Raw genomic sequence first — 144,179 nt, 5'->3', positions numbered from 1 at the left:
TTAATGCTAGGCTGTGAAAAATGCTACCTTATCTGTAAAGGGGAGACTCGTGGGTACCCACTGAACCCGTTTTCATTCAGATAAATTTAGCTGAGAGGTCAAGGGACCCCTTTGAAATAGTTTTGCCTCACCAAAATTTAACCTATGTTTGGAGTGTTATTTAGCCCATGCTTGGTACCAATGGATGCCTTAGGTCTTCTAGTTTCTTCTGATAACAGGATCTCCACTGTAGCTTTACAAATGACCCTGCTACAGCCATTTGATTGCCTGCGAAAATCAGGAGTGTTGGCAGACCACTCACAGCCCACCTTCAGTACCTCGACGGCCCACTAGTGGGCCGCGGCCCACAGTTTGGGAATCACTGTTGTAGAGGTATCTACAAAATGGAAAGCAACACTCTGCCATGTTGGATGATAGACCAGTCCACTGACTTATTCACATGTACACATCGATTCAATTGTCGTCTTTTCTCTGATTATCATAATCATTTGACCAATCTGTCCGCCTGCTTGTTTGGTTAATATTCACATTTTCATGCAATCTCAATTATTGCCTGAAGACATCAATAATCCCTTCATCTATGTTACTCACTAACAATCATATAATTAATTTTGCTCCCAACTTTGCAAGTATCACAGCTTATGAAAGAAGCTTAACTGGCAGGTTTGATGTCCTTTCAATATTCCCAAATAATATCGCAGCACTCTACGTTTTATTCACAGAATGTAAATTGTAATTATGTTATTTTGATTAAGATGTAATTAGATTATGGTATTTACAATACAGTTGTTTTAATCAGAATATTTTCAGAATTGGATTTATATTGGAATAAGGATGTTCAGTGACCGTTTACACAAATAATTAATTGAGTAATTCTTTGTGTAAATAAATGACAAGGGGCTCACAGACCTGGATCTCCTACGGCGATCATATGAGCGACTTCTGGAATGGCTTCTGCTGTATGTCCGACTGATGGAAACAAAATCATTACAATTAGTCAGACAGACAGTTCTGGATCATTCTCTGGGAACAAAGAAAAAACTAAAATATATCATACGAATTGTGGCACAAAAGATTAATCTCTGCAAGGTAGTTTATATAGTAGGGGTGAACCCAAATAGTCGACAATTCGTTCTAAGGAGCCTGATTCGACTGCCAATCTCACAGTCGAACAGTCGCAAAATGTGGTTATGAAACAAAGGTCATTCAAATGGGGGTGCTGAATGTCTGATTTTACATAGAATTGCTTGGTTTCTCCCAATAGATCATGATATACAGCCTATTTTGGTATCAGTATCAGCCTATTAATACCGCAAAACCAAGTCTCAATTAAACAAACAAGCTCATGCCAATGGATTTTCTGACTGCCAGATACTCTTATTAAAAAAAAGGATGAGAAAAAAGAATAGTCGAATATTCATATTGAACAGCCCAATCTGATTCGACTGACAGAATTCTGAGTGGAAGACAGCCCTATTATATGGTTAACTAGAAATATGACTAGCAGTCTACATCCAGTCTCCATTATGTAGACTGTCCAGACTCATACAAGCACAAATACCTTGAAGCCCACAGCGCAGTGGTGTGGCCATTCAGCCTTATGGCACTTTAGGCAATGTTTAGGAGTACCTCAACAACATGGCTAATCATTTTTAACATGGCAAATGGTCCTACCCCTGCCCCAAAAGCACCCACATCCCCCCCAACCACTCCCCCTACCCACCCCTCAAACTTCGACACTCTATGACCGTCCTAGCTACAGCCACTTTACACCAGCCCTACCCCTTTCCCTCACCACGGTCCTTCTGACCACCCAGAGCCCCCTACCCACTCCCTCTACCCACCCCTCGAACCGTGACTCTCTACGACCTTCTTATCCCAAGCTACGACCCTCTTCCCCTAGCCCCGCCCCCTACTGATCACACCCCCTCCCACTACGCACACCTCCTAGCCACTCCCCCTAAACGCCCCTCGAATCCCGACTCTCTACGACCTTTCTATCCCTAGCTATCGCCCATTTTCCCTAGCTCCGCCCCGCTCCCTCACCACGCCCCCTCCCACCACCCACTCCCCCTACCCACCCTTCGAATCCCGACTCTGCGACCTTCCTATCCATATCCCCACCCCCTTCCTTGATGGAACAGATGGACATGCGGCCACAGTGACCTTGAACTTTGACCTTTGTCCATCAAAATCTACTCAGTTCACCCTTATGTCCAAGTGGATGTTTGAGCCAAATTTGAAGAAATTCCCTCAAGGCGTGCCTGAGATATCACGTTAACCAGCATGAAAATGGCGGTCGCGAGGGCACAGTGACCTTGGACTTTGACCTCTGACCACCAAAATCTACTCAGTTCATCTTTGATTCCAAGTGGATGTTGAAGCCAAATTTGAAGCAATTCCATCAAGGCATTCCTGAGACATCACGTTAGCAAGAGCCGGACAGACGGACAATCCGAAAACATAATGCCTCCGGCCATGGCGGAGGCAAAAAAGAAAAGAAAATATCTTTCTACATGACAGAGAGGGAGTACCCTCTGAGCTCCCCGTCCATCAACGCATTTATTTTAAATTGCTGCTGATTGTTTTTAAAGCACTAAACAGGCTTGACCTTTCCTATCTTGCCGAGCTCCTGGTCCACCACGGCCCATCCAGAGCCCGCTGACCAACTGCTGCTGGAGGTGCCCAGGACTAAGTTAAAAACCAGAGGAGATAGAGCCTTCACAGCTGCTGCCCCTAGGCTCTGGAATAGCCTCCCCCTCGCTATCAGATCAGCCCAGAGTTTCTTTTAAGTCTCTGCTAAAGACCCACCTCTTCTCCCTGGCTTTTGACTCAAGTTGAGCTGTTTTTTCTGCGCCTTTCGTTTATTTATTTTATTCCTTTTATTGTCTTTCAACTTTTATCAATTTTTATTACTTGTTTTACTGCACTTTGTACTGCACCTTGTTCTCTGATTAGTGCATTTGTACCTGCTTTATGTTTGTGTTTTTACTTGTAAAGCACTTTGATCGGCCTGTGTCATTGTAAATGTGCTCTATAAATAAAGTTGACTTGACTTGAGCCCGATGTTATCCCCCTTGATGTCAAGTGTCTACCCTGATGAAATGTTGAGCAAGACACCGAATCCCCAAGAGATCCCGGGGGTGCTGCCTATTGTGGCGCTCTGCAATCAGTTGAAAACACTTTCCCCACTGGGATCAATTAAGTATCACAATAGATGATCAAATCAGTGTTTCAGGGTGTACCTGTGACTCCTGTAGCTTGGATATGTGCTGCTGCGGGAGCGTGAGCGCCCTCTGCCTCGTTTCCTCTGACTTCTGCTGCGACTTCTAATGGTGAAAAGTTGTATTACAAATTGCATTTCAAAGCAAAGGTCGATTTCACAGACATATTTAGCTTCTAGACTAAAATCGTCCACATCTATCAACTTTATAACTTCACAACAGACTTGATCCATGTCAAAGCCATCAGTCTTCACACCTATCCAACATTCAGCAAGATTCAGTTATGTTGCCCTCACCCACTTTATTCAACCAAAATGCTGTTTCCCTGACCTGGATGAGGAGCTGGAGCTGCGGGATCGACTTCTGGACCTGCTGTAAGAGTGGGACCGTCCCCTGGAGTGGGACCGTTTACTGGATGCAGAGCGAGCCTTCCTGGGTGGCCGGGTGCGGGATGCACCCCCGGTCCCTACCACAGAGGGGGACTTTTCCTCACTGGAGCTCTCCTCGTTCCTCGGCCTCTGGTTGAGCCGTGCAGTCTTGCGAACTTCATCAAACAGAGATCCTGGTCGGACCCGGCTTTTACTTTTTATCTCCATTCTGACTCCCTGGGTCTTGAGGCTCTGGCTTTCTTCAAGTCTGGCCGTCTTCATGGTGACAGGTGGCAGATTCAGATTCTGCAGAGCTGACATTCCTTTCAGAGGCTTCCATTTTAGGTCACTTGCAGCGCTAGATTTGCCAGCGACTACTTCATCTTGCAGCGCACAAGTTGTTGTCGCAATGGCAACAGAGGCAGCAGATTGTTGCTCTTTGTTATCAAGCTGGGGGGAAATGTTGCTATCCTTGCTATCCTTACTTGCCATTTTTGAAGGGATAGAGGTCGTTTTTATGGGGAATTCAGGGGAGTTGTTGAAAGAATCTTGATTAACTGGAGGTTCAACAATAGTCTCAGCATCATGCTCTGGGGTACATATATCCATATCATCTAATGACTCTGCTTGATCTTGGACACTGGGCAATTTCATTTTGTTAACACCGTTTTTGCTAGATGACTGATCTTGAAGTTCGGCTTGTTTTGAGTCTTCGTTGAGAAATTCATTTGTTTTCTGTTGATTGCTCATTTGTCTGCGATGTTCCGGTCTGTGAGGCTCTGCCTGTGTACTCTTATGGGAAGAAGTGATATTGTGGTCCTTCTCATCCATACTGTCGCAACCTGGGGATCTACCAGGCCTTTCTTTGACAACTCTCCCTGGGCTATGTTTCTGTTCCATTCGTTTCTCTTTTTGGGAGTCATCTTCCTCTTCCTCCTCTCCAAACTCCAACGGTGGCTGCCAGTGAAAAGTCTCTTTCAGCTTCTGATGTTTTCTCTTAGATCTCTTTGCCTTGTCCTTAGTGCGATGGGAACCAGCTTTGGTCTCACCTCTCCTCTTGTGTTTATGCTTCCGTTTGGCTTTCTTTTTACTCTTGTGCCTCTCTGGCTCTCTCTTCTCAGGATTTTCCTCGGACTGTTCAGAAGCACCAGACTTCCTGCGTGCCACAGCAATCGCCGCCTCTGATGTCTTTCTGCTGGTCTCATGTTCTGATTCTGAACTGGCCTCCCCTTCCTCTTTCTCAGAGGCCAATATCCTGGCTGATGCCTTTTCAGAATCACTTTCAGAATCCCATCCAGCAAGGGCAGATGACCTCTTGTCAGGAATTTCACTTGTTTCGACTGCTGGCTTCTGTTTTTTAGACATGTTAGCACTGTTGCTTTGGCTCAGTTTATCACTATCGCTATCCCATTCAGACCTGCTATTGAGGTCCTCCACTGGTTTTGAACTGTGATGCTTAGTCACCTGATCCTGAGAGTTATCTTTCTCTTTCATGTTCCCCAAAGAGCTACTTCTCCTAGAGCCATTCAGATTAGGACTAGGCTCATTGCCCATCCTGTTCTCTGACTCTGAGTGTGAATCTTGACTTTTGGGATGTGAAATGTGCTCATCTAAATTCTTGATCTTTTTCAGAGAACTGTAATACTGTTCCCATTCCTTGTCTAATGAATTCTGTTTGACACTACTTTTCTTCTGGGAGTTTTCAGAATCTGATCTGCTATAGGAGGATGACCTGCTATTATACTGCTGAGGGGATCTCGACCTGGACCTAGAACAACTTCTACTCCTTGAGCGACTGTATGAACGGCTGTAGGACTTGCTTTTGGAAGATCCACTGCGTGAGCGTCGTGCAGTTCTGTGAGCCTTGTCAGTGCGAATATATCCTCTTTGGGAGTCCTCTGGAAGGCATTTGGGCAAGGACTGCACATTCTCTGTAACATTATAGACTATTTTTCCAGTGGAGGAAAGAGTAATAGGAGCTGTCTTTACTTTAATTTCCTGAATATGGCTGTAGGAGGACTTCCAGGGCTTTTGACCAGGCTTCCAGCGCGAGGGTGGAGGACTGTCACTCAGTGGTATCACAGGGACACTTTCAGGCGCTGGGACAGTAGGGACTCTGGGGACAGGTGCGACTTTGCTCTCTGGACCCTTCTCTGGCACTTTGACCAAAGCATCGGGCTTTGGCTTGCTCACTTTTCTCTTTCTCGATGATCTGGATAGATTCCTCTTTCTGGACCGTGATGAAGACCTGGACCTGTACCTGGACCTTGTCCTGGACCTGGATCTAGACCGAGACACGGAAAAGGATTGAGATCTGGATCTAGACAGGGACCGACTTCTAGACCTAGACAGGCTCCTGGATCTTGAGTAAGATCTGGACCTGGACCTCCCTCGAGACTTGGATTGACTGGATGTATAGGACCTAGAGTAGGACCGTGAGTCTCTGGACGACAGTGAGGGTCGAGGTCTCTTGCTGGTGGTTGAGCGTCGCTGACTAGAGGAGGATGGAGATGGAGAACGAGATCTTCTTAACTTAGATCTTCTTCCTGAAGACACTGACCTTTCACTCTCTGACAGGTGAGGCTCTTGCTGCTTGCTCTTGGAGCTCTTCTTGTTATGTTTACGTTTTTTGGCCTTCTTCTTGTGTTTGGATTTTTTTTTCTCTTTCTTGATTTGGCGGTGTGGGCTGGACCTCTCCGAGCTGTGGTCTGAAGAGCGCTCTGTTGACTGAGTCCATGCAGATTCACTTCTGGCGTCCCATCTGCTTGAAGAATGGTCATTCAATCTGTTAAGTCAAAAGACACATCAAGCAAAAAACACACTTCTGATAATGTGGTTCGCTATGTAACATATTAAGTTGCAGTCGTACTTATCGCCTTTGCTCCATCTCTCCACGCTGGGAGGTTGATAAACTTTGGTTCTCTTCATCTCTTCTTTCCAGTGTGGTGGGGTTTCACTGCTGCCGTGCTCTTCCACAGATGCAGAGCGGGATTTAGACCTTGTGGGAGTGTGGTATCTCTGCAGAAAACATCAAACAAATTAAGATGGCAGCAATTATCAGTATACTTCAACACTTTCCACATAGCTCACCGAGGCCATGATTAGTTCACCTTCTGTGCCTGAGGTGACTCAAGTTTGATTATGTGAGGATTAAAAATAAGTCCACAGTGCAGATACAGTAAGAGGCAGAAGGTTATACCGATGTAAACAGGCACAGATGAGGGAGGGGAACAGAGACAAATTTCATTTTGTGTGTCTGTGGTCCTTGAGAAATCTGAGATGCGGTAGGTCTCTGACTCTGACTCTAATCAAACATAAAAAGAATAGAGCTTTAGTCACAAATCTTTGATAACAGTTCAGGTAGGTGAGCGTACCATTGTCCCTCTGCCTTTGATTTTGCGTCCAGACTTGGTCACTGCTGGTTTCAGATCACTTGCAAGAGATGATTCTTCTTGCTCAGTTCTGAAAAGACCAAGTTTCTGGTTAACTTAAGGTGCTACAAAAAAACAACAACAACTAAAGTACAAAAAGAAAAAATGCAGTACACCCAATTTCTCACATAACTGCACATAATAATAGCAGAGCAGCAGAACTGACATCTGGGTTTTGTCTTCCTGAGATGGTACGTCCCGTCTCAGCAGGAAGCGGTTCTCTGGCACAGGTGGGATCTCCTCTGGCCGAACTACAGGCTTCTCTCTCTTCCCACCCTGCTCCTTCTCTCCCTCCATGTCACCCTCTCCCTGCGCCATCTCTCCAGCCACAGGACTGTGAAAGCAACAACAAAACACAGTGGAAATCATAATTTTGTTATGCACACCATCAACCGATTGGGGCAGACACCGGTTCATGTCTTGGATTATACTTTTATTTATACGTGGATATAGTGATGAGACTGGATGAAACCTGCTCTCTGAGAATCTAAGATTGCTACTGATTAAATGTTGCTGCTTGAGGCAACTGGGACGGTGTCATTAGGTGCATTTGAATAATTAGGGCCATATGATTTCCGCAAAATGGAAAAAAAGAATAATTTGGTAATAAAAATGGAATCAACTGTAAAACATGGTATATTGCAGAATTTTCAAAAGGCCTAATTATCAAAATCAAAAGTAGACCTAATTATTGTAGTAACCTAAATGATTTAATCTATCTATATCTATACATTTGGCAATGTGGGCAATGTTTGTCTGTTTCAATTTTTGTACCGGCCACAACTATGCCGTTTTATGTGCGATCGGGCTGAAACTTTCAGGGGTCTAAAGAGCACCCATGCGGATGACCTGACGGAGTCGTATTTTTTAATAAGGTGATTGCCCTAATTTCCTAATGATGTGATGTCATCAGTGATGTCATCCTTCCTGGTTGAGGCTATCTGGCTATATAAGTTCAGTGCTGATGTCATCGGTGATGTCATTCGTGATGAGGTCATCAGTGATGTCATAGAGCAGGCGAGGCTGTGTAGCGGCCGAGCTGCGTATGCGATACGCAGTGGGCGAGCTGCAGGGCGGGTGAGTCCGCGAGTATGCCGTTTTACTTGCGAAGAAGAACGAATCATGAAAATAAATTAAACGTTAAAATAAATCCGCTCAGGAGGCACTAATTGCAAGTCTTTCACTCCATTTCTTATTTTGTAATGTTATATTCTTCAAATGGTGAGTTATCTTTCATTCATTGCATTATGCTATAGTTTTCTCTTGCAGTATTCTAAGCAACATGTTGTAGTCGGGTAAAGGGGGTACCTGTATTTCAAAATCAGGGAAAGGGGGTACTGAACCCAAAAACCTTTGGGAACCACTGCCCTAAACTAAAGTTAAAATGGGGAAAAAATGAATTTGGAAAAAAATCTAATGGAATTTGGAAATTGTTTTTAACAGATTTCATATGGCCCTAAATAATTATGTAAGCTTGTACAGTAAATGTGTGACTATGAAAAACAATTAAATTACCTTTGGTTGGAAGGTAGAACATCAATGGGCTTCTCCCTCTTTGATTCTCTCCTTTTCTTTTTGGACCGTTTACTCTTAGCATGTCTCTTGTGCTTGCGATGTCTGCGCTTTTCAACAGATTCACTTTCCGATTCCATGGAAGAGGAGAACTGAGAGGACGACTCATGGGAACTGAGGGAAGAGTCTGCAGAATGGGAAGTTCTTTTCCTCTTGCCTTCAAGTACTGAAGTAAAGAATATGACAGGATCTATGTCATTTCACAAACAAATTAATGATACTTTGTTAGCCTATATGTCATGAGAGGAAGACATTTTTGGAATTTTGCCCATCTCCTGTCTACAACAAAAGTCACAAAAATGAAAAATGTCTATGTTTGAAATAAATATACACACAAGGCAAGTTAAAGTGCCAGGAGTCATATGCAGGGTGGCATTGTGCTGCCAGAACACAGGCTTCTTTCCTGGTATGTTGAAAGCAGGCCTGTCACAGTCAGATGGGCAGCTGCCAGCTCCACTCCACACAGATCAGATCACTGATCCTCATTAAATACAAGATCGGGTTACATGCCCCGACCCATTCTAATGCCAACCTCTTACAGCATGAACACTAAAAATGACCCACTTACATTGATAGGCAACACAGTAACCACACACACACACACACACACACACACACACACACACACACACACACACACACACACACACACACACACACACACACACACACACACACACACACACACACTGTGGACAAAAACAAAGGATAAAATAAAATAAAAAAGCGTACGCTTATTTATAGTCTCTGGAAGTGAAAACAATTGTTATACAACCATTCAGTCGTGGACAACAAGAGTCCTTTCTGCTAGGGATGCAAGGTTTAACAATCCATTGAGCAAGTAAAATGTTGGATAAATGTAAAGGAGAACACCCAGTTTTACACTTAAATCAAGAATTCACACGTTATAATTATATATAATATATATTCCATAATGGAATAATGGCAGAGTTTCTGCCTTCTCTCCAATACAATGGAACTGGATGGCACTCAGCTTGTGGTGTTCAAAGTGCCAAAGAAATCTGAAAAACTCAACAGCAATGTCTCTTTTCATAAATCATGACCCCGTTACTCAAGATAATCCACATACCTTGTTATGAGCAGTTTCATGGAGGAACAATTGTCTTTTGACCGAACTACACCTGCTAGCTGCTAGCTAGTTCCTACATGAGACAGCAAAAGAAAATAGTTCCTACATGAAACTGCTCACAACAAAGTCTGTGCATTATCTTGAGTAATCGGGTCATGATTTCTGGAAAGAGACAGTGCTGTTGAGTTTTTCAAATGTATTTTTTTGGTGCTTCGAGCACCACAAGCTGAGTGCCATCCAGTTCCATTGTATTCAAGAGAAGGCAGCCATCTCTACGGCCGATATCTCCAAAACTCAGGCAAATATCACAAAACAATATAGATGGATAAATAGCAATACAGGTGAGAGGAAAAATATGTATTTTGGATTTTAGGGTGAGCTGTCCCTTTAAGAGAAAGAAGATCAGTTAATGACAAGAGCACCTACTATCATTAGCAGACTTGGTGATGAGCTGGCCGCAGTCGACCACTCTCACGTCAGCGTAGGGTCTGCTCGCTGAATCAGTCTTCAGCCCTTCAATTCTCTTGATCACTTCAAAGCCCGAGATGACGAGCCCAAACACGACGTGGACTCTGCAGAGGTGGAGAGGATTGATAACTGGTTGGATCACAACTATACAGGGACTTAAATATTGCTGGATACTATCTTAAATTGCTCATTTGGGAAAGGTTGAATGGGGGGGGGGGGACAGGAAAATCAAGACTAAAATTAAGGGTCAGTGTTAACTGTGAACATCAACTGGCATGCCTTCTGTAACCTCAAATGTATTAAATTGAATTTACACCATTGGTCGAACTTACCCATCTAGATGAGGTGCCATCTTAGTTGTGCTGTTTGTGGAATAGCCAGAAATCAATCAAGCCAGGGTGGGTCAAACGATAGCAGTGGTGGAGTCATGAAACAGGAGAAAAACAGAGGAAGAGAATGAGTTTAAATAAGTAAGTAACTTAAACAAAGTATGGGTGCTACCATGGTATGTAGATGTGCATGTAGATGTGATAAATGTTTAAAAAAGGGAGAGAGAGTAATTGTAAATACTTTATAAGACCCATTGTTCAAATATACACGATTATATAACACTGGGGGAAAAAATGTTTTGAGTGTTGGTGGATATATAATTAAATATCACAGTATATCCTCCTTGTATGTAAATCATACATTGGATTATGCAAATAAGGTCTCTCTATCAACATTTTCACCTTCATGTTTGACCTGAGCTTTGAGTCAGGGGTGACACGGATAGGTGGTGGCAACCTGTTACCGCGATAACGGAAGTCTACAAAGTGTAATTACAGGTGTCAGTGCTAGCCACTGGTGGAAATCATTTACATATACCCCCAAAATGGTCAACCTACTCCGCAACACATTTGCCAATACAAACTACTGAATGATAAATACAGTCAGGAGAGAGAAACACAGCCTTGGAGACACATTACCTTGGAAGAGCAGGATGCTAGAGTTTCTGCAAATTTTACACAAAAACGGCAAGAGAAAAAATGTAACACATTTGTAGGTAAAAAAGAATGAATCCATGTTTCTCTGCACTTTGAATTCTAACTGCACACAGAGAAGGGGGTGTTGACGCTCACACTGAATGACAAATTCTACTCTAATGAATCAGAGAGAAAAGGGGACAAAAAGCAAGGTCTAAAATGAAATGTTACAAAGGGCTGACTCTCATGCACAAATGCAAATCAACAATGCACACGACCTGTGCAGTCACGTCGTACAGGTAGAAGCAGTGCTACATTTTCTCGTGCATACTCACATGAAGAACTGTGAACCGTTGGTGTCCTTCCCCCGGTTGGCCATCGACAACAGGAATGCTCTGTCGTGTTTGAGAATGAAGTTCTCATCTGTTGGGAGCAGAGAAAGAGGAGGGAGATGTCTCAGACTGTCTGATTAGTGATAAAGGACATGGTCTGGGGCGGATAGGGAAAAGAATAAGTGTTTTAATCCATCAAACCTTACATTTGCCTCACCCACCTGCCCAACTATCAAGCTAGCCATTTTCTAAAAACCTTTGGGATCAAACTGACTTCTGGTCAACTTTTAAAATCGCTCCAATGACAGAGAAAACAAACCATTTGCATCGGAGTAACCATTGATTACATTTCAATGTCGCACTCAACATAACAGACCAACCTATCTTTATGAAGCTATTTGCTAAAAGCATTCAAACATCGACAGACAATGAAGTTGTGTCCTAATGCAGAAATTACAGACCTGTATTGACCCAATTCAAAATTATAGGCATTGTGCAATAAACTTTTCCAAGGAGATCATATCACACATCATTTATCAAACTAGCCAGCTACATGTAGCAAGCGATCTTATTTTCTCTCCGTATTGGGCAGAGAAACCACCACTCTTGTATTTGGCTACATTGTCATAGCAGTCAATCTGAGAATAGCTACGCTATATACAGTATTATATACCATATGGGTACCTGTAACATTTGCAGTAATATGAGCAGCCCGAGGCTTTTGGGGGTGGCCTAACTAATAGGGGAGCTGTATGAATGGAAAATCCTACTAGATCCCCACAAAGGCCGATCTCCATCAGCACCCTTGCAAACATGAAGCCTTTGTACTGACTGAGGAAGGTGGGGAACAATGTTGACATGGTGTTACTGAGCCGTGTACATCTCTTACCTTCTCATTTTGCAAAAGACCACTCTATAAATAAAAGAATATGTTGAAAATTTTAGGCAGGAAGATTGGAGCTTTCAATAAAGAGAATGCCTACCCTCCATGCTGATTTGAAAAAGCCCACTACTTGGACTAAATTAAAGGCAGAACTAGACAAAGGAAAGTGAAGGTCAAGGGAGTCATTACATACTGTTGGTAAATTGGCAGGAAAACCATGCTTACCACAATAGGCACATGCATCTCTACGCTCATGCAAAAGTAGCTAAGTTGCAGCTTCACAGATATTTAGATGTCTACCTGTATATATAAATGAGACTTCAACAATCTATACTGCTTATCAGAGAACTTCAGCTTCCCGTTACCTTCAAAGTAGCCACCATATATAGATTCTCCTCCTCTTCCATTTCCTGCAGATTAAAAACAAAAAATTAAACGACAGAATACAAAGAAAACTCAACCTCATTATATTTAAAGACACACTAACTGGGCGTTCACACCAAGTCGACTTTTGCAAATTCGCGCATCGAGATTACATAAAGTTAGTCTTGCGTGGTCTGAATCACAAGTCAACATTTACGGGTTTTGCTGCAGGAAAAGCTGCGGCAAGCCTCTGATTGGCTGGGCTGTAACGGAAGTCCGGTTCTCTGCATGCATTGGTGCATTATTCAAAATGTACCGCCCCACGGTTGGTCAATTCATGTTTGTCACGCATTTTGTTTTGGTCTTAGCGGGCGGTCCTTAACCACTTGTCAAGAGTTGTGGCCCAGATGTAAATCTTTATCTACGGATGGCTACTGCGAGACTAATATAAAGTCAATGGAAACATGCGAGCAGGCGCCGTTTTGCCCCGGGCAGCGCAAATGAGGCGAATGAAGCGAAATTTCGAGATGCGAATGATGCAAAATGCGAAAATTTTCAACTTTGGAGAATAATTTGCACGGTCAAACTTTTTGTCGCCTTGGTGAGGTGCACACTGTTCAGTTTTTCTTGTTATTTTTTTTTTTTACAGAAAAGAGACTGCCTCACCCATTGCACTGAAAACGAAAAGGCGGTTTGCATACATTGTTTCCCTGATGACTAGATGAAGATGCTGCCATTATCAGGAAAAACTACAATATAGGTACATTTTCCTGGACGCTTGCCATAAGCTCCCCCAACATAGCGAATGTTCTGGCTCCTATAGACGTTTCAACTCGACAACATAAACTTTCTAAATTCCCCCCAGCTTACTTCCTGTTGCAGTGTTTGCTAGCACAATAACTGACAGGACATAAGCTGGGTTCCAAACGGTTGCCTACTACCAACTTTTCCATTTAAAATTCTGTCATTATTGGCATCATACAGTGCCACGTGCTGTGAAACCCCCGAAAAGAGGGGCCTTAACAGGTGCTTTTAATAACATCTAGGGACAGGCATTGCAAACTAGCCTAGGCTACAAATGCTGTGGTACATATCAGATGTTGACAAATGTTATATGTTATGTATCTGTCCCTACATAGATTAAATGAAAAACATCAGTTAGAACAGTTTCGCTGTAAGAAACAAAAGCAGCTACTCCTCATTGGCTTGTAAAAGAAAATGGCAGTGGCAGTTTGAAAAAGGCGGAATAGTGTGAACACGGCCTAAATCAACTGATTATGAGAAAAAGTAAATTGTGTCAAATGTATTACATGCTATGAATCACACACTTTAAAAGTAAATGACAGGTTATAAGTGGGACATTATTTTAATATGCAGGTTAACCTTCAGTGAAGTCGCCTCCCTGGACCATAAAGTTCTTTACAACTCGGTGAAACGTGGAGCCTTTGAAGCACAGCTTTTTCCCTGTGGTTTTCCCAGTTCTCTTTTCACCTGCAAACAGATGTGGGTTAACCAAGCACTAAACAAAACACATGAAACATACAACCGGCCTGCTACTGTAGAATGTGAATTTGTTACCCACAAGCCTGATAAAGAGGGACCGGAGGTGTTTCAAAATGGTGTTCTTGAATGCTGCCACGTTGACTTGCCACATGGGCTTTTTATTCTAAACAAGGCAATGAAGCCACAGGTGGGGTGGTGGGGGTGGGAGTGGGAGGGGTTTTGATGAACTGGATGACTTTGTTCAGGCATCTTATCGTTAATTATCCAGTGCAGGACTGACATTCATTAGAACAGAAGTCCTCCCCTCCAGTAACTGGCGACAGGATATTGGACCAAAAGCTTTTACCATGCCTAGTATTTCCCTTTCCCTCTGGTAAAAGGAGAGAAGGTGGAGTTTTATGAGTTGTGTGTTGGCTTGCTTTTCGAGGACAGGGGGCTGGCTGTGCAACTGGGCATCTTGGGTTGCTAATCTGCCAGCATTTTACTTCACTGGCTCCTGCAGCGTTACAAGGGTTTGGGTTTCCTATGGGCTACGTACGCTGAGCAGCTCCACAAAGCTTTCAGAGAGCCAGAGCAAACTGCACAGCCCAATGGTGCGTGTCACTGTGTTGTGTTGTGTGTGTGTGTGTATGTGTGTGTTCAAAAAGGAGGCAGGCTAACCAGCCTTCTCCCATGTCTGCTCTACCCTTGAAAAATGAGAGCGAGGATTGATCTGCCGTCTGCTCCCAGATTGATGGCCATCTCTAGGCAGACCATCAGCACCACAGTCCACTCTGTCCTGGTCAGTGGAATGAGCTATCTAGGGAGACGGTCCCAGTGAGTCCATCTGTCACCAGACGATTCACGCTGCAACCAGCCATACCTACAGACTTTAGGCTACTTTCCTCGTTAGGTTATGTGAACACTTACATTAGAAAATACATACAAGGGCTGCAACTAGTGAGTATTTTCATTATTCGATTATTTTCTCGATTCATCGATTAGTTGTTGTTTGGTCTATAAAATGAGAGAAAGATGACGTCCTCAAATTTCTTGTTTTGTCCACAACCCAAAGATATTCAGTTTACTGTCATAGAGGAATAAACAAACCAGAAAATATTCACATTTTAGAAGCTGGAATCAGAGAATTTTGACTTTATTCCCCCTTAAAAAAAAATACTCAAAATGATTAATCAACTATCAAAAATAATTTACTTCTCAAATAATTGTCTGTCGATCGACTAATCTTTGTAGCTCTAATACATGCCTATTACTGGTAGGGATATGGATGGTGATGCTCTGGCTATTAACATCACTTTTTTTGTATCATGTACATTATGCACCTTGGCCACCTCAGCCACTAGGACGGCCCCCCAACTTCTCTTTTTATCAATAACACATTTTCAGTACGACTTTTTTGAGATAGTGGAAATAGAATATTGACGTCCTCAGTTTTTAGTTGTCAGTTGTTTTAAGGTGTACACACAGACCTACTGTAGCACTAGCAGCATTCAAAATCGCTAAAAGCAGACTAACTAAATGATTGTATGTAACACTATGTAAGCACAGTAACATTTCCATTAAACATGTACAGGACTGAAGATTACTCACCAGTGCACAAACAAAGAAAGTTTTTGCTTGTCTTGGGACAAATATCTGAAAAAAGTTGAAAGACTATGCGCCCAACTGCGCACGCACGCAACACGCACATACACGCACGCACACACACACACACACACACACACACACACACACACACACACACACACACACACACACAACAAAACTAAATAAGTTACTCAAAGAAGAATCATTATTCCAGCCAGCAGAGAAATGGAAATGTTTGCAGACATTAAAAAGGTATGTTCAATATCTTATCTACTTGGTGATCATTGTAAGAAAAATAAATAAATAGGCCGAGGATATAATGAATGGTAAAACAGCAGTTTATACCAAGCAGAGGTGATGTTATTACACTACTGTTTGTTTTGTAACATCTAATTAGAAGAGTCCTGTGGTGAAAGTGAAACCTAGACATTATAGCAACTTTTCCATGGCCAGTGGCAAATCAAGACACAGGAGTGGTGAAGGTGTGGTGTGTGTTGGTGTTGACGGGTCGAGGTGTGTGGTGTCATTTTATCCCTCATACCCAAACATAAGCAAATTGTATTTTTCAGCCCTTGGCTGAAAAACTAGCTCGGTCGTTCTTACATTCAAGAGAGAAATCAGCTGTACATATATGGTAGTTTATGTTAACAAAACACATAATACCAGTGGCCTCTTTTGGTTACAGTTGCAATTATAAAAATACAAACAAGACACATTTCAACACAATCAAATCAGGCTATCTAGGCTATGTACAACTGGGTGTACCACTTTAACTCATGTACACCCCAACATGCCCTAAGGCTACAATAACTACTACATACCCAATGTCTAAAGTTACTGAATATGTTGGCTCTAATGAATCAACTCTGAAATGAGACTTTAAAGCAACACTGTATGCATGACTGAGTAATCCTCACAGCCCTCCTCTGATTTTAAATGATCTTACCTGGTTCCCGGTTGAGCTCCACATCAAAGTAACACTGAGGGCGATCTTTCACCCCCATCGTGATCAAAGTCTGGGTGACCTGAAATGTACAAAGAGTGCAAAAGTAACTGAGTGGTAACAATAATACGGTTGTCTTCTCTTAAAGTAGCAGTATGCACCCAGTCCGAGTTCCCTTTTTTCTTCTCAATGTAAGCCTAGTACAGCGGAAGAGTATACAGTATAAGGAAGTGCGTGTACCGTACTTGGAAGACACCGTAGCGAGACTAACAGAGGGGGAGGAGAGAGAAATATGGGGGAGGAGAGGGAACGAGGGAGGAGAGCGAGAGTGTGAAGTCTATGGGGAAATGGAATACTCTACTGGTAGTTATGCAAATCCAGGCACAGCACAGCACAGCCTGCTTGCTGCCTGTTTCCCCCCCCCCCCTTTCGTTCCACTCGTACCTCCTGGTTATCACTATGTCAGAGCTTAGGCACTGAAATGCCACATACCGCCACTACTGGGCTTGGTTAACGGCACAGCGAACCTAGGAATGGACAGACGATGCAGAGACTTAAACCACAGCGGTGTCAATGTTCCCATTAACCAAGAAACTGCAACATATGATATGTCTTGCACATTGTCACGTCGTCTTGTGCACATGTTACTTCCATTTGGAATTTTCGATATAATGCACATGCGCAAATCGGCACATTCTGTACATACATCACCTACCCGAAAAGTCATTTGAATAAAGCGGTAAGGTGTATAGTCTTTTATAATGCACATGTACACACTTTCTGTGTAGATGTAAATTCTGTATATTGGCACATCTTTGCATAACGATGCTGTAAATCCACTAGGGCTGGCCTCTAAAAGTTGATCAGTCGAATCATCAGTCGAGAGACCCGTGAGCCGATGAAGATTCCTCAAGTCGCGCAATCTTTTTTTTTGCCTCTCATTATTCAGACAAATCCATTATCCAATAGCCCGACGTCGGCAATTCAAATCTTGCATGATCATGTACATTCTCTTGCTTTTTAAATGCTCATGTCCCTATCACTCTTTTGCATCGCCTGTTAATCTGGTCAAAATAATCACTGAAGATATTCTATTAAAAGATATACAATTAGTCGAATATTCGTATTGGACAGTCGAATCAGATTCGACTGGCAGAATTCTGAGTCGAGGACAGCCCTAAAATTCACTATTTGCTCTCTTCAAATGTGTTTGTTCTTTTTCCACTTACAGTATTTGATACTGTAACTGCATATATTGACATTAATAGTAGGCTATATTTTCATGTCATATTCGTACATATTATGCATTATTTTGTCTTATTATTTGGACATTCATATGTAATGTGTCCATACTTGCTTCTAGTCATGCATTCTACTTAACATGTTGTGTTGAAATTTAATTTATATCACCCTCATTTGCTATATTCTCATATAGCGCTATTTGTTTGATGTATATTTACTGCTGCAATGCCCCAATTTCACCACGGGGATCATCAAGTTTCATCTTAAAACGGACCAGACTGTCACTTTATGCAGATAGTTGTCAAATACATAACTATAATACTAAGTAATTTTTCTGCAAACACTATGTTAAATGGGCCTACATGAAGCAACAAGTCTCAAAGTATGTACACCTGCTACAATACAGGCCTTGTTGTTGGAGTGATACAGATCCCTCCTTGACTATCTTTTAGTACCAAACAGGGCGATGGATAAGAACAATGCCACTAGTCATTGCTGAAGGAAAGTAGGCCTAGCTGGCAGGGCAGCTCAGCACAGCACAGGTCAAATGATTGTGATCTGGAATGTGATTAAAATTCGAAACAAGACACTTAATCTGTTGGAAAGTTAACAAGCTTAAAATTAAATTAACGTTTTTAAGTAGTCTAATCCTTTTGTGTATCGCATCTGCAAATTTGGCAATAAACTTTTAATTTTAAGCAAATGAATGGAGAGTGACAGGCACTGCGGTATTTAAACCTTATCAATGAAATGATGGGGTGTGATTATAGTGAATCTATTATTGACACCATCATGTCAGCTAGCACACCTTAACCCCAAAACAGCAGTGCACTGTATTAATAGCCTACTCATATCATATTACAAAGCTTGAATGTGCTATATATATATGATTTGGGGAAGGCATTGTCAGCTTGCAAAAGGTTACTTGCTAATTATAGACAACAACAATCACCTTCAACTTTATAACCGAGCTAACTAAAGCAAAGTAGTTTAGATCAAATAACGTTATAGGTGAAGTACCGTATATCACCAAGTAACGTTAATGCAGATCAAGAGAAAATATGTAAACCATTGATAGTACAATGTAAACGCAAGGCTAGTTTAGCTAGCATGCTAAATACATCATCACAAGTGTCCCGACAACAGGAACTAGCGTTACTGTCCGTGTCCATCACGACAGAAACACGACGTTGCATTACATTAGTATGCCGAGATGCACGTTAGATTAAGTGACTGTGAGCAAGAGTGTGACTTGCTGGCTCAGTTGTGTCTCATACCGAGTGCTGCAAACTGAAACAAGGCTCACAACAAATAACAAATAGCTAGCAGCATATCCGTATTGGCTAGATAGCTAACGAGTAACGTTAGATAATTGTGCTTCCGAATCGTAGAGCTAGTAGCTAGTAGCTACCTTAGCTAACGTTAGCTAGACTAGAGGTGTCTCCCAACCCCAATATTGACAATCCATAATTAGCTATGGAAAACATAGTTTTGCTCTTGCAAAAGTTATAGATGATGTAATTTATTATTACTAACCTATATACAGTAGCTAGCCCGGTAGCTAGCTAGACACTGACGGTCGATAAACAGCTAGGTTTGTGGTAAAGTTCACACACGGTTGTGAAAAATGTAGGTGCGCTGCTGCAAATACGAGTATTTTGTCCCTCTCGACTTTCCGTGCGATATTTGTTGTGGTTTGCGCTATCAGGAAGAAGACTGGGAAATAGCTTGTCGGCTAATGGGACTGATTCACTGTACTACGTACATGTTATATTAGGCGTCTCTACGTTCTGTATATCGCGAACATTAGAAAATATGTACAGTTATTGCACAGTTGAAGTTGGTGCTAGCTAGCTGTACCTGGTCTGTGTTTCATTCACATGATGTAACTAGCTAGTCAGCTAACCTAGCAGCTACTACTACTACTTGCAGCATGAAACAAAAGATAAGGTAAGGGGTAGCTAGTCATTACACTACAGTGCAAATATAATTAAACTTGTTGGACTACAAGCTTTACACCAGTGAGTATGCCTACTGTCCGATTTGCAAGTGCCACTAACTCCTCCTCCCCTGTACTTGGAGGAAAAACTTGCCCAACAGAATAACTGCTACAATAACGTTAGATATCTAAGTGGTTTATCATATTGGGTGGTATCTTAATTAATATATACTGATGGTCCCAATCTTTCATCTTACCCCATGCAGACAGTGTGTTCTCCATGGAGCCTGTGGAACATGTCTCTGATCCTGTTTGCCTTCGTGGTGCGGGTCAGGGATGGACTCCCCCTGTCAGCCTCCACAGACTTTGAACACAACCGAGAGCTCCAGGAGAGGAAACAGCAGCTCAGGACCATCAGCAAGGCACTGGCCCTGTTCCCTGACAGAGGCACGGTCAAGGGCCAGGACCTCAACATATAGTAAGGATTCAGGGGGAAAAAAATTCCCATGACATTACTGAGGCATTAAGATCAATGGCTTTATTTTAGTATGGTGACTTTTGTCATGCAGAGGCTGCACACAACACTGCCCATTTGATTAGGGGCATCCTGGTCAAGCTGTGCCAGGCTGTTTGTTTACTAAACACCTTCTTTCCTCTCACCTGTTCAGCTTTGTCTCTTCTGAGGGTGTATCCTACATGACCGTGTGCCACTGCAGCCTCCCTGTTGCTAAGGCCTTCTGCTTCCTGGAAGATCTGCGCTGGGAGTTCACAGCATGCTTCAATAGCACTGTGGTTGCCTTGGCAGCCAGGCCATATCCATTTTTGGAATTTGGTGAGTAAGGAGAGAAATGGTGTTAGTGTTAATACCTATGGTTAGATTAGATGGTTAGATTCCCTGCCTACCAACACGAGGGTCGCAGGTTCGCGCCCCCGTGTTACTTCGGCTTGGTCGAGCATCCATACAGGCACAATTGGCTGTGTCTGCGGCGGGAGGGAAGCCGGATTGAGGGTATGTGTCCTGGTCACTGCACTAGCGCCTCCTCTGGTCGGTCGGGGCACCTGTTCGGGGCGGAAGCGAACTGGTGGGAATAGCATGATCCTCCCACGTGCCATGTCCTGCCGGTAAAGCTCCCCACTGCCAGGTGAAAAGAAGCGGCTAGCAACTGCGCATGTGTCGGAGGAATCATGGTGCTAGGCTACGGCTCTGCCCAGATCGGCAGAGGGGGTGGAGCAGCGACCGGGGCAGCAGGGAGAAATTGGCCAAGTACAATTGGATAGAAAATGGGGGGAAATCAGGGGGGAGGGGAATACCTATGTTTTATAGCAACTATAGGTTTGCTGTTGACATTAGAGTTGTTCCGATAGCAGTATCAGAAATGCCTCCCATACTGCCTAAAATGCTCGATCGGATATCAGTGAGCATGCAATTCTATCCAATATACCACGGAATTTATTAGCCCCATAAAAAGTAGTCTGCCTGGATAATAACTGCAGTTTTCCCGGAAATCATACGCATGTTCAGGTATTGGAATCAATACAAAGCTTCTATCTTGTGCTGACCCTTCCCTAAATTGGAATTCAATGAGGGGATTTATCCAAATGAGTGTATCTGTATTTATTTTATCCTATGCCTGCTGCCAAATGACAGACACCACCATTCAGAAGCTGAAGCAGCAGTACAACCAGAGTGGTGGTCCGGCCCTGCAGGTCACATTGGCAGAGGTCCAGGAGGATCTGAAGATCCACCCCCCACAGGTTCTTACCTTGCAGGAGATGGAGCTAACCAACGGGATAGCTAATGGGCATATGGAGCAAGTTCCTGGATCTGGTAAGGTTTAGCATAGCCATAGACTAACAGCGTTTGATAGCACAATACATTTTATGGTGTAGGTTGATTGTTTCATGCTCAGGTGACCTAGAATTGGGAAATGGCTATCATCTAATTTGTCATTGTGTTTCATCATTTTAGACACTTTTATATTGTGACGTTTTTGTTTCGTAGGTCAAAATCTGAGAATGGAACCAGTGACAGCACCAGGCATCCTCTCCCTGGTCCTTAACATCATGTGTGCGTCTTTGAACCTCATCCGGGGCGTCCACCTCATAGAGTACACATTCCAGGTATGGGCCAGTACCAGGCAATTATCACAATTCAGTTAAATTGATTATTTTTTACCATTAGTTGGTAAATCTAAAAAGAAGTCCAACATGCTGATGGCTCATGACTCGAGCATAAATGTATACTGTGCTGTAATCATTGGAACAGGTTTGCTATAATCAGGAATGTTGATACACCTACCAAAGTACTTGTGTGGTTGGGAAAGAAGAAGTAGTAGTTTGGAAGTAGTCATGCATAAGATAACAACAATGATTGTAAAGCTGGTGGAACTGACTACAGTTAAGCATTTTGCAGTGCAAACAGTGCTTATGTACAAAAAGAAAATGATAGTGATGAGGGATCTGTTTATATAACTGCAAATATTGTCACTCCTGGAATGCTTTCAGCTAAACATTGCATTTATTTGTCTAAAAGGCTTTACCTGACTGCATTTTTCATGATCCAAAATTGTGTACATGAAAAAGAAATTGGGCTTTAACCTGAATGAAGAATCATTAATTTATTTTTTCTTCTTTTATTCCTACTTTTTACACAGGACGACTATGAAGGAATATGGAATGTTGCAGCATTTCTTCTGGCCTTTGTTTGCTGTGTATTTCAGGTACGGCACATGTAAATGTTCACGTCATAATTGTTTTTCTAATTCTTCTGTCCATTTTGGCCAATTTACAAGTTGAATTAACTAAACCAACCCGTGTCAAACTCTTTCTGATCACCATCCATTTGATTGACTTCTATGCCAACAGTGCCACCTGTACCTGTTCCATTCATCTTTGAAGAAAGTGAAGTCCTTCACTCTGTTGAGTGTGATTGTCCTATGCAACTTGTATCTGTTTGGCATGAGGAACATTTGGCAGCTGTTCTTCCACATGTCTGTCGCCTCCCTCTCCACCCTCCTCATCCTCTCCCGTAAGCTTCAAGACAGAACCAATGACTGTGGGGTCTGAGGAACAGAGGACAGTTTAGTGTGTTGCACAACTCCCAGCTCTTTGTCCACTTGTCTCACCAGTTTTCGGTGCAGGTAAGAACAGGGAAACAATCGACTTGGCTCACATGAGAACCTTGATGAAGATACGCACTGTTTGTTTGTTTTTAAGACAAAACATATTCGTGAAATTTTGTGTCATCGTGAATGACGTACACGATTCTGGAGTTAATAGTTTCTCGCACACGTTAAGTAGTTGCAGTTTGTGTACATTGTTTCCAAGACTGTAAAGAGTATGGGGCGAAATGCAGCTCTGGTTGACTGACGTTTCAAAAATGATCGGGTATTGATTGAGAGGCTTAGGATGTGATGAAGGGAATGGTTATTTTAGGAAAAACAATGCTAGCCAGTCAGGGTATTATTTAAGGTTATTTCACTAGGGTCTGGGGGGGGGAAGGGGGGGGGGGGGGCGGTAGGTGAAAAAGGCCAAAATGTTTTAAGCAGTTGAAGGATGCTTACCAAAGTTTCCATATAGGAAAACAATGTTGTCCTAATCTTCAAGTTCGCTACGCTTAAGATTTTATAATTAGGGTGCGTTTCTCTACTCATTTAGCCCAGTATTATTTTTGCTACCACATGCCGCTGTTGATTATTTTGCATAAAGTAATCGGGTTAAGACGAGAGTTTACATCGTTAGGTGAGGTATCACAATTGTAAACTGGCATATTTAATTATACCTTTTAAAGTAGGTATACATTCCTGATTATCAAATAATTAGGCAGCCTTGAAGTAGCGTGATGCATATCCTATTTATTCAGCTGGGTTTAAAGCATTTCGATTTATGATCAAACGAAGCAGTCAAGCAAATTTGACAATGGAGCGATGTTTCTGCTGTCAAATTACTTTCTAATTGGGCTAGAAGATAAAACCCTGATGCAAAGATGTAAGTGTAAATCTGAGGTGTTTCATGCCTTACTGTGTGACAATGCAAATATAGTCAATATCTTTAGTTTGTTTACTTGTTTTGACTTATATAGATATATTGGCAAGTGCTCAACTACTTAAAGCAAACGCTCAAATCTAAGGGCTCTGTTGTTTCATGACCTCGTAGATATTACATTCTATACAGAGAGGAAAATGATCGAACTTATGGTCGTGTAGGGCATAATATTTGATATCTTTTAAATGTAGACTACTATTTTCAATACTATGTTCAATGAGAAAATAATAGAACCAGCAACTCCAATTCTTTTTTTCTTTTTTTTTGTACATTTAAAACAAACCTAGGTGTTTTAATCTGTTCCAGCCATTTCTACTGATACTCAGCCTTCTACTATGGCTATGAGAAAGGAAGCACTGCATTTGATATGTTGGATGATACTGACATTTGTTGAAGAAATTATGACGACTCTGCTGCACTACTGTTAGGTCTAGATTTCTGCTTGTTTTTTCGATACAGCAATTGTTCTCAATGTGTTCAGGTTCGGCTGAAGTGATTTTTATATCCTTGTTAGAATTGATTGATACTGCAAAAGGTTTAAGTGGCAGATTTTTCATTCGCTCTTGTTTTTGGTTTATGATAGTGCTCCCTAGCTATTAGTTCTTGATTGTTATGATTAAATATAGAACATTGTACATCAACATAATAGTGCTGCTATTAAATAGGCTAGGTACAGTATATCTTTAATTTATTTTGTTGTTCAGTTTATACTATTTTGTATAGTTAGCTGCTTAAATATTCAGTTCTTAACATGTAATCCAGATGATGCACTTGATGTCCACCAAGAAATAAATTAAATCCTAGTTAATAGTGGCGTTTAATGTAAAAGAAATAACATTGTGGCTGCAGTGGAATTGTGTAAAATCCGTCCTTTCCATGTAACTATTCCCTAATTCTGTCAAGGAAGTTGAGGGCAATTTTTACGAGAAGAAAAGAGGCTACATTTCAGACAATCCAAAGGCAGCTCAGTATTCGACATGTTCTTCAGTCTACCATACCGATAGCTTAGAAAAGCAGTTTTAGCTTGTAGTTTACAGAGGGTGAGGGTTATTGTGCTTTCTATTGCAGTCAAATGTTTTCAGTAGAGAAGTACAGTGGCAATACAAGTTTCGTCACCTCCTCATCATGTTAGTGCTTATAGACAAACGATTATGTGATATAGCAACTTATTACAAAAGAATACTACATTTCTGTCATTTAGGCAACAAATTAATAATCAAAAATGTCCTGTGCCTGCAGTTGATGTAAGAGAACCCTTATTGTTCAAATCTCAATTTGGCCTCACATTTTGTTACCCAGTAGTTTGGCACAGTGTGGAACAATCCGCATATTCGTATGGAACCGTTTAGGTACGAGGCTTTAGGTTCAATAGGCATTACAAACTGAAACAAATCTATCACTGCTGGACAGTGCAAGTCTTCTTCAAGGATGTCATGGCAAAACTGAGATGAAAAATATAGTTATATTTATAGTTATAGTTATGCTGCATGATCTTTTGTCCATTAGGACATACTGTACGAAGTAGTTTGACAAACTCACCATTGCCACTGTAGTCTACATGAAGTGCTTAATTATTGTTGTTGACCAAATGAATTGTAATACATTGTTGCCATAGATTTTCTATAGATCAAGAACCAAATCATGTGGAGGGGCTATTAGTCTTAAATAATGTGCAGGGGATATTAGTCTGCAGTACTTAAATGGAAATGAAGGATGATGGAGTGTTGATTATGAAGACATTGTTTGTACTGTACGGTGGAACTGCACTGTATAATTGGAACGTGTTGTGGCTGCCATCTCATTATTATTCAATAAGTCTGATACAGTTAAAGCATTCTGCAAGTCATTCAGGTTCACAATGGGATTATGAAGCAGGTTTCCCTGTTGTGTCCGTTTCTTAGGCTAGTTTCATTCCCTTGTTGAATACAAAACCCGGGCACAGGAAGGATCTCATTTGTTTGTAATTGAATTCTGTCACATTAAGGTTGATACAGTGATTCTTGGCTGTAGCCCGTTCATAATAACAGCAAACAATGTAACTATCATTCATTCTAACTGCCAAATACACACTGATGATTACAGGGCTTTTTTCCCCCCTGCAGTGGTGACTGACATTTCATTAATAAATAGTGTCTCTTTTCATTTGCTGCTCTTTGATTTGTGGGTGCACTAAATCAGTGTCTCCTCTACATTCATTCAGCAGTGCTGGGATAGCCTACTACAGTAACAGAAAGAGAATATTAAATTAACTTGAAATCTCAATTTGGGCTAGTTCCCCTCAGAAAGCATCCACATATTTAGGTCCTGTGTTTATAAACTCATAAACTAAGTAATCAAACAATAGTTCTAATGCTGGAACCTGCACTAGAAACAATTAACCAATCGGCACGAAAGAAATAGCAAAAAAAAAAAAAGGACATCCAACCACCACTGCTAGTTAAACAAAACGCGTCGCTGTTACTTTTACATCACAATGTTAAGTCAATACTGTATTTTTTAATTCTGCAAGCAGAGGGAGCCCTTACACCACTTAATATCATCTGGCTGTTCATACAAGTTGATGTGGTTTCCACAGATTTTGTTATTGTGTTGGCTATCATTTATCATGATTGGTTTATAACATTTATCAATTTAAACTTTAATATAGCTCAAGAGGCCAAACAAATCTTACAGATGAAAGCCCATAAAAACAGCTCTGTAATGTGTTGAACAACATTCCTGAACTTTATTAATGTGTGGCTGTGATTCTCAACTTCTAAGACTGAATCAACCCTGACTGGATAGGATACTAAAGATGGGGAGGGGACAAAATACACAGAATAGAAAGTTATTTTTGCTATGTGACACATTTTATTAACTTGCAAATACCTTTTTCCGTAAGGACTGTTGACCCTGATTTGATTAGGCTGCTCATAAACCGCTTGAACAGTCAGTGAGTTTGCATAAAGCAGGGTAAAATTATATAACCTGATCTCATTATTCATAATGAATTGATTAAAAAAAAAGTCCTGAAGTATAGGTCATAGCCAAGTGGTCCAGAATAATGTCTGAGATCTGATTCGACCAAGTGACAGTCTTGTAATAAACTGTGTTGAGTGTGTGAGTGCATTTCAGGTCTAGCCTGTGTTCAACAGCAAGACAAGTAGCATTGTAGAGGAATAATGGTCTTACAGCAGGCTTCTTCATCTTTTCTTTTTGTTACAGATAGGAACTTAGGACTATAGGTTGTTCTGTGGGATCAGAAATGCTCTTTCTTTGCCAGATCAACTGTTTACAGTGTAGAGCAGACAGGCAAGTCAGTAAGATTGAATCCTTGGGAGACTTGAGTGCGAGTTTTGTTTACAACCTTCCAAGACTCCACCTAACTAAGCACGAAGGGGTTTTCAAATGACTCATATTTCAAAAGGGTAAGAGTGTTTTGATTTGGCTTTCTTTCAGGAAAAGCACTTATCTCAAATGATTGATTTTGGCTTTGATAAAAGTTAAGATGAGGAAAGTAGCTTATCACTCTTGCCTGTACAGTCGGCTGCTGTTGCTGTGGTAAGGTGTTGATGTGGTGCAGTGTGATGGGTAATATATTAAATCTTTATTCTGCAGGTTGTATAATCAACTCCCACCCTTCATAAGGCTATGTTCACACTGCAGGCAAGGGACCCAAATCTGAAATCCCACCCCCCCTAAGTGATTCAGGTCTGTCTTTTTCATGACTGTGTAAACAGTAGGCTACAAATCACACAGAATCTGATCTTTTCAAATCTGACCTGGGCCACTTTCATTATGTGATGTGTCACCTTTGCTTGAGTGTAACCAAAAACCACAATATCAGTGCCTATCGACATCACAGTGCCTATGACATCATCAGTGATGTCATAAGATGATTTTGCTCTTATGGCATCACTATGACATCATCAGCACCTATGACATCAGTGCTGCACTGTCTTGTCTTTTTTGTCTGAGAGTGAACCAAGACAAATTCCTATCAACTTTATTGACATGGCATTACATTGATTGAATCTTGAATCTTGAAGATAATTTTGCTCTTATGACATCACTATGACACATGACTAAACAGCTAGGGGTCTGTCTGTCTCGCTGTTTCTCTGTCTGTCCCTCTCATGACATCAATGATGTCATGAGTGGGACAGACAGAGAGACAGACAAACAGAGCCCTAGCTCCCATTTATTCACTCAACTATAGCCTTGTGTGTGTGTGTGTGTGTGTGTGTGTGTGTGTGTGTGTGTGTGTGTGTGTGTGTGTGTGTGTGTGTGTGTGTGTGCGTGTGTGTGTGTGTGTGTGTGAGAGAGTGAGAGAGAGAGAGAGAGAGAGAGAGTGAATTTATGACATCACTAATGATGTCATCAGTGGGACAGACAGAGAAACAGACAGACAGACAGAGCCCTAGCTCCCATTTATATACTGATGATGATGATGATGATGATGATAGGTTGCTAGGCATCTCGGGTGCTACGTGCGCTCGATTCCTAGGCTCGCCTAGTTCCATCAATCCTGGCACAATGAAAAAGAAGTAACCTAAATGATCAGCCTCAGATCTATTCCTCGTTTCCAGGGATTAACCTCTTTCATCCTAATTGGCAGCAGCTCCTGCTCTTGCGAGGCTGCTCTCCCTCCTGTAACAAATAGGCTTAACAGCATGGGTGGTCTTGCTGAAATGTTTACGGACCGAATGTCTCGCATTTATCTCCCGCACTTCCTCAGGGGAGCCTCCTCTGCTCCTGCATGTTTATAGAACAGCAGCACTGTTGTTATTGACACTCGCTCAACATTTCCATGTCTTTATATGAAACCCTGACGCAGCTCTATAAACTACAAGTATGTGTGAAATTCTGTCACAAGTTAGATGTATTCCAGACGAGATGCCTAAAGGAGGATACTGAAGATATTTTGGCCTTGGACAATCTCAATTGAAGATCTTTACAGGAGAACAGGCATGACCCCACTGTCAAATGTGATCAAGAACAGAAGGTGGATATGAATCGGACATGTTTGCAGAATGGACCCACATGCCATCCCAAAGGTAGACATGATATAGACACCGCCAGGAAAAAGAAAATGAGGCTGACCCAAGAAGATATGCGGAGAAGGCATGAAAGAACTTGGTTGGACCTCCTGGGGCCAAGTGCAGCAAGGGCAGCAGACAGGCAGCATTGGCATTTGTAAAGACCCATCCAACACAAAAACAATTAATCATGTATGTGTGAAATTATCATTTTGTGAAACTAAACTAAACTAAACTTCGTACCCATCAAATGTTTTTCAGTGTAAAATGGAGACTGCACATACATAGGGCTTTTTCAGTCTCGTTGCTGTGTTGCTGACTGACTCCTGAGTGACAGGCAGTTTATATCCTATGGCAGCCAGTCTGCATCAACAGCAGTCAAACTCAGCATAAACATTTGACAGTGATGCTGACCTATGGCTGTTTTACCAGGTGTCATCAGAGTGAAAAACTTTAGCTGTAGGCTTCAGTATAGGCAGCTGTGTGTTGATGACAGACAGCCTTTTACATAAGTGGTCACAGTCTTCGGTGGACCGGAAAATGACTGCAACTGCAGCACAGGCCCACCAGTCATTTCCCAACACATTCACAATGCCAAAGCTCTTCTCTGGGTGATATTTTAGTGTGATGGCAGGCAGTCTTCAGAGATTCTCTCGAAAGGACTCTATGAAATTATTCTGAGCTGTGGCTGATTTAATCGAGGTGAGTCACTCTGGCACTGTCAGCCCACTCTTATCTATTTCATCTCTGCCTTGGGTTCAGTGCCCATGCCACACTTTAGCATTTTCCATTCATTTCAAATGCATCATTCATCTCTCTCTACCAGTGCCATGACTTTGACAGTGTTTCTGAAGAGGGGTCCAGTATCAAAAAGTGGTAATTTTCCACAAAGCCAAGTTTGTTTATATATACAATATATATTTTGTGTCCCAGTTGTCCCGGAAGTGATGTCTCTCACACGCACACACAGACACACACGCGCGCGCACACACACACACACACACACACACACACCTACACACGCACACGCACACGCACACACACACACACACACACACACACACACACACACACACACACACACACACACACACACACACCCGTGCACGCACACGCACACACACACACACAAAAGGAGGCATTGTGACATTGTGATGTCATAAATCACTGATGATGTCATCAGTGATGTCATAAGACTGATAATGTCATCAGTGATGTCATAAGGGGGCACACACACACAAGGAGGCATTGTGACATCACTGATGATGTCATCAGTGATGTCATAATACTGATGATGTCATAAGGGGCACACACACACCCACGCACATTTAAACTTAAGGGCAATAACATTTTATGATCAACACACACACCCGCACGCACAGCAGGCGAGCCTAGGAATCGAGCGATGCCTATTATATATAAATATATATATATACATGTATATATATATATATATATATATATATATATATATATATATATGTGTATATGGAGCAAGTGGGCAATATCTGTTTACATTTTTTGTCCCACTGATGATGTCACAATGTCTATGTCTATGACATCATCAGTGATGTCATCAGTGACATCATTGACCAAAATCATCTTATGACATCACTGATGATGTCATAGCCACTGATGATTTCATAGATATGTGACATCATCAGTGATGTCATAGGCATTGTGACAACATCAGTGACAGTGATGTCATCAGTGATGCGAAGTTGGGCAATTGTGCGCAGCGCATGCCAATAGGCCTATGCCAATAGAGCAGGCAAGGCCACGCAGCAGAGCTTCGGGCGAGGCCGAAGGGCGATACCGCAACGCGTTGGTCCGTTTTTAACTTTTGCTCACATGCATTAGCCATTTAATAAAGGCTTTTTATCTTTTTCAACCACAAGAGTGCCTTGGCTGCTTCTTCTTTTTTGTCATCATGTACACCACCCCTTACCAAAGAGCACCTTGATGGTTTCTACTCAGCCAAAAAGACGCACTCCTTCATATATTGTAATAGCAGCACAGGTGGCTGGCATCAAACCCGGGATCTGTCATTTACAAGTGCAACATGTTCCTATTTTGATGTTTTGATTCACAGACGACCCCGGACTTTAAGGCTTTAAGCTCATTAGGATGATTAACAATTGATAATAGGGTCATTGATGTTCCCTGCTCACTGACTTGACTGAACCAATGCATGAAATCTTGAAGCCAAGAGAACAGATAAATTATGCTTCATTTTCATCAAGGTCTGCTGCTACTATGAAATTTAGAGAACATAGAGATAGAGTCACATTGAGTCTTCCTTTGAGAGCTATCTGTAAAGTTATTGAACTGGAGTATTATTGAGGCAATCAACGGAAAGCAAAGTCAAGGCTATTTTCTTAAGTGATGATGACCCCATCCTCTTTCTCAAATGGCTAGATTTGAATGAATGGCTATGGTCAATGAAAGTTCAATGGAAGGTTTTGAAAGGAAATAATCTACTCACTGCCTTTGGTTGCTAATCATATTAACTCTTCTCACATCTGCCTGGAAATCACGCACTGTGTTCTTTGCCAAAATGTATTTTTTCTTTCTTTCATTTTTCTAATCATATATTTGATCATTTAGATCATTTAGAAAGTAAAACAGATTTTCCACAAGCAAATTTAAAGACCCTGGAAACCAAAATCCACAAAAACCTTTGCCCCTAATATAAAGTAGGCTATTTATAGGAAATAGTTTTGTTTTATTGACCATGTCGGAAATAAGTGTTCACACTTTTACATGTATAGCCCTTGGATTTTGTTGTTCTTTATCCAGAATAAAATCAATCAATCAATCAATCAATCAATCAATCAATCAATCAATCAATCAATCAATTCAATTTGTGATTTAGTCCCAGTATGTTGGTCTCATGCAAAATAGATATATTATTGGTACAGTAAATATGTAGATTAGGTTTTAGACACACCAGCTGCCACACTAGATGTGAGAAAAGAAGCAACATAGTCTATAGTAGACAAGGCAGCTCCTTGTTAAGGCAAAACACACACAAAACAGAGTGACCTATTTGCTTCAGTACATACACATCAGCCCCAAACGCAGTGTGAACTCAGCCAGCAGCCAAACCAGACCAGACCTAAACACAATACAATCACTTATCCCAGACGGGGCGGCAAGATTTAAATACTGCATGAGTCATATTTTCCCTAACTGAAAAGAAGCGTTGGCTGTGAATTATGTATTTATGTCAAAAGTGAGATCAAGCATCCTGTCATTGTATAAATGTGTGGAACAATTTCCTAAGCCTGTTTACACCAAGGTTAAATATGCATCAACAACATAGCTTCATAACAGCCTCTCACGTAGCATGTTGCATTTGACAGATTACTGTACAGTACACATTACTGTATACATAGTAGCCTACTGCACAGTACAGCGTGTATGTAATTTGAGGACACTAATAATAAATACTGATATATATATATATATATATATATATATATTTCAATCAAGAGAGGCCAGTTGGTAGGATTAGACAAACTTTATTTAGCAATCGGCATGCATGGCAAATACTTTGGCGCTTGACTCCATTGGCCAGTGGCGCTGCTCTTGAGGCAAGAGGAGGGCACCTGCATAGGCTAGGAGATCCCCCCCCCATGGGGGATCAGGAGTCAAGACTCGTTGGTGGCGGACTGGGGAGGTGGGTGGGGCAAAACAACGCTTCGGAGGACGGCTCAAGGGAGATGGACTGCCGTGAAGCTACTGCTGCTATGATCGGCCAGAGAGAGAGAGGTGACGTAGAACCCTTGCTATATATATGAGGATTAACTGACGTCATATTTGACGTCATAGCAGACGTCATACTAGGACTTTTGACTGACCACGTTATGCTAGAACTTGACTGTCGTCAGGGGATGATCGGATTATGCGTGAGTGGCCTTCTGCTTGAAATATGGTCTGGAGACCTCACTTCAATCAAGAGAGGCCAGTTGGTAGGATTAGACAAACTTTATTTAGCAATCGGCATGCATGGCAAATACTTTGGCGCTTGACTCCATTGGCCAGTGGCGCTGCTCTTGAGGCAAGAGGAGGGCACCTGCATAGGCTAGGAGATCCCCCAAAAGGAAGATCTGATTACCGGAGGTTAATTGAGATCTGCAGGCGCCAGTAGTTGATTGCACTTTTCCGGCCTTCGACCTTTTTAGCGACTTACAGCTATTTGCGGCTGGCGCTCCCAACTCGGTCGGGCACCTCGCGATAGCGCTTCCCAGCTAGGCCTACCTGGCCGCCTTGGCGCTTCGCGATCGTACTTTTCCGGCCTTCGACCTTTTTAGCGACTTACAGCTATTTGCGGCTGGCGCTCCCAACTTGGTCGGGCCTTCGATCTTGCTTTTCCGGCCTTCAACCTTTTTAGCGACTTACAGCTATTTGCGGCTGGCGCTCCCAACTCGGTCGGGCACCTCGCGATAGCGCTTCCCAGCTTGGCCTACCTGGCCGCCTTGGCGCTTCGCGATTGTACTTTTCCGGCCTTCGACCTTTTTTAGCGACTTACAGCTATTTGCGGCTGGCGCTCCCAACTCGGTCGGGCACCTCGCGATAGCGCTTCCCAGCTAGGCCTACCTGGCCGCCTTGGCGCTTCGCGATCGTACTTTTCCGGCCTTCGACCTTTTTAGCGACTTACAGCTATTTGCGGCTGGCGCTCCCAACTTGGTCGGGCCTTCGATCTTGCTTTTCCGGCCTTCAACCTTTTTAGCGACTTACAGCTATTTGCGGCTGGCGCTCCCAACTCGGTCGGGCACCTCGCGATAGCGCTTCCCAGCTTGGCCTACCTGGCCGCCTTGGCGCTTCGCGATTGTACTTTTCCGGCCTTCGACCTTTTTTAGCGACTTACAGCTATTTGCGGCTGGCGCTCCCAACTCGGTCGGGCCTTCGATCTTGGTACGTTAAAATTTAGCTTGGCGCTTCCCGGCTTGGCCTACTTGGCTGCCTTGGCCTTTTGGGGGATCTCCTAGCCTACGCAGATGCCCTCCTCTTGCCTCAAGAGCAGCGCCACTGGCTAATGGAGTCATGCGCCAAAGTATTTGCCATGCATGCCGATTGCTAAATAAAGTTTGTTAAATCCTACCAACTGGCCTGCGCATGACTCCATTAGCCAGTGGCGCTGCTCTTGAGGCAAGAGGAGGGCATCTGCGTGGCGGCGCATGACTCCATTAGCCAGTGGCGCTGCTCTTGAGGCAAGAGGAGGGCATCTGCGTAGGCTAGGAGATCCCCCCCCGTGGGGGATCAGGAGTCACGACTCGTTGGTGGCGGACTGGGGAGGTGGGTGGGGCAAAACAACGCTTTGGAGGACGGCTTCAGGGGAGATGGACTGCCGTGAAGCTAGCTGCTGTTATGATCGGCCAGAGAGAGAGAGGTGACGTAGAACCCTTGCTATATATATGAGAATTAACTGACGTCATATCTGACGTCATTACGGACGTCATACTAAGACTTGACTGACCACGTCATACTAGAACTTGACTGACGTCGGATTAGATTATGCACGAATGGCCTTCTGCTTGAAATATGGTCTAGAGACCTCACTTCAATCATGAGAGGCCAGTTGGTAGGATTTAACAAACTTTATTTAGCAATCGGCATGCATGGCAAATACTTTGGCGCATGACTCCATTAGCCAGTGGCGCTGCTCTTGAGGCAAGAGGAGGGCATCTGCGTAGGCTAGGAGATCCCCCAAAAGGAAGATCTGATTACCGGAGGTTAATTGAGATCTGCGGGCACCGGTAGTTGATTGTACTTTTCTGGCCTTCGACCTTTTAGCGACTTACAGCTATTTGCGGCTGGCGCTCCCAACTCGGTCGGGCCTTCGATCTTGGTACATTAGTAATTGGTTGTACTTTTCTGGCCTTCGACCTTTTTAACGACTTATGGCTACTTGCGGCTGGCGCTTCCCAACTCGGTCGGGCCTTCGATCTTGACCCCCCTACTTGCGTTGCGGCTGGCGCTTCCCAGCTCGGTCGGGCCTTGCGCGCCGCACGACTTGGCCTTCTGACTGACCCTGACTCTCTCTCTCGACTCTCTCTCCCCCCAATAGACACACACACACACACACACACACACACACACACACACACACACACACACACACACACACACACACACACACACACAGTATATATACGGTACTGTATATACTATATACTGTATATATACACACTGTGTGTGTGTGTGTGTGTGTGTGTGTGTGTGTGTGTGTGCTAATGAACAATGAACAAGCAGGGGTGGGCAATTTTTTTTCCAGAGGGCTGTACTGACTTACAAAAAGTAAGAGGAGGGCCACACATTGGAGATCATACCTGCCAACACGGGGGATCAGCCGAGCAGCATTTTGGTAAACAAACCGCGTCACTGGGTGGCAACGCCAATGGAACCCTATGGAGCACAAGTGGCATGAGGCTTGATTGTCTAACTCTAGCCAGTTAACTCTGTTTACATTTTACAAACTGACAGTTCACACAACTTTAACACGACATGTATACATCAAACTCTTGAGGTACTTCTGCTCTCACTCAGAATGTCAAAATATAAGCGATGTCATGTATAGTTTTTGAGATATTAACGTTTGTTTGGCACAACTCATACTATTAACTGCCGCATTGTTCTGCATTTCTGGGTGTCAAGTGACGTCATGCTGATTCGTCCTACACTCCCAATTTTTGCAGGAGTCTCCCCATTTTTTACCCTCTCTCCCGCTGTTATTGGTAATTTCTCGTTAATTTCCCGATATCATAGTGATACAAATCCAATGGCTGTAGCAGATGAGATTTACTAACATAATTCTGCCTTTTATTGAGTTTTTGGGGGTTGTTTTGTTTTCCTTTGAGGATGTTGGGGGCAGGATTGAGATGGTCCAGGTGCCGGGGTCGGCCCTGGGATCGCATTTTGCCCATGTGAAACCATAGGCTACATAATGAGGGATTATCTCAAAGTATTATCAAAGCCTGTTTTGTGCACACCATAATGTTTATTATGCTAATGCCGAGACTGAATGTCAAGCTGTTAAAAGTGCAAAAATGCCAGGATGAAAGCAATTACAATTTCCCCTAACAGACTCTACCTTCTGTCATGCTTGTTGAACACATCCTTAGACTCTTTACTCTGTTTTCACGCCTCTCTAAATGTCTTCGTTCCTGCCTCACACACCCAAAAATTTACTTTTTTTCACTTTCATTCTCAAACTTAACACATAACACAACACATAACACATAACACATAACACATAACACATAACACATAACACATTACACATAACACATAACACATAAAACAACCCAAATGACTGTTATTTCCTCACCTGCCCTGTACTCCATCACTGCCCTGTGAGAAGCAGGGCAGTGGATGGAGTGACTGTGGGGGCCGGGGCATTTGTGTTTTATCCCAGTCCGCTCCTGGTGTCAGTAGTGGTTGGCATGCTAATGTGTCAAATGATCTATGAAGTTCAAGGCAAGAGGGTTGCTTTGACATTCTGTATTAAATGCAAATGAAGAGATCAGAGCCAGGTAAGCTGTCCTCCCCCTAAGCTTTTGTGTAGAATAGACAGTCAAGTAGTCATCATCATTTATTCATTCAATAGTCGCTGTTGTGAATTGCAACCAGGGAAAATCATGTAAAGTCTGTTTCGCAGCATGATCAAAGCGATTGTTGAAACAGTGACACATGATGACTTACTCCTACAGCTACTGCCTCTGAAAAGCAGGAAATCTTCTGATCTTGATCAGCATGGCCCCCGGCCAGAGCTCAGATCAAATCTCTACAGATCTGGATTGCAACAGCGTGAGGCACTGTGGGCAGTTCAGAACAGACTGTTAGCGGCATAGTGCTCCAGTTTCTTCAATTCAATTGCTGACTTTCCCAACTTTCTCTTATTTGTCACATGAATGTGTAACTGGTGGCATGAATATTGGAAGATGCTTTCAGGCATGTGACACATGTCTCGCATTTTAAGTTCCACCAGAATTCTGAAATAATTATATAAAAGTATTTGACAGACTTGCAGCATATAGCCAGACAGTAGGCTACCTATCTATGTCGGCAGAGGTGCATTCAACAGAACACAATATATTTGAATATGATTGTTATAATAAGGGGAAAGCTACACAGTATTATTAGTGGTGGTTATTAAGATAGTAGGGAGTTATTAAGTTAACCTAACCTCCAAGCCCACCCACAGTGTTAGCTCATACCGTTAGCCTTCCCAGCTTTATCAAACCATACCACTTATCTTTTCCCTGAAGTGTGGCAGTGGCTTACTCACTTAGCTTATCTTATCTAATGGCAGACAGTTGACAGGTGGGGGTTCTCAAGTGGGCACCCTCCATCTTCATGTTTCATTGATTGGCCCACTACATCTCTAGAGGGCTCAACTATGGATTCTGACATCCCAGAACCACCCCATGTCCTGTCTTCCTGATCTCTTGATGTATGTTGATGTTCTTGAAGCCCAGCAAGGGTCCTTCCACTTGAGCCATATCCACTGGGTGCTTCTTTCTTTCCTGCAATCACAGTAAGTGCATGCATTGGGACCATAGACTGTAAAATAGGATTGGGACATAATAACACCATGGGGATATTCACTGCGTAACTGCGCGGCAGCCCTTTGGTGTGTTTCAAATGGAATATCGTTCCATCAGCACAAATTTTTGTTAGATTCTAATGGTTTATCTATATTGAATCCGAACTGGTTCATCCTCCAATTCTCTCCCTCTCTCACCCCTCTCTCGTTCTCTCCTGCTCTCTCAATCTCTTTTCTCTCTCGCCCTATCTCTTTCTCTCTCTCACTCTGTGCCTCTGCTTGCCCACTCAGTGAGAAGGAAGCTGTCACAAACTATTTTTATAAGCATTTTATGAAATGTCTATGGGAAAATAAATTGCGGAAGAACATGTCTGGTACAGTGCTATTCATACATACTGGTACAGGAAGTGACGTTCACTTTGCCTTTCTATTGCATCTAATGGTGAAATCATGAGTTCTTCGTTCTTCCCCTTAAGAAAATTTATCAACATTTTATCAAGGACATCATTGCAAATTATGAAAGGGAGACTTGATCTCTCTGAAATCAACAGCATATTCTTCAGTCTTTTTAAATAATTTATTTTATGTTTTTAGTGGAATACCTCAAAACCTTTATGGCCAATCATAGTTAATGATCACTTATAGCACATTTGTAGTTTCACGATGGGTTTGCGCATCACACCAACAAATTGAACAAATCAACTCATACCTCAATTTATACACAATATCCAGTTTGAACATAAGTTGAATATTGCAAATAAACTCATCCAAATTACACATTCTTTAATACTGAAAAGTTACGTGTATAACATTTGTTGAATCCCTTTGGGCACTTTTAATATTATTTCACAGATACACATTAACCATGCCAGAAGACAGTCACTAAAATACTATAAATAATTTGCCGAAACACTTGTGACTGAAAACATTGTATATTTAGGTTGGTTATTTCTATGACCCAAATGAGACACATTCATCATATGACGCTGCATGAAAGCCTACTTTGGCAGATTCACAATTACATTATACTCTACTGACAACAAAAGATAGGCACCAAACAAACTGTGAGTGATAATGAGTTGTGGCTTTATGTTTTTTTTACCATCAAAACATCCAATATGAAAGTGTTTTAGTATAATTTTCTTTAGCATCTGTATAAGATCAGCATGAGTATGGATTGTTCTTGCCTTTGCCTGGTGCTCTTGGAGCTCCAACACTTCAAACCAGCACTGGATTGAGATGATGATTTCAAGTGAGGCTGGATTTATCTCTGGATTATCTTTCTCAGAAAAACATGCAAATTACTTCAAAGTCTAACCTTGTATGTTGAAAAGCACAAGACAGCATCATTGTGACACACACATGGATCCCACTGCCGCTCCAGGCATAACCTGAAAATCACGCATGATGTGACCAGAAACCACGCACTGGCTGCTCTGCTAACCTTTGCATGCTAGCAAAACCCGCACTCCAAAAGTTGTACATTTCTTCTAAAAGAAGGAAACATAATCTCTGTTTGACGTTACAATTGGCGTGAGGTCTTCTGAAGGTTTAATTTAGCAGTTAAGGCAATGATGCGGTTAATTGACAACTTTTTGGGTGCACGTTTTGCTATCATAGAAAGGTTAGCAGAGCAGGGGGAACAAAATCAAAAATTCGATTTCCCCCCTCCCCGCTTTTCTTTGGTTGTTTTTGCTCCAAGTGAAATGTTTTATGGTCACTCACGATTCAATAGGTCACTGGTTGGTTTGGTTCCAGCCTTAAAACTCATAAGGATTTTTGGAAATATCTATGAGAAAATGAATGGGGAATTTTCTTCCGGGGCGGGAGACGTCATGGAAAGTCATGTGACTGTTGAGCTCTATACCCACTGATGACCTGGATGACATGGCATGAGTTGACATGAGTTTGGTCACAACCCTCCCACCCCCCCACCCCCCAAAAAAAGTGCACCCATGACTCCACCCTAGAAATCGAGAGTGCACAGTGTATAAAACATGAATTACTCTTAATCCTGATGGCTGCTGTAAGGTCAAGTGTAATGCTGGCCTTCTTCTTAGCAATTCTGCTTAACAATGAGCCACAGACTTATTAAAAGAACGGTACAGTATGTTCTTGCCAATGCTGTTCATTCCACAAGTTGCACTTACTTGAACAAATACATTTTACAATTATACATTATTGATACTGTAACCCCAATGCAATCAGTATGGCACAAAGATTAATTGAATTAGACAACATTATAAGATCCTGTCTTTAATGTGGTAAATGCATGCTCCTGCCTCCCAAGTGAATGTAAACACTCAAGGAATTAATTGTTTAAAGGCATTTCCTCCTCATACTTGCTCTAAAGCCTGGCAGTGTAATGATTAACACCTTCTGCACTGAAAACAGACACTCTACAGTTATCGCCAGAGTGTCTGAGCATACGCTCAAAATCACACAATACAAGAGGGAGAGCTGCATTGATAAAAGAGAATGCAAGGGCCATGGTCTTCTATGGGATTGATAGTGCAGAGAAGGGCATTTGCACTTCAAAGTAACACATAATTTACGAGTCGCCATCACACTGGCTGCCCAGTCTGACGCCTCATCCTATATGGCATTTATATAGTTTCGATCCCCCCCGAAACTATATAAATAAAGTTGGGTATCATTCAGTCTTTCTTTTTCTGTCTTCCCACACACTGATTGTGCCAGGCAAACTTAAAGGAGAATTTTGGTATTTTTCAACCTGGACCCTTTTTTTTTTATGTATAACTTGGTAATGTGAACAGAAATCTTTGAAATTGATGCAGTATTGACCAAGATTGCTTCAGTTTGGCAGCCGCTTTTCCCATATGCCCCTACTGCACTAAACAAGCTTGTTTTTACTAAAAGGATTATATTATTCCAAAGGGATAGCTTCCATATACTGCTCACCTGGCATAATCCAAGTCTCCACAGTACCTGATGTATTCTTCCTCGAGCACCTTGCTACAGTGCAGATTTAAAATAAAAACAGGGTGTAAATGACATGTCTTTTCAAGTCAACTTGGCATCTCAGAGCTTGTGGAGACTTGGATTACGCCAGGTGAGCAGTATGGAAGCTATCCCTTTGGAATAATCTGATTCTGTCAGTGGTAAAAACAAGCTTGTTTAGTGCAGTATAGGGGCATGTGGGGAAAATGGCTGCCAACTGAAGCGATCTTGGTGAATAGTAAATACTGCATCAATTTCAAAGAGTTATGTACACATTACTTAAGTTATTCATTAAAAAATTAAAATAGGGTCCAGGGTTGAAAAATACAGAAATTCTCCTTTAATTGTACACAATTTTACTTTACTTTGGTTGTATAAAAATATGCTGTAACACACTTTCTATCTCCATTCACAATTACCACTCAAACAAATGCTCATGATCCACATCATAGATAAGTCTCTTGTGAGATTTCCTGTTACAAAATCACAGTTCCTTATCTTCCTACGGCTGTGTTTTGGCACCAGACTTTTATTTGAGTGTTCAAGCAGCAATCCACTAAGTGAGTGGGCCCACTAAGTGAGTCCACTAAGTTAAATCAATTCATAATCAAATCAAATGGCATGGATCCCCAAACAGAACCCATTAATATGTGGCATCTTGCTTTGCCCAGTGTCTGAGCATTTGAAGGAACTTAATACAGTAGCGATTGATCATATAAGATCCATTATAATATGACTAACACAGCTACCTGTACATAAGGAAAAAAGTGAATGGTCCATGTTTTGACCATCAACTTAAATGTGCAAGGGGTGTGCTTGTGAAAAAATATGCACTGATGTCTTTGTCAGTAACCCAATTTGAGTTTGAATAAGTGCTGCAGTTACTCATTAAAGCTAAGTCCACATCGCATTCCAGTAGCCCCTCCTTCAAGAGCACGTGTGCTCATGTGCGAGCGTCACGTGTACTTGTTTGAATTTGAGAGCTTACATGTACTGTGTATATTAATGCCAAATGTTTTGAATGATAGCATGTATTTTACTGTAGGATGTGAGTTTGTTTATGCAATGTGTGTTTGTGTGGGCGTATATCAAACTCATATGCTGGACAAGTCCTCGTGGCAGGAGGACGAGGCTCGGCGGGTCTTGGGGCTGCACTGTGTCAGCATGGAGATCTGGGTGGTGAAATTGTTGCCGTTGCTGCCCATAGACGGGTGCTGGTACTTGGTGTCGGAGGAGCCCATGTATCGCTGCAGGTGCCACCTCCGCCACTTCCGCTTGATCTCCCCCTGCACCTGCAATGGATGCATTAGATGTTAACTTTTCATATTATATATAAATAAATGCATTTCCTCAACCACTGACTGATATAACACAACGGTAATTTGACCTGTACCAAATTCATGAAAGCTTTGAGATTTGCTGTTCTACCTCTTTCCCGGGAACGAGTTTTATCTTTACAGAAGCAACAACAGTTTCTTTGGAATAACACGTACTTACACTGCAACAATGACACGCTGTCCACTGATTTCAGCTTGTTTCCGACCCATCAAACTTACTTTGTGATATTTCGGGCACTCTATTGCAATGTGAAAGCAAACCTAACCAGACCAAATGTATACAAAGTAACAAAAACATGAATCTTGGTTCGGACTTTCAGGTGTGAAAACGATCTTATTCAAATTATCTCACTGCACTGGCAGATAATCTTGCTGGTTTTGACTTAATTTCACTTGATACATGTCAATATGACAATAAGACAGTTACACTCTTACAAAGTAAAGAGTAAAGTTTGTTGAAACCGGTAAAATTATTATTAAGATGACGTCACGAAAATAAGCTTGATAAGTCTGGATACAAAATAAATAAGTCTGGATACAAGATTAAAAAAAAGTTTTTGCAGTCTAGCTTGACTATAGCCACCAAGTCTAAATAGACAAAGAAAAAGCGGCACCTGTAGTGTGTGCATGTGTGTGTGTGTGTGGGGGGGGGGGGGGTTGCCTCTCATCTGAGATTGCACGTCTTAACACTAAATAACCCATGCATGAATGGCAGCTACAAATCATTAAAATTCAGCTAGCATCAAGCCTCGCCTCGCCTCGCATTTCAGCCCACCTCTGTGATTTAATAATGTGGCACAGCACTGCAGGATTAACTAAGCTCTCCCACAGAGCCTCTGCAGAGCAGACATCACTGATTGGCTTCCCTGCCAGGAGGCTGTGTGCTTTTTACTGCCCTCTCCCCCTGCAGGCAGAGGAGCCTGAGACCAGCTCCAAGGGAGGAGACGGTAGCCGCGGCCAGCGCTGGTGACTCATCCTCACAGCTCCCACCGCCTTCCAACTTTCCTCTGTGTGTGTGTGTGTGTGTGTGTGTGTGTGTGTGTGTGTGTGTGTGAGTGTGAGTGTGTGTGTGCGTGCGCGTGTGCTGCCGGTGTTTATGCAGGTATGTAAATGTTGTGCGAGGGGAGCCACGGACAAGCTGCAAACAAGCCACATTTTCTGAGAATGGCCAGAGCGCCGTGCTTTCTTTGAACTGTGTTCATACCAACAGTGTTTACATGAGGGCGAGGTGGCACCTACCTCTAAACAGTGTTTACATGAGGGCGAGATGGCACCTACCTCTCCACAGTGTTTACATGAGGGCGAGATGGCACCTACCTCTCCACAGTGTTTACATGAGGGCGAGATGGCACCTACCTCTAAACAGTGTTTACATGAGGGTGAGGTGGCACCTACCTCTCCACAGTGTTTACATGAGGGTGAGGTGGCACCTACCTCTTAACAGTGTTTACATGAGGGAGAGGTGGCACCTACAGTACCTCTAAACAGTGTTTACAAGAGGGTGAGGTGGCACCTACCTCTTAACAGTGTTTACATGAGGGCGAGATGGCACCTACCTCTAAACAGTGTTTACATGAGGGGTGGCACCTACCTCTCCACAGTGTTTACATGAGGGTGAGGTGGCACCTACCTCTTAACAGTGTTTACATGAGGGAGAGGTGGCACCTACCTCTAAACAGTGTTTACAAGAGGGTGAGGTGGCACCTACCTCTTAACAGTGTTTACATGAGGGAGAGGTGGCACCTACCTCTAAACAGTGTTTACATGAGGGCGAGGTGGCCACCTCTCCGTTGTACAAACAGTGTTTACATGAGGGGGAGGTGGCACCTACCTCTAAACAGTGTTTACATGAGGGCGAGGTGGGACCTACCTCTAAACAGTGGTTACATGAGGGTGAGGTGGCACCTACCTCTCCACAGTGTTTACATGAGGGTGAGGTGGCACCTACCTCTAAACAGTGTTTACATGATCGGGAGAGGGGCACCTACCTCTAAACAGTGTTTACATGAGGGCGAGGTGGCACCCACCTCTCCGTTGTACAAACAGTGTTTACATGAGGGCGAGGTGGCACCTACCTCTAAACAGTGATTACATGAGGGTGAGGTGGCACCTACCTCTCCATTGAGGAAGCAGTACAGGACTGCAACCACAAAGCCCTATAGGGAAGAAAATAAGAGACAAGAGTGTAATAACAGTTTGTGTTGTTGTCAAATGTCCAACTTGTTCAGACTTAAACCTGTTTGTCTTGTCTATTCAAATGAATGCTATGTTGTATGTATGAGCATCAAATGTGTGTGACATTTAGAGATTATAAACTGATTACACAAAGGCCAAACAAGTAAAACAAAAAGATAAAAAATGGATGCATGTAAGATGGCTAACTCTTTTGGAATGTTGAGAAAGGAGGATGAGAAGAATGATAAGAATGAATGCGATGAGAAGGTTTTCTTGGCCTCCAAGCTATTTGTGATGCAGCAGCTGTGCAGCCTGGCTCCTTCCGCCATCATTCTTCATGATGTGATGGACTGAAATAACGCCAGGCTTTAAGACGGTAACTCTGCCAGCAAGAGTGCCTGGAGAGCTGCCAACGTTTCTTCCTAAATAGAAACACTCTCAGGTCACTGCTGACAGTGGGCACTAAATTATGACTTCAGACCTTGAGTAAACCCCAATATAAGAATTAATCAAGAGAATTGGTTTCAATGTTAATTCACCTTGGTGTTCTGGATTTTTTTTTTATAAGTGTTTTCTATGTATGTAAAATAGATTGTTTGATTTTGCTCCATATTAGTTGATTGCCGAGTGCAAACCAATTTTACCTGAAATGACCCCAGAATCAAGTCAAAAACTAGCCGTAGCTCTGTCTTCACTTGCTCTGGGATGAATGCAAATACGATGAAATTGATTCCAAACAGCGGAATCAAAAGCAGCGTCGATTTCGCCAATCTCCTGGAATGAGAAAGCAAAAACAGTTTCAATTTCCCTATATATGGCAAGAAGGAAATGCAACTCCACAATAGGTTACTTCGAATTTATAGTTGAGCTTTGAGGGTCAGAGATGAACTTCAAAGGTTTTTCAAAAAATAACACTAAAGCATTATGGTAGGCTCTCAATCTTCAGAAAATGCCACAGAGTGCTGAATGATGGTATAAAATAAAGTCTGCCAAGGAAAAACAGTGCATCATATGTTATGGTGATGATTTCCTTATCTGTGACCCAAAGGGACTGCTCATCCTACTTGTTTGGGGCATAAAGTATTTTGGCGCCAGAGGAGGAGCAGAATTCAAAGCCCCAATTTGACTTACAGGACAGATATGTTGCTTACTCAACGTAAATAACCTGGACCAAATTATGGACATAAACTACGAAAATAGTGCAGCATTTTCACACGTTCCTCATGGGGGTCATTAAAGTTTCATCTTATCTTATGATATGAATAATAAGAATTTACAACATGATAAAGACATTACATCATACAGTACTCACGAGTACTGGTTGGACTCATTTCTCCCAATGTCTGGGCAGTTGATCTTCTGACGAAGTATTCGAATGATGCAGATGAATAGAATGAAGTTCATCTGTAGGAGGTTTAAAGAGGCTTTTTAAGATTTTGTGCTAGTGGTTTAGTGCAAGATTTATTGAAAAATATCTTGCGTTTTGAGTATGTATGCAATATGAAGTTCCAAAATGGAGAAAACCATGTTCTACATGACAGAAAGGTTTTGCATTATTAGTTTATTACTTTACTCCCATACTGTTTTGTATGCTTGACTCATGGAGGGGCTTTTTAGAAATGAGTTGTTGTCACCATGGGGAAATTCATCCAGCATTTGACTCATCCTCCTTCTTTGAACTAGGAGCAGTGGGCAGCCGCATTGCAGCGACCGGGGACCAACTCCAGTTCTTTAGTGCCTTGGTCAGGGGCACTGACAGGAGTATTAACCCTAACATACATGTCTTTGATGATGAGAGGAAATCGGAGCACCCGGAGGAAACCCACATGAACACGGGGAGAACATGCAAACTCCACACAGAAAGGACCTGGGACGATCAAGGCTAAATGTATGATGGAGAGGGTACATTACAGACTGAAAGAATCAGCATCATAGGTGGCAGGGGAAACGTGAAATAACACAACGAAAGCTGCTTTGTCAACAACTGCTGCCAATTAATGAACAAGGAACAAGCTAAACCCTACATAATGAAGGAGAGTATTATCTCTCGTGTTTTGTGCACACCATAATGTTTATATAATATCTGATGCTAGTGCCGAGACTGAATGTCTGTCAAGCTGTTAAAAAATGCCAGGATGAAAGCAATTACAATTTCCCTGAACAGACTCTACCTTCTGCCATGCTTGTTGAACACATCCTTACACTCTTTACTCTGTTTTCACGCCTCTGTAAATGTCTTCGTTCCTGCCTCACACACCCACAAATTAGCTTTCTTTCACTTTCATTCTCAAACTTCACACATACCACATAATAACACAAATCACTGTTATTTGCTCACTTGCCCTGTACATACGGGGTTGAAGCTGTGTGTCAGCTGCTATCTGCTGTTTGATCCATGTCCTGGAGAGAAAGACTCCTTTCTAACACAGAGGGAATATCTACGCTTCAGCTGACGAACTTTGCCAGACCGGTGTCTCTCAGAAGAGGGACTGAGTGAACACATGTGTGGTTGCAGGCCGAATTTCAGCCAACGAAGACCGACCTCCATATTCCATATTCTCATATCTGATCAGCCCGTGACGTCAGTCAAGCATGACGTCAGTTATGATGTATGACGTCAGTTATGATGTATGACGTCAGTTATGACGTCAGCCCGCGCCAGTTTCATCCTAGTATATATAACAAAGATTCTCTATCCTAGCCTATACAGATGCCCCCGTCTCACCACGAGAGGGGTGCCATCTTACAATGGAGTCATACGCCAAAGTAGTTGCCATGCTATTTGTTGAATAAAGCCGTTAATCTTACCAACTGGTCTCTCGTGGTTGAAATGCAGGAAGCATTCTGGAGCACATGATCAATTTAAGCATTTAATAGGTGCAAACAAACAGACTAACGTTTCTATACCGCAGTCAGTGTCTTCCTCAGAATCAGCCGACTCTCAGGAAGACATAACACTGTTGTATTGAAACGTCAGTCTGTTTGTTTGCACCTATCATTTCTAACACATAGGGCAGGTCAAACATTTGTCCGTAACGCTTTAGAATACAGCCCGCAAATAACCATGTAATTACAGGGTAACAAGACTGTACTTATAGTGTAACTACAGGGTAACAAGACTGTACTTATAGTGTAACTACGGGCTACAAGAAGTGAAATTAGATAAGTACAGTCTTGTTACCCTGTAGTTACAGGCTACATTCACATATTGTACCCCGTAGTTACACTATAAGTACAGGGGTGGTACCCTGTACTTTGCCTGTAAGTACAGAATTGGTCCCATGCTTTAGAATACAGCCCGCACCTGTAGTTACACTCTAGTTAGTATGTAAGTGTGGGGGTATTGACACAGCTTCAGAATACAACCCGCAACCCCGTAGTTACCCTGTAAGTACAGGTGTGGTACCCCGTAGTTACCCTGTAAGTACAGGTGTGGTACCCCATAATTACCCTATAAGTACAGATCTTGTTACCCTGTAGTTACAGGCTAAGTTAACTTCTTGTAGCCTGTAGTTACACTATAAGTACAGTCTTGTTACCCTGTACTTACACTATAAGTACAGTCTTGTTACCCTGTAGTTACACTATAAGTACAGTGTTGTTACCCTGTACTTACACTATAAGTACAGTCTTGTTACCCTGTAGTTACATGGTTATTTGCGGGCTGTATTCTAAAGCGTTACCCATTTGTCTTTCTTTCTAGAGCAGGCCCATTGCATTCAGACATTGAACCACAATACAGAAACACACACATGCACTCACGCACTCACGCACGCACGGCCACACACACACACACACACACACACACACACACACACACACACACACACACACACACACACACACGATGCAAAGCCATCTCTGAACAATAAACTACTGCTGTTGCTGGAAGGATGTCCCTGTATCCTTCTGTATGGCAATAATCTGCTCAGATTAAATGGAAGAAAAAGAGCAAAATAAAAGTGGTTTGATGGAAATATAAAGTGGATGATAACCTGCCAATCAAGGAAGGCAAATTGGTACAGAGTATCAACCATTCCTGTCAACTGGAAACACTCAAACGAGAAGTTGAAGGTCATGCTGACCTACTATTGGTTATACTTGCGTCAGTGGAGGTTTTTCCAGTGAGGCATAGGAGGATGGTCCTCCTCTATTTTCTAGAAGAGATTGGGGATTTGATATAATAATATTTTTTTAAATAAAATATCAATCAAATGTGTTTTTTCTGATGTGCAGACGTTAATTTTTTCATTCATTATATTCTTAAAATGCTTCAACAACAGTGACACCTGTAGGGCACTGATGGAAAGGAGAGCTCCATGCAGACAGGAGTCTGGCCCGGCCCGCAGGGGGAAGGTACAAAAACATTACCCCTGAGGGCGTTTATTATTATAATTTATCTAATGCAAAAATATGATTGGTTGAAAAACACTTGCAATTCACAGAGAACAGTGAAATGATGTGTTTTTCAGATAATCATATTTAGCTGGAGCATAACCCGCCCTTACCAATCAATACCAATCAATTCATTTATTCAACAAAATTGGTTGTTGATTGGATAGATTGCTAAGATTGACATTGTATTGTCCAATGCTGAATACGTCTGAAAATCTTGTGGAATCCAGCTCCATTGTCAGTAGGAAATGATGACCTCCACTTTGCTGTGACCACCTGACAGGCTAATAGATAGATTTACAGACAGTAGCACCTATACTTTCCCCTTTCTCTTTTCCTATGTTAGGGTCGTTGCATCGTATTGCGCGAGCGGCCCAACACGACTTTCTACAACGAGTTTAGAGAGGGCAGCGTGGTACACAGAGGCTCACGGAGGCTCTCAACAAAGCAAACACTGGGATACTGCAACCTCATCGGCTGCACGCGCACCAGCTACAGACGGCATGGATATGCAAGTAAGTCAATTAAGTTCGAGTTATCCGGGTCTTCTACTAAATTCGGCGTCCACCAAGCAGCGTTACTTTTTCGTGTTATATTGTTTTATGCTGAATAGCCCGCCATTTCCTAATAAAAATGGCGATCTTAAACTCCCACATTTTTTTACTGAATTTGGCAGCACGCAACTCGCCCCCTCCATGCAATGGAATGAAACGAAACTTGTAGCCTATTTTGGAAGTAGTGAAGTGTTTTTGATTGATTTGTTCATCCATCAAACCTTTTACTGACAGACTAACTGTAGCCTAAATATCTTACTTTATTTTGAGGTGCATTACATTGCTCAGCCAGAAATTATTCCCACTTCAACTGTCTTTCTTAACGTTAAAATGCACCAGATGACATCCATCTTATTTGTCCTCAATCTGCATTGAAAATGTGTGAAAATTCACCTTCTCGCAACAGTTGTAGCCTAAGCTAGTGATTTTCAAAGTAGTCTCCCATGCAAAAAGGGGGGGTTAATCTATTTTCACTATAATGCCATCCATAAGTAACACAATCACAGTATGACTATTTTGGTCATGGGTTTCATATAATGTCTGTGATAAAACATCTAAAAGCAAAACTTTTATCAGATGGGGGACCCTGGAACAAAATCTTATCTATATGGGGGTACGTGGTGTAATTTGTGTCAGTTTGCTTTTATAAGCATGTACTGTAAGCACCCTTATATGGGTGGTAGCACCATATTATAATTGTCAATATTATATGTATGCTTTGTGTGCTGCCCTTGGTATATGTGCTGTATATAACTTGACAGTCAGATAAACGCCTCCCTGACATCAAGACTCTGAAGACAGTTGGTAGCATATGTCCACAGGTTTATTGACATCGCCAGGAAAGGGTGAAACTAAAACACACAAAAAGCATAATCACAATATGCTTGCTTTTTATACAATGTAAATATACACAATGTACTGTAAATATACTCAAATGAATTAAATTGCCTTGTTTTTACTGCTATACATTTTTTACGTATTTATTGCATATTTAACGATAATGTTCCAGTCCCATCATATTTTTTAACATCATATTTTAACATGTCATCAACTATTTATTCATATTTATTCTCTCCTATGAATTTCAATGACTCAAGTGTACAGCAGTCATTAGCATTAGCATTAGCATAGTAACTCGATGGACTTCTTGCACCAACGTTCACCAAACTTAACATTGTTACAAAAATAATGACCTGCAATTGTAAATAATAATAAAACAAAGTCATACATACCAATGATGCTATCAAAAGGCAAAGATGTATGCAGATGTCACTGGAAGTTCACTGAACCAAACAAAAGCAGCAGCTTTCTGTGCCATGCGCCTTACTTCCTGATTACTGGTCACATGACATGACAGGATTCTAGCTTCCTGTGACTCTTAAAGGGACCACGACATAATACAGCAAACATGAAACTAAACAAGGCTTGTAGCTTATATTAACTTAATTGTAACAAAACACTTTGCTTTGTTTTCCTGCTGTGTCTGAGCTCGTTTGTTTTGTTTTGTTTGTATGTTGTTAAAACTGCAAATAAAATATATATAAAAAAAGAAAAGTGGAGTAATTCTAATGCTAATTTAAAATTAGATATTCCTCTAAATCTGTCTTCAAACTGCAAAAGAGAAAAAAAGAAATGCCCTCCCTTGTTTCCAAGCTCACCAGCCGCCACTGACTTGCATACATAGGCCCCTATTCTCCCACAGGCCTTCGGCGCTAAAATGGGCCTTCGGCGCTAAAAAACGTGCCTTGCGCCTGTCTCGGGAAGATATCAACATGGCTTTAGGCTGGTAAATGCGCTTTACGCTGAATGGGCATGGCGCACTCCCTGAATGGGCGAGAATGGGCGTGTCGGCCTTAAATGCCGGCCTAATGATATCTTCGCACCTGGCGTAAATTTAGCGCTTTGCGCTTTTGAAAACCAGGCCTATTCAGTGCGCCAGTTGAGCGGGGCGCTCCTCTGCCTCTCCCCTGTCACCCTCTGTCTCTCTCTGAAACCAGGCCTATTCAGTGCGCCAGTTGCGAGGAGCGCTCTTCTGCCTCTTCTCTATCACCCTTCTCTGTCTCTCTCTGACTCCCTCGCTCAGACAGACACAACACACGTCCCATAGGAAAAAGAAGTTGTAAGTTCACTGCCTGTGTAATGTCCCAGCATGCATTGTGCTACTCCATTTCGCTACTAAATAGCAACCAAATGAGCCGAAATAGATATAAAGGTAGATCTAAATAATGTGTAATGGTAACACAACCTGCAATTGTAGAACATTTCAATATTGGACCAAATAAAACATCGAAATGAAAACACCACCCTATGTGGAACTTATATGTCATCCTGGGCCTATATATATCCCTTGTCGATTTAACGTGATTTAGATAAGTGACAGCGTAACGCCTTCTACTGTCATGTGCTATACTGTGATGTCCGCTCCAATAAATTGGCTCTACTTCACATTTTAGTTCTACAATAAAAACACATTTATGCAATGACTTTACATAATGTAGGCTATATTTATGTGCATCATCCTACCTGCAGCAGGGGAGAGAAAACGATATCTTTCTGGACAAACTTTCATCAATCTAATTAATCTCATCATATAGGGATAGGCTATATTTTTCTAGCTGATTAGAACATTCTTTTCACTTTGATCTTGCTATAGTGTAGCGTATTTACATGCTTGCAGTATTTAAACTGCAGTTAGATTGGTTTAAGAAGCATAATAATATGGAATAATAGCCTATATATGGAGACAGACAGACGGGATGAAGGGAGGGGGGGGCCAGAGCGCTTGGCTTTGTCTGGTTTTACTGGACCACTGGAATTGGAGCTTAAAAGGCAAGCATGTGATTCGTTTATTGCACCTTATCCAATGAGCAGACGGTGCATAATTCTATGCTTAAAAGGCGTGGTTGTAATGCTTTAGGCTGCGTGTAGCGCCAACACCAAGATATCAAGTGCGCTGGTCCACGCCCACTGATCAGCGCTGCGCCAGGCGCTCGGCGTAGTTTCTACGCCGATGCAAAGATAGGGGCCAGCGTGACATACAAAAAGCTTCACATAAATTACATTGGCAGAGAAGCTACACTGCTGGTGGAGTGACGATAACTGACAAAGAAAGGGGTGGTAGATGTTTCCTCTTTCAATGGCAATTGCCATAGGAAAAGATGATCAGACTACTGTACATCAAGAAATTATAATATGGTTTTAGTTAGGCGGACACAGACTTAGGAGTGCCAACGGCTTAGTGTGTAATGTTGACGAAATATGAATAATGAAAAGGCCTGGGAACCTACCAGGATCGATGCCAGTATGGGAGTTTTGATGATCCACCAGAACATATCAGTATTCTCAATGATATCCCAGCACCTGGTGAGGCATAAATCAGCATTGATGTAAGTTGCAAAGCAGTGCAGTCCAACAATAGCACCTGTCACCTGGCGCCTGTTTTATGCTGAACTCTAGCATTTTTCATGTTTTGCTTACCCCACATCATTATAGTAGGCTTTAGCTATACTCCAAGCTGTCATGTTTTTCTTACCCTACATCATTATAGTAGAATTTAGCTATACTCCAAGCTGTCATGTTTTTCTTACCCTACATCATTATAGTAGGCTTTAGCTGTGCTCCAAGTTGTAATGTTTTTCTTACCCTACATCATTATAGTAGGCTTTAGCTATGCTCCAAGCTGTCATGTTTTTCTTACCCTACATCATTATAGTAGGCTTTAGCTATGCTCCAAGCTGTCATGTTTTTCTTACCCTACATCATTATAGTAGACTTTAGCTATGCTCCAAGTTGTAATGTTTTTCTTACCCTACATCATTATAGTAGGCTTTAGCTATGCTCCAAGCTGTAATGTTTTTCTTACCCTACATCATTATAGTAGACTTTAGCTATGCTCCAAGTTGTAATGTTTTTCTTACCCTACATCATTATAGTAGGCTTTAGCTATACTCCAAGCTGTCATGTTTTTCTTACCCTACATCATTATAGTAGGCTTTAGCTGTGCTCCAAGCTGTCATGTTTTTCTTACCCTACATCCAGTGGTGTAATGTAATACTTAAGTACTGTACTTAAGTATTTTTTCTGAGTATCTGTACTTTACTTGAGTATTTATATTTCTGTCAACTTTCACTTTTACTCCACTACATTTCCCAAATAAAATGGATACTTTTACTGCACTACATTTCCCCCAAGCATCTTAGTTACAAAGTAAAATCAGAAGAAATTGCGTAGCCTGCAAGCAATCAGGTTTGGCAAACCAGTGCTCCTAGTTTTCAAGTTACGTTAATCACGATCCACACGCCATTCCATTTGGTGGCTGTAATGCAACAAAACGTTGTTTGCCAGCGGCTATAAAAGTCAAGAAGAAGAAATAGACTTCCACTCAAGCCCAGGCATGTCTTTTGCTTGATTTTCTTTGCAGCATTTACTTGTACTTTTTACTTTCAATACTTAAGTACATTTAATATCAGAAAATTACTTTTGATACTTAAGTACAGAAAATATCAAGTACTTTAAGACTTTTACTCAAGTAATATTCTAATGAGTGACTTTGACTTTTATACCAAAGTCTTTTTCTGGGAAGATATCTTTACTTTTACTGAAGTCTGGTTTTCGAGTACTTTATACACCACTGCCTACATCATTATCGTAGGCTTTAGCTATGCTCCAAGCTGTAATGTTTTTCTTACCCTACATCATTATAGTAGGCTTTAGCTATGCTCCAAGCTGTAATGTTTTTCTTACCCTACATCATTATAGTAGGCTTTAGCTATGCTCCAAGCTGTCATGTTTTTCTTACCCTACATCATTATAGTAGGCTTTAGCTATGCTCCAAGCTGTCATGTTTTTCTTACCCTACATCATTATAGTAGACTTTAGCTATACTCCAAGCTGTAATGTTTTTCTTACCCTACATCATTATAGTAGGCTTTAGCTATGCTCCAAGCTGTAATGTTTTTCTTACCCTACATCATTATAGTAGGCTTTAGCTATGCTCCAAGCTGTAATGTTTTTCTTACCCTACATCATTATAGTAGGCTTTAGCTATACTCCAAGCTGTAATGTTTTTCTTACCCTACATCATTATAGTAGGCTTTAGCTATGCTCCAAGCTGTCATGTTTGTCTTACCCTACATCATTATAGTAGGCTTTAGCTATGCTCCAAGTTGTAATGTTTTTCTTACCCTACATCGTTATAGTAGGCTTTAGCTATGCTCCAAGCTGTAATGTTTTTCTTACCCTACATCATTATAGTAGGCTTTAGCTATGCTCCAAGCTGTAATGTTTTTCTTACCCTACATCATTATAGTAGGCTTTAGCTATACTCCAAGCTGTAATGTTTTTCTTACCCTACATCATTATAGTAGGCTTTAGCTATGCTCCAAGTTGTAATGTTTTTCTTACCCTACATCATTATAGTAGGCTTTAGCTATGCTCCAAGTTGTAATGTTTTTCTTAACCTACATCATTATAGTAGGCTTGAGCTATGCTCCAAGTTGTAATGTTTTTCTTACCCTACATCATTATAGTAGGCTTTAGCTATGCTCCAAGCTGTCATGTTTTTCTTACCCTACATCATTATAGTAGACTTTAGCTATGCTCCAAGCTGTAATGTTTTGCTTACCCCACATCATTATAGTAGGCTTTAGCTGTGCTCCAAGCTGTAATGTTTTTCTTACCCTACATCATTATAGTAGGCTTTATATGCTCCAAGCTGTAATGTTTTTCTTACCCTACATCATTATAGTAGGCTTTAGCTATGCTCCAAGCTGTCATGTTTTTCTTACCCCACATCATTATAGTAGGCTTTAGCTATGCTCCAAGCTGTCATGTTTTTCTTACCCTACATCATTATAGTAGGCTTTAACTATGCTCCAAGTTGTAATGTTTTTCTTACCCCACATCATTATAGTAGGCTTTAGCTATGCTCCAAGCTGTCATGTTTTTCTTACCCTACATCATTATAGTAGGCTTTAACTATGCTCCAAGTTGTAATGTTTTTCTTACCCCACATCATTATAGTAGGCTTTAGCTATGCTCCAAGCTGTCATGTTTTTCTTACCCTACATCATTATAGTAGGCTTTAGCTGTGCTCCAAGCTGTAATGTTTTTCTTACCCTACATCATTATAGTAGGCTTTAACTATGCTCCAAGTTGTAATGTTTTGCTTACCCCACATCATTATAGTAGGCTTTAGCTATGCTCCAAGCTGTCATGTTTTTCTTACCCTACATCATTATAGTAGGCTTTAGCTGTGCTCCAAGCTGTAATGTTTTTCTTACCCTACATCATTATAGTAGGCTTTAACTATGCTCCAAGTTGTAATGTTTTGCTTACCCCACATCATTATAGTAGGCTTTAGCTATGCTCCAAGCTGTCATGTTTTTCTTACCCTACATCATTATAGTAGGCTTTAACTATGCTCCAAGCTGTCATGTTTTTCTTACCCTACATCATTATAGTAGGCTTTAGCTATGCTCCAAGCTGTAATGTTTTGCTTACCCCACATCATTATAGTAGGCTTTAGTTGTGCTCCAAGCTGTAATGAAAATCGTCGGACCTCCTGAGGACAAACAACATAAAAGTGCACAACAAAGTTAACACTATATATCCCCGTCAACCAGCAACACAACCTGTTCTTCCTCCACATACTCACCCCAACCGATCAGAATGTAGGCCCAGAAGTATTTCCTCTCGGAGAAGAAAGAGACAGCCAGAAGCGCGTGAAGATAGAGGCCCTCCACCAGCAGCCAGAAGAAGCTGGCCATTATACAGTACTGGAAAAATACAATCACTGCCTTGCAGCCAATCTGGCAATGGACACAGAAGACACACACACACACACACACACACACACACACACACACACACACACACACACACACACACACACACACACACACACACACACACACACACACACACACACACACACACACACACTTATAACTATAAGGGCACTCTGACACCAAGGCGTCCAGTCTTCTATGATATGCAAATGTGCGGGTTCTTCCTTGGCCCATGCTACAACCTGAACCTTCCACAAAGTTTAATGAAAATTGGACCAGCAGTTTTTTTCCATAATCCTGCTAGCGAAAAGACAAACAAACAAATGGCATAAACTCCTTGACAGAGGTAGTGATGTTCTGAGCTAGACAAGTGGATACATATTGGACAGGGACAAGCAGAAGCATTAGCCATGTTCGGAATGATTCACTTATTCACTCATTCACTCATTCACTCACTCACTCACTCACTCACTCACTCACTCACTCACTCACTCACTCACTCACTCACTCACTATTTCCATGTAGTGTTTATCATATAGTGAACTATGTGGTGAATGATCAAATGAGTTTTGGACACTACCTCACTCTTCTTCTTCAATAAACACAACAGCATTGCATTGTGGTATATGGGAGAAATGGTAGGGTACATCCTCTGTTCACTAGAAATTGCTCAGCAGGCATGGGAGAAAGATCTAGGTGAAGAGCTTTCTGAGGATGCCTGGCAGTACAGCCTGACCCGTATTCACACCTCTTCACTGTGCATACGACACGGTCTGATTCAATTTAAGGTGCTCCACCGGCTCCACTATTCAGGAGAGAGACTGGCCAGAATTTATCCCGCAGCCGACCCTGGATGCCCGCGATGTAGCCACAGTCCGGCGTCCTTGGGACACATGTTTTGGACATGTCGCACTCTCAACAGCTACTGGGAACAAATATTCAGTGTATTCTCACACATGTGTGGACAAACCATAGCCCCTGATTTCCACACAGCCATTTTTGGTATACCACCCCCAAACTGCAATGTTACAACTTTGCAGGCGAATGCCTTAGCCTTTGCTTCATTGTTAGCTCGTAGACTTATTCTTTTTAACTGGAAGTCAAAGAAAGCACCGTCATTTTCACAGTGGTTGAAGGAGGTCCTCTCTTTTTTGCCTCTAGAAAAGCTCAGATATAAAGTAAGCAGAGCCCGCGAGAGCTTCACTCTGACCTGGAGTCCGTTCATAGACTTTGTCGAAGAGTTTTCTTTTCACTGAAGGTACTGTCCAACTGGATGTAATCACAGTATATACAGACGTTCATATACACAGCCTTGTATTATTAATGACATGTATCTGAAGTGAAGTGTGATGTCCCTGTCTAACTTTTAGTTTTTGTTTCTGTTTTTGTTTTTTCTATTTTTGTTTTGTTTTCTCTTGGAGCCTTGGGGTGGGGAGGGAGGGGGGGTTTTTACTTCTTTTTCATGATGTGTACTATGTGCATATTTGTTATAATCTGAAAAACGAGAAATAAAGTATTAAAAAAAAAAAAAAAAATTGCTCAGCATTGTGGGTATTTTACAGTGGACTATATAGTGAATCAAATGAACAGTTGCAAATTCAGACACTAGTACAAAATAGCCAACATGCTATAGTCCACTAGTTCTGTAATAGGGAGCGGTTTCGAACAGGGTTATTATTTTGTCATTTCTTTGCCACAGTGGGATACCATTACATGCAGGACAAAGGAGAAGAACAGGGTGACTTGGTTCAGACATAGAATGAGCATTGGATTTTTGCAGTCCGTTTTCCAGCTCCATTGCTTTAAAATATGCCTAATAACAATTACTTCTCCTGGGAACCATTTAGGCGAGGCAGGGAATGGCAAATATAAAGGCAGAGGAGTTTTAGGGCCCTATTTTACTCCTGGTGAAAGGTGCTATAGTTTCTTGGGTAACACTTCATAATACTGTAACACAAAAAATGGGTAGTTACTGAGGAACGAGTAAGGAACGAACCATTAGTTCATGAATAGTTAATGATTAGTTAATGAGTAGTTGATAGGTAGTTCCTTAATGGTAGTTACTTAAGAACTGACCATTAGTTACCATGTTAACGAACCAGTAAGTAATGATTAGTTACTTCCCTAAAAAAAACTTTTTTTCATTTGTTTTCATTCACTAGTTCATTAATAGTTAATCGGTAGTTCCTTAAAGATCCTTAATGGTAGTTACTTAAGAACTGACCATTAGTTCCCATGGTAGTTACTTAAGAACTGACCATTAGTTACCATGTTAACGAACCAGTAAGTAATGATTACTTCCTTAATTTTTTTTTTATATTTCACTAGTTGTTAAGTAATGGTAAAGTAAGCAGGAAGTAATGGTGCATTCCTTACTAACAACTCGGTAAGATGTACTGCTTTACTTGAGGGGGCACAAACATGGGAACTAATGGTAAAGTAAGCAGGAAGTAATGGTGTATCCCTTAGTAACAACTCAGGAAGATGTACTGCTTTACTTGAGGGGTCACACACATGTTAAGTAATGGTAAAGTAAGCAGGAAGTAATGGTTTATTCCTATAGTATATACCGAGTTGTTAGTAAGGAATGCACCATTACTTCCTGCTTACTTTACCATTACTTAACATGTGTGTGACCCCTCAAGTAAAGCAGTCTTCCTGAGTTGTTACTAAGGGATACATCATTACTTCCTGCTTACTTTACCATTAGTTCCCATGATGGTGCCCCCTCAAGTAAAGCAGTACATCTTACCGAGTTGTTAGTAAGGAATGCACCATTACTTCCTGCTTACTTTACCATTACTTAACATGTTTGTGCCCCCTCAAGTAAAGCAGTACATCTTACTGAGTAGTTACTAAGGAATACACCATTACTTCCTGCTTACTTTACCATTACTTAACAACTAGTGAAATATATATAAAAAAAAGGAAGTACCGGTAATCATTACTTACTGGTTCGTTAACATGGTAACTAATGGTCAGTTCTTAAGTAACTACCATGGGAACTAATGGCCAGTTCTTAAGTAACTACCATTAAGGATCTTTAAGGAACTACCGATTAACTATTAATGAACTAGTGAATGAAAACAAATGAAAAAAAGTTTTTTTTAGGGAAGTAATCATTACTTACTGGTTCGTTAACATGGTAACTAATGGTCAGTTCTTAAGTAACTACCATTAAGGAACTACCTATCAACTACTCATTAACTAATCATTAACTATTCATGAACTAATGGTTCGTTCCTTACTCGTTACTCAGTAACTACCCATTTTTTGTGTTACAGTATTATGAAGTGTTACCATTTCTTGCACTCCAATTTTTTTTTTATTTTTTTTTTTTAATTGGGCCACTGAAACGCATGGTGATGTATTGACCCAGTGGCAATTAAAAGAAAAAAGGGCAATTTTGCCTGTGATGCTGAATGAACACCGTTTCAGTCGATGTGTTCCATGAAAGGACGCAGGAGCGCTGAGCACTGAAACAGCCAAGCAGCCCACACAACACTACTTCCATCAGGGAAGGCTGAATTCATTCAAAACTCAGTTTGCACCTAGAAAGCTGAGCAGAGCGGCTGCTGTGGGTCAGAGGCTGATACACACTGTCTTTCAGATGAGCCACCCCAATGACCAGCACAGAGCCTAAAAACCTCAATATGCTGTGCCCATTTAGTAACAACCCCATGACGGAGTGAATGCTTGGAGCACTCACAGATGTAGTAGAGATGAGACACGGGCTGTCTGACATGGGGGGAAAAACATGCAGGGTGTGATTGGGAATGAACTGAAGCACATTATGGACATGTACAGAGGAGCACAGATGGAGAGTGAGTCAGCAGAAGAAGAGAGATGCTGATGAAACAAAGTAGAGTCGATAGATGTGAATGAGGAGACAGCAGGGGGCTTTTTATTTTCAGAGACACAGCTGGTCATTAGCAGAAACAGACCACCCCCGACCCCAACATCAAAACAAACACAAACAAAATATGATGTAATGCTGAGTGAGAACGCCATGCCTCTCGCTTCAACCTCAATTGCTATGAATTTGGAAGTTTCAGATTAAAAATGAACCCCTGCAGAAGAGCCATAATCTAATCTTAAGCTTAATCATCATCAGATACTTCCCCGGAGTCTCAGGTCACAAAGTGAAGGCCAAACAGCTCCTTATTGATAGTTTCATACAGTAGGCCTTCGCGGACAGGCTCATTTTGATTGATTTGAACTACTACGGGATTTAGTACGGGATTTTGGGGCTGCCTGGGATACACTTCCACTTAGATGGAGGTCAAGTTTCAGATAGCTCAGGAGAACTGACAGGGATTTAGACTACAAATTAATTCCCACTTGAGGAGAGCAAATTTGATTTAGAATGGTCTGTCGGAATCTTTCTGCTATAGTTCTAATGCGTGCAAATCAGCACAAATTACTCGCTGGAGCTACAGGAAAGAGATGGTGCTGACTTATCAAACATGCAATGAAAAAGGAGAGCCGGCACTCACGGTAGGCTAATTGAAAAACAGCCTTTTATTGGGCAGTGAAAAAATTGGACGTTTCGGCTTCAAGCCTTTGTCAACAAAGCCTTTGACAAAGCCTTTGTCAACAAAGCCTTTGTCAACAAAGCCTTTGACAAAGCCTTTGTCAACAAAGCCTTTGTCAACAAAGCCTTTGACAAAGCCTTTGTCAACAAAGCCTTGGTCAAAGGCTTTGTTGACAAAGGCTTGAAGCCGAAACGTCCAATTTTTTCACTGCCCAATAAAAGGCTGTTTTTCAATTAGCCTACCGTGAGTGCCGGCTCTCCTTTTTCATTGTTATCCATTATCCAGGCACCCGGTCTGTTTTTCTTACAAGGAGTTGTGCGCTTTACCTCAATTCTATTATCAAACATGCAGACACACACACAGACACGGACACAGACACACACACACACACACACACACACACACACACACACACACACACACACACACACACACACACACACACACACACACACACACACACACACACCATTTACAGTACGGTAGTTAGTCTACTGTGTGATGTGATTTGTGATTGTCCAGTGTTTTGATATCACCATCCCTTTGAGAGGATATTCAAAGTTTATTTTAAGGGCTATTCACAGTCAGATTGTCTTATAGTGTAGAAAACATATATCCACTGTTTGACGCTGACATAAAAGTTGCTTTGCCTTGGTTATGTGCTGGGAATAGGAGGAGTGGATATTTGACAGAACCACTTAAGCTCCCTCCCCGATTTCTGCCAAAAGTCTGCACTCGTGAAATCAATCTTGGCATCCCCGTTCAGGCTCAGGAGATCTCTCATTAAGTGCTTTAATGTGGTTAATTAGCCAACCTGCATCAGTGCCGAGCAGAGCGGCGTGAGCACCGTGAGTGTCACCTACACCTGCTGAGTTCCACTCCGAATTTGGCTTTTTTAAGACCGGAGGACATCCCTCCTCCCTTGGAACCCACAGTCCACACCGCACTAATTAGCACAACTCACAGATCCCGAGGAGCAGTTGTCCACCTCTCCAACCTCGTACAGGACCACATCCTTGATGAACACAGCGATGGCCTTCAGGATGAACGACACAAACAGATGGATATGGATGTAGTTCCTGGTGCAGTGGAGCTTCCTATGGGTGCAGAGAAAGAAATGGAAGAATACAGATTGACGCAAACACACACACGCACACACACACACACACACACACACACGCATGCATGTGCGCGCACACACACACCTACACCTATACCTACACACACACACACACACACACACACACACACACACACACACACACACACACACACACACACACACACACACACACACACACACACACATCCTCCAACACTTCATTTTATGTTTTTTTTTCTTAGGAAAAAAACACACATTTAATAAAGGGCCTCCATGCTAATTATCCAACGTCCTTGGAGTTAATTTGTAAAAAATGGCAGCAAATCACAGAGTGAATCAACTCTTAATTGAGCTGTCTAGGTTGTTTTGTGGGTGTGGGTGGCCGTGGATCTGTGGGCTTTCACACTCCTCAGTAATAAAGGACAGAGGGAAAAAATGGTAATCCAGAACATTTATAAATCAGCGTAATTCCTGACTTCCTAATTACATTATGAGACTTCTGAAGATGAAATGATTAAGCAGCCATGCCAGGCACAACTGCCTGCACTCTGCAGTGGAGGGAAGGGTGCAACAAGCTCCAGTCTATAAAGTAATTTAGTTATGCCTACAGTGCCTTTTCTGTTCAGCTGTGATGCAGCACATAACACCCAATTTCAATCTTTAAAGTCTCATCTTACCTTATCTCATAGCTAGGAGATGATTTTTTCCCATTCTGTCACAGCTATTTAGAACCTTGCGTTGTTACATAATGGTGTGTTCTGAATTGATTCCGCTATTGACCAGAAGCTGAGAGAGGAACAGGCAGGTTTCAGGAGAAGAAGGGGTTCCATAGCAGTGGCGTAGGCAGAAATTCAACTATAGGTGCGCAGCGCGCCAAATTTCTGGATGTCATGAAGTCGTCATGCATTAGACTCTGGAGATGATGTGCCCTGCATTTTTAAGCTACAAAACCATTAGCTAGCAAGGCAGCAGCGCATTTGGGCTGCGCTGCATTGTGGTAGATTTCCGATGCAAACATCACACAGGAAATTAAATGTAATGTTGAATCACACAAATAAACAGAGTAGACAAAGACTGCAAACCACACATACCAAAAAAAAAAAAAAAAATGTGTGTGTGTGGCTGGGCCAGGGTAAGAAGTGGGCGGGCCTGTGCCTACCTGGGCCCGCCCATAGAAACATCCCTGTTCCATAGATCAGATCTTTGCTCTGAGGAACATCATCGAGCAGTGTGTAATACCCCACTGGCGGTACATCAAATTTCATTGACTTTCTTCGACAGCCTGCATTGTGACACCCTATGGAAGAATGTGAGGGCATATGGAATCCCTCCAATACTGGTCACACTGATTGGGTTGTTCTATCGTAACTTTGAATGCAGCGTCATTGTTAACTGAAAACCATTTGAACGGTCCACCGTGGAGTCTGGTGTGCAGGCGCGGACTGCATAATCGGGCACGTCGGGCAAATGGTTTTCACTGAACAGCAGGCCAGGCGCCGCCTACTGGTTTACTAGTGGTTTTATTACTTTATTAGTTAGTCTGAAGTAATATTACACTTCAGGGTTAAAGTGGGCGCATCTCATTGTAAAATGGGACTCGGCCCAAATTGGGCTTCAAACGGCCCAAATCGGGCTTCAAACGACCCAAATTGGGCTTCAAACGGCCCAAATCAGGCTTCAAACGGCCCAAATCTGGCTTCAAACGGCCTTCTAATGCCCGGCCTGAATTATGATCCCAGTCCGCCCCTGGTGGCAGGGGTCTACCATTTCTGCCATTCTCTTTCTGACTGCCGTAGACTGGATTATGACAGACTCAGAGGCATCCAGTGGACTTTGTTTTCCCAACACGAAGATCTAGACTTTGCCGATGACCTTGCTGTTCTCTCCTCAAAGCACATCCATCTGCAGGAGAAAACTGACAGACTGAACAAGTTTGCCACACAGACAGACCTAAACATCAATACCTCCAAAACCCAAGTGATGTACATTAATGCCACCCCAGATGCACCAATCACAGTGAATGGATACACTCTCGTCTCGACTATGTTAAGGAGTTGAGCTACCTGGGAAGTCTTGTCAGCAAAGACAACTCTGTACAAAAGGGCATCAGAGCAAGGCTTGGGAAGGCTCACGGTGCCTTTGCTAGGCTACAGTATCTGGAGGTCAAAGCAGTACAGTCCAAGAACAAAGGTCAGACTTTACAACAGCAATGTGAAATGTGTGCTGTTGTACGGCTCGGAGTGCTGGCGAGTGCCAACATGTGACATGAGAGACTAGAAGGTAAGGCCTTTATGACGATGATGTTCAGTTTGGCTGAACCCCATCCTATACTAGCATAATACAGTATGTAAGTAGCAAACTGTGAATCTTCCTTGGTCTTCTGCTTTCCTTTATACAATATGTTTTGTAGCATTTTTTATTTCTTGTAATGAGTAGCGCTGTAAAGAGTACCACTTTGGCCTTTGGTCTGCTACGTTCTTTTATACAATATGTACTGTTGTAGCTTTTTATTTATTTCTTGTAATTGTGTATTGCTGAGTGACATAACGAGTGACAAAATTACCACTTTGGCACTTGGCCTATAGCCTTGCACTTTGCACTGATCACTGGCACTTTAAACTGCTACTCTGTACTTATATTGTGTTTAACTTTGTCTGCACTGTATGTTTATGTTTTTATCCTTTTATGTTTTTATCCAGGATGTTGTTGATGCTATGCCTGTTTTCATTGTTTTTATGTCTTGCTGCTAGTCAAAGTGCCCTTCTGGGACATACGAATAAACTTGAACTTGAACTTGAACATGAAAAAGATCGATGCCTTCCACAACGGACGCCTCAGGAAAATCTGGCCTGAGAAGATCTCTACTGCACAGCTATACAAAGTGTCTAAGTGCAACAGTGTGGTGCTTGAAATCAAATGCCACTGACTTTGATGGCTAGGGCATGTCATCAGAATGGACCAGGAGCCAATCCCCAAGGTTGCACTAGATCAGGGGTGCCCACACTTTTTCAGCTTGGGAGCTACTTTTAAAATGACCAAGTCAAAGTGATCTACCAAACATATTTATTTATATATATATACACTGAGTATACAGTGGAAAACAGTGGAAACAGTGGAAAAACAGTGGAAAAACAGTGGAAACAGTGGAAAAACAGTGGAAACAGTGGAAAAACAGTAAAAAAAAAAAAAAAAAAAAAAAAAAAATCTTCCCCTCAATGCCATGCGATCGACCACACTACCTTCGCGATCGACCGGTCGACGTATTGGGCACCCCTGCACTAGATGGACTCCACCAGGGAAGAGGAAGCAAGACCGGCCCAAAACAACCTGGCGGCTAACGGTGACAGCTGAGGTATAGGAGAGGGACCTAACATGGGGCGAGGCATGCAGCGCAAGACAGGTCAAGATGGAGGCAGATCGTTGAAGCCTTATGTCCCGCCAGCGACGAAGAGGATTAAGTAAGTAAATTAAGTTCCTCATGTTGGATCACTGCAAAATGCCAACTTTAATTCAACTTTAAATGCATGCTAGTTTTCTTCAGTTTAAACTAGTGTAAACAAACACCACATGAGTGGTTGCATGCAACCAGTTAGACTGGCATAATTCAGATCATCTATGAGTGTAATTCTAATCTGACTGGTCGGGACATATATTGGCACATAATCTCAATGCACATGGGAAATGCACAGCAATGTGAAAGTGATGAAAAATGCCAGAGGTATAATCTCTTGTTGTTTTTGTGTTTCAAATGTGAGATCTAATTTACATCACCGCTGTAGCAATGTCAAGAGACCACAGTCAATAATCATGAGCGTAGACATATTCACTACAAAATAAACTGTTCTCCATTTTGATACATCATAATTTATTCCTTCCTTCTTCCTCTTTTTCTTGAAGTATTCACAATTCCTTTATGTATAGAATAAACTATTTTCTTCAAAGGCAGTAATGCTGAAAGCTCAGATGGTTATTGTCCTTTCACTCAGTACCTGTGATCTGGTTCAGGAACAGGTGTGACAGACAGACATGCACGCACACGCACGTACGCATGCACGCACGCACGCACGCACACACGCATGCACACACACACACACATACACACACACACACACACACACACACACACACACACACACACACACACACACATCACACACACACACACACACACACACACACACACACACACACACACACACACACACACACACACACAAAGTATCTGTCATTGCTAACTAAGTATCTGTCAACTAACTCAATAAATAGCCAACATATTGTGTTGGGAAGGACCGGCCAGGAAGATGCTGCAATCAATCGTCATCATCGTCAGGAGGGAGATATATCACTGTATTTTTAAATTCCTCCATACTTCAACCAAATCATCCAATAACGCTGGAGATGCAAGACGCATGCCATCAAAAGGTCAAAGAACTGAATTGCTGGGGACCGACATAAAGCGCTTACGTTTTGAGTGACAATTCATTTCATCCAGCAAGTGTCCCTTTCCTCCTCTCCTATAGTTTAACATAAGCCTTCCGTTTCTGCGTCAAGCTGCATTGATCAGAGATGATTAAAGTGTTTACTTGTTTGGTCTTTTCCTTTGACAGTGGGATGGTATAAACCCCTCCCCTCCTTTCAACATATCTCCCAGCAGGCTCCATGGAGATGATGATCAATGTGCACCAATGTGGTGAAATGCTATATTACTGTAATGCTCTGCCCAGGGCTCCTGCAGAGCTGACTCTCTCTCTTTCGCTCTCTCTCTCTCAAATATTTGACCATGTGAGATCAGAAAGCTCAGATTAATCTACATATTCAAATTCTGGAATAATGGAAATCCTAGAACAAGAGAAATGGCAAGGGTAGGCTCAATAACCCCCCCCCCCCCACACACACACACGTTTTCTTCTTCACCAGTGAAGAGTGACTCTTGATGAAGAGAACAGTGAGAAGACTACTAGGAAGCATGAGCAACATTCAGATGTGTATTCTGAGTGGTTAGTGTGTGTACTGTATGGCTGAGGCCGTATATCTACCTGAAGATGCAGAGGATCACGATTGCTGTGATAAGGGAGATAAGTGAAACACTGTGGCCAATGGTGTAGCCAATCTTCACTTGCCAAAAGAACTTTCCCTGCAGAAATAAACAACAACTGCTTGAAATCAGGTCAGGGTCAATCAAACAAATTACACAGACATGTCATTGACGAGGGAAACACACTTAATCTTACAAAAGAGAAAATTGGGCATTTGAAATAAGTTGATTTGTTTCCATTGTACTGTAGGCTACTTCAATACCTGAAATCAGAGGGTTTTTCAAATGTCTTGTATACAGCCATACAGAAATTAGAGCATCGGGAGCTGCAGTGAGAAACACTTCCTCCATAAAACATCATTGTAACTGAGACATCTGCCTGCATATCCATAAACACTGTTCTACCAATAGCACTGACAACAACAGGGCCCAGTGGGATATACAGTAGCTGTCACACTGAGCTTAATTCATGATTCCAGTGTTGGAGAGAGAGCAAAGGTGCGTGTCCATAAGTCAAAGAAAGTGACAAATGATTGACCTTTTGAGTGTTTAAAAATAGATTTCCACAATCTTGTGCTTTTATCCTTGACTTGTACTCACTCTCTAATAAAGTAGCATCATGTATTTTACAAAGCGTCAGCCTCTGGCATACAGTGTTCCTCGAACATTTAGAACTTTTCATAGTAGGTTTTCACAATGTTGCTGCCAGGGCATTGCATGTTTTTTGCTTGATGAAAATGAGACGCTGTTTCCTCCTGTGACATACGGAGGTATCACGTACTGTATGTAGAAAGATGGACATCAAATTCCTTTTAGCCAGGTCCCTCCTCACTTTCATATGTGGAATACGAATGGAATGAGGCAGCCTCTGTGACTCAGAGAGGAGAAAGCTGTGCGGTGAGGAGAAAGTAGTGCACATTCACTCTTCACTCAGCCTTGTCAACAGTGGCAAGATGAGCTCTCTCCTCCTAATCTCTGAATATCAGACCAGACATTTGAGTCATTTTAGAGCTATTTTCCAACTAAGATATAACCTTTACCTTATCTTTAACTATGATATACGTGGTCTGCTATTTGTCCATCAATAGATGGAAGAGGCTTTGACCAGAAAATCCTAGACTGCATTGCAAGAGGCAGTGAGATCTGATTAAATATCCGGAGTGTCTATTCGTACCCGGGTGTAAATATCTTCTGCCATGTTGTGGGGCTATTCGTACCCCCAAACCTATTTACAAGCACAGCACAGCGGGGGAGGCTCGGAACTGCCTGTGAGGCAGGGCAGTACAACCTGCTACGGTATATGCACGCACACACTACATCCATCATGTATCTGTAGTTCATCTTTTAATTAAATAACCTTATTTTGCGAGACAAAGATACATAAAGCCAATACGCACAGCTGTCTGTCTGTCTGTCTGTCTGTCTGTCTGTCTGTCTGTCTGTCTGTCTGTCTGTCTCTCTCTCTCAACGTTACTGCTGGCTTTGCACGCTACTAATGCTACATTCTTCGAGATGTTCTTTAAACTGTGCCGACTCCACTCTCCTCCGCTCCGTTCCTCTCTCGTCATCTAGGCACTGACAAAAACAAACGCTCACTACAGCTGCTTTGCTTTTGAGATCTGCTTTTCTCTCCCTCTCTCCTTCCCTCTCCCTCTTTTAAAGAGTCTTTACACATCCTCCGCATGCTACACTTGCAACATTTGAGAGAAACATCAATGATTCTTTGGGATTAAAGGATGGGTTTTCCGTGGGGAATATGAATATATATTAAATCTCACGCCCCTAAGGTTTTCGAATCCGTTGAAATTTTTGAAATTGGAGGTTTACTCACAGAGATATCAACCGAAATCCATTCTGTGTGTGGGGGGGGGGTGGTGGGGGGGAGGTGCGGGTGCGGGGACTCGAAATACTACATTTCCCACAATGCACTGGGCTCGCGTGGCCTTCGTTTTTATGCCCACCCCTCAGGCATTTGGCTGATATCAAACTCCAGTAGGTGGCGGTAATGCACATATATGTTTGCCAACCGCCATAAAACTCAAAGAAGAAGAAGAAGAAGGCTTCGACAATAAAATATACAAAGAACAAGAAATAAATCGAAAATAAAATTGCCTCCAAATTGCACCAAATGTAAACGGTAGTATATATGTCGGGAGATGTCTTCATAAATTTTTTTTCATGCATTTTAAGGCATTTTCGTAGGAGTTACGCGCATCTGATGTTGTAACTATTTTCTGTAAAAATGTGTAAAAACGGGTACATTGCTCAGCGTTGATTTCGTTACTTCAACCCACCTACTACTAGATGTAAAATTTGACGAGCTTTCCAATGCCGCCCGTGTCGATTAGTGCTTCCGTTCCCGAGATAATGGTCTCTTTGCAAGGAACTATGGGAAGCTAATATTAGCTACAGCAGGCTAGGCGGTTGAAAAGATGGCTGCGTTTTTGTTTTGGTCAAGGCCTCTGAAGGGGCGTGGAGGACCTCTAGAGGCGGGACCATGGCCAACAACAGTTGTAGTTCATAGGTGCACGACTTCCGCAAGGCGGACTTGGGCCAGATGACGCGAAACGCGTCGGCTGGCCCAAAAAATATGTGAGAGATGCTTGATATCTCTGGCAGTGAATATCCAATTTCAAAAATTTCAACGGATTCGAAAACCTTAGGGGCGTGAGATTTAATATATATTCATATTCCCCACGGAAAACCCATCCTTTAAGGTTTGAATGACACACTTTGACTTGCATTTTGCTTATTCTTTTAAATTAATTTTCTTTTGCACGTTGTCTCGATGCTTTTAACGTTTTATGTAAAACACTCTGTATGGCCTTGTTGCTGAAATGTGCTATACACATAATAAATGTGTCTTGCCTTGGCATTCAGCCAGTGTTGCCTGTGAGTATATTGAGTCACTGAGGGCAAATCATAACAAAGTCACCATGCAGTATTGAAAAAAACAAAAAGCATAGAACAAACTCTGAGGTCGTGACACCAACATCATCATTGTCATTTCCCAACGTCTGGTCTGACACCCACCCACCCACAGAGAGAGAGAGAGAGAGAGAGAGAGAGAGAGGAGTATTCTCATTCGAGTCTCGCTGCACACTGACTTTTGAGATTATTTCTTACTGTGCTGCTAAGTTCATTCATACTGCGATCATTTGATGTTTGCACTTGAGTCTCTTATATATTGGTTATACACACGTTTACTCACATCATCACCAGTGCTGTTGAGATTGTACCCACAGTTCAAAGCAATGTCAACAGGATGCATCACCGTCCAGCCGTCTGCTGTGCAGGTTTTGGAGAGGTTACCTGCCGAGGAAGAAGATATCAATAGGTCAAACACACTAATGAGGGTTTCCAAATTCCAATCATGGAAGTTTGAAACCCTCATTAGTGTTTTGCTTGCACCTGTGTTGACCCTGCCATTTCGACACAAAATGGCCCCCATGAGAAGGGTCTATTGCCACATTCATGTGCTCCTCGGATTATATCGGATTTACCAGGGGTGACGTGGTAATTACGACAGGACCCCGTTCAAGTGCTCTTGGTCAGAAAGAGCAACAAACATGGACACTTGTTTTCTTGTGGCTGGTGTTTTCTTACAAAAAGCAAGTAGTGGGTCATTATGGTAGCTACATAGGCCATAATGTGCAACTACTAAAAATAAATGATAACTACTATGAACAGAATAACAAAAATATATAACTTTTTACAGACAATTGGTGCCACGGAAACTCATGTAGCATCGAAATCTCAGAAATTCCCATTGGTAAATACGACATTGAAGGGGCGTTCATGTGCTCACAACTCGTAAATACGGTAAATCCAATATATCTGAGGAGCACATGAATGCGGCATATCAGTCTGACAAGTAATAAGACTACAGACAGCTGATATTCTGGGGCTTCCGGTGTAGAGCAGACTTCCGTTTCCGTCACTGTTTACAGCCTGATGACGTCACATAATCTCTATAGAGATTAGCCCAAATGCTGTCTGGACCTGAAACACATCAAATCGATCAACTCCAACTCTAGTCTCGCATCAATCAGACTGTCAACAATGACCGTGGTGCGAGAAAGCGGAAGTCTTGGCGGCACAGACACCTGCTCTACACCGGAAACCCCGAAATATCAGCCATTTGTCCCAGAATGAGTTGTCAGACTGATATACTCTGGGTGCCTAGACAGCCATGCGATAGCTTAGACCAGTGGTCCCCAACCACCGGGCCGCGGGCCGGTACCGGGCCGCAATGCATTTGGTACCGGGCCGCGAGCCAGCTCAGTGGCCTTGTGGTTTGAGTGTCCGCCCTGAGACTGGGAGGTTGTGAGTTCGATCCCTGGCCGAGTCATACCAAAGACTATAAAAATGGGACCCATTTGCCTCCCTGCTTGGCAGTTGGCACTCAGCATCAAAGGGTTGGAATTGGGGGGTTAGATCACCATATGATTCCCGAGCGCGGCACTGCTGCCGTTCACCGCTCCCCCAGGGGATGGAGAACAAATTTCGCACACTCAGGTGTGTGACAATCAGTGGGACTTTACCTTTACCTTTACCAAAAACCTTTTTTTTTTTTTTTATAAACATAGGCTATAATATTATAGGGTGTGTGTGGTAGTTGAAACATAGTTTCAAGTTGACGTTTATTTATGTTTCTAGTTTAAACAAAAACATAAATACTGTAGGCTACATATACAGTGCAACACAAAAGGCTGTTATTTACCCTTTGTCGCCACCTGGTTAGTAAATATATATGTAACTAAAACCATTAAAATTGACAACCGGTCCGCGATTTTTCTTTCCATGTATCTACTGGTCCTTGGCACAAAAAAGGTTGGGAACCTCTGGCATAGACCACTCAACCCGAGGCTCTAGAGCCACATGCGGCTCCTTTATAGGGAGTTGTGGCTCTTTTAAAGCAGCTACGAGCAAGATTTTCGATTGTTATTAAAGTCTAAGTTTAATATCAATGCATCACATCTTACTTCTAATAGTAGACGAGACCAACGCAGAGTAGTCTTGCTTGAACCCCGAGTGAATCGGCCAGTGTTAGTCTGTCTGTGGCCAGGGCAGATCAGGAAGTGAAATGAAACGGTTTGCAGCAGCCACTTCGGCCATAACCACAAAATAACTTCCAAAAAACCTGTTAGAATATAACGAGAGATGTTCGTGAGAGTAGCGAGCCCCTGCATGGCGTGTTCCTTGTTTATGGTCTGTTGCTAGGCAGAGCGAAACGGCAGAAGGCAGGGAGCTGCCGTGAACCGTTTCGTTTCACTTCCGGGTTTATCCGGCCTGCTGGTAGACAGATAGAGAGAGAGCCCCCTGGTGACGCGAGGTTAGACAGACACAGACTCTATAATCATCAACAGAGCAATCTCCGATTCACACGGCTTTGGTCTCAGCTACTATTATAGGTAAGATGTGATGCATCAATATTGTAATTATACTGTTTAATAACAATCGAAAATCTTGCTCGTAGCTGCTTTAAAGGAGAATTTCGTTTTTTTTAACCTGGATCCCTCTCCTCACATTAATTATTATCTGACGACTCACCCAGTGTTCTCTGCAGCGTTTTTGTCCGTCTTAGGCGTTGTTTTGAGATCAATAGTGTGCAAGCCAGTCCTAGAACGGAGCTCCGTGGGGGCCACGTAGCAGCGTGCTTTTCATCCATGTAAATAGACCGTTTTATTCCCGTTTTCGGATCCCTAAAGAACCAGCAGACTGCTATTGTCCCCCGGGCTCTTTACAGCGGTAAAGAGCGCCGAACGGTAGTTGTTACAGGCATCCCATTTCCGCCTGTCGGGTCAGTGAGACTTTCCTGACGAGAGTTGTGTCTCACTGACCCGACAGGCGAAAATGGGATGCCTGTAACTACCGGTGAAAAGAGCCCGGGGGAGAATTGCAGTCTGATCGTTCCTTAGGGAACAGTTTATGACGATATGCATCGAAAACTTGAATAAAACTGTCTATTTAGATGGAGGAAAAGCACGCTGCCACTTGGCCCCCACGGAGCTCCATTCTAGGACTCGCTTGGACACTATTGATCTCAAAAGAACGCCTAGGACGGACAAAAACGCTGCGGAGAACACTGGGTGAGTCGTCAGATCATAATTAATGTGAGGAGAGGGCTGCAGGTTAAAAAAAACTGAAATTCTCCTTTAAGTCTTACTTTAAATAAATAAATAAATAAATAAATAAATAAATAAATAAATAAATAAATAAATAAATAAATACAAATCTACTAAAATAAAGGGAGGAAAAGGAGTTTTTTTTGGATTGTGGCTCTTTAAAATATTTTTTTTGTCAATGTGGTTCCTGAGTAGGACAAGGTTATGTACCACTGGCATAGACACACATACATGCACAAAGACGCAAATGTGCACACGTCCAAACACACGCGCACACACACACACACACACACACACACACACACACACACACACACACACACACACACACACACACACACACACACACACACACACACACACACACACACACACACACACACACACACACACACACACACACACACACACACACACACACACACATCCTCCAACCCTCCATTTTATGTTTTTTTCTTAGGAAGGTGCAGGCTCAATCCTCTTTAGGATCCTGAATGGAAAGTCTAGAAAACACTGACTAAAATAGATGTGAGGTCCTCTTTCAGGCAGATGGAATCAAACCAGGCATTCGTAGTCTGTGCGGACGGCTTCCAGTCTTTTCAACAGATTTATTGCTGCATTGCAAATCATTGAGAATACTCCATGTCATAGCTGGGAAGGACAGAAGAGCAATCAATAGGAGGAAAAGCCTTTACAAAGCAACTTCACCAGACTCAATGCCATTTCACAGAAAGACAGACCATGACAGTATTGCCTTGCTAGGATATTGTAAAGTTATATTGTAAAATCCATCCATCCATCCATCCATTTATCTTCCACATTTTCCTATTTAGGGAAACACCTTGGACAGGTTACTACTCACACAGAAATAGAGATGCCCTTTTCCATTACTAGCCATCTCGCTGTCCAAACTGGAAGAACAGCTTCATGCTGCTAATAATGTTATGCATACAGTACAGTATCGCTGAAAACCCTGAAAACAATGTCAGTCACTGTAGCTACTTTACTGTCAAACTATGTGTTGTAGAATGGAATTTCACCACTCCTCATCCGCTATATAATAATTATAACAGCTTATATAAACCAAATTGAATGAAAACCAAAGAGTCAAGGAAGTGTCTTATAAAACTATATTTAAAGCCATAACATTCTCCTCTAAACTGCATTGAATCTCAATGTAAATACATAATTGATATGTCATACAGAGTCCAAAATATTCAGTGGGACCTATAGCAAAGACCTGGCTCCTAGAAATGCTGAACTCATTCATGGCACAGAAAACACCCGTATGGAGAAAGGCCAAGATAATTGCTATTCCCAAACCTGGCAAAGACCCATCATCCCCAAAGAGCTACAGGCCCATCTCCCTCCTCTGCATCACCTACAAGCTCTACGAGAGGCTATTACTCTAATGCCTCATGCCACTTATAGACTCCAAGCTGACCAAAGACCAAGCTGGTTTCCCCCCTGGCCGCTCCTGTGCTGGACAGCTACTCAACCTTACTCAACACATCGAGGATGGATTTGAGCGCAAACTAATAACTGGAGCAGCATTCATAGATCTCACTGCTGCCTATGACACTGTCCAGCACCGTACAATGATGAAGAAGCTACTGTACATGACTGCCAACCTCAACCTCTGCCAAGTCATCAAATGCCTCCTCAACAACAGGCACTTCTACGTCCAGCTGAACGGTCAGAGGAGCAAATGGAAAGCCCAAAAGAATGGCCTACCACAAGGAAGCGTACTGGCCCCCCTCCTCTTCAACATATACCAACAACCAACCACAATGCCGCCGTTTCATCTATGCAGATGACCTCTGCATCACCACCCAACAAGAGGACTTCCAGAAGATCGAGTCCGTCCTCGAAAGAGCCCTCCAAGAGATGTCAACCTACTACAATAACAACCTCCTGAAACCCAACCCATCAAAAACCCAACTGTGCAGCTTCCACCTGAGAAACCGAGACACAGGAAAAGAACAGAGCGTCTTGTGGGATGGCCACAAACTCTCCAACCATCCGCACCCTGTGTATCTTGGAGTCACACTCGACAGGACACTCTCTTTCAAGTTCCACCTACAGAACACCAAAGCCAAGGTCAACACCCGCAATAACATCCTGCGCAAACTGGTCAACTCAAAGTGGGGTGCTGACCCACTAACAGTCCGTGCAACCGCCATGGCACTGTGCTTCTCCATAGCCGAGTATGCCTGCTCAAGCTGGAGCCGATCCCACCACACCAAACTGGTGGACACAGCCCTTAACGACACCTGCCGCATTATCACGGGATGCATCAAGACAACACCTGTCCCCTGCCTCTATGCCTTAGCTGGCATTGCTCCCCCCGACATCAGACGCTCCACCATCGCTCAAGACGAGCGGAGAGCACAGGAGCTCGACATCAGGCACCCCTTGCACGGCCATACAGCACCTCCACCCAGACTAACATCAAGAGCCAGCTTCCTGCAGACAGTCCTGCCCCTCCAGACATCCAAACAAACAGCAAGGGCCGACATCTGGAAAGATGAATGGAAGCAATACAACAACCGAACCCATGAATGGATGGAGAGAGAGGAATTACACCCACCGAATGCCTCGCTAGCGGTCACGACCTCCCATAGAGACACTGCGGAGTGCGTCATCATTCAGAAACCACGCCCAAAACGGGGGAAAACAGAAACCCCCCTTCCAATCCTGGTGTTCTCCTATGAATTGAATTGAATTGAATTAGCCTTTATTGTCTCCCTTGGGAGAAATTATTTTTGGGCATCAAGAGACACAGCGTTAGACATATACATATTGACATATAGACAGTGCAATCAGACGACAATTAACATTACATTCCTACAGTGTACATATACATCAAGCGTACCCAGTGGTAAAGTATTGCACCAGCCCTCCACAAAAAAAGAGAAAAATGTTGAAATGAAAAATTATTAAGTATTGCACCGCTTCCCTAAGAATAGAACATGATGAGCTGTACTAAGTTGGTCTGCGTTATCTCTTACTATTGAGTGCTTTAATGGACAGTGGGACAAAGGAAAATTTATACCTGTTCAATTTACAGTTTGGTAACCTGTACCTTCTGCCTGACGGCAGCATCTCATACTCTTTGTGGAGGATGTGATTGGGGTCGCAGGTAATTTTGAGGCCCTGCTTCCTCACCATCTCCTCAAAGATCTCTTGGAGAGGAGATGGGGGCTGCATACCGATAATTTTACCAGCCCTCTTAATTAGGTTTTGGAGTTGTGATTTAAGTTTAACGGACAGGTTACCAAACCATGTAGTGATGCCATAGCGGATGATGGATTCAATGGCTGCCCTGTAGAACAGCAGCATGATGTTTTTTTCCACTCCATGGACCCTGAGCCTTCTCAGAAAGTGCAAGCGCTGGTTAATACGAGAACATACAAAATCAACTTGGTTGGCCCAGTTTAACTGAGAATCAAAATAAATTCCTAAATACTTATACGATGTCACCTGCTCTACTCCATCCCCATGGATCAGGATCTGACTGTGATCCCCCACAGACCTAGGATCAAAAACAATTTCCTTCGTTTTTTTTACATTTAGAATGAGGTTCTGCTCCTCACACCACTTCACAACCTCTGCTAGCTCTTGTTTGTACATGTCAACATTTGAAGTTTTAAACAATAAACTGAGTATAACTGTATCATCTGAAAACTTAATTATATAATTGTTGGGATACTGATTCTTCAGATAGTTTGTATATACTATAAAAAGAAAAGGAGAGCTTACGCAGCCTTGAGGGGCTCCCGTGCTTATGACCGATGTCGCGTGCATGGTTGCGTGTTGCACAAAAAGATCGTCTATACGGAAGATGAACACTCCAACTTACTTCCTTGACAGCTAGATCCACATTTTTCTTCTCGCCAATTCTCAATGGCTTCCTTGTTTTGCTCAGGAGTACACTTTTTTTTTTGTCTGCGCAGCCCACCACACAACAGCTTTTAGCTATGTTTAATTCAAGGAAAATGACGCTGGTGTGTGGAAATGAACGGAGCTTTTCCCCTGTGATGTACGTGGCCTATTTCATGCAGTATCTCTATAGAGACAACCTAGAAGACCCTTAACAGACTATGGGCCCTATCGTTGTACGGCGCTATCGTTTGCGCTGCCTTTGCGCTGCGTTTGCGCGCCTCTTATTGCTATCGTCTGCCTCCACCGTCCAGTTTTGCGCTGTGATGACACAGGTGTAGGCGTGGCCCAGGCGTGTCGGTGGGCCTCTAGCCTATCATGTGTCTCGCGCAAGTGTCATTTAGCGCTGTGGGGAAGATACCGTCGGTATGTGGCGAGTGCAAAGAGAGGTTTGGGAGTTGCCCGTTCCAAAATAGGAGTTCCAGCGCAATGTGTTAGAAAAAAATCGCCTTGGGTGCTCTCAATTTTAACGCCAGGAAATAGCTGGTCTTAGCGCAAACGCAGACGTACGCCTGAGCGCAGACAGTCTCCACATCTCCGTGCAGTGCAGGAAATCCTTGATTGGATCCATTTACGCACGGCATGGATGTCACTCCACTCGCGCCTGCACACACTCTTCTCTCCTCGGAATGCCACGTTGATTTTCAACTATTGTCTACATTGCAGAAAAAACACACCTTGATTTAAAAATGAGAATTCGTTTGTCATGGTTTTATTAGGCTACATAATTCCCGACCATACAGGTCTGTGTTGTAACATTAGATTACTTTAGGTAGGAGAGGGCAATGTATAATGGTTGGAAAAGATCAACATTTGCTTTTTATTTTCTCCTGCGATTAATGCGATTAATAAAATGTGTGCTGGTGGAACGAAATTCTACTTCAAATAGAGCAGCATCACTCATCGCTGGCTCTCAGTACGCTGCGCAATTACGCATGCAGACAGTATGCTCGCAGCGGAGATGCAGGAGAAAGAGACCGAAAAGGAACAGGCTAAGCATACGTCCATACAGTCAGACGTTTGGGCAGCAGCCCTTTTTCAGCGTGTGAAATGGCAATAATACACAAGTGATTCACAGGTGGGCATGAGCACGTTATTTGATTTCTATGACAGCCTCACATCTCTCTCTCTCTCTCTCTCTCTCCCTCTCTCCCTCTCCCCATCTAGGCTATCTTTTCTCTGTCCCTCTTTCTCTCTCACTCTCCCTCTGAGTGAGGAGGAAGCTGCTGACGTGACGCTGTGGTTTTATGGGCATGACCACACCTCCACAATGCTTTTGGGCATAAACACGCCTATACGGAGATGTGCGCCGAGATGACGTGAAGTGCAGCGGGCCGACACGCCCACAATTAGGGCTTTGCGCGGCGCTATTCCAGGGCAAAACGGGCGCTTACCGCCATCGGGAAGATAGAGCCCTATGTGTGGAGCAGGGGAGGTGCAAAGCACTGATGAAAGCCTGGACATATCAGACAGAGGACACATGCAGCTGTGGATCAGTACAAAACATGTCCCACCTGCTAGAATGTGTCGATGCCCCCCAGTGTAGCCCACAGGATCTGGCTGAACCCACCCCATCAGCTGGCCTGCGCCCGATATTGGCAAAACGACATTTGAGACTGCTACGGACTCGAAAAGAAGAAGATTCTGTGGAGATGTCACAATTCGACATGTACTTTATAGGCAGAGACAAACAAAACAAAAAATAGATTACTGACTTAATATCACGGCAATAATCGCAATAGCTTCAGTCATTGTCTTGTGGGCATCCTGTGCTGATTTAACATTAACTTGCTGCATGCTTGTCTTTTGCCCATGCACTGTTCTAAATCATTCTTCACAGTAAGCAAGAGAGAGAGAAACACATATTATGTCTCCACACTTTTCTGACAAACCCCAGAGAAGTAGATAAGAGAACCACACCATTATTGCCACCACCGAGCAGCCTAATACAGTACGTATCACTTCTAACAGCATCATTTCTGTGGATTCTCATTCAGTGGGAACATTTCATCAGGACAGCCTATGTGACCCTGAGGTCAACTGTTAAGAATGGTTCCTTGTGACAGAACAAAGCATCATAGAACATCTTCCATTGACAGCTCCAACAAAACTGTGGTCAAATTAAAGTTACATAATTTCTAGCTGCGAATTATTATGTTTGTTGAGAAGCGGCGGGAAAGAAAATACCAAGAAATGCATTTATTGGACACAAACAATGCGTCACCGACTGTCACCGATGACGTGTGATGCCGAGGATAATAGGCATCAGCTCAATAGAGGAAGACGTGGGGAGAGAATAAGGATAGTCCCTGACTGTAAATGTTCCAGTTTGCTTTTCCTGCTGTGGACAAATAAACACACACCCCAAAGGCTCGTATGATTGGAGAAGACAGAGCAGACACGTGCAGCCATGATTGCATGCTTGATTTTCTTATTCTTATTCTTATTTCAAGATTCAAGATAGATCCACCTCCAGACCTGTAGATCAGCTTGTCTCCACATCTAAGAAAGCACCTTTTCTCCCCCCACGGCACGCTTTTCTCCCCCCACGGCACTGGCCCACTAGGCCCCACCACCAGCGTCAGACGATGGCAAAGTCAGGACTCACTCACTCAGTCACTCATGTTTATGACTCATTTTCACCACATATAACAGCACAGTACAGCTCTACTCGACCTGGTCTTACTCGTCTCTACTTGATATAGACTTTGCTTTCATAGCAAGTTTACTCGCCTCCGCCCACACCTGGTCGTCATAGATCATATATGGTCATATATCTGCCCTCCGCCCATAGCCCAAGTAGGCTATAACGTATAACGTTAAAATGAAATGCATACGCGGAACTTTTAAATTGGTTATGAAATACTGGTGCCTCTAAATGACCTACATGGGCAAATGTGACAATCGGCCAGGAGAATGGATATCAATTTGTTGTTATTTACAATTACATGCATGTGCTGTGCGGGGGACGGGGGTTATACGCTACGGGAAAAAGGGAAGCCACCACCCCGGTGGCCACTCACCAGGCAAGACCGCGGCTTCGCTAAACCCCCGCCTCCGGCCTAGTAGAGCCGACGTAGCACACAACTACAAAGGGCTTCCTGAGGAGCAGACTTTTTCTCTCTCAAAACAATTGAAAACCACCATCATGTTAAAGCTGAGCAAGGAGATCGATTTTATTTCACCAGAGCCGAAGGCAGCAACACAAAAGACTGATGGAAATAACAGAAGAGAAGGTAAGCCCCACTAAACTGGTATCCTGCATTGACAGTAGACACGATTGCCATAACGCTTAATGGCCGCACCGTGGGCTTAAAGGTTTGTGCTTGTTCTTATAGTTGTGCTTGGTGAGAGGACAAATATTGTTCTTTCTGTGAGAGGAATGCACAGCAGCTGAAGCTGTGACCCTGAGTGAGTGACAGACAGACAGACAGACAGACAGACAGACAGACAGACAGACAGACAGACAGACAGACAGACAGACAGACAAACAGACAGACAGACAGACAGACAAACAGACAGACAGACCATACAGTATATACATAGCACATCTCCTCACTCCGCCCTTCCCCAGCTTGTATTAGTCAGAGTTTGCCTGTGTCCTCTAACATCACATTTTAACCTGCCAATATGGCCAGTGTGTCTGGAGATGGGCTGAGACAGTCAGAAGGCAATAAAGAAAGTAAGAAAGCAATAAAGAGTGTGCACGTAAATAAAGCAGAATCGGAGCAGTCCACTGAGTGGTCCTTGAGGGGTTCCAGACAAAAGCAATAAAGCATGAAAGAAATAAAGAGGTAAAGCAAGAAAGACACAAAGACAGAACAAAACAAAGAAAGAAAGAAAGAAAGAAAGAAAGAAAGAAAGAAAGATCCCAATTGAGAAATGCTTTTACTGATAAATGGCCTGCATTTATATAGCGCTTTTGTCCAAAACGCTTTACAGTCAGTAGGTACATTCACCCATTCACACACCGATGGCGGCAGGTTACCACGCAGGGTGCTGGCACACCAACGGGAGCAATTTGGGGTTCAGTGTCTTGCCCAAGGACACTTTTGGGAAGATAGAGCTGTTGGACTCTTGCCTCTCCTCTGCGTGGTGATTGTGTCCGTGGCGCTGTTCGCTCTGCTCTTCATGGACCTTATCGAGTCATGGGTCACCTCTGAGTATGAGCAACCCGGAGGAGCCGCACGCCGCGGGCATCGCCCCCCTGCAGAGCGTCCCTCTCCCTCCCACCAGACCCAGAGGAGTTCCTGCTCATGCCCAGCCCGCTTGTCTCCCAGCGTGCCAAGCCATACCTCATCACCATGGTCACCTCGGCTCCTGCCAACCAGAGAGCATGCCAGGCTATAAGGAACACTTGGGGTGGGGAGGTGGGGGTGAGGGGCCTCCAGGTCAGGGCGGTGATGACGACGTCAGGCAGCTACAGTACGTGACATCCTTCTGCTGTTGCTGCTCAGCTGGACACAGGCGATGGGGAATTCTGGGCGATTGACGGCGCCCGGTGTTGCCTGGAGAGCGATGGATGATCCCTGGTGCGGGAATGCCCCCAACATGACCTTGTTCATGGTGGGTGTGGCGTCTGACCCAGGACTGGCCAAGCTGCTGATAGAGGAGGCCCGCGAGCGAGGAAATCCAGGGCCGTTTTGTGGACACCTACTCCAAACTGATGCTGAAGACCCTGTCCATGCTGGGCTGGGCCCTCAGGCCCACTTCATGACCAAAGTAGACAACAACGTCCTGTTCAACCCCAGTGCCCTGCTGCACTTCCTGAACATGAGTCAAAACCCCTACGAACAAGGAGACCTGTACCTGGGCAGGGTGCATCTCCACGTGGCTCCCAACCGCGACCCCGACAGCAAGCATTACCTCCCATCTGGAGCTTACCCTCCCCTCTGTCTTTCCAGACTATTGCAGTGGTACAGCCTACGTCCTGTCCCGCTCCGCGTTGCTCAAAGTGTCTCTGCAGCTGCTGCGTCGCCTTTATCCACAACTCTGATCCCCGAGGATGTGTTTGTGGGCCTGTGTGCCCATACGGCTGGGATGCTGCCCTCGCACTGTCCGCCTTTCTCTGGTGGACCGGCTGTGCCATATGGCCGATGCCACCCAGGGAGATGCTGCGCTACTGGGCTGATGTGCATTCGGCACCCCCCTGCTCCTGACTGGGGGACATGCCTGTCTGTCGTGTGTGTGTGTGTGTGTGCGCGCATCACTGATGATGTCACAATGCCTCTGACATCACTGACGATGTCACAATTTATGATGATGTCATCAGTGATGTCATCAGTCTGAGGCTCACGAGAGAGACTGAGGAGGCTCATGACATGAGAGAGACTGAGGGAGAGGGACTGAGGCAGAGGGAGAGAGAGGGGGCAAAGACAGGGAGAGACAGACTGAGGGAGAGAGAGAAGGAGACATTGTGTGCACGCCAATAGGGCAGGCAAGGCCACACAGCAGCCGAGCTGCGGGCAAGGCCGCACAGCGGGCAAGTTGCAAATGCGAGCTGCAGGGCCAGTTTGGCGAGCTGCAGGCCGAGCCTAGGAATCGAGCACGCGTAGCCAACCCGTTCTCCCTCCGAGCGCGTAGCATATTGACGCTTTGTCCCGTCCCTTGTGCGTCACTTGTTACTAACATGGTACCCTTGAGCGACCCATGAAACGACTTGGGCTTTCCGACCAAACTCAATGTAAACCCATGGAAGTAATATTTGACGCTTATGGCAACCGCTCCCCCATTAGCCTAACTGCTCCCCCATTAGCCTAACTGCTCCCCCATTAGTCAACTGCTCCCCGATTAGGGTCTGGAGGAGCTAACCTCTCCCAGACCCTAACCCTAAACCTAACCTCTCCCACCCCCCATGCCTAAACCTAACCTCCCCCAGACCCTAACCCTAAACCTAACCTCTCCCACCCTCCACGCCTAAACCTAACCTCCCCCCAGACCCTAATGGGGGAGCAGTTGACTAATGGGGGAGCAGTTAGGCTAATGGGGGAGCAGTTGCCATAAGCGTCAAAGATTACTTCCATGGGTTTGCATTGAGTTTAGTCCCCCCAGAAGAAAATTTTGTACAGTTTCAAGTAAAAATTGATCAAACTGGCACACTTTGAGATCAAAATGAAGAGACTAGATCTATGAAGAACTACACACATCAATATCTTCTTTACCGTTCTGTGGTTTTACAGCGATGAAAAAATAATTGTTTCCCTATATATACTATATATATTCTGCATACAGGTTACTATATGGTAGAATTATGCTTGCATAAATAATACCAAAATCACTTCAGGGGAGTTTCAAATAAAGTAACATTTTGCTTTGTAGGCAAAACAAAAGTAAAATTAAATCAAAAGGGAACTTCCTAAGTTATTGGCTGGAATAATATTCTGACAAGATAATAATATAGCCTACTGTAAGCACTAAAGCAGGAGTTTGCAGTCAACTAGTTGAAATTAATATGTGGCAGTATTTGTGGGGGTCAAAATCTATGTAGGGTGTACCACCACAAATAGATCAGTGTATGGGAAACACTGACTATTAAATTGTGTGACTAGAAAGACATCAATAAATCTGAGAAAATGTACTTTAATTTTGAACAACAGCACTACAACGGTGGCATTACAAATGGTATTATGAAATTATTGTGGGAAAAAACAAGAATGCCACTTTTTTTCATGAACTTTAAGCAGAAAATTAAAAAATAGTTTTAAAGCAAAAATAAATAATAAATAAAGATCATTTTAACATTGGCACATTTTCTACAAATCTGACTGGTTGGAAGTTGGTAGGCTACCACCACCACAGCATGCAAAAATAGGGAAAGAAAGAAAGAAAGAAAAGGGAATAGCATGCCATGCACGCATGTTAAGCTATCGTCATCATCACATCAGACAGGCTGTGTAAAGCAGCCACTTGCGATTCTGAAGGGCTTAATTTCATTCAGATAACAAGGGACCCGTTTGAAAATATGTTTGTCACTTATGCCCATATGTTTCTCAAAAAACATCGCATCCATTTACACCCACTTTACTGCGAGCTAGCATGACATGGCTGGCTGGTGCCATGGTACCCTACCTACCTTCCTCCAGTCCATCTGTTTGTCTGGCAGGCACAGCGACAAGTTCTTTTGTTTAGCCTACGAAACAACGTTACGCGCTAATTTGCATATCAATATGCGCTAATTAAGTAACTACTAACGACTCTGACTGCTCAATGCTCACCTCACAGTTTCATTGATCATGAGTGGCGAGAACGATTGTGTGGACTGTGTGTGGAGGACCACTTCGCTGCTGTACTGTGTGTGTGACCTGTGTGAAGTGATGTGGGATTAGGCAGATAGATGGAGGAGGGAGCGCCTGCGCAGCCGCGGTTCTAGAAACTTTTCAGGTGGGCTGAACCCCCCTAAATTTTTGTCTCAGCCCACCCTAAGAACATAGAGGGGGGGGGGAAACACATTGAGTGTGTTCACACATGAGTGCGCATTGAGTGTAGTCAGAAACTGCTACTAATGACCACCATGGATTTGGAGGGGGAAAAAAAGAAGAAGAAAAAAGTTTTTTTGCCTCTACTTTTTTGGGTGGGCTGAGACTATTTTTGGGTGGGCTAAAGCCCACCCAAAAAAGGCCTAGAACCGCCCCTGGCACAAGGGATGGGACAAAGCGTCAATATGCTACGTGCTCGGAGTGAGAACGTGTTGGCTTAGCGCACGAGATGCCTAGTAAGTATAAAACTTGTGTAAGGTGCCGTGCAGACAGGACGTGTGTATTTGAGCTGCCAGCCAGGCCCGTAGCCAGGGTTTGAGAAATACCGAGGTCATTTTAGCGTGGCGTGGGGGGACAGCCCCCCCGGTATTTTTTTTGTTGTCTATTTAAAGTAAAATGCTTCAATCTGTTGCACTTTGAGAGCAAAATTAAGAGGCTAGATCTATAAAGAACTACAGACATCATGTTAGATTAATATCCTCTTTACTGTGCTATTGCTTTACAATGATTCAAAAAATAAATGTCTCCCCATGATAGAGAATAAAATTCTACATCCGCTAAATGTATATATCAGCTTATCTAAACCAAATAAATTGAAGCCATGAGTCTAGGAAGAAGTCTCATAAAAGTATATTTATTTACCATAACATCCTCTGCAATATATATATTGTCAGAGGGCTGAACGTCAATGTACACAATTCTGATCAATGTACAGAGTCAAATATTCAGCGGCGATGTCACAATTTGTTTGTTACACATTGTGGGAATCTCAAAAAACATATCAACCATATTGCTTGTCACAGATTTCTTCCCCTTCTCGCTCTCGGTGCCATGGGGCTACAACCCCACCGAGTGAGTTTTTGTTATGGGGCTCTGGCTGATACAACTATGATTGCTTCCCAGTCTCGCTCGGTGCTCAATATCTCTGGCCGATCCTAGCCAGCGCGCCACGGGGCTACACCCCGCCGAGTGAGTGGTAGGTTATGGGGAGATCTAAGAAAAGGAGCACACAGCTACCTGGTTTAGGCGCACACAGCTTACCTATTTGAGCACACAGCTTCTCTATTTGAGCACACAGCTTCAATCATAGTTATCTATTTACAATTATATACAATGTCATTTTGCCACACCCACAATATGCAAACATTTCAGATTCTTTTAGATATCAGACGACAGCTTCAGTAATGAATTATGAAATTAATTCAGACTTACCCACTCTCGTAGATATCCTGCAAAGTGACGCCAACTGATAGAGAATAAAATTATACTTAATTATACTAAATGTATATATCACAGCTTATCTAAACCAAATAAATTGAAGCCATGAGTCTAGGAAGAAGTCTCATAAAAGTATATTTATTTACCATAACATCCTCTGACAATACATATATTGCAGAGAATGTTATGGTAAATAAATATACTTTTATGAGACTTCTTCCTAGACTCATGGCTTCAATTTATTTGGTTTAGATAAGCTGTGATATATACATTTAGCGGAATGTAGAATTTTATTCTCTATCACCCCATATAATACATGTATATACCATATTCTGCATACAGGTCACATGGCAGAATACTGCTCAATTAAATACAATCAGTTGTGGGTCTGCTTATGTCCAAACATGATTCTTTCAAAGCTATTGAAACAGAATCCACACCAGTCGAAGCTGTGATAGGACTGGGTGAATAGAGAGCTAAAGTGGAACGTCACTTCCTGCTTCAGCACTTGTACCAGAGATTTTCATCCGCCATTTATTTTCCCATCGACATTTCGTAAAATGCTTATAAAAAGAGTTTTACTGGTTCAAACCAAACGGTACAGATATATTTAGAAACAAGAGAGATCGCATAACATTTCACTCGGACTAAAACGTTAAAAAAATGCGGGTTTGAAGAAAATATTTTTTCGATGTTGTTTTTTAGTTTTGGTCCGAGTGAAATTGTCTATGGTCTCTCCCGATTATAGCGTTAGCTGAACGTTTGGTTTGAACCAGTAAAACAATTTTTATAAGAATTTTACGAAATGTCTATGGGAAAATAAATGGCGGATGAAAATCTCTGGTACTGTAACGCCCAGGCCACGGCGTGGCCTGCTAGATTATGTGTGTAATTTCTGAGGAGTTAACTCAGTGGACCTTTAGTAGAGAAAGGAGTTTGTTATGTTTTTCCCTTGTGTATTAGTCTGTCTTCTCCCCACTTGTTGCCCATGTTCCCTTGTTAGTCTGTCTTAATTCCTCCCACCTGTTGCCTATGTGTCTCGTTAGTCTGCCCCATTACCTGAGTTCTCCCCACCAATCAGCTCTCCCGTTTTGCTAGCCTAGGTAAACCCAGCCACCACGTGACCTGCTCTCTCAGTTCCCAGTCACTATCGTCTAGCGAACGGGCCATTCAAATCGATTTCTGCGGCGATTGAAAGACTCGCGCAGACCCGCAGCCACCCCGCAGCCAATGAGTGACGGCGTGACTGCCAACATCAGTCCTGCCGTGATCGGCCAATCAGAGAGTGCGTCTTTGTCAATGACGTGTAACAGCTGCAGCGGCTTAGCACTACCTAGCCGTTAGCATTTGGCCTCTCTAAAGCATAGCTCCCGAGCTAGCTACTAGCTGGCTAGCTATATGGCTATGCAACTACGTGAGGAAATTCAAGTGAAAACAGCTGTTGAGGTTGAGGTCTGTTGATCAAAATAACACCTAGCGTTATCGAAATCGGATTTTAGCGGACCATACAAGCCAGGGCTTCAGAGCTGATCACCTGGACACATTTTATGGCGAAATTATCTGATAAACTTGTCTGTGCTGCTCTGTGGTGATCAGCTAATGTCTTCATAGCATTGTGATTATGATTTAATGCATTATGGAAGATAAACGCTGGTTTAACATAATTAAAATAATTCCCTACCAAACATGTAAAGTGACGCTTCTGGGCAGTAGACCATTTGGGCATAACATTATGTAATGTGACATGAGATCACCACATTTCAATAAATATAACGTTTTTGCACATTTGAATGCTGCTGGTCGTTTGTTTAATGCTGTATATATTGGATATTTAAAGCTGATACACAACACAATTGTGTTGAGGTAATTCTGCAAAGCTCAGTTAAAAATATAACATGTAACACTTTACACAATCAAATCTAACTTATTCACAGCAATACACAGTCCAGTAGTACAGTGGGCTAATTGTTTGAATTATATCAAAATATATTTGCATGGTGTAGCATGTAATGCAGATAATGTAGCTAGATACTCTGACACAGAAAGGCAGACAAGCTAGCAGCAGGGATCTTGTCACACTGATTCCAGATAAACTCCTCTGTCTAGCCAGCTATACAATATTGATCAAAATAACACCTATATCGAAATCGGATTTTAGCGGACCATACAAGCCGGGGCTTCAGAGCTGATCACCTGGACACATTTTACGGCGAAATTATCTGATAAACTTGTCTGTGCAGCTCTGTGGTGATCAGCTAATGTCTTCGCATTGTGATTATGATTTAATGCATTATGGAAGATAAACGCTGGAAGGCTGGGTAGCATTAGCTGACGTCATCCAGGCTACAGTAACATTAGGCTATTATAGTTATGAAAACGCTGATTCAAACGTTACAATAATAAGACACAATAGGAGCCAGTTACCCTACTGTAGATAGAGAGTAATTTCAGACCACCAGATATCACCATATTTATGTTATTAAATGCTGTAACGTTAACGGTAATTCTCATGTGTATGGTTTATTTATAAGCATTCATTGATTGAAGCAGAGTGCTGGTCGGTTAAGTTTCTCTGTAGTCATGTCCTCTGCTCCAATCTTCGTTCGTAGTTTCTTCTGTCTCTCGTCCAGCAGCTGCTGATGTCATCATTATCCACGTTATTGATTATTATTTATAAAAAAAATCTCGTGTAAATATTTTGTGAACGCACCAATAGTTAGAGAAGGAAACCTCTCTTTGCATTTTATTTTTTAATAAAAGTAGGCTACTTGTGATATCTCACGTGGTCGATCATCATTGCAAATTTATGTGAACAGCTAGGTTTAATGACAAATATGGAATATCACCCAAGGAAATACCACGGTTTAATGCCAACAGATAAACCATACAGATTTGTTGTAATTGTGAACACATAAGGGAGCAAAGACATGGTTTTCAAGTATAACACAACTTTTATTCAAAGACAGGATTGAAAAATATAGGTCACTTGTATTCACTTCAGTAATGTCAGGTCTCAGTCGCATTCACGCTAACCTCTTAACGTCTAGCTATAGCTAGGTTACATCTGGATTACATCTCGTTCTGGAGCGAACCCCTCAGCTGAATTCACGTTGGAATATGATATCAAGGCTTGATACATTTGATTGTAGCTACTCATACAGCCGTGTGGAGCTTATCTAGCTAGGTTGCATCTGGAATATGATATCAAGCCAGTAATGTAGCTAGCTAGCGTTAAATAGGTTTATCTGTAACCACGCTGAAATGTGAGGGCATTAACGTTAATATTTCAATTAGGTCAAACACACCTTACCGTTATGACTGCGGCCGTTTTGGATTAACATTAGCGTTAAGTCCATGATCAAATCTAGCATTTCGGTATATTCAGTGTGTGTGTGTGAAAAGGATGTTAGCATGCTAGCATTATTAGCACAGAATGTATACAGTCCATGGTACAACGTTAGGCCTTCAAGTCCTGAGGCGAACAGCACCGGAGGATGAAGTCTGCAGACTGGCTAGGCTCTTGCATTCAGTGTCCAACAAGCACGCCTGTTTCCTCATCAGGTTGGCAGCAGCTGACTGAGAAGGGTTTAGAATTAATACCTGAAATAATAAACAGAGAGGACGTCAGTACAGTAGACACATGTAACAGTATAGATCCCCGTTATGAGGTCTGTTGATCAAAATATCACCTCAAGCTATATCGAAATCGCGTTTTAGTGGACGGGCAGCAATCATCCAAACGGGTTCATAGCTGGTCTGCGGCTAGCTAGTAGCTAGCAACGTAGCCATCGATTAAAACAGCGTTACATTTATGATCTTTTAGTGATGTTGGTAGACACACGTAACAGTATATCCCCGTTATGAGGTCTGTTGATCAAAAGATCACCAAACGCTATATCGAAATCGGGTCTGAGCGGACGGGCAGCGACCATACAAAGGACAGCTTGTACAAGCTGGGGCTTCTCATCACCTGGACACATTTTACGGCGAAATTATCTGATAAACTGGCTGCGCATAACATTACTTATTTGCGGGAGTGCACGGGGGAAGTGGAGATTAATCGTGCAGCACTAGTACATTAGGTTATAAGTACATACCTCAGTCAGACTCTGGCAAATCCGACATGATTTGCAATCCTGTTGGTGTAGTTTCACACCAACCCTCTCCAGGCGTAGAAATACCCCCTTCTCGAGTGGTTTGCAGCTGCCCAACTTGCCTTTAGAACGAAGGTTTATCTTACACAACCTGCAACCTGTGGTTGCTAGCAGTAGCCTAGTGAGTTAGCTAGGTGGAGTTAGCTCGAGCGCTAACAACAAAGGTCGCAGAGTGATGACGCCATCTGCTGCACTGCGCATGTGCTCTGTGCACTAAACTGGTTGGATGATGGTTGCGCAATGGAGTGGTCTATCGGGGGGGGCCCAACAACCGCAGGAAATCGATTAACAATGGTGGGATTCCAGACCATAGTGACTGAGAACAGGTCTGAGAGCAGGTCACGTGGGGGATGGGTTTACCCAGGCTACCGTTTTGCCCCCTGTGTTCCTACCTCCCCAGCTGTCCCTCATGTTCCTGATTATTCCTTTGTGTATATATTGTCTCAGTCTGTGTGTTGTCCTTGTCGAGTCATTGTCTATCTGTCCCTGGTTGGTATGTATCGTCTTTCCTGTGCTCTGAGTTATTCTAACAATTGTTCCTGAGTTTAGCCTAGCCTCTGGCTAGTGGGTTTTGTTATTTTGTTTTTTGAATTATTCAGTAAAGACTATTTTTCTCCTAAAAACCTTGCCTGCCTGGTCTGTATTACCTTGCCTGCTGCCTCTCTCTCCTCTGCATTTGGGTCCACACATCACACCACCTTTTACATCTTGACAGAATGATTCGACCATAAAGATGGACCCAGCAGAGAAACGGCTCTTCTTGGACAAAGTCAAGGCCTTTGACCAGACAGTGACTCAGCTCATGGCCTCTCCTCACCATCTACAAGCATCATGGATGGAGGACATCACCGCCCAGCAGCGCTGGTTGAAGGAGAGGCCATGGGTGAGTCACTTTGTCCCCCACCTGGATATTGTCATGGCTAGACTGCAAAAATATCTGCACCCACACTGCAAGTCTCTGTCTCAGCCCTGTGTTCAATCAAACCAGGCCACTGAACCAAGGAAAATAACTATTTTTCAGTTTTTGGCGCAAGAGGCAGCACGTTGCTCTGAGCAGCTAGCTAGCTCCCAGCTTGCCAGGACCCAGTCTCCAGGACCCAGTCTCACAAGCAGCCTGACCTGGAACGTTACAGGGGTACCCGCCTGGCTCGGGGTGGTCCCCTTAGCCTCATGCCACCCGAGCTCAGGCGCAAAGCCAGGCCTCAGCGTCAGCGGTGCCACAAGGGTAAGCCCTCACTGCCCAGTGCTATAGAGCCCTCACTGCCCAGTGCCATAGAGCCCTCACTGCCCAGTGTCATAGAGCCCTCACTGCCCAGTGTCATAGAGCCCTCACTGCCCAGTGCTATAGAGCCATCACTGCCCAGTGCCATAGAGCCCTCACTGCCCAGTGCTATAGAGCCCTCACTGCCCAGTGTCATAGAGCCCTCACTGCCCAGTGCCATAGAGCCCTTGCTGCCCAGTGTCATAGAGCCCTCACTGCCCAGTGCCATAGAGCCCTCACTGCCCAGTGCCATAGAGCCCTCACTGCCCAGTGCCATAGAGCCCTCACTGCCCAGTGTCATAGAGCCCTCACTGCCCAGTACCATAGGGCCCTCACTGCCCAGTACCATAGGGCCCTCACTGCCCAGTGTTATAGAGTCCTCACTACCCAGTGCTACAGAGCCCTCACTGCCCAGTACTACGGAGCCTCCAGTCTCTGCTCCCCGTGGTCTCCTGGTCCTGGTGCGGCCTGTTCCTCGGCTGCAGGGGCCACCGGGTCCAACACCCCGCAAACTTTCTCTTCCTGTGTTGCGGGAGCCACCGGTTCCGGCGCCTCGCAAGCTTCTTGTGTTGCGGGAGCCACCGGTTCCTGCACCCCGCAAGCTTCCTGTTCCTGTGCTAAGGGAGCCACCGGTTCCTGCGCCCCGCAGACTTCTTGTGATACGGGAGCCACCGGTTCCAGTGCCCCGCAAGCTTCCTGTGTTGCGGGAGCCACCTGTTCCTGCACCCCGCAAGCTTCCTGTTCCTGTGCTACGGGAGCCACCGGTTCCTGCGCCCCGCAGACTTCCTGTTCTTGTGCTACGGGAGCCCCGGTTCCTGCGCCCCGCAGACTTCCTGTGCTACGGGAACCACCGGTTCCGGTGCCCCGCAAGCTTCCTGTGCTGCGGGAGCCACTGGTTCCTGCGCCCTGCAGACTTCCTGTTCCTGTGCTGCGGGAGCCACCGGTCCCAGCACCCGTAGACTTCCTGTTCCTGTTCTGCAAGGGCCACCGATTCCGGCACCCCGGAAATTACAAATTACAGAATGTTTTACAATTACTACTGAAGATACGAAAAAGCTTCTACAGAATACTAACATTTATAAATCACCAGGTCCGGATGCAATTCACCCTAGGATCTTAAAGGAATTGGCTTGTGTGATTGCAGAGCCCTTATCAGAATTATATAACAAATCATTGGATGAATCAACTTTGCCGTGTGACTGGAAAGTGGCACAAATTAGTGCAATTTTGAAAAAAGGAAACAAGGCATTAGCAGGAAACTACAGACCAGTTAGTCTGACATCTGTAGTATGTAAAACGATGAAAAAATTAATTAGGACATACTTTACATTGTCGATCATATGAAGTCCAATGGACTTTTTAGTAACAAGCAGTATGGATTTATATCCGGAAGATCGACGACACCAACTTCTTACTGTCCTTGATAAGTGGTCGGCAGCCTTGGATAGAGGCCAGCCAGTAGACTGCATATATATGGACTTCCAAAAAGCCTTTGATAAGGTCCCTCATAAAAGACTAATATCAAAACTAAAGTCTTACTGCATAGATGATAGAGTCATTGACTGGATACAGGACTTTTTATGTAATAGGAAACAGCAGGTGGTGGTTAATGGGGCCACTTCAGAGTGGAAACTAGTGATGTCAGGAGTCCCTCAGGGATCAGTGCTGGGCCCTCCCTGTGCTTTTTGTTGTTTATATAAATGATTTACCATGTGTGATACAATCTGATGTATACCTCTTTGCTGACGACACAAATATATTTCAAATTATTGCTGGGCACTCAGATATAGACCATCTTCAAGCAGATCTACACAGCATGAGTAACTGGTACGACACCTGGTTTACTGAAATTGAATCCAGACAAATGCAAACAGTTACATATTGGGAAATCAAGTGCAGAGGTTTCAAACTACACTGTTGGGGATTTGGGGATCCAACAAGTGGAGGAAGAGAGGGATATACGAGTTGTAGTTGACAGCTCACTTGAATTTCAAACACATATATTGGAGAAAATAAAAAAAGCTAATTCTATGTTGGCGATCATTAAAAAAACCTTTTTGCATTTAAGTAAGGATTTATTTTTACCCCTGTATAAATCTTTGGTGAGATCTCAGCTTGAATATGCAAGTTCTGTGTGGTCTCCTTATAAAGTGAAATACATAGAAAAAATCGAGAAGGTACAGCGAAGAGCAACCAAACTGATTCCAGGGCTGGATGAGAAATCATACGAAGAGAGGTTAAGATATTTACAACTACCAACTCTAGTATACAGGAGACATAGAAGCGACATGATTGAGGTCTACAAACTTGTTCACAGAATATATGATTTCACAGCCAAGCCTAATATCCATTTTTGGAACAATAAATATGTGTTAAGAGGGGATTCCCTGAAGCTATTTCCAACAAACTGTCGCTCTGAAAGGAGGAAAAACTTTTTTACAGTTTGTGCTGTAAGAGAATGGAATGAACTTCCAGAAGAGGTGGTGCAGGCCCCTTCAGTTAAAGGAGAATTTCGTTTTTTTTTAACCTGGACCCCTCTCCTGGCAATAATTATGATTTGGCCACTCACCCAGCGATCTCCGCGGCGTTTCTAGCCGTCCTAGCGTTGTTTTGAGATCAATAGCGTCCAAGCCAGTCGTAAAATGGAGCTTAGTTGGGCCAAGTGGGAGCCTGTCTTTCCTGCATCTAAATAGCTATTTTTATTCCCGTTTTCGCCACATATCGTCATAATCTGATCCCTCAAGAACCACCAGAGTGATATTTCGCCCCAGGCTGTTTCCTGGAGTCTCCCAGGGATCAAATTACCTCAAACGTGATCTCGGTCCCCAAGTCTCGTCAAGTCTCGTCAAGTCCCGCGATACTTTCCTGCCGGCTGGCCAACTACAGGTACACGCTTTGCGGTGGTGGTTTTAGCGTAACCTATGTGGGGTTTGGCGTAACCTATGTGGGATTCGAAATAACGCATCCGAGATATAAAACGTTATGAATATAGCCACGTTATAAACAACAAACTAACCATTTCGAGTGAGGGATCAGATTCTGACGATACAGTATGTGGCGAAAACGGGAATAAAAATAGCTATTTAGATGCAGGAAAGACAGGCTCCCACTTGGCCCAACTCAGCTCCATTTTACGACTGACTTGGACGCTATTGATCTCAAAACAACGCTAGGACGGCCAGAAACGCAGCGGAGATCACTGGGTGAGTGGCCAAATCATAATTATTGCCAGGAGAGGGGGCCAGGTTAAAAAAAACGAAATTCTCCTTTAACACGTTCAAAAACAGATTAGATAAACATTGGTTAACAAAGGATTTCTTGTATAACTATAGGGCAGGCTGTTGATTTATTATTAGACCAGGTATTTGGCTCTGGTACTTTTTTGTATGTATGTTATATGTTGTTGTGTTGCTTTGTTTTTTAACTGTATATTACAACTGTGATTTTTTTTTATTGTACTGAGTGTGCGTCTGGTGTGGAGGACTATAGTCCTGTACCAGAAACTTTCAATAAACTTCAATAAACTTCAGTCTAAGCAGGTGAAACCTCCACTTGAGTTGCAAATATTCAGTGTTTCACAATTTACATTACTGTAATTTACATTACTGTAATATCAGGAGTTGCCCAATTTATTCAGTAGTAAGACGGTGACCTGCTGTATGTCTATTGGCATCTATTTGACTGAACAATTGGTTAAATATTTGTTGTTAGCAGTTTTTCTTTTTTCTTTTCTGATGCATATGGATGGTATTGAGGAGGAAGTGTGCCTTCAGGCAGAGTATACCAGTGTCCAAATTCAAAGCCTATTTGATTTTCTATTTCAAAGCCAGGTCAAATTACATTTAAATTACTTCTCAGTAATAACTGACTTAATGTGAAGTGACGGAGGGGCGGGGGGGAATTCGAATGGAACAGGACTTTTGACTTTGAACGGAAGCAAATCAAACAAGAAGTGTAAGTTGAGTTTGAATAACATGGAAGTGAAGGAAGTATAGAGAGCCAAAGTGAAAGTCACTTCCTGCTTTTCTCCCTGTACCAGCGTGTGAAAAAATATGAATGGTGGTGAACGGAGAGATACGTTACTTTTTTGATCCCGTTTGAATTGTGCCACGGGGTACACGCATGTTAAATTTTGTCAATTTAAAAGATAACTATGCATGTCAAGAAAGTCGCAGTTTGTCCTGAAACTGAAAGGTAAGGTTTAGTTTTGTCAATCAAATATCTTGTGTCGCACATTATACGCCACACCATCAACAACATTAGACTGGCGGGAGAAACGTCACTTATGGGACCGCGACAAGTTTTACCACAAACTGCGACTTTGTCGACTTGCAGAGTTATCTTTTACATTCACAAACATGACGTGTGTACTCCCGTGGCACAATTCAAATGGGATCAAAAAGGTAGAGTATCGCTCCGTTCACCACCATTCACGATCCATATCTCATTCATTAGAAAATGGCTCGGAGTCCCACGCTGCCTAAGCAGTGTAGCCTTATATGGGAAAGGCATATTGGAATTGCCATTATCTAGCCTGACAGAGGAGTTCAAGTGTGCTAAGGTTAGACTGGAAATGACTCTGACTCAGTCAAAGGATCCAGTGGTTAGGAGTGTAGCGCCCACAGTTAAAACAGGGAGGAAGTGGAACCCAAAGGAGGCAGTACAGCAAGCACAGTCAGCTCTTAGACACAGGGATATCATAGGTCAGGTGCAGCATGGGCGTGGAGGCTTAGGGTTGTGCATAGGGAAACCTGTGTGGAACAAGGCATCAGTAATAGAAAAGAGGAAGATGGTAGTTGAAGAAGTACATAGGCAAGAGGAGGCAGTAAGATGTACTAAGGCAGTGTTGCAGGCAAAGCAAGGACAGTGGGTGAACTGGGAGAGTGTAGAGAAGAGAAAGTTGAAGTGGAGAGAGCTGTGGAGCATGGAGGCCAGCAGAATTAGATTTATTCTAGGGGCTACTTATGATGTGCTGCCATCTCCCCAGAACTTAAATCAGTGGTTGGGCGAGGATGGTGCCTGCCCGTTGTGTTCAAGTGTATGTACACTGAGGCATATACTGTCAGGGTGTAAGGTCAGTCTCTCACAGGGGCGATACACCTGGCGTCACAACCAGGTGTTGAAATGTTTGGCAGCTGCAGTTGAGGAAAAGCGGCTAGAAGTAAATTCTCTAGTTGCTAGCAAAGAGACTAGACAGATCAAATTTGTACGTGAGGGAGAAAAGATTAGACCAATTAAGGTCAGGCACAAGTTAGGGCAGCTAAGTGTAGGTGGAGCCTGGGAAATGAGGGTTGACTTGAATGAACAGCTAGTCATCCCAGCATATATAGTTAGCACCCGGCTACGTCCGGACTTGTTACTGTGGTCTGAGGTAGAGAAGAGAGTTTATTTTATCGAACTCACAGTCCCGTGGGAAGATCGAGTTGAGGAGGCTTATGAGCGCAAGAAAGCTAGGTATGCTGAAATGGCAGCAGAGGCAGAGCAGCGAGGTTGGAGGGCTCGAGTGCGGCCTGTAGAGGTGGGCTGCCGTGGTTTTGTGGCAAAGTCCGTTATTGCCTTACTAACTGAGTTGGACATTCGGGGACGGAGCCTGAAACTTGCGGTTAGCAACATGTCTCAGGCAGCAGAACGAGCAAGTGAATGGCTGTGGATAAGGAGGAAACATGCTAGCTGGGGAGCTCGCTAAGGTCAGATTGATTGTTTGTTGTTGGTCATGATTAACGGTCCGCATCAACAGGGCTGAATCATTGACAGTGGTGGTGTAGTTAGGGATTGTTTGTTGTTGGTCATGATTGACGGTCCGCATCAACAGGGCTGAATCATTGACAGTGGTGGTGTAGTCAGGAATGTCATACCGAACCGACCTGGATAGCTAGGCTTAGATAGTGAGGTAATATGCAGTTGTGCGGTGGTAGCATGGAGGGGGGTGTTTCCAGGACGCTGGATTACACCGTTAAGCCTTCTTGAGGTGTCGTGGGCCTAACTTAACGAAACGTCGGTGAAGGAAGGTGCCCACTTGAAAACCCCAATGACATGCTTCATACAGCTGTTGGCTAGGGTAGGTAACTGGTGATTTGTGTCTTGTTTATTAGTTTGCTAGCCTGTTAGCTTGTTTTATTCTGGATTGGGCTTCTAAATGTGTTTTTCTTCGGATTTCGGCACAAGGGATAGTAACATCTTGTCCTGTGTATTAATTAATACTAAAGCTAGCTTAGGCTAGTGACTGTTGTGAATAGTGCAGCTGACAACTAGGGAAAGACCTAGTGACAGCATGGAAAGACAGCTGACAGGAGGGATTAGACCCCATCGGGGCTGCAATGGGTTAGCTGCTCATTGTGGCAGTAGCCAAGGCCAATAGGCCATTGGTTACACCCAAACTTGCTACGAAACAGAATTATGAAAAAACACCCCTAGAGTCTGCGAGAGCGGGGGCGGAAGATGACTCACCTATGGTTGACACGGTTATTGACTCTGGAACGGACTTGACTATGAGTAGGGAAAACATGTCAGTGGAAGCCACTAGTTCAGATGTAGATGGAAAGAAGCGTCAGGTTTGCTTGTGTGGCTGGCAGAAGGTAACAACTTTGAGGGGCCTTAGAATCCATCAAGGCAGGAAGAGGTGCTTGGTAGAGGGAACACAGGGACCCCGCATTGATAATTATTTCTTAAGAAGTTTATCAAGTCAGTCGGGTGAAGTCCAGCGACAGGAAGTAACCCACAGCTCGCAGGACATCAGCACCCCTGATGTTGAGGCAGGTCCTAGCACCGAGGAAAGCAGAGAGGCCAGCCAGCCAAAAAGGGAGAAGATTAGCGGTCAGAAGCCTAGAGTTAAGTGGCCAGGTGCAGCGGAAAGTAGGAAGTGGGAAGATATCAATAGTGATTTGGTTAGGATGTTAGAGAAGCTTAAAGGAACTGCTGAGAGTAAGTTGGAGAAAATGGGAGATTGTATTTATGATTATGGTAAGGAAAGGTTTGGCGTCTTTGAGAAAAGGAAGAAACTAGAGGGTGAGGTAGTTAAATCTAGGCGCCAACAAGAGATAGATAGACTTATCCAGGAGAGAAGACAGCTTAAGAGGCAGTGGAGGAAAGCTACAGAGGTTGAGAAGGAAGGCATTGATTGCTTGCAGTCAGATGTGAGGGAGCGGTTGGCAGTTTTAAGAAGAGCAGAGAGCATTAGGAAAAATAGGAAAAAGAAAGAGAGAGCTAGAATAGCATTCTATAAGGATCCATTTAGATTTGTGAAGTCATTGTTTAGTAAGGAAAAGAATGGTAGCCTTATGGTACCTAAGCAGAAGCTTGAGGAATATTTGGAGGAGGTTCACAAAGATAGGGAAAGGTTTAGAGAGATGACAGTCCCAGCTGATATTCCACCTATCGGTGAAATAGAGAGCCAGTGTGATGATAGCCCACCAAGGTGGAAAGAAGTTCAAGAAGTAGTGAGACGTGCAAGGGCCTCTTCAGCCCCGGGTCCTAATGGAGTCCCCTACCGGCTGTATAAGAGTGCCCCAGATGTGTTGCAGTTTCTATGGAAGCTGATGAAGGTAGTCTGGAAGAAGCAGGTTATTCCTAAGGCGTGGCGTAGAGCAGGGGGAATCTTCATTCCTAAAGAAAGGGACTCATTAGAGATAAGTCAGTTTAGACCTATCAGTCTACTTAATGTTGAAGGGAAGGTTTTCTTTAGTGTTGTGGCACAGAGGCTGTCTAGTTATCTAGAAAAGAATAGGCTAATAGATACTTCGGTGCAAAAGGCTGGAATTCCCGGCTTCTCCGGGTGCTTAGAGCACACCAGCATGATCTGGCACCAAATCCAGTCAGCTAGGCGTGAGAAGAGAGACCTGCATGTAGTATTCTTGGACCTGGCTAATGCTTTCGGGTCAGTGCTGCATAGTCTGTTATGGGAGGCCTTTGATTTCTTTAGAGTGCCAGGTAGTATAAAGAGCTTAGTTAAAGCCTACTTCTTAGATATTCAACTCTGCTTTACCACAGCAGAGTACACTACAGCTGGGCAGCAGCTGGAGATAGGCATTATGGCAGGGTGTACAATTTCCCCATTAGCTTTTACCATGGCAATGGAGATCATTATTAGGGCTTCAAAATGGGTAGTGGGTGGAGAAAGGCTGCAGGGAGGGCTGCGGCTCCCTCCAATTAGGGCATACATGGATGACATGACGACTATGACGTCAACCGCTCCATGTACTAGCAGATTGTTGGATAAGTTAAATAGTAATCTGCAGTGGGCTAGAATGAAAGTGAAGCCAAGTAAGTCCAGGAGTATTTCAATCATTAAAGGGAGGGTAGTAGGTAAGAAGTTTGTTATAAATGATGAGGTGGTGCCTACAGTGTTAGAGAAACCAGTCAAGAGTTTGGGAAGATGGTATGATGCAAGTCTCAGTGATAAGGGACAGTTTGAGGAGGTGAGGCAGGAAATGATTCAAGGCATTTCAAGTATAGACAAGTCAGGGCTCCCAGGAAAGTTAAAGTTGTGGTGTTTGCAGTTTGGATTGTTGCCTCGGTTGATGTGGCCACTGACAGTGTATGAGGTTCCCCTTTCAAAGGTAGAAAAGCTAGAAAGGATGATTAACTCATTCATTAGAAAATGGCTCGGAGTCCCACGCTGCCTAAGCAGTGTAGCCTTATATGGGAAAGGCATATTGGAATTGCCATTATCTAGCCTGACAGAGGAGTTCAAGTGTGCTACGGTTAGACTGGAAATTACTCTGACTCAGTCAAAGGATCCAGTGGTTAGGAGTGTAGCGCCCACAGTTAAAACAGGGAGGAAGTGGAACCCAAAGGAGGCAGTACAGCAAGCACAGTCAGCTCTTAGCCACAGGGATATCATAGGTCAGGTGCAGCATGGGCGTGGAGGCTTAGGGTTGTGCATAGGGAAACCTGTGTGGAACAAGGCATCAGTAATAGAAAAGAGGAAGATGGTAGTTGAAGAAGTACATAGGCAAGAGGAGGCAGTAAGATGTACTAAGGCAGTGTCGCAGGCAAAGCAAGGACAGTGGGTGAACTGGGAGAGTGTAGAGAAGAGAAAGTTGAAGTGGAGAGAGCTGTGGAGCATGGAGGCCAGCAGAATTAGATTTATTCTAGGGGCTACTTATGATGTGCTGCCATCTCCCCAGAACTTAAATCAGTGGTTGGGCGAGGATGGTGCCTGCCCGTTGTGTTCAAGTGTATGTACACTGAGGCATATACTGTCAGGGTGTAAGGTCAGTCTCTCACAGGGGCGATACACCTGGCGTCACAACCAGGTGTTGAAATGTTTGGCAGCTGCAGTTGAGGAAAAGCGGCTAGAAGTAAATTCTCTAGTTGCTAGCAAAGAGACTAGACAGATCAAATTTGTACGTGAGGGAGAAAAGATTAGACCAATTAAGGTCAGGCACAAGTTAGGGCAGCTAAGTGTAGGTGGAGCCTGGGAAATGAGGGTTGACTTGAATGAACAGCTAGTCATCCCAGCATATATAGTTAGCACCCGGCTACGTCCGGACTTGTTACTGTGGTCTGAGGTAGAGAAGAGAGTTTATTTTATCGAACTCACAGTCCCGTGGGAAGATCGAGTTGAGGAGGCTTATGAGCGCAAGAAAGCTAGGTATGCTGAAATGGCAGCAGAGGCAGAGCAGCGAGGTTGGAGGGCTCGAGTGCGGCCTGTAGAGGTGGGCTGCCCTGGTTTTGTGGCAAAGTCCGTTATTGCCTTACTGAGTTGGGCATTCGGGGACGGAGCCTGAAACTTGCGGTTAGCAACATGTCTCAGGCAGCAGAACGAGCAAGTGAATGGCTGTGGATAAGGAGGAAACATGCTAGCTGGGGAGCTCGCTAAGGTCAGATTGATTGTTTGTTGTTGGTCATGATTAACGGTCCGCATCAACAGGGCTGAATCATTGACAGTGGTGGTGTAGTTAGGGATTGTTTGTTGTTGGTCATGATTGACGGTCCGCATCAACAGGGCTGAATCATTGACAGTGGTGGTGTAGTCAGGAATGTCATACCGAACCGACCTGGATAGCTAGGCTTAGATAGTGAGGTAATATGCAGTTGTGCGGTGGTAGCATGGAGGGGGGTGTTTCCAGGACGCTGGATTACACCGTTAAGCCTTCTTGAGGTGTCGTGGGCCTAACTTAACGAAACGTCGGTGAAGGAAGGTGCCCACTTGAAAACCCCAATGACATGCTTCATACTGCTGTTGGCTAGGGTAGGTGATTTGTGTCTTGTTTATTAGCTTGTTTTATTCTGGATTGGGCTTCTAAATGTGTTTTTCCTCGGATTTTGGCACAAGGGATAGTAACATCTTGTCTTTCTTTCTTTTCTTTCTTTATTGGTTTATTGTGACGGGACAATGCACATTAATGGACATGTTCAGAAATACAGAAGCCTCTATATACAAAAACATGTAAATATGCCGGAGTTAGCTAATGCTAATTTACATCCGTTGTCCCCAATAAATATCAAAACAGTCACTCATTTCATTCATTCAACGCACAGACTGAAATATACATGTAACGTGTCATCGCAAAAGATACCACAGCATTACAGACATCAAAATTACAGCAAAACACAGACAGGATGTACGCAACAAACTGATATACCTGTAGCGTGTCATCGCAAGAGATACCACACATTACAGACATCAAAATTACAGCAAAACACAGACAGGATGTACATGCAGCATGTCAGTGCTAAAAGAAGAATACTACACCTTCCATTCGACAGGTTACAAGATAACAATACATAGAAACAATATGAAGGCTACTCTACTCTCTCTTAAGTGTTACACTTAAGTGGTGAAGTGCCTAGTGCAGGAAGAGAAGAAGATTTGGAAGGCAGCTATTAAGCTAGTGTTCACAAATTTGGTTTGTTTTAAGCCATATTTTGAGCTGGCTTTTGAATGCCGCAAAAGTGGGGCTTTCCCTAATAGCCATAGGAAGTGTGTTCCAGCTAGTGCTGCCATTGATCGACCAGGTGTTTTTTGAGAACGTGGATTTTCTAGCTTGGACTTCGCAGTCCCCCCTAGCTGCTGCCCTTGTGCTCAAATTTCTATTCTTCCTTCTAATGAACTCCCCTAGAGGAGGAGGAGCCAAGCCGTGTAAACATTTATAGATTAGACACGTGCTTTTAAATGTTCTAAAATTGTTAAAGCTAAGGAGCTGATATTTCTCTAGGATTTCACAGTGATGATGTGATTGTGGTTTTTTGTCAAACACCTTGATGGCTTTTTTATAGAGCTGTTCAAGGGGTTTGAGCACAGTGACACCAGCGAAGGACCAAACAGTGGAGCAGTAGTCTATGTGAGAGAGGATCATACAGTGGAGATAGGCTTTAGCCGCATCCGTTGTGATAAAGGGCCTGATAAAGGGCATGTGTATTAATTAATAATTTTTCACATGCTGGTACAGGCAGAAAAGCAAGGAGTGATGTTCACTTTGGCTCTCTATAGAGCTGAAATTCAAATGATTAATTTGCATACAACAATCTGAATTTAATTCCAAACTGAATGAAACAAAGAGACAGAGACAAAAGAAAAAACTCTAATATAATTTCCCATTAACAGCATAAAGCCTGATGTCACCCTGTAGCCTAAGCCTTCCCTATACCTTCGGAAACGTCTGTTATCCTACATTCTCTGATCTTGTGTGTCCAGCTTTAACCTTGCGAGGCAGCTGGATTCGCGCGATTCAAACGATTATATTGGTTTGTTTTCTTTTGTTTTGCTTTAATCTCTCAAGACAGACTTTTCATTTGCATGAAAATCTGTGGCATGGTCAATTGGGATAATAGTGCTCCTAAGAATAGCACAAGCGGTCGGTGAAATTAGCATATAGGGGCGTGGCCAGCCAAGTTGAGTTGGTTTCGGTTATTCAGGTATTGATACGAGCTTGCCCCCAGAGGTTAGGGGGAAAAAGCTTCTTCTTTTTTTACCGATAGATTCCCAGACTAGCTTTGGTTTGAAAACTGAATAAATATCACACATATAAACCCAAAGCTGCCTAACTTCTTCACTCAATCTAGTTGTAACTAAGAAGAAAAAAAAAATCCAACCACAGATTTATAGCTACTAAATCTGCGAATCTGGGGACATGAAAATACTGTAGGCATCTTTTAGAACCACCGTGGTGAACCAGTTGCCTGTTTGGACCAATGTCAGCAGATGCATGTAACAAGGTATTCAGAACATGTCTTTTTGCAAGCCTCTATCATTATAACATACCTAGGTATTGAAATATCATCTAGATTGCCATAGGAAAGTTTGGCTTGTAACGACAAAATAAATGCCTTCTTATTTACGTACATATCAAGTGATCCCTATTCTGAAAAAGGTCAGCAAAGGTCAGCAGGTGTAAATGTGTTATTAGGGTATAGTATGACCAAGTAAATTTGTCCCTTCACAGGCAACGACACTTTTCTTCTGCATAATTTTTTGTTCTGACAATGGTCCAAAGGCTATATGAAAATGCAAGGTAGTTGTAATCTTTCATTTATAGATTCTACCTGAGAGACGAACATTTCATTAAAGTCAAATAAACCTGTCTGGAGGACTATGAATATTGAATACTAATTCAGTATTTATTCTCAGGCAGATGGGTAAGCCTAATAGAAAACAATTTGCTCCAATAATAGAATAAAGCAAGACTGTTTACGTCAATCAACAGCACAATTTGTAGATGCTTTCATGACTAACAATTAGGCTATTCTAAGCATTACTTTGTTGAAACCATACACAAATCACTGGTCCAGTTAAATTGATAAAAAAAACTCAAGAAATGCAGGAATACGTTGTTGGATTGTAGAATGTTGCATATCAGTGGATAAAATATATTACGGCTTGCCTTTAACTGACATTCCTGCTCAACCCTGCACATTACAGTACTAGACATTTGATTATTATTATTATTATTATTATTATTATTATTATTATTATTATTATGATTATGATTACGGATAGATGGTAGACCACAAGGTGAGAGTTCACATGTTAGCATGCATAGAGGGCTCAGCAGAGATAGACCACATGTGAAAAGAGTTCACATGTTAGCATGCATAGAGGGCTCAGCAGAGATAGACCACATGTAAAAAGAGTTCACATGTTAGCATGCATAGAGGACTCAGCAGAGATAGACCACATGTGAAAAGAGTTCACATGTTAGCATGCATAGAGGGCTCAGCAGAGATAGACCACATGTGAAAAGAGTTCACATGTTAGCATGCATAGAGGACTCAGCAGAGATAGACCACATGTGAAAAGAGTTCACATGTTAGCATGCATAGAGGACTCAGCAGAGATAGACCACATGTGAAAAGAGTTCATATGTTAGCATGCATAGAGGACTCAGCAGAGATAGACCACATGTGAAAAGAGTTCACATGTTGGCATGCATAGAGGGCTCAGCAGAGATAGACCACATGTGAAAAGAGTTCACATGTTAGCATGCATAGAGGACTCAGCAGAGATAGACCACATGTGAAAAGAGTTCACATGTTAGCATGCATAGAGGGCTCAGCAGAGATAGACCACATGTGAAAAGAGTTCACATGTTAGCATGCATAGAGGGCTCAGCAGAGATAGACCACATGTGAAAAGAGTTCACATGTTAGCATGCATAGAGGGCTCAGCAGAGATAGACCACATGTGAAAAGAGTTCACATGTTAGCATGCATAGAGGGCTCAGCAGAGATAGACCACATGTGAAAAGAGTTCACATGTTAGCATGCATAGAGGGCTCAGCAGAGATAGACCACATGTGAAAAGAGTTCACATGTTAGCATCCATAGAGGACTCAGCAGAGATAGACCACATGTGAAAAGAGTTCACATGTTAGCATGCATAGAGGGCTCAGCAGAGATAGACCACATGTGAAAAGAGTTCACATGTTAGCATGCATAGAGGGCTCAGCAGAGATAGACCACATGTGAAAATAGTTCATATGTTAGCATGTGAACTCAAAACCTCCTAAAGCCCGGGACATACTCCAGGCGGGCAGCGGGAGGCGGAGCTCTGCAAACCGGGAGCGCACTCCGTGCTCGGGCCGAGGGGTTCTTACGCAGAGTGCTGTGCAGAGCACGGCTGTTTACATAGTACAGTGAATGGCCCATGATAAAGTCAATGAAACGCAATTAAAAGTCAATGGAATGCCATTTATGTTCAGTAGACTGCGGTTTCACTCTCAAACGATTGTATCAGCACATGAATAGAATCGCCAATCCTGTTTTTATTACATTACATTACGTCATTTAGCAGACGCTTTTGTCCAAAGCAACTTACAGTATCACAATTTGTCAACAGTACAGAAAACCACTATGCAACACAATCAATGACAGCTAAAATATTTTGATAGACTAGCACCATGTAGGAAGTAGTTTGAGAAGGAATAAGTAACATGTAGCATTAGTATTTTTTTATTTTATTTTTATTTTTAAAGATGTTAGTTCAAGAAGGGCCCAGGTATAGGCTGAAAAGGTAAGTTTTCAGTCTCCGCCGAAAGATTGGCAGTGATTTGGCCGTTCTGACCGAAGGGGGGAGCTCATTCCCCCATTGAGGGGCCAGGGACGAGAAGAGTTGCGATCGGGACGGGCGACTTTTGAGCCCACGTAGCGGTGGATCTGGATGGGTGGAGGAGCGGAGGGAGCGATGAGTTTGGAACTTGACCATAGATTGCAGATACGAAGGGGCTGACATGTGGACTGCCCTGTAGGCCAGTACCAGTGTCTTGAATTTGATGCGAGCCGAGATGGGAAGCCAGTGAAGGTCACGGAAGAGGGGAGTGACATGAGAGAATTTTGGTTGATTGAACATCAAACGGGCTGCAGCGTTCTGAATGAGCTGAAGCGGTCGGATGGCTGCAGCAGGTAACCCATATTGAAAAATGAGTTGAAATTGGGTCGTCTTGCTTGAAATTCCATCGTCTTTGGTATTAGTCCCCTATATTGCCACTCTCTCAGCAAATATGCAGTGGGAATTATTTATTCAAATGAGAGAACCAAGCACTCTACACATGAGGATGTGCTCTCAGGCCTGTTGGGCCTTTGGTATCCATGACTCTTTTAGATTATTATGGTAAATGGTAAATGGCCTGCATTTATATAGCACTTTTATCCAAAGCGCTTTACAATCAGTAGGTACATTCACCCATTCATACACCGATGGCGGCAGGCTACCACACAGGGTGCTGGCACACCAACGGGAGCAATTTGGGGTTCAGTATCTTGCCCATGGACACTTCGACATGCGGACTGGAGGAGGCGGGAATCGAACCACCGACCTCTTTTATCCAAAGCGATTAGTGGACAACCCGCTCTATAGCTACAGCCGCCCCGTATTATGGGTATCATTACAAATGCATCCTTTGTAAGGAATGCACTTAGTATTTTTAGTCCAGAGACATTTACATTATTAGGGGTTCAAGCCCCGAAGGGGCTGAAACGGTTTATTATTCTTGTCGTTTTCCATCTGCCCCGACGCAAATTCCCGTGAGTTGGTAAATGGTAGAGACCTGAAATTTGGCCCAATGACAGATATTGGTGGCTGGTAGCTGCTCAAGAAAGATTTTTCGAATCGGCCTGAAGGTGGCGCTATAATTAGAGGTTTTACGTTAAAGGCCATAACTTCCATGCCATTTGTCCAATTTTCAAACTTTTTTTTCCAGATGTTCAGGTGAACCTGCTCTACAAATTTGCCATAAGGACCCTTAAGGTCCGTCTGGAAAATCTTTGAGATATTTTGAAAAGTTTGGAAAACACATTTTTGACATCTCCTCCTAGACCGTGTGACCAATTTCCACCAAAGTCGCCAGGAAGCATCTATGGACCAAGCTCTACAATCCTGAATTTTGGATTTCTGAAATCTACTTTCATTTCGGAGATATAAGTTGTGAGAGGGCGTGGCCTCTCAGCTAAATTGTCATAACTTCATGACCAATTAACGAATCTTCACGAAACTTGCTGGAGGTCTTTGGAGATCATCACAGACCATGTCTGTCAAATCTTGTGCAATTCGAGCAAAAGGGGGGGCCATAAACGCCAGAAATGGGCGTGGCCTAACAAAAAAGGCCATAACTCTGCACCTGTTTGTCCAATGATCGAGAAACTTGGCAGATATATCAAGGAGGATGTCCTAGACAAAATCAGAAGTGTTGTCATCATTTGTGAAAGTGGGCGGGGTCTATGGTGTAAGCATGTAATAGCGGCAAATCAAGTCCATTCGCATAATCGGTTGCAAACTTCTGAGCCTCATCTGGAATGGCATTTCTAACATGCTATTTTGCGATTTGAGCAAAAGGGGGCGCCGCAGATGCAAAAGGTGGGTGTGGCCTAACACAAAATATGCCATAACGTCACACCCGTTTGTAACTCCCAGGCTGTTTCTCCCATTTTCAAGCAACTGTTTTCCACATGTTGACCTGAACAACAAACCACAAATTTGCCTCAAGGACTATTAGGTGTTCAATTTGCGCAAGGCTTGAACCCCTGCCATCGCCGCTTGCGGCTATATTTTCACTTGAAATTATTCAAGTGTTGACCTCAAGATGTTAATAGAGAGATGTAAACAAAGGCAATGAACCCAAAGAGGAAAGGAGATCAATTGCAGATGGTCATCATGAGTGATGCGTGTGGAAAATGTTGACAAGTTTGGCCAGCAAGCCTGTGCACATTTGAGTACAAGAGTACATAATGATGTATTCATTGATGATATTAGCACACCTGCCACTCAGGAGGCAGGCAGGAACATAGAATTGCTGGGTTTTACATGCGGGGGTGGGGGGGGGGGGGGGCTGGGCAGGTAAAAGTGAAATAGCCCAGAGGCACTGAAAAGAAGGAATGGGAATCCATCAGCGCAAATGTTAAAGTGGCACTCAGAAAGAGTAAGAGAAAAATGGGGGACATTATCTGTGACCCGGTTGGGGCCCAGAAAGACAGAAAACATTCAAACTGGTCTGCAACACAATCTCCCTGCTGTGTGATGTGTTTCATTTGATGGTATCTGAGAATGTATGCCTGAAAGCGGTTGAGGTGGTACAGAGGTGAAAATGTAACGTTATAGGACAAAATTAAAGACATTTTTGGAAAGGCCTTGACCTGGAGAGTAACCACAGATATTATATTACTATATAGATGGGTCACCACAGGCTCCGCCAATTCTAACAAATGGTAGCAGCAAGTCTCCTAAATGGTCACGTGGTCACCACTCCCCTGAAGTGTTGTGAGCACTGTTGTAAGAGGACTGTGCCTGGTGACGCGGGGTTAGTGCTGACCTAGCAAGCTAACTTGAAATAGAGATTGTGAGTTCCCAAACTCTACACAAACCACACATATAAACACAAAGCTGCTCCTTGTTAGCTCAATATAGCTGAAACTAAGATATTCCATAAAAGAAATATGTTTTCCAACCACAGATTTAGCTCAACGAACTTCACATGTAGCCTAGCTTTAGTATATCACTCCCTGCTAACATGAGTTCCTGTTTCCAAATCTCACAAGAGTGTGTTGCTGAGACAGAGACAGGTCTTGAACAAGTACAATTTTCTCCTGATATGTCTGTCTGAAAAATACCATTTTAGTGTCAGAATATTCAGAAGACAGCTTTGGAGAATGGGCAGAATATTTACTTTAATGAATATGGGGGTGAAAGAATCATAATCTGAGATCACGTTGACTTTTCCCATTGACTCCAATAATAATAATAATAATAATAATAATAATAATAATAATAATAATAATAATAATAATAATAATAATAATAATAATAATAATGGTAATAATGGTAATAATAATAATAATAATAATATTACAACATGATTACCAGCCGCATAAGGTGCTTATGTGCTTGTGAGAGATATTGTGCCTGGGATCCCACGCAAGGGGTCCATGAGAAACCAGCCAGGCGAGTCACCTGTCACCCCTAACCTCATCGAGGTAGGCTAGAAATGGATCCCAAATGTCCATCATGTCCGTGAGCCACAGTTGGAAAGAAGGTGAAGAGGAGGACTTCCAGACTCCGAGCAGCCGAAGATGGCGAGTTCTGCCTCCGGCTGAAGTGTTATTTTGTAGGCCTTAGAGTAACTGAGGGGTCTCTTTAATATGGTCTGAGCCACAGCGTTCTCAACTTTACTGATTAATTATTTTTCCCTGTGTCTGAGCCTGTCTGTCTTGTATTGTCTCATGTATTGTTTCATAATTTTTTTTAAATAAAATATATATAAAAAAACTTTTTTAATTCCTCACATGGGCTCGGTGTCATGGTGTGTGTGTGTGTGTGTGTGTGTGTGTGTGTGTGTGTGTGTGTGTGGGGGGGGGGGGTATTTATTTATTTGTAATATTAATAGTGAAGTGATAATCTTGTAGTCTATTTCTAGCCTGTTTTCGCTTTCACCAATGCATGATGCGTGTGGTGTGCACAGTGCGGTGTGTGTGTGTGTGTGTGTTTGTGAGAGAGAGAGATACCTCAGACTTGGCTTACACATATTGTGTGCAGTGGGAGTGCACACAATATAGCGGGAGGGACACTTTACAACATGTTTTGAAGTTGGAGTTGTGTTGCTGTTTGTGTGTTGGTTGTTGACAGTAGTTTGTGCCCCACCCCTTCCCAGTTATTTATTGCCCTCCCATTCGATGTTTGTTCTGTAGCCGACCCTGTCCTCACACTTGATGTAATGCTGGATCCAAAGGGGGATATCTGAGAGAGACAGATGATAGCCTTCATCCCTGTTTGTCACAGGACATTGGGACTGTGGGGCTTTCTAGAAATCAGGTTAACTGCTTTCTTATAGTTTGCTAGGTAATTTAAAGTAATAAAAGGAGTTTGTTGCATTCCCACTTATGCTCTGCCTTTCTGCACTCTCTCTTTAGGGTTGTTTTTCAAATGAAAGAGGGGTAACAGTCAAGAATGGATGAGCATGTGTTGAATAAGGAAATAAGTTCCTCTGTGCTAAGTTGAGAAGGCAAAGCTCTCAATCTAACGGTCAATCGTCATTCCTACCCTCACCTATGGTCATGAAGGATGGGTTGTTCATGACCAAAAGAAGTCAAGTCAAGTTTATTTATATAGCACATTTCATACACAGAGGCAATTCAAAGTACTTCACATAAAATGGATGACACAAGAAAATAAAAAAATAAAAGAACAATAATGAAATTAGTTTTCTCAGGCGGGTGGCTGGCATCTCTCTTAGGGATAAGGTGAGAAGCTCAGTCATCCATGAGGGACTCGGAATAATTTGAATAGAAAGGAGCCAGTTGAGGTGGTTCGGGCATCTGCAAGGATGCCACCTGGTTACCTGGGAGGTGTTCCAGGCACATCCAGCTGGGAGGAGACCACGGGGCAGACAAAGGGCTTGGTGGAGAGATTGTGGGCTCTATTCTCCCCCTGGCCTTAAATTTGCATTTATGGCTGGGCGCTATTAGTGGGCGTGGTCACGCGCATTCCCTAATTTTCCCTTGGCGCTAAACGCCAGAATGCGCGGCACTAACCATTTAACCACGCCTTTTTAAGCGTATAATTATTCACAAGTGTTGAATTGGTGATCTCCAGTAAACCAATCACATTCTTCCCTTCCAAGCTCCGATCCATGAACGGAGCGACTCCAGTCCGGTCAGAAAATCCCTAAAGCCCCCGCGACCAAAGCGCTCTGAGCTCCCTCCCACTCCCTCCCTCTCTGCCCACTTTCATCCCCGTCTGTCTCGATATGCTCCTCAAACAAATCTCACGGCAGTTTAAATACAGCAAGCATGTAAGTGAGAATAATGTTCTAAATGCATCGGCTAGCAAAATATAGCCTATCTCTGGATGTCATGATGAGATTAGATTGGTATAAGTTTGGACAGAATGATTGCATCATTTTCTCCTGGAGCGCTGCATTTTTTTCTCCCCCTCTGCACAGCAGACAGGTAGGATGATGCAACAGCCTCTGAATGACAGGGGCTCAAAACTACGGTATAACAACTTTTTTCCATCGGTCATTGTGCCTGCCTACATATAAATGAGTGGCCGTTCCCCCAAAATAGTGATGGTTCTGTCATTCTGTGGTGTAGACTACATTTCAGATCTGATGCTTGTGTAACAGGTAGAGCTTGAGCTCATGTAGATCTCTGCTGGTCCCTATGACCAGGGGCGGACTGGGATCATAATTCAGGCCGGGCATTAGATACCAAGCAGGCCAGGCCGATACGGGCCGACGCGCGTGCCGGCGTCCGAAGGGGCGTTTGAAGCTCAATTTGGGCCGTTTGAAGCCAGATTTGGGTCGTTTAAAGCCAGATTTGGGCTGTTTGAAGCCCGATTTGGGCCGTTTGAAGCCCAATTTGGGCCGTTTGAAGCCCAATTTGGGCCAAGTCCAATTTTACAATGAGATGCACCCACTTTAAACCTGAATAAAGTAATAAAACCACTAGTAAACCAGTAGGCGGCGCCTGGCCTGCTGTTCAGTGAGTGGCCTGGCCTGGCCTGCAAAAAAAAAAAAAAAAAAATTGGCAGGCCAGGCCAGGCCAGGCCACCGGGCATTTGCTCGACGTGCCCGATTATGCAGTCCGCCACTGCCTATGACACACCCCTGCTATGGGAGACTTCATTGAAGCAAATTGACCAATGAGCAGCAGCCACACACACCTGAGTCGTAGCAAAAGGTAATTTTTACTAGTGCTGTTCACAATATATTTATGAGGGAATCTCCCAACATTTTATTAATTGATTCACCTCCTTATAGATTGCTCATGCTGGACTCCCCCCCCCCCCCCCCCCCCCATGTCACTGACCGAACGGGGACCAAGGTAAACTATTTTATTGGTGCTTGTAACTGGAAGTTTTATATCTTGTACTAATGGCCATTCTTAGGGACCGGCAGTAAAGCCCCGGCTACCTCTCGTGGAGTGTAGGAATCCCCCCCTGACTGACTCCTGTTGCAATGGGGTTAGTTTGATGCACCAGAGGTATTCTTCAATTCCAGTTGGGTAACATTGGAAGGGTTTAAAGGTCCGACCTTAGTATTAATTTGTATTTGTTTCTTTGTGCAGGTTATCGCCCCCTGCTGTTTTGCCTTAGTTATCTTTATGATTTAGTTTCTTATATTTAGTTTGTTGTTCCCATTTACTTTGCCTTTGCTTGTTTATTTCTGTTATTTTCTGACAAACCATCTGTCCCCCCCCCCCCCCCCCCCCTGATCTTGAGGAGTGTGGCCGTGGTGGTGGGCATTGGCAGCGGAGGGGCCCCTTCCCTATTGCATGCTTCTGTTAAATGTGCGCCAAACACCTTTTTGCTCACCCTTTGCCGTGCTTTTGCTGTGCTTTTGCAGTGTTTTTGCAGTGTTTGACCGTGTGGTGCACCTCGTCGGCCTCGATCGTTTAGCAAGCCTCCCCTAGCCTTCGGCCTCCTCCATCAATTTCCTTTCCCCCCCGCCTGGTAGTGTATGAATTGGCTTTTTATGATAATTATGTATTTTTGATATTAGGCAATTTTAAACTAATCTTAATAAACTAAAAGTGTTTTTATTGCAATTGTGAAATAAAACTGTTCATACTTCCCCCCTACCACAGCTTCCAACATTACTTCCTTTGCAGGCCAACTTTTCCTAAATAAACAAATCATTTTGTGAGCTTGAAACCACGTCTGTGTCTCTTTACAACTTGACCTGTGTGTATTTTATATAAAGTGTATTGAGCAGTATTTCCTGGGGTGCAATCCCCTAGGTGGCGTTGTTGGTAATCCAAGGTTCCAAAGCCTCTTAGTAGGCTTGGTTATTTTCAATTCAATTCAAACTTTATTCAAGACACACACAGGGGGGTCCATAGTGAAGAACACATAAAACATATAAAAAACAAGACAAAAACAAAACAATAAATCAACAGGGCATATATAAACAAGGCAGGACTTTCAGCCTTATCTCTGCACATACAGGCTAGAGCGCCAGTGTCTCCATAGCTTAGATGACAGCCTAACAGAGCTCTTGGCAGGATTAGAGAGTGATACAATGATGCTGTTCACAGAGTCTGTTAACCTGTGTATAAATCTATACATCAGGTTTCGTAATACAGCAGGGCAAGTGGGTACATTTATTTCTACAAACATTTGACTGGCACTACAGCATCTTGGTTACATTCTGGCGTATGTCGGCAGGACCTGTGAAACATAAGACGTGTGTTTCAAGTCTCTGGTATCAGTTGGTTTGTCTGTTTTTGTTTTTTTGGAAATCTTGTTAAAGTCGTTTTTATAGCACTAGGTTTAAAGGCAAAACAGCAGTGGGTTGAAGTAGGCCAACACATGGAGCAACGGCGACCAACCAGGAAGTCCTGCCTACATCAGCCCTGGTGCTGGTGTGATTGACTTTGTTTTGGTTCCAGCCATTCCAGCCATGGAGGAAGAACTTCAGGCTCTCCGGGAGGAGCTGAGGCAAGTGAAGGCTGCCAATGAGAGTCAACAGCAGCAACAAGCTGAAGCTCAAGCATCCGGCAGCACAACCACTAGGCCAGTAAATGGACAATCCGGCTCAGAGGAGGGAACTGGTAATGTTTCAAGGCCTCCCTCTGTAAATACGGTGACTGAACGATTGGTCTATATTCCAAAGGAACGAAAATGCCCGGTTTTTAGAGGTAACCATGGTATAGGCATCATGGAGTGGGTAGAAGAAGCTCAGGCATGTATGCGTGCCCGCCATTTGACCCCCCTCGACCAAGCATTTTTTCTGTATGACCACCTAGAAGGTGAGACAAGAGATGAGATTAAATATAGGCCCCGGGCAGAGAGGGAGGACCCTGCAAACATTTTAGCAGTCCTTCAGGAGTTATATGGCTGCACTCAATCCTACATTGCCCTTCAGGAGAACTTTTTCTCCAGAAAGCAACAAGAAGGTGAAACATTGCAGGAGTTTTCACATGTATTGATGTCTCTAATGGAGAGGGTCACTAGAAGGGCCCCTAATGCCATGCCTAATGCAGAGGTTTTGTTAAGGGACCAATTTGTGGAATATGTTCATGATTGTGCCCTCCGCAGGGAGTTGAAACAGCTTGTGCGCCGCTGTCCAACTGCAACCCTTTTAGATGTCCGCGGCGAAGCAATCAGATGGGAGCGGGAGGGGATGCCAGCGGGTGGACGGGGAAGAAGCCACTCTGTGCCATCTGTGAGTGGGCTTCAATATGGGGTCCAGGGAGTGCATCATGCAATGGCAGGTAATAACTCTCAGGAGTTAGCAGAGTTAAAAGACATCCTTAAAAAACAGCAGGAGCAGCTTAACTCATTCACCGCCAGTTTAGGACTGCCAATATTTAGCACAGGCCAAAGATTTTCATAATTGTTGGTCATCTTTCAAGACCCACAGTAAATTATCTATTAGCACCAGAGTGATTTGCAATACCTCAAAATGAAGATGTACGTCTCTGGGTTCACCAGGAAAAAAAAAGTGAGCTTTTAGCATGTTCTGTACTCTACTTATAGCCATTTATATACACCCTGTTTTCACCCAAAAAGTCTCTGTGAGAAAAGAAATTGCAGAAAATGGCATTTATGTACACAGCACACAATATCAGGCAGAACTCGCTCTCAATTCTTTTATTTTGAACTGTATTGACATCAGACATGTAAATATTATTCATTATGACACAAATGACAAAAAAAATATATATATATATATATATATATATATATATATATATATATATATGAAGTGCTTTTTTTACATTCAACAATACAGTTTGCTCAGTGTGAGTGAGTGTACAGACAGACACACAGACAGACAGACAGACAGACAGACAGACAGACAGACACACACAGACACAGACACAGACACACACACACACGCACGCACGCACGCACACACACACACACACACACACACACACACACACACACACACACACACACACAGAGAGAGAGAGTTCTCTCCACAGCTGCTGCTGGATCGCACCTCCTTCCCCCTCCTTCCCCATCAGCGTTTTGCCTCCTCTGCTGCTCGTTTCCCTCCTCTCGCTGGGACGAATGCTGCGACACGACACAGGCTTTGGGACCAGGCGCTGCTGTTACCGGATCGATCATGTTCGTCACGGGTTTGACTAGGCAATCCAGGTTCGCCCTGCAGCAAGGCTGGCACATAGGAACGGGGTCCAGGGACCAGGATCGATCATGTTGGTCACGGGTTTGACTACCGCGGTTTCGATGTCCGCTGCTCTGCAGCAAGTCGATCAGCTCTGCAGCGCGGCGAGGGGGCATTTCAATGGCGTTTCTCCTCTGCAACAAGGAAGCGCGTTTCCTTTCCACCTTCTTCCTAATTTCAAACAACAGCTGCGGTATGTGTTTGATAACGTGCTGTCGGCTTGACTTTGAGGTTAGGGACCCGAAACTATGTCACAGGCTGGGTAAGTGTTTCAACTATGCGCTGCACTCATAAAAACAAAAACACGTCAAACACGTCATTGGCGGGGAGGGCTATTTCTGATAACACGTCAAAGACGTCATTGGCGGTGAATGAGTTAACCAGCTCACTCAGAGCCTTGCTCGCCTCCAGATCCCACAACAAAGATCTCAGTTTAACCAGATCCCACAACAAAGATCTCAGTTCAACCGTGGCGGCCCGGTTATTTGTAGGAGGTGTCGAAAACCAGGTCATTTTGCACAAGACTGTGATGGGGAGAGAGTCTCCACACCAGTACTGCCATCCACCTCCCAGTCTCATGCACACATGCCCCATTCTTTTGACCAGCAGTCGGAAAACTAGCCCCCGCTGAGTTGCAGAGTCACAGCTCAGAAGGGGGACGTGCTGACTCAAATACCATGGCCTGTTCTGACACAGAGTTTATAGTGAGTTCCTGTCCCCATGTAAATGTTAATATGAGTGGGGTGACAGTCCCATGTCTTGTAGACACTGGTTCGATGGTGACAACAATTACAGAGAGTTTTTTTCGCCAACACTTTGAACCCTGGGGTCATGACAAACTCAACTCTTGCCACTGGTTACAGCTTACCGCCGCTAACGGTCTTGAAATACCTTACAGTGGTTATTTTGAACTTGATGTTGAAGTGCTGGGCAAGGTAATCCTGAAGAGGGGGGTGTTAGTTGTCAAAGACACTGTTAAAAATCCAAAGTTTGGAATCCCTGGGGTCTTGGGGATGAATGTCATTAAAGGGTGTTATAAGGAACTGTTTAGCGAACATGGTTCAGCTCTTTTTGAACCTGCTCCTATCTTTCAGGCCCCTGCCCTGTGGCGACAAGCTCTCCAACACTGCCACCAAGCTGAAATTCAGGGAACTTCAAGTTTCTTTGGTGCTGCCCGGGTGCGTGGAGGTAGGGTGTCCCGTATCCCTGGTGGCACAATGAAGTTAGTTCCTAGTACCTGCTCTCAACACCATTTTGACACTGATACTGTTGCATTTTTTGAGCCCCCTCAGTCAGGTCTTCCTGCAGGTCTACTAGCTTCTCCTGCTGTAGTTACCATTCTCCATGGGACCGCCTATATTCCCCTGGTTAATGTAGGATGCTCCGATGTAATACTCTATCCACGCACCATTGTGGGTACCCTCAGCCATGCCCATATGGTGAGCTTACCTAAAGGTATCATGGAGACCCAAGGTGAAGTTGTAGCTACCCTGTCCTCCCAAACAGTTACCAACTCTGTGCGAGAAAAGATAGATGCAGTGGATTTGTCAGTACTTTCAGGACAAGAACAAGCTGAGGTGAGGGCTTTACTGCAGAAGTACTCTTCCGTGTTTTCTGCCCACGATGGTGATTTAGGCTGTACTAACCTTATCGCCCATGACATCCCTTTGTTAGATGACATCCCAGTCCGTCAGAGGTACCGGCGCATCCCTCCCTCCGAATATGATGCAGTAAAGGCCCACATCAACCAGTTACTAGAGACACGGGTGATTCGGGAAAGTAGTAGCCCCTACGCCTCCCCCATCGTCTTGGTGCGGAAGAAAGACGGTAGCCTTCGAATGTGTGTTGACTACCGCCAATTGAACAGTAAAACACGAAAGGATGCATTCCCTCTTCCTCGAATTGAGGAGTCACTGGACACTCTGTGTGGAGCTCGCTGGTTTTCCACCCTGGACTTAGCCAGTGGCTACAATCAGGTCCCAGTAACTGAAAAAGACAAGAGTAAGACTGCTTTTTGTACACCTTTTGGATTGTTTGAATGGAATCGCATGCCGTTTGGCCTCTGCAATGCTCCAAGTACGTTCCAGAGATTGATGGAAAGGATTTTTGGGGCCCAGCATTGCAGCTCATTGCTCTTGTATTTGGACGATGTTGTGGTCTTCTCCTCCACTGTGGCTGAGCAGGTAGAACGTCTGGATCGGGTGCTGGGCCGGCTGCAGCGGGAAGGCCTGAAAGCCAAACTGGAGAAGTGCTCATTCTTCAAAGAAGAGGTAAACTACTTGGGACATGTCATTTCCAGTGAGGGTGTGTCAACTGATCCCAAGAAAATTGAAGCAGTGGCTAACTGGCAGCAACCTAAAAATGTGTCTGAGCTGAAATCCTTCCTAGGCTTCGCCAGCTACTACAGGCGCTTCGTGGATGGATTTGCCAAGATTGCTGCACCACTGAACAGAGTAGCAGCAGAGTTGGCCGGTTCCAGGCACAAACGTGGCTCGAGTAGACCTCTGATGGAGGCCTGGACTGAGGAGTGCGAGCAGCGTTTCCAAGCGCTGAAGAGGAGGTTAGTGGAGTCCCCGGTCTTGGCATATGCAAATTTCTCATTGCCCTTTATTCTGGAGGTGGACGCCAGTCACAGTGGTCTGGGAGCTGTACTTTCCCAGGAGCAAGAGGGGAAGGTCCGTCCAGTAGCCTATGCTAGCCGTGGCCTCAGACCTCCAGAACGAAACATGAACAACTATAGTTCTATGAAACTGGAGTTCCTTGCACTTAAGTGGGCCATGACTGAAAAATTCCGGGAGTACTTGCTCGGTCAGAAGTGCACGGTCTACACTGACAACAACCCACTTAGCCACCTTAACACCGCCAAACTGGGTGCTGTAGCTCAACGTTGGGCGAACAAACTGTCCGATTTTGACTACACAATTAGGTACCGACCCGGCCGATTGAACAGGAATGCAGATGCATTGTCCCGCCAGACACTGCCAGATGTTGCTTCCGGCACCCCGCTCCCAGCGCTTTTACAACAAGCGGTCCACAGAGAATCACCACAACAGGTAACTCAATCTGCCATTTCTGCCTTACCTTGCCGCTCTCAATCAGATTTGTGCTCTCTACAGGAGGCGGACCCCACCATCAGTGCCTTTCGCCGTTTCTGGAAGGAGGAGAGGGGCCCGAGTGCTGAAGAACGGACCCAGCTCTCAAGGGCGGTATTGGGGCTACTGCACCAGTGGGACCACATAGTGGAGGTAGAAGGTGTACTGTACCGCAGTATCCAACGGCCAGATGGAGGGGAGGAGATATTCCAGTTGGTGCTGCCTGAGTCACTGAAAAAGGAAGTGCTGGAGCAACTGCATCAGGACCATGGGCATCAGGGGGTCGACCGGACTACAGAATTGGTGAGGCAACGTTGTTATTGGCCTGGCATGCACCAAGACATTAAACAATGGTGGCAGGTCTGCGAGAGGTGTGTAGTGGCCAAAGATACACAGCCCCAAGCCCGTGCATACATGGGTCACCTAATGGCTTCAAAGCCAAACCAAATTCTGGCAATTGATTTTACACTACTAGAGACTTCTTCAAGTGGACTAGAAAATGTGTTGGTGATGACAGATGTGTTTTCGAAATTTACACAGGCAGTGGCTACCAGAGACCAGCGTGCTTCCACTGTTGCCAAAATATTAGTCAATGAGTGGTTTTACAAGTTTGGTGTTCCAGGGCGAATCCATTCTGACCAAGGGAGAAGTTTCGTAAACATGCTTCTATAACAACTCTGTAGCCTGTATGGAGTGGAGAAGACCCATACCACCCCCTACCATCCGGGTGGTAATGGCCAATGCGAACGTTTTAACCGGACACTTCACAATCTTCTCCGTACTTTACCATCAACAAGGAAGAGAGAATGGCCATCCTGTCTTCCCCAACTGGTATTCTCCTATAACACCACACCCCATCAGTCTACTGGTGAGTCACCTGCTGTTCGGTCAAGAACCCCAGTTACCTGTTGATTTCCTCTTAGGGCAGATTGGAGAACCATCGAGAGGCAGTGTTCAAGACTGGGTCCTGGAGCACCAAGCCAGACTGGAGACAGACAAGCTGAAGACCATGGCCGGCCGTCGCAAAGCCCGACATGATCAAGCAGTGCGAGATGAGCCATTACCAGTGGGTCGGAAGGTTTATCTGCGCAACCTGGGTGTGCGGGGCCGCAACAAAATGCAAGATGCTTGGGCCTCCGAGGTGTACCAGGTCCTGAGGGCGCCTACAGGAGATGGCGCTGTGTATACCATTGCCCCATTGGGTGACCAGGGAAGAGTGAGGCATGTCCACCGCAATCACCTGAAGTTGCACCCTGAACCCTTGTCACCGGTACAACCGAGGGGTGCTCAAACATTTAGGGCCCCACTGGATGCGGAGCAAGCAGCTGAGGACGATCTCTGCTTCCTATTGGTTGAGGAAGGCCCTGGGGCCAGGGCCCCAGATCCCCCAGAAGAACCGCAGCGGCCCAACACCCCGCCAATAGACCTGGTAGCACCATTACACCAGCCACGGCAGGAAACCAGAGACCATCCCCAGGCCACATCAACCCAGGACACGGTGGCATCACATGAGGAGGGGCCATCCACCAGCCAGCTCCCATCTCGACGGACAAGCAGGGCTAATGCAGGAAGGCACCCCAACCCCCATAATCTGCCAGAGGCGGTGGGGAATAGGGTAAGAGGGGCTATGCACGCCCGAATGCCTGTGTCTAACAATATGGTCTCTGTTGTTTTTAGGCCCTGGGAAAGTGATGTTCATCGTCGGGACGACGATGCAGAACCCGGGGATGGATTGTAACAGGTAGAGCTTGAGCTCATGTAGATCTCTGCTGGTCCCTATGACACACCCCTGCTATGGGAGACTTCATTGAAGCAAATTGACCAATGAGCAGCAGCCACACACACCTGAGTCGTAGCAAAAGGTAATTTTTACTAGTGCTGTTCACAATATATTTATGAGGGAATCTCCCAACATTTTATTAATTGATTCACCTCCTTATAGATTGCTCATTCTGGACTCCCCCCCCCCCCCCCCCCCCCCCCAACCCCCATGTCACTGACCGAACGGGGACCAAGGTAAACTATTTTATTGGTGCTTGTAACTGGAAGTTTTATATCTTGTACTAATGGCCATTCTTAAATAGGGACCGGCAGTAAAGCCCCGGCTACCTCTCGTGGAGTGTAGGAATCCCCCCCTGACTGACTCCTGTTGCAATGGGGTTAGTTTGATGCACCAGAGGTATTCTTCAATTCCAGTTGGGTAACATTGGAAGGGTTTAAAGGTCCGACCTTAGTATAAATTTGTATTTGTTTCTTTGTGCAGGTTATCGCCCCCTGCTGTTTTGCCTTAGTTATCTTTATGATTTAGTTTCTTATATTTAGTTTGTTGTTCCCATTTACTTTGCCTTTGCTTGTTTATTTCTGTTATTTTCTGACAAACCATCTGTTTCCCCCTTTCCCCCCCCCCCCCCCCTGATCTTGAGGAGTGTGGCCGTGGTGGTGGGCATTGGCAGCGGAGGGGCCCCTTCCCTATTGCATGCTTCTGTTAAATGTGCGCCAAACACCTTTTTGCTCACCCTTTGCCGTGCTTTTGCTGTGCTTTTGCAGTGTTTTTGCAGTGTTTGACCGTGTGGTGCACCTCGTCGGCCTCGATCGTTTAGCAAGCCTCCCCTAGCCTTCGGCCTCCTCCATCAATTTCCTTTCCCCCCCGCCTGGTAGTGTATGAATTGGCTTTTTATGATAATTATGTATTTTTGATATTAGGCAATTTTAAACTAATCTTAATAAACTAAAAGTGTTTTTATTGCAATTGTGAAATAAAACTGTTCATACTTCCCCCCTACCACAGCTTCCAACATTACTTCCTTTGCAGGCCAACTTTTCCTAAATAAACAAATCATTTTGTGAGCTTGAAACCACGTCTGTGTCTCTTTACAACTTGACCTGTGTGTATTTTATATAAAGTGTATTGAGCAGTATTTCCTGGGGTGCAATCCCCTAGGTGGCGTTGTTGGTAATCCAAGGTTCCAAAGCCTCTTAGTAGGCTTGGTTACATTCGCAGTGCGCTATAGGGGCAGAAATTGATGTGCAAGAGAGAGAGGGAGTGAGAGAGAGAGGGGGAGAGAGAGTGAGATAGCGGCAGAGAGAGTGATTGAATAACGCCGTGGGTGCATCCCCGGCGCACTGAATAAGGCCTGGTTTTGAAAAGCGTTAACCGCAAAATTAACGCCCGTTGAGAAGATCGCTTGAGGCTGGTATTTAAGGCCGAAATGCCCATTCTGGCCTATTCTGGCACTGCGCCACGCCTCTTCAGCAGAAAGCGCATTTCGGGGCGTAAAAACATGACGGTATCCTCCCGAGTCAGTGGTAGGCAGGCGTAAAGCGTGTTTTTTTGCATTTAAGGCCAGTTTAGCGCCTAGGGCCAGCGGGAGAATAGATCCCTATATCTCCATCCTGGCCTGGGAATGCCTCGACAGTCAAAGCTGGCTAATGTACAGTAGTAGCCAGGGAAAGGGAAGTTTGGGGTCCCCTGCTGGAACTGCTACCTCCGCGACCCGATCACGGATAAGCGGTTGAAGATGGATGGATGTGCTAAGTTGGGTAGCCTCAGTAATGCAGGTAATGGGAGCATCATTGAAGGCTTCACATAACTTACTGGCAGTGGAAGAGTTAATGTAGTGAGTGGAACAAACAGGAACATTTTGATTTTAATTTTGAAAGTGAGAGGGGCAGAGAAGCATCAACCACAATGGGCCTTATGCATGCCCGTAACTACCATTGAGGACACTGAGGTCATGACCTCGGTATTTTCAAAAAAGAACAAAAAGAAAAATAGCCCCCGCCCCCAGATCTATTCATCTGTCATTGATGTTTTAAAGCCCTCATAAATAACATGATATATGACATAGCTGATCAGAAATGCAACAATTTGCTTCCTCTCTGTGTGCTATATAGAAGGAACTAAGAGACATAACTCACCACAACATTCAAATTTTGCATTGGGGCTAGATTGGGGCTAGACTTTGGGGACAGTTCTATTGAAGTGAATGGGTAAGTAACTCCCCTGTAAGTGATGTTTGTGTAGATGGCTCATGACTGTTAACAAGCTGAACAAGATCAAATGATTCTTGATAACCTAAAACGGGTCAGGATGAAAATAAAGGCAAGTAATAAATCAGGAAGCATCTCTGAAAGGAGCTGATTGATGAAGAGGCAATTTCATGAATATCTGAGACACCTGCCAAAAGTTGGTGCAGGGAAAAGTAAGCCCCAAAGACAAAAGAGAGAGATTTAGGTGATACAGCAAGACCGTCACCAAAAGATGAGAATGCTCAAAGGTACCAGGTCAACTAAAACTGTAGCGCTAATGTGGAGTTGGTTGTCGCACAAGGTCGTTGGGGGCTCCTCAACAACAATGGAAGCTTATAAGCGAGTTTCAGGAGCAGGACCACGCAATCAATCAGGCCTTCACAAGCCACGCCTCCCCAGGTGAACCTAACCTCCTATATAACCCCACCTGGCCCGTTGTCTCCTCTTGGCTCTCGCTTCTGCGCTCGTGCACGCAAACGATTACCGCAACCACAGTAATCTCGCACGCCACGCCGAACGTCTACTCACCCGTGGCCACGGATGCCGCTTCCTTATCCTCGTCGGGACGACCTCCTCCCCTGGACCCCGGACCAGCCCGAAGCCGATGCCTCTCCCGCCGCAGGCAGCGTCCTCGGGACCCCGTTCACCCGCACCTCTGGCCACGGATGCCGCTTCCTTGTCCTCGTCGGGACGACCTCCTCCCCTGGCCCACGGACCAGCCCGAAGCCGATGCCTCCCCCGCCGCAGGCAGCATCCTCGGGACCCCGTTCACCCGCACCTCTGGCCACGGATGCCGCTTCCTTGTCCTCGTCGGGACGACCTCCTCCCCTGGCCCACGGACCAGCCCGAAGCCGATGCCTCCCCCGCAGCAGGCAGCGTCCTCGGGACCCCGTTCACCCGTATCATGTGAGGCGAGTATCTTCCTGGTCATATAGCCACCGACCATAGGTTACATGGCAAAGGGAATGACAGACGAAATACTAGCTTCTCCAGCAGTACGTGTATGCACCTCGAAAGCTTTCTCACGGCCGTATATCATTTAACGTAATGCAACTTGTTTACTTTAGCTCGTTAACAACCACGTGATCCGGATGTCTGCTCATGCAAGAGGTTGGATGCCGCTCCACGCTGTAGGTATCCTCAGATGATTGCAAAACATGCATGTTTTCCAGCAACTTGTGCGATTTTCTTCTAGAGCTTCATTTCGTTTCCTACCGGCATGTCACGTGGTTTGCAAACAAGCCAATGGTCAACGGTCTCGCCTCGGTCGCCATCTTGACGTTACGTCACCTGAAAACAAACCTAGGCCTCCCGAGTGTCAAGCCACCTAGTGTAAGCAGCACCACTTCCCATTGTTACTTCAAAATAAAACCGGTTGAACGTTCATACATTTTGCAAACCCCAAAGTAAGGGTAAAGAACGTATCTAATAATAGGACGAATCAGTGTGACGTCACTGCCATCGCTTATATTTTGACATTCTGAGTGAAAGCAGAATTAGCTCAAGAGTTTCATGTACAATATATGCATGTTGTAGAAGCTAAGCCAATTCTTTAAGCCACTGAGGTGCTATGCCAGGGCTTCACCTGATTGACGCACACTTTACCTTGTTTGATTGAATCAAAGTCCGAGACAACTTCTTGCTTGGATACTCGTTACATTTATTTTCTTGTATCCTCTTTGTTTCCACAGCATTTCCAGTAGCAAACAAACAACAAATAAACAGGTAATTTAGGTACTGCAGCAACAAGCTGCCTACCGTGGGTGTGTGTGGTCAAAAACTGTATGCTCTTCCGGGCGAAACACCTGATCAGAGCAAAGGGGTTGGTCTTACTTATAGAAGAGCACTAATTGGCTCCTACACACGTTGTGTTAAAGTTGTGTGCCGTTGCCACCCAGTGACGTGGTTCGTTTACAAAAATACTCGCCCGATCCCTCGTATAGGACGACCGGATCCACACTCCGTTTGCAACGCCGTTTTAAACGTTTTCATTCATGCCGCTATTTGTGATTAGACAATTATTCAGATGCAACGTCATCGTGCACGGTGCACCAGCACCACGGTTATAAACAAGAAAAAAAAAATAAAAAAAATAATAATAATAAAAAAAATAATAATAATAATCCACTTAAAGGGGCAGCACGCCTGCCCCCACCCAGTGACACGCCAGTACGGCAGCCGGGCCATGCCATACTGTAGCGTTACCAGCCACCTCGCTCGTCATCGCACTCAAGCACCGGCGGGGCCGCCATGGCGCCAGCAGCCTACATCTAGCGATGCGGCAGCCTACTGCTAGCAATGGCCGCAGCCTACATCCATTGACAGCCATCTACATCTAGCAACCTCCGCCCCTACGTCCGGTGACTGAAGCTGCCCTATCTAGCGACCACTTGCGTCTAGCAACTACCGTGGCCCGCATCTTGCTATCACTGCCGCCCGTGTTTGGCTGTACTCCCGCCCGCGTCTAGTGCTTCAGCGTACGTCAACCGCCCACGCCTAGCCGCTGCCTCAGCATACGTCAACAAACCATCGCTGCCTACGTCGAGCTACACCCGGCAACCACCGCCAACCGTGTCCGGGACCCACCGCACCCACCACCGCCCGGATCCAGCTACCGCCTCAGCATAGGTCAAGAAACCGTCACAGCCTACATCGAGCTATGTCCAGCAATCACCGTCGCCCACGTCTAGCAATTGCTTTGGCCTACATCCAGCACGTTCTCTAACCGACATTTGGCAACCACCCCAGCCAGCAACCTCCGCCGCCCACGTCTAGCAACCGCCGCAGCTTACACCCAGCAACTGCCACAGCCTGCATCTAACATCTGCCCCAGCCAACGTATAGCGACCACACAGCGACCGCAGGCTACATCTAGTAACTACCACAGCCTACCTACGAACGAAGTTCACGCGGGCAGCCAGCCCCACGGCACTGCCATCATTACCAGCTGCAGCCGAATGCCTGGGGGCCTTCAGGCACCGGGATGCCTTCAGGCACCGGGATGCCTTCAGGCACCGGGATGCGTTCAGGCACCGGGATGCGTTCAGGCACCAGGATGCGTTCAGGCACCGGGATGCGTTCAGGCACCGGGATGCTTTCAGGCACCGGGATGCCTCCAGGCACCGGGATGCGTTCAGGCACCGGGATGCCAACGCCCTACGTAGACTACAATCAGCACCTGCAGCATTCCCAGTCCACACTGCAGCCGATCCAGGCAGGCCTACCTGCAACCCCCGCCACCTACTCCCTCCACCCTCAGCATCTGCCCTCGCTCTCAAGCCACCAGAACAATCACAACACCATTTCAGTAGCTTTAACAACAGCGGTGCAAGACGCAATGTCACGAAGCACCAGCACCATGCTCCAAGCAGCCTCCCAGTTCTACGAACGGCACAGAGCTGTAAGTTAAACCAATTTCCTCCATCTCAGTGGCTTCCTGATTCGACGAATGGCATCAAGTTGCCAGTTAACCTGTTTCCCTTCATCTCGACAAATGACGCAGGGTTGCCAGTTAACCAATTTCCCCTCCATCTCAGAAGATTCCTCTCTGCGACCGGAGTCGGTTGCCAATTAACATCTCTGTTAATCAGCCTGGACGTCACCATGCAGTCGGCCATCGTCGTGCATCCAGCAGCCGCCAAGAGGGCCAGGTCGTATCCCTCCCCTGCCTGCCCACATCGGCCTTTTCACTAAAGGTGCTCCTTCCATCGGTTTTGGGGTTCTACGGTGACAGATGGTTCGCGGCAGCATTGCTCCCAGAGCTCACAAACACGTGTCGGGTCACCTTCTCCGACCTTCATGAAATCTACCCTATAGTAGCCGCCGTGATTCCGTGCGGCCATGAATGGTCACAAGTTCAGATGCTGGTTCCTCACATCGAATTTCATCCAATTATTCAGTATTGACCTTTAACGTGTAATTCCTGCACTACTCCCCTTCATCCGCGAATCTCAGAAAACCATCAACCGCCTGTCTCACTCGACTCCGTTATCATACTGGTCAGCTTGGAAAAGCTTCCACCAGTTCCACCGCCGATACAAGATCGCCTTCCCAACATTCAACCTATTCACCTTGATCAGCTTCACCTCCTATGCCCCCTCCGTCCGGCCATCCAAACTCAACCGTCAGGACTCTCAGTGGCTTCAAACTCATAACCGGCATTCTAAGCCTAACTTCTAACCACCCTCAAGTAGCCTCTCTCCACAGTCGTCTCCTTCGCCTGGAAGCAACCAGAGACTCATGCTGCCTTCCTCTCACCTCCGACTTGCCGTCAATATGTATCAGTACCGCTCCGGCTGCGACACTCCTCAACACGTATCTGTATCGTTCCGGCTACGACACTCCTCAACATTTATCTGTACCGCTCCGGCTACGTCACTCTTCAACATGTATCAGTACCGCTCCGGCTACGTCACTCTTCAACATGTATAAGTACCGCTCCGGCTACGTCACTCTTCAACATGTATCCGTACCGCTCCGGCTATGTCACTCTTCAACATGTATCCGTACCGCTCCGGCTACGTCACTCTTCAACATGTATCAGTACCGCTCCGGCTATGTCACTCTTCAACATGTATCCGTACCGCTCCGGCTACGTCACTCTTCAACATGTATCAGTACCGCTCCGGTTACGACACTCCTCAACATGTATCTGTACCGCTCCGGCTACGTCACTCCCCAACATGTATCAGTACCGCTCCGGCTACGACACTCCTCGCATAGCCTGAACCTCGGAGGAACCTTCTTGACTTCCTTCGGTGATCCAACTTCACCGCCTGAACTTTTCTCTTCAACCCACGCCGCCATGTTTGCACGTCCGACCTACATCATCACTCAGAAGAGACCTTGATGATGTCTATTTCAAAGCCCCGTTACGACCGAATCCTTCAAGGTCCTCTCATTTTACCTAAATTACCTGAAATCATCTAGCTGTACACCCACGATCCTCTCTTCGTCTCCAGTTCCGGCCAATTGGCCACTGGATTCTGACTCCACCATCACCTCCGGCTTGTCCTCTCCTCATCCGGTATCTCCCCCATCCACTACTCCGGACACTCCTTCAGAATCGGTGCCGCCACTTCATCCCTCGCAACGGCACCCCGGAACACCTCATCAAACTCATGGGGCGCTGGTCCTCCCAGGCCTACCGTCGATACTTACGATCAGATCTCAAAGATCTCTGTTCTGCTCAGTCCTTTCTCTTCACCTAACTGGAGGTTTTTGGGGGTCTGTCGAAGCCGCTCGACTGCTGGACTCCTCTGAGACCGGAAGTAGGCTGGCCCCCGCCGAACCTCCCCAAACCGCTGACGATCCGCCGAGACGGATCCCACGCTCCACCGAGATGGAGCCCATATACTCCGCCGAGACGGAGCTAATTATCCATTCAAATAAATGGTCAAACGTTCCTGGTTGTTTGTGTGGTCCTTGCTAGTGAATGGAAGCTTATAAGCGAGTTTCAGGAGCAGGACCACGCAATCAATCAGGCCTTCACAAGCCACACCTCCCCAGGTGAACCTAACCTCCTATATAACCTCACCTGGCCCGTTGTCTCCTCTTGGCTCTCGCTTCTGCGCCCCTCCCCCCCACCCCCTCGTGTTCTCTCTCCTCCATTTCTCCATCTCCTCCTCATTCTGTCTTCCTGTATAGGTAACTAGAAGTAAGGGGTCTGTCGAAGCCGCTCGACTGCTGGACTCCTCTGAGACCGGAAGTAGGCTGGCACCCGCCGAACCTCCCCAAACCGCTGACGATCCGCCGAGACGGATCCCACGCTCCACCGAGATGGAGCCCATATACTCCGCCGAGACAGAGCTAATTATCCATTCAAATAAATGGTCAAACATTCCTGGTTGTTTGTGTGGTCCTTGCTAGTGAAATAAGACTGTTCTGACCACACAGACAGACAAAGTCAACCAGAAGGACAAAATAGACTGTTCTTCTCGAGGAGATTTAGTCGTTCAGTGTGTGCAACAATGTCACATCTTCAACCAATCTGTGGTCAGTGCTCTGATCTTTGTTGTTGTGTCCTCGGTCAAATGCTCGGAAGATGCTGAAACCTGCATAAACTGCTCCATTTTAAAATTGTCCTGTTTATTTGTTGTTTTTGCATAATATTATGTGTGTTTATGAAGATCTCTGCATATTTCAGGAAACATTTTCATACACATGTAACTTCATCTGTAAATTTGATAGTGAAATAGCTAGCAATGAACATGGGCACGCCTGGAAATACTGTACACATTCTTATATCTGTATCAGAGGATATGAACTAATGATGTGGAGAGCCAACAATACAATTTGCCCACCCTGGGCTGCAAATATGTAGATAAACAAACTGCAAACATCTATTAAGCTGTAAATCTGTCAAGAGTCACTATATTGAGAATTCTTTCAAGCCATTTGGAGCTGTGTATTTGCATGACTAAGCCGTGTCCTTATCTACAGAATGTCCTTTTAAATTCAACTCATGTCCTATCCACCAGATCATGTGTCCATTTCTAATGAATAACTGTTCGAACGGTTCCCACTCGCGTGCTTAATCACGGCGGGGCGGCCGCCAAGGGGCCCAATCCAGGGCCAATCGGGCCTGGAGCTACTGCGAATAGTGACATCATCAGTGATGTATGACATCCCAATGGGAGCCACGGGACAGCGATGACATCAACGGTAGTACAAATTACATCATCGGATGCAACGACCGCATCGGTGATGTGACATCATCAGAGCCATGAACATCATGATGCAGATGCTGTCATAATCGCTATGACATCACCGGTCATGTCATAGATGCCACGATCGCATCTATATGAGCAGACGCGAAGGACATGGCAGTTCAGTCTGAGTTCACGTCTGTGTTCAGTCTGTGTTCCATTGAGGACAGGACAGAGAGTTCTAGATACACCATGTCGAGAATACCAAGCCCTCAACTCAACAACAATAACTCAACAAATGACTTCCACTCCATTGACCACGACTTCCAAGAAGATATCGGAGGGGGTTTGCCTATCCGGTTGGTGAGCGGGATCTGGGCAAGTGGGACCTCCAACGCACTGTTACGAGTAGCCCTGGGACAATACGTGTTAACAACAATGAATCAGGCGAATCACCCAACGACCAAGAACACTCTGCTAACCAACTTCAAAAAAGTCCTCCACGAGCCGGAGTACAAGGTTGGAGCACCAATGGTCAAGGAGGCGAGGAGGCCAGTGACCCTACCGGCAAACACAAAATATGCCTCTATCTCTCTGTTTGTTTGTCTGCTCTCTTTCTCTCGCTCTGTCTCTCTTTTTTGTCTCTCTCTTCTCATTCTTGAAAACACAAAAATAACCCATATCTTATATATATCTTGTTGCTCATCCAGTTTGGTTGACAAGAATTAAACAAGAACTACAAGAATGCCAGGTTTGCCACAAATACTAAATCTGATGTATGTCAAAATTTTCCAGTGATTCAATTGTGCATGTTAAAAGATGATTAAATCCCCAGTCTAAAGATTGAGATTTAAGAAGAATTTAATGTGTATAGGAGGACTTGATTTATATGACCTTCCCACCACATTGTAACTCAGATCTGTGCATTTGAAGAGTGATTAAAATAGTTGGAAAATACCGTTTTCCCCAGGCCTGTTTTACATACAATAGAAATTGAGGCTTAATGTGCTGAATTCAAAAACCAAATAAAGACAAAGTGAAGTGCAAAAGGTTAAAGATTTGCAAAATCATGATTGATTGCCAACAAGTGAATGAGCTTTGTCCCCATACATTCAACTGCCGGTGAAGGCTGTATAGCTAAAATATGTTCATTGTGCCTGCTGAATAAACACACACAACTCATTCACTTTCCAAGAATGTGGACTATTCTTCCATCTTTGAAATGCAGAGGGGCGGCTGTAGAACAGGAGCTAGAGTGGGTCATCCACTTATCGCTTTCGATAAAAGAGGTCGGTGGTTCGATCCCAGCCTTCTTCAGTCCGCATGTCGAAGTGTCCTTGGGCAAGATACTGAACCCCGATGCTCCCGATGACTGTGCCAGCACCCTGTGTGCCACCATCGGTGTATGAATATCTGTCTGAATGGGTGAATGTACCTACGGTATATAAATATATATAAGTGCAGGCCATTTACCATTTACATTTAAAAAAAGGTTAAAGCTTTGAAATTCGAAGGATTGGACTTTTAAATAAAGACGTTGTATGTTACAGTCACAGTAATGATGGTCTTTGTGAGGTCCATGAATCCATCCAAACAATATGTGCTTCGTACAAAGGCTCCATGTTAGAGTTGTTAGCGATGGGCTTTCTGCAAGGTTTTCCAATCCCATTTTCATGTGTGCTCAGAAGGTTGCGGTGAAACTACAATTTTTATGAATCTAAATAACAATTTTCAAACAAACAGTTCCACTCCAGGTGCATCCACAGGCTTTTGTTGTACACAAGATACATTTTGAAATATCAAAATATTCAAACTGTAGAAAGAGGAAAAGAATGCTGCTTGACTTCAATATGTTGTAAAAACAGGAGAGGTGCTCATTGGAGGTTGGGTTCCTGTCCATGTGAATAAGGAAGTAGGCACTGGGCCAAGGCACTCAGGTCTCCATTGAGCCTTTATTAAAGCCTTTATTTCAAGTTGGCTAAAGGCATTTATCATTTCAATAAGGACCTCTTTGCCTTGGACTTTTTTAATAGGGCCCAGTGCTTACTTCCTTATTCACCTATCAAAATATTCACTATACTCGAAAGGCCTCCAGGATCTGTACCCCAATCAAATATGAGCACTGTCTCCCCCCCCCCCCCCCTTTTATTTTTTATTTTTTTGATGTTGTCGTTGTTGTTACACCTGTCTTGTTGATATATATGAGTTGTTGCCAGCATTGCTAGGTAACATGTAATTGCTAGTATGGTGTGATGTTGTTTGTCGCGTGCCGTTGCTTTAATGTCTTGTATCTCTGTAAAACCAAAAAAAAAAAACTATACTCGAAAGAAATTCATTAAGGTTTGATTGACCCCAATATTGCCTGCCTATATTACCTTTAATATGAAAATTAATACAAATCTGTCACTCAGCCCTAAAGCAATGAACAGAGTAGCACCACAAGTTTTTTTTTCTGCACCTGTGGGTGTGTTTGTTAACAAATAAATTATTCCATTAGTACATCTAGATTAAATTACTGATGTTTAAATTTACCTTATTTTATTTATTTATCAATGTTCTTAATTCTCAGAGTGTCTGCTTAATTAAGTGGTGCAAGTTTATCCAGATCCAGGACCGAGTAGCAGTGCATACATTATCATATTTGTCGTGCACGTTGTATTGTGATAATGGTTACAGTACCTCTGTGCTCACTGAAGTAACTGAAGTAATTGGGGCAGGTTATTGTCACCATCTCTCCAACTCTGGCTGTAGGCCAACAAGCCACGATATCCCACATCCCTTGGCAACCTGCCAGGAGAATACATGAGCATTAACATAGCATATCTCTCTCTCGCTCTCTCTCTCTCACACACACACACACACACACACACACACACACACACACACACACACACATGCAGGCACACACACACGCATGCGCGTGCACACAAACACACATAAGCTAAAAACAGTGTGCAAATTACATCTTTTCAAGTCAACTTGGCATCTCAGGGCTTGTGGAGACTTGGATTATGCCATGTGAGCAGCAGTATGGTGCCATTCTGTTTTGTTTTTCTGTTGTTGTTGTTGTTTTCCATTTTAGCTCGAGACCATGTTCACACTCAGCAAACAGCTCTACTTGCCTGACGCGGCCGGTCGCCATTTCTCAAAACTGGGACCGGGCTGGCTGCATTCTACTGCATGTAGTACATTGACTGTCGGCAAGTACCTCATACAACCCCACATCAAAAAAATCCAAACTATAGCCCTTTAATCATCCTGCATCAACTTCAACAAATTACATTTCTCACATCATATTCCTAACATATTCTTAACAGTCAAATCAAGTAAGTTAAATTAAATTAAATGTCAACACAGGAATGGACTCAATAATCCCAGTCTACCCCTCCACTTTGAGGACATCATGAGTCAATTCTTAAATGTTGAGTCAAATATTGCAAATGTTAAATATTGCAATAAATTGCATACCTTTCAACATGGAGGCGCTACAGAGTGGATTAGTCCTCATGTGGAAAGATATGGAAAGAGCTAATACAAGGATCAATATTCAATCAGGTAGTTCGACATTTATATCAACCCTGTTCACACGCTATTATGAACTCATCCAACACACTATAACTTATTAAAATACTGTATATGATGATGATGATGATGATGACTTTGATGATGACAGGAGAAATACGATGATTGAACTAAGAATTGAAGAAGAAGGGAGGGGTGAATTCTTGTTCCTCGCCCACATCCTCATCCAGTGTGTGTGAGCAAGCATGGGTCAGTAAGAGTCTGCAACATGACTGATCATGCTGCTCTGAAAGGAATACGATCCAGAGATAAGCACAACAATGTCAGCAGGGACTTCATGAATATGAAGCTGTGTTACTTGGTAATATATACGCCCATGCCCTTCAACACTATACATACACAACATGCAATTATTCACAAGTTTCTACTGTGAAACACTGAAGTATCTGATCGTGGCCTCCTTACAGGAACACAGGGACACAATGAAACACTGAAGTATCTGAAGTATCTGATCGTGGCCTCCTTACAGGAACACAGGTACTCTGAAACACTGAAATATCTGATTGTGGCCTCCTTACAGGAACACAGGGACACTCTGAAACACTGAAGTATCTGATTGTAGCCTCCTTACAGGAAGACAGGGACACTCTGAAACACTGAAGTATCTGATCATGGCCTCCTTACAGGAACACTCTGAAACACTGAAGTATCTGATCATGGCCTCCTTACAGGAACACAGGGACACTCTGAAACACTGAAGTATCTGATCGTGGCCTCCTTACAGGAACACAGGAACACTCTGAAACACTGAAGTATCTGATCGTGGCCTCCTTACAGGAACACAGGGACGCTGAAACACTGAAGTATCTGATCGTGGCCTCCTTACAGGAACACAGGAACACTCTGAAACACTGAAGTATCTGATCGTGGCCTCCTGAAACACTGAAGTATCTGATCGTGGCCTCCTTACAGGAACACAGGAACACTGAAACACTGAAGTATCTGGCCGTGGCCTCCTTACAGGAACACTCTGAAACACTGAAGTATCTGGCCGTGGCCTCCTTACAGGAACACTCTGAAACACTGAAGTATCTGGCCGTGGCCTCCTTACAGGAACACTCTGAAACACTGAAGTATCTGATCGTGGCCTCCTTACAGCAACACAGGGACACTCTGAAACACTGAAGTATCTGGCCGTGGCCTCCTTACAGGAACACTCTGAAACACTGAAGTATCTGGCCGTGGCCTCCTTACAGAACACAGGGAGGTTGTGGCCTCCTTACAGGGACAAAACACATTCCCATTAACTTCATGTCACTGCAATCACCAGTTGGTACTTGTGTGGGTCAACCTGAGCGCATCCCAATTATTTTAGCATGCAGACAAAATAATAATGTCCTCAAGGACTCACTGAGAAATCATATTTCAATGACAATAGACTTATATACTGCGTCCATCCTGCATAATGTATAAAGTGAACATATGAACTGCTTGTGTGCGTGCTGCTTTCCTGCTTATCTCTTCAATGGCAATCATTTCTCCAGTTCCCTCTGCTTCCTCAACAGGAAGGTACTGGAAGCCTATTGCTATGGCATATCCCTAATAACTGGATTTACAAGGTTGTGTAGCACATGTGTGAGGAAACATCTTCACAGCTGTGCAACATACATAGTGTTCCACGCAAACTGAGACCAGCTATAAAACTGAAGTATATCTCTTGACAGTTTGTATACTCTGGCATGCTGCCTTAATAACGACAAGGCTATACACATACTGCTACAAAACGACTGTTGAGGGCCTCCCCCACCAAATACAGAGACAGAGAGAGAAGTTGGTGATACACTTTACATGGTCTGATTCAAATTCAGATTGTCTTCAGTTAAGTTCTTTTTGAGCTTACGACACTTTTCTAATAAATCTCAGAAGTTCTCACTTTGTATTGCATTATATTGCTTGTTAATGTGTATGTTTTTGTTTTGTTTGAAACTCAGGATTTAAGATTCAAGATCAGAGATGGAAAATACTCAAGTACTTGAGTAGGTTATTTTTTTAGGATTTGTACTTTTTAAGTATGTGATTTAATGCTATAATTTTACTCTTACTTGAGTAATTTTAATAATAGATTCTACTTGGGTACTTTTAAATGTACACTGAGTAAATGAGTAAATTCATATTTGTTTTGCACACCGCACTATGAAAACAGCACAGTAGCATTGAGACAGCTTGCTACAGGTCCGCATTTAGGGTGCCCAAACTGGTATAGCTTGTTAGTGCAGTCAGTGGTCAATTAAATTAAATCACACTCAAGACTGGCCAATTGAATTAGACAGGTGTAAGATCAAATTGTAATGATCCCCATCATCACATTAGCTCAGAAATCACAGTTTTATTTGACACTGCTGATAGCCATAGCTAAATGGATGTATCTGATTGTGACGGTTGCTTACATGTGATTGCTGCTGCTAGCAGCTCTAGCTCATCTAGCAAAGGAGAAAATCCCTTGCTGCATATGAACAAGCTGTTCAGTATGAAAGCCAAGACAGACAAAGACAGGGACAGCTTAGATAACACTGCTAACGTGCTGGATGTGTGAAATATAATTACTCTATTAGGGTCAATAATATTTTTTTTTTTTTTTAAGTAACGGAAATGTACTTTTACTTTGAGTATTTTAAATAGGCAGCGGCGTTCCAAGCAGGTGAAGTCAGACTTTAAGAAGGTGCTCTTTGGTCAAAAATGGGGTAACACAAAAGTAATCAAAAAAAGGGCTGAACCAAGACACTCTTCTCAGAATTAAAAAAAATAAGCTTTAATTCACGGTCCATTTCTGAACAAACTAAAAAGCCAACCTACATGCTGTTGAAATGTGTATTTTTTATTATTAGTTTTTAGCTTCAGGGGCGGAACAAAATGCTAAGGTGTGCCAACTTTTTTTTATTTGACTTTGTGATACTTGTTGGCCCCAAGACCAACTTGCTATCATAATTGGCCGATCTCATCGCAGAGCATTTGCATTTGGGCCTGTCACACTCTCCTGTCCATTGCAGTGATGATGACTCAGGGATGTGTGTGTGTGTCTGTGTGTGTGTGTGTGTGTGTGTGTGTGTGTGTCATATTTTTTTGCACATGCACAAATCAGATGATGCTTGCAGCTAGCACTTAAAGCAGGACTAAACCCCAAAACACCTTTTTTAAGCTTTTAACCGATATATATGTCTTTTGGGGTGGTATGTAAAGGATTCTGGTCAAAATCTCCACATTTGAGACCATGTTACAATTTTACAACCCCCTATCATTTCAGCAGCATAAGTGCCCTCTATGGGTTCAACCGGTTACATGCTGCCACTCCGACGTGCTGCCACTCCGACGTTCTGCCACTCCGAAATATCGGCACTCAGAAAGGGGGTCTATATTCCCCGTTTTTCACTAACCTCTCCCAGCCCCCACGCCAAACCTAACCTTCCCCCATGCCTAAACCTAACCTCCCCCAGACCCTAAGGCTGGTTTCACACCGACGACCCAAGCCTTGCCTATGCCTTGCCTTTACCCACGCTTTTTAATAGGCGTCCGTTTTAGTCAACGAGGCTGTGTACACCGGCCGCCTGAGCGTGAACCCTGCGTGTACCCACGCCTTGCCTGTGCCTTGCCGATTTTATCGAATAGGCGTGAGTTCTATTTTGAAGCCGACAAGGCGCGTGCAGGCAGGCTTCTTCTGTCAAGCCATGAAAGAAAAACGCACAATATCCGTCGGAAATTGCAAAGTCAACTGAATTTCAAAATAAAATGGAGTTACTACAACATGTTGAGCAGAGAGACAGAGAGATTGACGGGTGGCTATCACGTGGGGCTTTCTCCCCGTCGGCAAACAAATCTTCATGAGAGAGAATAGCGACCGAAGAAGCAAGATGGACAATGTTGTTGTGCCAGGCTGCCAGCACATAGCCTATTCTTGCAAGATCACCTCTCTAAAATGTCCGACTATAGTCAGACCTGGTTATACATATCCAGCATCAATAGAACATTAAATATATCCGATTTATTTTACCTAGAGGCTACCCATGACAATTCTGGACAACACGTGAAAAAATACAGTCGGGAGAGAGGAGAGGCGCTTGTGACTTGGCTCCAGGTTCGGCGTGCAAAAGGCGTGCGGTGTGATCGCAAAAGCGTGTAACAGGTTCACGCCCAGCTCGGCGTAGGCGTGGGTTGAGGCAAGGCAAGGCGTAGGTTGTCTGTGTGAATGAAGCGTAACCCAAAACCTAACCTCTCCCACCCCCACGCCTAAACCTAAGGTCGGCATTGCGGCTTCTAAGGTGAACGACCGCCAGTCCGAATAATGGAAGTTAACGTTCGGAGTGGCAGCATGTCGGAAAGGCAGAGGAACCCCGGTTCAACCCTACTTTTTTATGCCCTCAAATGAATGGCGGATTTGATGCATCGTTACATCACGGTGGTATTTGCGTGTGCCCCACTCATGTGATTTTTTTTCTCCCATGTGATTATTACTGTAGTTCACGCGGCGCGAGCCCTTTAAGAGCAATGCATCATGTGTAATCGCCTACTGTGGCTAATGTTACATGGCAGTAAAACCGAACTGAATCAGGGCCGGTTCCAGAACAAGATGACTAGGGGTGCATCCTAGATAGGAAGGGGTGCAGATGCCCGGCCGAAGGCCGGGCCCACTCGGGTGGCTGGCCTACGGCCGGCCGCCCGAAAAATTTGACATGTTATTTTACTAAAAATAATGCATTTGACCATCATTTCAAGTAGAATGATACCACCCAAGCAAGAATATTTCAAGTGTTTCAAGTGCTTTACTGAAATATTTGGACCATATAATGATAATACAATTATCTCAACCTTAAAAGGTTACATATAGGTGCCAAAAAGCCATAAAATCACATCAAAGAACAAAGAAAAACAACAACTATAATTCAAGTTTAAACAGTAAGTGTGCAGCTGTAGCATTTATTAAAAAAAAGATTTTTTTTTTTTTTTTAATACTTTTCAACTGAGCATGCAGACAATTAAAATAAGGGTGCAATGCATGCTTTTGCACCCCCGTAGAACCGGGCCTGCACTGAATGACCAAATTGATATAACTTTTAACCATTTTGAGTAACACTGTTTCTATACGGATCACCAGTTTGTTGTTTATAACGTGGCTGGCTATATTTCTAACGTTCTCTATCTATCTCTGATACACTGAAAATACTGGGAGGCGGGCGTCTCTGTCGATGATTTGATTGAACAGTTCTGGGCACTGGCGTGGCGTTGGCCAATCCTGGCATTTTCCACCCCCAAATCGATTGTGTTCTGGCGCAAAAGAGTGGGTTCCAGGATGAAACAGGCTCGAGCCAACTACGTTATCTTTAGAGCAGCACAGTAAATACAATATTCCTGCAATGCGAGTTTAACTAAACAGTTACATGTCCTCTGCATTCTACAACAAATAAAGACATTACAATTTGTTTTATTTTGTATCTTACAGTACATACTTATTGGCCATGTTATTATAGTTTATTCTGCCAGGGTACAGAAGGGAGTATAGGCGGCCATCTTGCCTGCAGTTTTCAAATCAAGTAGAATACCGTTCTGCCAGAAATCTGGGGGGTACCCCGTTAAAGACAACTCGGATCGCCGGAAAAAATGGGTTCCGACCTGTAAAAAGTGAATTGAACGGTCGTTCAGGCCAGAATTACAGCTCGGAAATTCGGGTATCATCCAGAGCTCCGGTTTCTCCGAGTTGACGTCACAGCCACATCAAAATGGCAACTTGCATCGTTAATGATAATCACAGAATTATTATAATTCAACAAATTGTGTTCCCAGTTGCCGTGATAATTTACAGAAGCAGGCATGCAAATAAAAATGTTTTTTTCTTTGTTGCCATCCATGAATCTCCAATATTTTCCTTTGAAACCACCACAGTTTTATGTCTAGATTTTGTCTATGTGAAATGCAGTGTACATACAGTATATCATTTTGGATGGATGGCCATTTTAAACTGCTTCACATTTAGGGATTGGTTCTGTTTGGCTCCTGATTTTTTATTTTATTTTTTGAAACACCACAAAATGAAATGTGTTTCTCAGGAAGATGTCACTGGAGCAAGGCGGGCTGTTAATGCCTTTTGTTCAGGTGCAGAGACATCAGACTGATGTTTTGAAGTATACATCTTCATCAGCATCAATGTCAGACAAAGGCCATGGTCTCATATAAAAACTGTCAGAGAATCACCAACAGTCTTCTTTTCAGATTAAAAAAATGCTGATTTTTCCCTCTGTGAAGCTGCCCCGTGTGTGAATGTCATTCTTTCCACCTCATTATTGGTAGAGTACAGACATTGGCTTATTGAATGTACTGCTCCTTTCATTCACCTGTTGGTGATTCCCTGACAGTCTTTATATGAGACCATGGCCTGGTCGGACATTGACTTGATGAAGATGTGTTGTACATCAAAACACAGTCTGATTTATCTGCACCTGAATAAAAGGCATTAACAGTCCGTGTTGCTCCAGTGACGTCTTCCTGACGGACTTACTGCTGTTGTGTCCTGCTCCTGTGAGGGACAGGACCTGCCGTCAAGCTGAAGCTTGGTGGAACCCCCATTCTACTTGTTGAAATGTATTTCTGTTTGTAGTATTTACTTACACTGTAAACTTTGTAACCCTGCAGAGTATAAATGATACAAGTTTATCTTGATTGCATGGAAAAACACAATAATAATATGTAGCACAGGTTGTGTGGAAAATAACATAACCAATTATAAAGGTTATGGTAAGAATCTAGTGATGGGGGGGAAATATGCTTAGCCTACTTTTACAGCAGAATTTCAATGTTGAAATGAAATGTGTTATCTAGAATCTTTGGTGTGAACATACACAGTATATGTTGGCCTTGAATTAAAATAGAAATAATGAATTAGAAAGGATGAGAAACTGGGAATTCCATGGGAACCTTAGTAATAAGCTCAGTCGAGCACAGACCTCTGCCATGGGTGACAAACACTTTTTGGTGAGGTGCCACGCCCAAAAGCACGCCACCTTTGACCAATCAAATGAAAGATTAATCACTTCTTCCTTGACCCATAACCAACCTGTATACCAAGTTTTGTGCAAATCTGTGCCCAACCTTAGATATCCTGCTAACAGATGGACAGACTGACACACAGATGGAAGCGAAATATTACCTCCTTGGCAGAGGTAATTATAATTAATTTCTATTAAAATATGATCCTAATTCCTAGTAAGTACTCCATTAAATTATGTACTAGTAGAGACCATCTTGCGATGGGATCACACCAGCCGCGACACCCGCGACTTAAAACGAATGTTGGCCAGGGGCATAAAGTGGGGGGGCCAATATGGGGGGGCTGGGCCCTTGCTCGGATCACGCCCATTTTTTAACTCAACCTTCATTTTGATCTCAACTACACTCCTGTAAAGTTTCGTGACTCCATCTTGCACGGTGTTGATGATGTCGCACTCACAAAATCTGTCCACAGACAGACAGACAGACAGACAGACAGACAGACAGACAGACAGACAGACAGACAGACAGACAGACAGACAGACAGACATATTTAAAACACCTGGCAAAATACTCAAACTGCTTCTGTGGTAGTTCCCGCTACTTAAGGTGTCGCCAGGACTAGCCTGGATGGAAAACCCTCGTTCCGAGTCTTCCGGCTATGGGCGGGAGACCCGGAACCAAAGTGCTGTGCTCCAGGAAAATATTCTGCTCAATTCTTGTGTTCCGTTCAGAAGTAATGTTATGGATCCAATACCAGCCCTGCTGTCGCAGTACTCTGGTAATTCCTTGGTTATGCTAACAAGCCCAAACTGTTACCATCTTAAATCTCTGACAACTACAATAATACAGATGTTTATTTTGTAATGTACCTATAGTTACAGCTGGGTGTCACTTAAAGTCAGGCTGCGCCATTTGTGAGTGAACAGTGGTCTCTGAGAAAACGCTGTAACCTTCAGTTGTGCCTGCTATGGCCTCCCACACAGTGTTACCTGCCTATTCATTGACTCGCGCTGTTTCCCATTTTCTTCAAATGGCTTCCTGCAAACCCTAAACAGTGTGATAGCAGGGGGCAAATGTGCTTGGAGAATGACCTGAAGTGACGTTCCCGGACCTGGAGGTGCTATTCTCGCAGCGCTCCTTCTCCAGCTCGACCTCATTCACCACATCACACATCTGCACGCATCCCACCTGCAGAAAAGACAGAAATATTAGAAAACAAAGAATAGCATGTTACACTTTCATCTCAGTGCAATGAAGTACTGTAACAATTCATCTTACAACAGTGAGGTACAGTAGAGGTGGTCCTCCAGACAGGTTTCATGCCAATGTTACAATAATGAATAATATTCATTCGTGTATTACTGGGCTGGCATGTGTCTTTTTTCCTTTGTCACGACATATCACATTAAGTTACAATGACATATGCACTGTTTTTGTTAATATAACTGTTTAGTGTCCTGTGCATGTTTATAATGGCTGCAGGCTTGGGGGACAATACAGTAAAGGTGTACATGTACACGTGACTCTACTCTACTCTAGTTATCTATGTCTGAAATCAAAACAGAGCTCCCTCTCGCCCCGATGGTACTGTATATCATGCAAATAGTTAGGAAGTGAAGAGTGGGCCAATGAGTAATCTATTGCAATTGTTCATCTGTGTCAACAAGGGATGACAAACTCAGGCTGACAGCCGGCAGAGAGCCAGTGCATGGGTCAATGAAAATGTGTAAGACGAGCAGCGAGCGACCAGCTTGAGAAGGTCAGTGGAGATGGAGAGAGAGAGAGAGATACTGTATAGAGCATATTCGCAGGGACTCCCAGGCAAGATGGCTATAATAGAAGAGGATTCAGATGCATTGCTGTTACCAAAGCTGCACACAAGAGAGAAGAGTTCACATCATTGTGTATTTACAATAGTACAATGCATGTGGTCCACTAGATGTCATCTGTTCACAGCAGAGCTATCTACAGAGTGCTGTTCACCTCAGACAAGAAACACAATAAATCCCATGAAAGACAAGGGCCGACGCATATATATATATATATATATATATTAGGGCTGTCAAACGATTAATTTTCTTAATCGCGATTAATCTTGCGATTAACTATAGTTAATCGCGATTAATCGCATATTTGTATCGCATGTTTAAAATGCCATTATTTTGCATTTCAAAGCATTTTTAATTCGATATTAATAATTATTACCAGTGTGTCGTGATTGGGAATCAATTAATGCAAATAAATGTACTTTGTGATCTTGAATTTTAGATTTATTTTCAATTCAATAGAAGTGCAATGTAGACAGGAGGTAACAATGTCTACAAAATATATCTTGAATAGAAAATAAATGCACAATTGTAAACAGTGCAGTACACGCTCCAGAACCGATACTCCCGGCTGGCCCTATGGAGCAGTCGAAACCCAAAATGACACAGCCGAAGAAGGCTGTGTCTGAGCTAAAATCTTTGGCACTTCCATGTGAATAATGGCTCGGTATTGGAAACTGTATAATGATAGCGTGTATATTGCGTGAAGCCATTGGAGCCGACCTCCCAGTGGCTAGAGGACCCGCGCATCTGAGACTCTGAAGGAAGAATGACTGAGTCTCGCGTTGAGGCTACGGCAACGCTAGCTGCTCCGGTATGCTTAGCTTTTAGGTGATAGCTCAAACTCGATGTGCAAACTACTGTTGACTTGTCCACTGTGCCATTTGGGAGTTTTTTTAAAGTAAAACGAGCCTTTTAAAAGCGTATTGCTGTCTTTCTCTTCTATCCACCTTATTTTTGGCGGCCATTTTTGCCTGATCTGCATGATGGGTGCTTCTTCCGGTGTGATCCTCCCAGCCTTGTTGCTGACAGCTTGACACCCGTCTGGGCGAACGGAGCAAATCACTAATCAGGTCCAGCTTGGCAAAAATCTCGTCGATAAATATCCCTTTAAGAGCGCAGTGCATTCATGGGTAATCGCCTGCTGTGGCTAATATTAGCCGCTAGTTAGTTATGTTACATGGCAGTAAAACGCCAATGAATGACCAAATTGATATAACTTTTAACCATTTCGAGTAACACTGTTTCCATACGGATCACCAGCGTTAGTTTGTTGTTTATAACGTGGCTATATTCATAACGTTTTCTATCTCGGATGCGTTATTTTGAATCGCACATGCCTGGCGCAACCTATGTGGGTTTCAGGACGAAACAGACTCGAGCCACTAACGTCATCTTAAGAGCACAATATTCCTGCAATGCAAGTTTAACTAAACAGTTACATGTCCTCTGCATTCTACATAAAATTAAGATATTACGGGTTGTTTTATTTTGTATGTTATACTTATTGACCAAGTTATGTTCAATTCAGCCAGGGTACAAGAGACTGAGTGTAGGTGGCCATCTTTTCAAATCAAGTAGAATACCATTTAGGAAATGTCAAGCTGCAACAATAAGTCACGTTACGGACCTTGTACGCACAATTATTTTTTACAGTGGGGCATTCAAAAATAAGGTGGATAGAGACACTGCGTAACACGTCATCATTCAGAAACCACGCCCAAGACGGGGGAAAACAGAACCCCCCCTTCCAATCCTGGCGTTCTCCTATGTCACGTGCATGGTTGCGTGTTGCACAAAAAGATCGTATATACGGAAGATGAACACTCCAACTTACTTACTTGACAGCTAGATCTACATTTTTCTTCTCGCCAATTCTCAATGGCTTCCTTGTTTTGCTCAGGAGTAGAAAAAAACTAACTGGCGATTTTTTACATTTGTTGTCTGCGCAGTCCACCACACAACAGCTTTTAGCTATGTTTAATTCAAGGAAAATGACGCTGGTGTGTGGAAATGAACAGAGCTTTTCCCCCGTGATGGGCGTGGCCTATTTCCTGCAGTGTCTCAATAGACCAAATCACCGTGACGTCACCATGTAAACAAATTTACTTCCGGGTACCACTTGGGGAAGGCGGCAGGTTTAAATGTGCGTGTTGTCAAATAAATGCTGTCAAACCCTCTCGCTGTTTTCGGCCGACTACTTTCAATTTAAATGGTTAAACGGTTGGTAAACATGCTTGTCCGACGTATCTAGCCTTTCTTCTGTGTTTGTTTTATGTAGTGTTAGCTAGCTAATAACGTTTGTTTGTCTGTCAAACTCGCTGTTTTTTTGCAGACTTGTTAACGTTACAGACAGAGCTACTAACCTCGCGTCACCAGGCTCTTCTCGGCGAGAAAGAGCTACTGACGCCACGTTAATTTAATTTAGCGTCAAGTCTACTCTGGTCTGGTCCAACAGGTAAATTAGCTAGTCTGGTCTCCACTAACGTTAGTGAAAGTGTTGTTATGAATGATATTAAACAACAACACAACACGGACGAACCATTTTTGTCTTCTTTGTCTGTTTTTGTCTTCAACACGTCAGTTTGTGCCGTCCACCGCCATTATAATGTGTGGACCCAGGGGTACCCGGAAGTAAATGTAAACATCCAGGTGATTTGGTCTATAGACCAGACCAGCACATCCGGGTAATTTGCAAAACATGAAGGCCGCGCCCCTTTTTAGGGGATAACACAAGCCACTCGCGTTGACTTCAATGTAAAATAGCAGTACCCAAAAAATCTATAGAAAAATAACAGAATTAATTTTGTTTATAAATGACCCAAAGACACCATGACATGACAATATATTTCAATTCGGCTGGCCATAGAATGCGCAAGATACATCGACACGATGCTTACTTGCCTTATATGAACGCTGTATCCAGTTTCCACCAGGGTACATGCATCGTCCACATTGATGGTGTCACCACTACTCTATCGCAGACCTTTTTTTTTTTTTTATTGTTAGTGAAACTATAACAACACAGCAACTCTTCGGCATATCTCTATCAAATTAAACCGTTTTAAATAGTTTGTTTGAAGCGGTTTCGGCTTCTTGTACCATCTTTTACTATGGTGGGTTTCCCCTAAAAAGGGGCGCGGCCTTGGCGCTGGACGCTTGAAGACGCCGCGCAGTTCTGGTCTATGCCTGCACAGGCAGGAGACATGGAAACCGCTGTGACCGGCTTGACTACAAGTACGGGTGCGATGAAGGGACAAAATAGCAACAAGCGATTAACGCGATTTAAAAAAAACGGGTTATGGGCGGCCCTTAATCGCATCGCCTACCTCGTTACTTTGTTTTTATTACTTGTATCTGCTGCATTGTACTGCACCTTGCTC

At 43.7% G+C, this 144,179-nt stretch overlaps 3 protein-coding genes across 6 annotated transcripts in view; 1 reads left to right on the top strand and 2 right to left on the bottom strand.

Moving 5' to 3' along the window:
• The window catches only part of nktr (natural killer cell triggering receptor), a 21,782-nt gene extending 2,188 nt beyond the window's left edge, over positions 1-19,594 (bottom strand). The window contains exons 1-15 of one of the 4 annotated variants that reach the window (XM_083654958.1): positions 19,508-19,594; positions 16,733-16,811; positions 15,790-15,864; positions 14,080-14,187; positions 12,699-12,743; positions 11,454-11,541; positions 10,486-10,515; positions 10,112-10,257; positions 8,539-8,761; positions 7,190-7,357; positions 6,967-7,054; positions 6,462-6,610; positions 3,555-6,377; positions 3,246-3,329; positions 910-969 (exon numbers count right to left, since the gene is read on the bottom strand). In XM_083654958.1, the coding sequence (XP_083511084.1) occupies positions 910-969; positions 3,246-3,329; positions 3,555-6,377; positions 6,462-6,610; positions 6,967-7,054; positions 7,190-7,357; positions 8,539-8,761; positions 10,112-10,257; positions 10,486-10,515; positions 11,454-11,541; positions 12,699-12,743; positions 14,080-14,187; positions 15,790-15,864; positions 16,733-16,790 (4,145 nt within the window). In that variant the 5' untranslated portion in view covers positions 16,791-16,811; positions 19,508-19,594. Of the gene's footprint in view, positions 1-909; positions 970-3,245; positions 3,330-3,554; positions 6,378-6,461; positions 6,611-6,966; positions 7,055-7,189; positions 7,358-8,538; positions 8,762-10,111; positions 10,258-10,485; positions 10,516-11,121; positions 11,148-11,453; positions 11,637-12,339; positions 12,364-12,698; positions 12,744-14,079; positions 14,188-15,789; positions 15,865-16,732; positions 16,812-19,507 lie in introns of those variants that run through there. The other 3 variants (XM_083654959.1, XM_083654960.1, XM_083654961.1) reach the window with 3 other exon arrangements.
• A 216-nt stretch (positions 19,595-19,810) lies between these two features.
• Positions 19,811-22,976, top strand: sec22c (SEC22 homolog C, vesicle trafficking protein; the record flags this gene model as incomplete). The annotated part of the gene is made up of 7 exons (XM_083651120.1): positions 19,811-19,921; positions 20,177-20,388; positions 20,579-20,742; positions 21,559-21,738; positions 21,913-22,031; positions 22,565-22,630; positions 22,776-22,976. Exons 2-7 carry the CDS (start codon positions 20,207-20,209, stop codon positions 22,974-22,976), a joined length of 912 nt encoding a protein of 303 aa, XP_083507246.1. The 5' UTR covers positions 19,811-19,921; positions 20,177-20,206.
• Positions 22,977-41,578: 18,602 nt separating this feature from the next.
• Positions 41,579-140,143, bottom strand: vipr1b (vasoactive intestinal peptide receptor 1b; the record flags this gene model as incomplete). The annotated part of the gene is made up of 12 exons (XM_083651579.1): positions 41,579-41,776; positions 43,936-43,977; positions 44,641-44,770; positions 45,309-45,400; positions 52,233-52,305; positions 55,447-55,507; positions 55,601-55,754; positions 61,233-61,365; positions 66,407-66,504; positions 69,617-69,717; positions 131,093-131,200; positions 140,062-140,143. 12 exons carry the CDS (start codon positions 140,141-140,143, stop codon positions 41,579-41,581), a joined length of 1,272 nt encoding a protein of 423 aa, XP_083507705.1.
• Positions 140,144-144,179: the final 4,036 nt, after the last annotated feature.

The sequence above is a fragment of the Poromitra crassiceps genome, assembly GCF_964638095.1.
Source record: "Poromitra crassiceps genome assembly, chromosome: 2".
Classification (NCBI taxonomy): Eukaryota; Metazoa; Chordata; class Actinopteri; order Beryciformes; family Melamphaidae; genus Poromitra; species Poromitra crassiceps.
The sequence above is the reverse complement of the archived record's forward strand: the minus strand, read 5'-3'. Positions and strand labels throughout refer to the sequence as shown.